This window comes from Perca flavescens, chromosome 17, assembly GCF_004354835.1.
Source record: "Perca flavescens isolate YP-PL-M2 chromosome 17, PFLA_1.0, whole genome shotgun sequence".
Lineage (NCBI taxonomy): Eukaryota > Metazoa > Chordata > Actinopteri > Perciformes > Percidae > Perca > Perca flavescens.
In genome coordinates this window covers 9,819,170-9,948,624 of record NC_041347.1, presented here as the reverse complement: position 1 = coordinate 9,948,624, position 129,455 = coordinate 9,819,170, and the positions used below count along the sequence as shown (strand labels likewise).

Here is a 129,455-nt window from a genome sequence, read left to right as displayed (position 1 = left end):
TCACAGTAGGGATGGCGTTCTTGGGATGGTACTCATCATTCTTCTTCCTCCAAACACGGTTAGTGGAATTATGACCAAAAAGTTCTATTTTGGTCTCATCTGACCACATGACTTTCTCCCATGACTCCTCTGGATCATGCAAATGGTCATTGGCAAACTTAAGACGGGCCTTAACATGTGCTGGTTTAAGCTGGGGAACCTTCCGTGCCATGCATGATTTCAAACCATGACGTCTTAGTGTATTACCAACAGTAACCTTGGAAACGGTGGTCCCAGGTCTTTTCAGGTCATTGACCAGCTCCTCCCATGTAGTTCTGGGCTGATTTCTCACCTTTCTTAGGATCATTGAGACCCCACGAGGTGAGATCTTGCATGGAGCCCCAGTCCGAGGGAGATTGACAGTCATGTTTAGCTTCTTCCATTTTCTAATGATTGCTCCAACAGTGGACCTTTTTTCACCAATCTGCTTGGCAATTTCCCCGTAGCCCTTTCCAGCCTTGTGGAGGTGTACAATTTTGTCTCTAGTGTCTTTGGACAGCTCTTTGGTCTTTGCCATGTTAGTAGTTGGATTCTTACTGATTGTATGGGGTGGACAGGTGTCTTTATGCAGCTAACAACCTCAAACAGGTGCATCTAATTTAGGATAATAAATGGAGTGGAGGTGGACATTTTAAAGGCAGACTAACAGGTCTTTGAGGGTCACAATTCTAGCTGATAGACAGGTGTTCAAATACTTATTTGCAACTGTATCATACAAATAAATAGTTAAAAAATCATACATTGTGATTTCTGGATTTTTTTTTTTTTTTTTTAGATTGTCTCTCACAGTGGACATGCACCTACGATGACAATTTCACACCCCACCACAGCAGGGTGTTCAAATACTTATTTTCCTCACTGTATGTGACATAAGCAGTACCAGGATGTTTTACATTATAGTGTGAAAGGCTAGCCATAGGCTTGGCTATGTAAGGGATAATGTAGAGCGAGAGGGCCATTATTGCAAAGTAAAGCCCGACAGGGTGATGCAGGACCCGACGTGAAAGGGTTTAAATTGCAAAAGTTGACCCGCTCACTCAACATTATCCCACTTATTACAAGGCTACTAATTTTAACCCACAATTTTGATTTAAAAATGATTTTTATTGATTTAAAAATGGTTCTCCAGAGTCTATGATCTCGACTGCGTCTATAGCAGCGGTCTGCTATTCAGAAATGACAGACTGTAGAATGGCCAATCAGAATTGAGTATTCATTGCCAAATAATCCCATGAAAAGACCAAAACACACAATGAATTGATACTCATTATTTCTTAATACTAATAATTATTATATATCTTATTCCTTTTGAGGTCATTTTTGTCAAAATTAAAAACACAACATGCACTATTGCACAGGTTGACATATTCCTTCATTACCATGAACATGGGAACTGTAGTTCATTTTGAGTCAGTTCTGCTGCCATAAATACTCACTCCAGCTCCAAATGTGTATTCATCTGCAGCTGAAAATAGTCCACAGAGAAATGTACTATTCACTCCTATTTTAGTCATGTTTGTTAAAAATGAAAAGAAAAGTGACTTGTTTTTAAAGACTTGAGTCTTCAGTAGTAACCAGTGGGCTTTGAGCGTATTTAAAGACGGACTAACTTGCTGTCGATTTTGGTCTTTTTATGGGATTTGGTGACCATAAGAAAAATATAAGACTATTCTAGCCTCGTCCTTTAACGTCAGTAGTTATGGACAATGGGGAGCTACAGTTTTTGGAGACAAATAAGCTGGTACTTTTCTCAGCTGGTAAATCTGATGGTGCTTTCCACAGGTTAGCTCCCACTCCACATACATCACAAATCTTATTCCTGGTTGGAAATATTGGATACTCGTGAAGAGTCCAATCCATACATGTATACACACACACACACACACACACACACACACACACATATATATATACACACACACATACACATATGTATATATATGTGTGTATATATATGTGTGTGTGTATATATATGTATATATATGTGTGTATGTATATATGTGTATATATAATCTCAACAAACTCAATTGTAACAAGCAGTTATTAATTTTGTTGATAGAAACTCCATTGTATGTGGTTATCAGATCACAACTGCAATAGACACTGCACAACGTGTGGGTTTATTTACGTTTTTTTTAGCAATGTCACATTTTGTATTTTACTAATGACTTAAATACAAGCAAGTTGTGTTGTGTGAGACTTTTTCAAACAGTGTTTTATAAAAGTGATGGAAATAGAGCTGTTCCTCATTTATCTGCAACTAATCAAAGAACGGTTGTTGCTTCCACATCCATAGATTTTTATTGCAATATGTCTTTCTGTTATTACTGATGTATAATTAGCGCTGTTGTTTTACAGGTGAGTGCATTTTCAACCACACTGCCAAAAGGATGTTTTTTTTTTTTTTTTTTTTTTTGTGCCTCAGTATTTCAGATAAGACACAGAGTGCAATACATATAAATGCTCATGTAACTTTGAAAACTAAATGTATTTTCATGAATTGATGTAATATTTCCAATCTATATGAAAACATAATATTCCAACTAAATAAATTTACTATCAAAAAAGTAGCTTCTTGCTTGTTTTAATGTCAAATGGTGGAGAAAAAGCTACATCTCATCTTTGAGTCTGTTACGTGCGTTGTACATTTCCAGCGGCATGACGTTAAAGAAGACATTTATTGTCATGCTATCCGGTAATGGCAACATACGTTGTGGTCGATTTTGTATCTGCTGCGTAAAACAGCTCCTCAGAGTCCTCTATGGTAGTATAACTGTCTGCCGTCCGCTGCAGCCTGCAGCTGCTCCTCCACGTTTTCCGTCCTTATCTGTAAAACAAAGTCAATGTCAGCCGGAGTTCATCACGAGGAACACGTTACAGCACAGGAGGATGGAGAAGCTTACCGTTCCCAGCTGTGGAAAGAGACTGAATGAGACCGGGATCATCAAGCCCAGAACAAACGCAACACTTATGTGACGGAGAGGAGCGGCCAGCAGGGAGTTCTTCTGGAAAAGTCTTGTTCTGCGAAGAAAAGTCTATTCGGTGAAGTCTGAAGATGTGTCCAGGTAAACAGAACTCAATGCAAGGTCGACTGACCTCTTTAAGAGCAACACCAGGAGATTAGGAACAGCAGCGGTTGTACCGAACAGTGCCGCTCTTGACAGTGCAGTTTCCCTCACGGCCTGAACAAAAAGAAGTTACTGTAAGTGTTCCATGACAAGACTTTGATTTTTCTCCTCTCTTTTGGTGTTGTTTTTACCTTTTCTCCCGCTGCTTTAGAGAGGCCGACGGGATTTCCGTTGGAGTCAAACACTTGGATCCCCGTTTCTGACTCCTCGCTTCTGACCATTAACACACTGAAGGCAGCCAGAACAGCTGGAGAGAGTCCCACAAACAGGTTAGTTCAAAGAGTTCTACCTGTTACTGGATCCTCACCGGTTGACTTAATATTAAATCAAAAGAAAAGGAAAATAAGCAAATTGTGTTATGTAGCATTTTGGGTCTACCTTGGGGTGAATTTATAATGGACTACTAGTATCTACTACCTGACATGAAAAATAAAGTATTTATGATACAATACGATTCGTGCTGCAGCATTTAGTACATCTAGTGGTAAGGTTGCATATTGCAACCAACTGATTCTACCCCTTCCCTCACCCCTCCTTTTCCAAACGTGTAGTAGAACCTAGGGTGGCCTTCGGGTAACTTAACATGGGAAAGGCCCTCTCTAGAGCCAGTGTTTGGTTTGTCTGTTCTGGGCTGCTGTAGAAAACATGGCGGTGCAACATGGTGGCCCCGCTCCCTACATTGATGTGAAGGGCTCATTCTAAGATAACAAAAACGCAATCCTAAGTTTCAGGTGATTGAAAACATAATTATTAATATTATACTCCATTTCTGCCAAGAAATCCCCCTAAACCCTACACACTAGATAAATCCTTACCTGACAGCGGGATTGGTAATATCGACCTAAAGAAGGTCTGGATTGGTGCGCTTCTTACACGAAGACGGTTAATGACGATTTGAGGAAGGGCCTAAAACAAACCCCCCCCCACCCCAAAAAAAAACATAATAATAATAATAACATAAACATTACAATCAACATGGCACACTTGCCACCGGTACAATCTGGTTACACACACCCCTGCACATGTTGCATAGGAAACTGCTCCAGCGATCAACAGAAGCTGCTTCAAAGATGTCGTCTTACTCTGGCGGGGAGAGATAAAAATGATAAAGTGAAGCAGAAACAGAGGGAGGACAGACTGAAGATTAATTAAGGATTCATATACGGTATATACATATTACCTGCTCTGATGAAGAATTTCTATTTGCATGGTTGAACCCAGCACTGTAACCCTGCAACAAAAACTGAAATAATGCTTTTTTATTATTATTTTTTATTAATCTACATTGTGTTGTAATATACTGTATTTTTTTTTTTTTAAATATGATGAATATTCTTCATACCTGCCAAAACAGAGCGTGTTTAACACTGCTGTGTGGCAAAAAGCTGGCAACCACCTGAAAAAGAAGATGTTTGTTTGTTGCACAACCAATATCAACAACAACAACTGTATTCCGGCTGTATTTATTGGATGATAACGTACCAGAGGTGCTGATACTGGCAATAATGCTAGAAAGAAAATGATAGAAGTGAGGGCATCAGCATCTCTTTTTCAAATGAATTGTTTTAGTGACACAACATGATGCACTGTATATGTGCAACTTTCAAAAAAAAGTATTTGAGATTTTTAAAGACTTGATTTAGTATCATTATAGTTTTTATAAGAACAGTTTTAATATTCTGTTGATGTTTGCATGATACGAACGCTCTAAGTTCTTTTTAATAATGGATGGAAACTATTACATGTTTGAAAAATCTAGTTTTTAATGTACCTGCGGGGCGGAAAACTAGTGGAAGAACGGCACCAGAATCAGCGTGGACAGACGACTGTGAAGACAGAGCAGTCATCAAGACTTCTCACAAAAAAGAAGCACAATAAACTCCTTCAAAATCACAACATCTGGATACCACAGCCTCCAGAGGGTAACACATCTGGACACGTTCAAAGATATAAAACACATTGCTAGAAATGAATCCTCGATTACCGCTAAGAAAAAAAAATCTTTTTGTACAAAATGTTTAAAGCTCAATGTGTTCTTCCAAAAAGCCAAAATGATGACCTGCATCCACACAACTAAATCAAACCCTGTTAGTTGAACACACAGGCAGAGGGGCAGACCTGGTTTTATATACAGTCTATATGGGGCAGACATTACAGCGCTGGATGTTTATGCAGAAATATATAAAAGCCCATTTAGATTTAATCAGAGACTAATTCTATGTCATTAGCAGTTTTGTATTTCTTGCAAGACTTACAAGTGAGAGGGCCAGTGCTTGTCCATCCTGGAAGAAATAGAACAGAACAGATTTAAATGACTCTGCCACACAGGTTTATAAAGCTGCCGGACCACTGGGCAGTTAAGATTCTTAAACATAACCTGACCTTTATATTTAGGTTCTCTCCACCTCCAAGAAGACTGCGGGCCTCCTGTATTTCAGCCTGAAGAGAGCAGTATCAATAGTTAAACAGCATTTATTTCCTACTCCTCTCACCCTCACAGAATAAGATCACTGTAGTGACTGCTAGACTTACATCAGAGGAAAGCAGGTGAGTTGGATCAAGAAGATTAACCCAGATCTGTAGTCGACTGAAGACCGACTGAAACAGAGGAAAGGAACCTATCAAAAATCTCAGAGGAAGTAAGATAAGATGTAAACACGATTTCATTTTAACAGACTGAGTACATCACAGATGGTGCTCTGCATGTTAAAACGGTGCTGTGTGTGTGTGTGCACAGTCACCTGTCCCTTGCTTTTCCAATACAGCAGATTAGGATCCATTAGAGCAACGAGTACATTTACTTCTCATAAATTAAATAACTTACAACAACACTAATACAGTACACATTTCACCAGCAGGAGCTATTTCGTGCTGTTGAGGTCAAGTTCCATTTAGAAACTATACTTCCTCCTTCAACCCACGTGTTCAGCTGTGGGCGGGTTTGTGCTACATTCAGGTACATCGAAGATATTGGAGGTTATACCTCTGTCGTGTCCAAGTTGTAGTTGTGTTAGTCTTTGGTTATTGAGAGACAGAGAGCACACGACCGTGTTCACGCTAAACAAATAACGCACAGTTCCCCAATAACGGTTTGGTTGCTTAAAAAAAAAAAAACAGACATCTAAAAATGACTTAAGTGATGTTTGTTACATTTATGTGTATATTATTTTTCCATTGCTCAAAAAAGCTGCTATTTTCTAGGTCGAGTTTATTGAAGCTCGACTACAAATATGTTCCCAACACCTGAGGAGTTCACGAGCACATGAAGGCATATGATAGCTTATTTTTATTTTATTTTTATGGCATCACGTGTACCAGTAACACCCTGTTTTTGGTGCAGAATATCATACGAATAATTGTATATTTTATACAGGTGGCGCTTATACTGGGAGCACGTGCCTAAATGACGCAATAACCTGCTCAAACCTCTAACCGCCCTCCTCTGTCATAATCCAAAATGGCAGCCACCATCGGAAGACTACTCAGGACCTCTGTAAGTGCAACCTAACATCATATTTGATATGGGCACCCTTTCTCCTTACTTCGCTATGAAGGAATCAGTAATGAACTACTGTCGGTAGCAGGTCATGATGAGTAGTCTACCTCTGCACCGAGGCGCTGTTATGGTTATGTGTGTGTCGCACATTTAAAACCTCCAGTCCCGGTGACAAACCTCTGGTCCGCGGCCGCTGTTTTAGACCAATATATGGTTCACAAGAAATATTAAATTCATTAAAAGCTATGAGCAGAGTAAGTAAGGGGTTTATTCGAAACTTGTAACACAACAACAAAAAGCTTTGCTTGGTAGGTTGCTATGTTATATTGACCATTTGACACATTGGGCTACAGTAAAAACTCCTGATGTTGCCATATTTCTGCTGTGTCACCCTTTTCAAACTGCACATGTGCTATATGTCACAGCGGAGAGCACCAGTGTCATTGATGACATTAATAATGGTGTCTCTGTTATTCAAATGTTACAGTAAGCCAGCTTGTTTTAGAGTAACTGTAAAATCTTTAAACTTGAACAATGTCCTGAAGCTAACACACCTAAATGGAATGCAGCCAACATTATTATCAACTATAACTGTCTTTTTTTTGCTTTAACATCGAGCTGGGCAATATATCAATATTATATCGATATCGTGATATGACACTAGATATCGTCTTAGATTTTGGATATTGTAATATGGCATAAGTGTTGTCTTTTCCTGGTTTTAAAGGCTGCATTACAGTAAAGTGATGTCATTTTCTGAACTTATTTGCCTTTACCCACTTAGTCATTATATCAACATTTACTGATGATTATTTATCAAAAATCTCATTGTGTAAATATTTTGTGAAAGCACCAATAGTCAACACTATAATATCGTTGCGGTATCGATATCGAGGTATTTGGTCAAAAAAAATATCATATTAGATTTTCTCCATATTGCCCAGCCCTACTTTAACATGTCAAAATGTGTACTGTGAAACAAGTAATTATAATATGTGTGCAACGTCCTTTAGTAGGCAGAGCTTTTTGTCATGAGGCACACAGGTGTTCATGTGGAAGTTGACACAATAGCAGTGTAAAAGTATAACCTGTAGTATTTCATATAGCTCGTCTTTAGCGTGAAAAACATACAAAGACAGGGCTGTAGGCCATGAGCAATATTGACAAGATAAACATTTCTTGCAGACAGAGCTGCTCTGGAGAAGTTGAGTTAAACTTTTTTCATGGATTGAGATATGCATTTTTGCAGGGTCCTTGTATTGTGCATGCTGGCTCACTGCCCCACTTTCATGGCTTACTACTGGGACACTTGAATAGAACGGAGCCATTACATTATAAGCAACACCTGTGCTTTTCTGACTATAAACACAAAGTCATTTAGCTAACACAATGTTAGCTAAATGATCAAGGAAGTTAGCACACTAGTAACTAGCCTGTCAACACTCAACAGAAACGTATCATTTTTTTGTGTACACAACTATATATACTTTTAAAAAAATATATTTTTTATTCCACAACATAAAATCCACATCAGACCTGTAGACCTATTTTTAGTGTGCTTGTCTTCACTCCTTTTAGTAACAGTGAACTAGTTGTCACAGCAGGTGTTCTGCTCTCGGCAGCTGATGGAAAACCACCTGCTGTGGTGTCACTGTTTGGGGTGTGGTCACAAGTGCTCCATGGCGGACATTTAAAGCCATAAGGTGCTGGCACACCAAGCAGACGGCAAAGAACTAGTGGTGATGAGGCCTCCCGTCGCCTGTGTCTTGAGCAAAAAGTTGCACTTGAACACACCGCAAAGACAACAGTCGATGGCCAATTAGCAAAACAAATCGAGGAAGTATATATATTCAACAGTTTCACTCTTTTACTATATTTTAGACCTCATGTTGAGGACATAAGTGTTGTCAATTTGCTAACCAAAATAGTGGGGGGGGTTTTCAGTGTATTTCAAGATTATTCATGTTGAATTTCTGTCTTTTTTATTTTTTTATTTTTAAAGGCAAGGGTTGCAGCAGGAGGGCTGGAAGTGAGAGCAGCCTGTCAACATGGATCATCTGGGGCTGCAAGAATCCTCGCGGCTCCTCCACTTCAGAGAGCCTGCTTCTCTACCAGTATGTACATGGGGTTGCAAAGGGACAGAAAGTTTCCATGGAAAGTTAAGCTGGGGAATTTTGGAAACATTCCAATTTGGAAACTTTCATGAGAATTAACGGAAATTATGGGAATTAATGGGCATTTACGAAAATTAACTGTAAATGTTGGGTAATTCATACAAACTCCATCTTATACAAACATAATTATAAACATTTTGTAATAAGCAGACAGGCATGTACAGTGAATACAAATGTTGAGTTATTGTTGTATTTTAGAAATGAAAATAGAAAGAAAACTCCTGTATTTTAAAAACTAAATGTTGGCAAGTATGTAGTAGCCTATGCTGATTACTGTCTGTGTGCATGTCATTGAAGGATATAGGGAGGACATTCAACTGAAGTTGCATTAAATCCGCCTCTTTAAACCAAGATTATGCTGCAAGATGTTTTTTTTCCTACTACATTTAAGTTCCCTGTTATAGACTAACGGTATTATAACAAGCAGTATTACAAATATCCAGTGTATTTCCCATTAATTCCCATATATTCCCGTTAATTCCCATGGAAAGTTTCCAACTTTCAAATTCCCGGAATTTTGCAACCCTATATGTACAAAACCAAAGTCAGAGAAAATACAATCCAATTTTGATAACATGGCTAGAGCATAAACAATAAATTGGTATGACTAAAAAATTCTGCAACCATTTTAATGACCAAGTAATTTTATCATAAATATAATTCAGAAAACTGGATGGTTTTCTCAAAAAAGTCGGTGTATTTTGTCAGTTCTATCAGCAGAATGTGTATTGTTTGGTGGTGTGGTTGTAAAAGCTTAATATCACAATACTACAGTATATATATATTTTAATTGAAATAAAAAGCTACATAAAATATCCAAGTAGTTGAAAAAGTATTTTCACATTGATTGCATGTCCCGGCCTTACAGTATCACTGTCAATGGCTTGCATGTTTCATCAATGTTATCTTCTCTTTAGATGTAAAGTGAGATTGTTCAGAGATGATTCCAGTGTGATGTCTGTGTACCTCAGTCTGTCAGTTACCTTGGTTTTGCTGAGAAAACGGTATGAATGAATAACTTGGGCTTGTCTTCTCTACATCAGGCACCTCCAGATGGAGCCCTGCTGTCACTCAGCCTGCTCCAGCTTTTAAGGCCACAGCTGTCCACAATGGGGAGTTCAAGGAGATGAGCCTCGCTGATTTCAAAGGCAAATACCTGGTCCTCTTCTTCTACCCACTGGATTTGTGAGTATTTGTGACCTGCATAAAGGGAACAACATGATGGCTTTCCCTACCTTTTGATAACCATGTAAGATGTTTAAGTACCTCTACTGATGACCATCAGAACTCTGATCATGTCACACAGGCCCCCAGCCCTCCCATCACGTTGTGCTTTGTGACTATTGAATGGTTATTATATGATATATGTTATTTTAGTAAACCTTTTACTCTCCAAGCCTTTTATTTCTCTCTGTGCTTGTCGTATTGCAGCACCTTTGTGTGTCCAACAGAGATCATCTCATTCAGCGACAAGGCCAGTGAGTTCCATGACATAAACTGTGAGGTGGTGGGTGTGTCTGTGGACTCTCACTTCACTCACCTGGCATGGATCAACACGCCCCGCAAGGTACCCCCCCCCCCCTCCCCATTCACTAACTACTCAGTAACTGGCGCAAAGTTCAACTCTGTGAGCTTTTAGTAAATGACTGACCTGTGAAGACTGTATGTCTGAAAGACAGTATTGTTAACAGTATCTAACAGGTATTGTTTGATGGTGTTCTGTCAGACTGGAGGCCTGGGCAACATCCACATCCCCCTGCTGTCTGACCTCAACAAGCAGATCTCTAGAGACTATGGCGTGCTGCTGGAGGGTCCCGGCCTTGCACTGAGGTAGGGTCATCATGCGCTCTATGTGATCTATTCACAGCTGTCATTACAGGTTATGGAAATGTCACTATTTTACTTTCTTTTTTTTTTAATTATTTCATTTCCAACATTTACAGGGATATCATTGTCTTGACTAGCGTTATTTAAAAAATGCAGTGAAGAAACAGAAAAGACAAACCAGTAGAGATGTAGACAGGCTGCTAAGAACAGTAAAGTCTCTTAACTAGTATTGTGGTTACATCCACCTTTACTACTGCTATTATTGGTCATATGGCGTACAACCACATCGCACATTGTAAAGTTATTTTATGAATGAAATAGACATATTACATACCTGAAGACGTTTTTGAATCGTTAATCCCGTAATTGCGTCTCCATCTATTGAAAGCCCGACCCAGATCGGTAGCTTTTAGTTGTTCTTCGTTTAATTTCCTTCTTTTCTGTGATGGCCCCGCCCCAGTATCAACCATAACTACAGCAGATAGCTTCTAAAATAAAATTTAAATACAATTATGCCTATATAAAGACATCTCCTGCTACCTTTTACCTGGCTTGATACTCCCTAACACAGGCTTTTTCGGTGTTCAGCCGAAATCTGTGACCTAGAGTCAGACTGTGCGCTCTGTAGCGCCGTCTACCTGCCCTAAATCATTTTGTGACTTTGCAGGAAAAATCTGACCTGGGCAGAGGCTTTACTTAAAACTATACAAAACTAGCGTTCTTTTAACTGTTAGTCTCGTTTCCTGTTACAAGTCATTCATGATCATCAGATGGGACATTACAGTTTCAGAACCATTAAAAAGTTACATATAGTCACTTTAAAGGTCCATCTAGGGACGGCATTGCAAATTAGCTTTGGCTATGAATGCTGTGGTGTGTGGCATTGGTTTATGCTACATACTTATACGTCCCCATATAAATAAAGCGGTGCATATGTCTACAGAATAACAATAGGAGATAGCTGCTTTTGGGAGGACTTGACCCATTCAAATTACATGGAGATCACAATTCACGTGGCCGCTATTGTTGCTATTTATTTTTGTATCCATTATGTTTTTATGTTTGCACATTACTACTGTTGCTACTATTGCTATTTCTGTAACCACAGTACTGATTTAGTTTATTTAATTTGACAGTTTGCTACGTTGTTCGTCTTACCTTGATTTAGTTTTTAAAACTTCAGAAGTGTTTAAAAAGATGCTTTATAATTAATATATTTTTTTGTTATTGTGCTTCAGGGGCTTGTTTGTCATTGATCCCAACGGTGTGGTGAGACACATGAGCGTGAACGACCTTCCCGTGGGCCGTTGTGTTGAAGAGACGCTTCGCCTGGTGAAGGCCTTCCAGTTTGTGGAGACTCACGGTGAGGTGTGTCCGGCCAGCTGGACCCCCGAGTCCCCAACGGTGAGTTCTTTCAACCTCCGATACCATCTGGAACTGCTCGCAAACACTAAAACACTTTTCAACCCAGTCAGTACTGAAACCTGAAAAAAGTGTTCTTGTCTATTTCTGTTGCAGACTTATCAGTCCCTCAAGAAAAACGTGATTATGCGATTGCATAATTCAATGCATAATCAGCCAAAGTTTGCATATTTATGCGGGGGCCGCATTTTTCAAATACGCCGCACAAATAGTCGATTTCCGCGCAAAATATGTGGGGCTTGTATGATTTCATAATCCCCGCATTTGTTGAAAAAAAAAAAAAAAAGTCCCACATATCTTAGCAGAAAGTTGAAAAACGTTGCATTTACTTCAGAAGAGCAGCCATTTTCCCCTGTTGCCATGGGAACGTTATGAAGTGACGTAATCACGCGACGTGAACATCATCGAAAAGCAGGGTGTTGGGGAAATCACTTTTTTTCCTCTTTTTAATCAAACCAGTTTTTGCAAATTACCGCATTTTTTGCAAGTTCCCGCAATTTCATCGCATAAAATTGCATAACTATCCTGCATATTCCATTGCATTTAAGAAAACGTGCCGCATAATCAAGGATTTTTGCCCGCAATAATCACAAAAAAAAGCATTTTTCTGGAAGGACTGACTTAATGTTGCCAACTGTCTTTTTAGTCCCTCATGTTTTGTACTAGTAGTGTGTGTGGTCATTTGAAGAAGCCGCTGGGCTTTAGGTACGCCAGTCTTCTGCGAGACAGCCGCAGCAGATACCGGTTGGTGAAGGTCATCGTGTGGAACTGTTTACTTTTCAGATCAAACCTACACCAGAAGGATCCAAGGAGTACTTTGAAAAAGTCAACTGAAGAAGGCAGTTCACAACTCGTACACCTAAAAATAAATGTACACTTAGTTTACAGTTTGTAAGTTGTATTTACTCATGCACAGCTAAATACAGTAATAATAAATATATTCTTCATAAATGGCAGCTTTGTTTTTGATTAATGTGCCAATTGTGGTGTAGTTTGTAGCTTGTTGATGTTCAAAGTTTTTTCAAACAAAACAGGCTAGCTCGCCCCTCCCTCCCCCCATCCCATCTCCTCCCTTCCTGAAACAGTCATGAACGGGCATTGTGGAAGTAGCCTACGTGCTAACGCTGCTGCGGTGATGGCTGGCAGGATCACTGACCTGTTAACTGAATTGAATTCACCTTCAACTTGACACTGCAGAAAATTCTGTACTACTGTAAGGTCAATGTGACTGTAATACATTACATTAATAATTACAAAAGTATTTACCCTCAAAGTCAAAACCACGCTTAATAACCCCTGTACATAAACATGTTTATTTTCTCTTTTTACAGCGAGTTAATATGCAGGTTCAAAATGTCTAATCAGACATTGGTACACAACAGGAGGTGCCAAAATCAACTTCAGTGGGGGAGAACTGGAAATTAGAAGAAAAAAAAGGCATTGCCACTTCTCATACAAGTAGGGTACATACTGTATTTACACAACAGGAAAAAGCATTGGAAACACTCCGCGTGTGAGGTTATGAAAACATCTAGTTTTAAGTGTACATAAACTTCACTTTATACACTATGTGTGTGGAAACAAAGCAATCGCCTCATTCCTTCTGACATTCACAAATGAAGTTTCAGGTTAGGCAACAGAACAAGAGGGAAATGGCTTACCCGAAGATGTAGAGCCTTTTGAAGCTTTAAATAATATGAAATCCAAAAAAAAAAAAAAAAAAAGTGTCCATAAGCAGGCCTACTGTCATCAAAATGCACCTTTTTTACATTTTGAGATTGAGAAGATGATCACAATCAGAGGGAGGGATGAAAAGAAAACAACAGCACTGACTGAAGTGGATTTTGATGGCCAGATGGTTTGGTGAAAATTTCATGCAATTTCAGGCAAGATGTAACAGCGCCACCAGCCCCAACCCAAGCACCAAAGAAAAGAAAAGAACTTTTGTTTTTAACTGAATGATTCATTTAAAAAAAACACCCTGTAGTAAATCTGTACAACGAAAATACATTTGGGATCTACATCTAAAGGTACATTATTAAGGTTATATACATTCCCACCCATCCATATATTATCTTTACAAGTAGACTTCATTCAAACCCAAACATTAAGAAAACCCCGGCTAAACGGGGAAATGGGATCACATCAAACATCCATTTAAAAATCGGTTCTTACTGTACCTCAACCGTTGAGCAGTCCCTCTGTTCTCGTCTGCACAGTGAACTACAGCAGGACTAAAATCTCCCTCAACAACTGGATGGATTGCTACTGTAACGGAATTAAGAATCGTCAAAAAACGGGGAAATGATTCTTGAGTGACGACAGCTTCCCAAGTCATCTTTTTGCGGTGGAAGTAAAGCGGAAACAAACAAATTAACGATATTGCGAGTGACTTCAAGAATACAAAATAGAAATCAAGTCAGAACACGGGCATAAAACCAACTCTCCAATAGTCGGACCCACTAGAACAAAAGGCTTTCAACACACTTAGGCCTCTTCACTGAAGAGAGCATTCCATCAATAAACATGTATGTTCTCTGGTCTCAGGTGGGACTGGGTTGGAAAAGAGAAGCCATGTCAGCCTTGAATGTTTGCCCCACCGTTAGTTTGAAAGCAACTGATAAAAACAGAACCCTTTGATATCTCTTCCACAGATTTGCACTTGTTCCGAGTTGCGGCGTTGAAATTCATTCAGAAAATGGAAGAGAAAAAAAAAAAAAAAAACTACATTGTACAAAGTGAGATTCTCACAATCTCTTTGCAAGAAAGAAAAAGTAATAAAGAATGACTTGTGCCCGCCGCCTTTCAGGATACACATAGGACAATCCATTTAATATCCCTGTGTTGCTGCTTCGCTTCTTAGTCAATTTTCACATTTGTGTAGATCTTCCTCACGAAGGCACTTGTTCCCATGTATCCAACGGCACCTGGAAAACAAATGGGTTCCGTGAGTTTCTTTTAGGTGGCCTGGCAAGTCATCGCTCTCTCACTTTGCAGATAAATCCATCACAGGATAAACTGATTATTGGTAAAAAGGTATCCAATAAAAGGTTTGAGCAAGAAAAAGCACATCCTAGGTCTAAAAAATGAGCAGTCGGACATCCAACAAACCCAGAAGGCCTCGTGGAGAAGCGAGCGCAGATAGAGAAAGCTCCACAAAAAGGTGCCAGCCTTGGCCGATTACTCTTCAAGCTGAAGGATGACTTTGGCTTGCAGCTGCTGAGGAAATAGGTCGACTTAACTGCACTCCAAGAACCAATGTGAAGAAAAAATAAGTGCAGGCAAGAACTGCTTGTACGTACCAATTTGTTCATACGTGGCACGTGTAAGTAAACTTGTAGCATTCATTCAGATTTTGAATTTTGCCTCCCTCCACAGGGGGAGAAACACTCGCTGCATTTAAAAAATGAAAACACCTTAATCTGAATGGATTTCTGAGAGTTTATGTATGAAATGAAATTAATATTCTGTTCCTCCAATGTTTACTGAGGTGTAAAACCAGTACACCGCTGCTTTTGGGCACAAGTCGCTGTCCCGGGAAACATCCTGCTCCACGACTGTCCCCTTTGACCACCACCCCCTCCAAAATCATGGGCTGCTTTTTTTTTTTTTTTTTTTTTTTTTTTTTTTTTTTTTTTTTTCAAGCATCCAACTTGAGGTCAACCACTCTCTCTTAATCTCTGTCACAGTACCATGCTGCTCTAATAACATGCCGTAGTTTTGGGTCCCCTCTGACTTCTATCACTGCTACCTTTTTTAAAAATTAAACTTGTGCACGAACAGAGCTAAACAGCGAGGTTTATATAGCTTTTTGGGGGATCATTATGCTAATGATCAAATGTCACAAACATGCACCTCCTCATGACTAGGCAGCATTCATCAAGTTAAAACAGGCCATTTGCTGCCCGTTTGTGCAGTTAGGAGCGTTTGGTGAGTCGGACCTGGAACACTTGGAGAAACTACCCACGCAGAAAAAAGTAAGAGGAGTGTAGTTCGGTCCAAAGAAAATAGTTCCTACATGAAACTGCTCACAACCAGGACTGTGGGTTATCTTCAGGAACCAAGTCATGCTTTCTCGAAAAAGACATTGCTGTTGAGAACTAGCCCTTTAAGATAAGGACCTGCAACAGACTTTGCAATTACACGCTTCTGACTTAATCAGGGGTTTATAAAAGCTGAATTCTGTGAATGTTATCGGTCAAACAGTAATGCATTTCTTTAGATCAGGACGGTCCTAAAGTATTTAAACAACTGGATGAGGGACTCACCACACATGATTCCTAGGGCGGTGCTGAACACAGCCATGTAGCCAAAGTAGAAGGATGTCTGAAAGAGCCCGTACATCCTGAAATACGAGGATAAAACATGTAAGCGATATATTTGATGATTGAAGTTTCTTTTTTCTGCCAATAATATGACTTGTGTGGGTATGTGGTTAATATACTAAAACTTACTTAGTTTTGAAGAAGTAGTAGTAAAAGGAGTACATGTAAACATAAACAGCAGTGGATGCAGCCGAGAGGAAGCTTGTCCATTGCCTAAAAAAAAAAAAAAAAAAAAAAAAAAGAAGACGAACGTGAGTAAAGTAGCATAGGTCCCTTTTTGAATCATTAATAATTCGCTCAGCTCTGGGACTGAGGCAGATGAACATGAGGTTTACAGTAGGGCTGGGCAATATGGAGAAAATCAAATATCACAATATTTTTGACCAAATATCTCGATACCGCAATGATATTGTAGTGTTGACTGTTGGTGCTTTCACAAAATATTTACACAATGAGATTTTTGATAAATAATCATCAGTAATGTTGATATAACAACCAAGTGGGGGAAGGCAAATAATAGAACAGTTACAACAGTCTGGTAAGTTCAGAGAATGACATCACTTTACTGTAATGCAGCCTTTAAAACCAGGAAAAGACAACACTTATGACATATTACGATATCCAAAATCTAAGACAATATCTAGTCTCATATCACGATATCGATATAATATCAATATATTGCCCAGCTCTAGTTTACAGCCAACATTATTTTCCACCACTAACTATGACTGTTTGGGAAAACCCAGTGTCAAAAACTGTGGCAAAACATGACCGCACTCACCATCTGTAGTCCTCAGCGTTGAGCAGGAAGTACGTGCACACGATGGTGACGCACACGGTCACGATGCACAGGATGACCAGGACCAGCATCATGAAGCCGTACACATAGTAGATTTTGTAGGCCCAAAAGGACGTGAAGATAAAGTACCTACAGAACGAGGAAAAAAAAAAAAAAAAAAAAAAATTGTCACCTGCTGCAGCGAGTATCTCCGGACACACACTGGGAGCTCTCTCGTTATCACAGCACAGACTTACATTTCAATGAAAATCGATCCGAATGGAAGGATTCCTCCGAGGCAGACGATGACGGCTGGCTCCATGAACCTGACGCACAACATTCAACATGTGAATATGACCGTATACATTGAACACTGTATACAAGTGGGCACATCAGATCTCCCCCTCCCCCCACACTTCTGGGCAAAGGTACATGACTTATTGTGCTATGGTAAGAAAGAAGGAAAAGGGAGACACAAATTTGAAATTCAAGCAAAGTCGGACAGTGGCCTAAAGTCACATGGACCATTTCCTGTTGGCAGCTGGCAACAGTGCTTGGCAGAAGGTTGTAAATGTTAATACACTCAAGTTTATTGCTCTGCCATTTTTCATTACCCTAAGAGTTTGTATAGATAGCAAAGCCCTTTTCTATACTGATGTCTAACACTTGAACAACACTTGGGATTAATGGGATGCTTTAAGCACAGCTGCCTCACTGCCGTGTGAGTCTTTACACTCCCCATTACAAGCCCTATGCCAATTGAATGCATGCCGGACACTCCACAGTAGTGCTCTGGCGATTACTTCATCAATACACACATTGATGTTTTTATTTTTCCTTCATTAATGGCCGTTTCAACAGAGATATAAAAAAAAAAACAGTACAATTCCGACACTACGTATGTAGTTTCTACATTTGAAATAGTTTTGAGCCCCAAAAGAAGAAGAATTCAAACGGTGAAAATACAAAAAAATACTGATCCAACCATTCCTCCCCCAATTTGTTTTCCAGTCCAGAAAAGTGTAGGTGACCCGAGATCATTATTAAACCACAACGGTCCAATTGGGCTCTAAATATTTTGGGAAGACAGTTTTCTTTAGATGAAATAGGTTTATGCTGATCTGTCAGTCCATAGAATGTTCAGCTGACCTTCCCAGATCCAATTCCAATAGTGCTAACCCTAGACTAACCTTCTATTTCTATTGTCAAGTTTTTGGAATGGTTTTGCTACAGCAACACGTTCATTCCAGTTTATTATATGCACAATTATGCACTTGACACCGACAACAGGAAACCTTTTTAAATCTGCATCCATTTCGGTGCTAAGCTCCCAGCTTCTCTTACCCGTGACTGCTGATTTCTTTCATTCTTATTGAGCAGTTGCTCAGAGAGATCTTTGGCTCCTTCTGCCCTTTCACTTAGTCTGGTTGAACCATTGTGCATCGGTGTGTTCTCCATGTACAGTACACCACTTTTCTTGCAAAGCCTTCATGCATAAACATATTTGTAAAGAGGACTCTCTACAAGCTGAATGCATTAAAGCCCATTCAAAAACAGAGTAGTCCTCTCAGCCATCTGACTGCCTTGTGGCAGGATATTCCAAACCTTTTAAACAGGCAGTGTATCTTATGAATCTAATTCATCCTGGTTTTTTTTTTTTTTTTTTTAAATATCGGCTCTGTTTCATATCATTGTAAATTGAAAATATTTGGGTTACTTGTGAAAGGTATGTCATGTTATAAACTAAATAATGAACACGTCAACTAAGGAGCATAGTAAAGATGACTTGATAATAATAATTGTTTGTCCCAGTACTACTACGGTATGTGCAGACTGTGTGTCGTCTGCGATCAATGGTAAGTTTGAATTGACATTTTTGGACAGTGTGCACATGCCACAACGATTTCAACTGTCTCCGACCCCGCTCCAGGGCAAATTCCAAAAGGCGTACCTTACTCGGACACTAAACGGACCATTCCTGTGTTGGGTCACACCTACCATTTCTTCTCAGGGATGGGTCGCGGCACGGCGTTCACTCGGCAGGGGAAGTTTGGCTGGCCAGACAGATTCCTCCCCAGAATTGTTCCCACGAGGTTAAGCGGCAGAATGACAAAGAAGCAGATACAGCAAACAGCGACCTGCAGGAAAAAAAAAAATATTCCGTGTTGTGGCGTTTTTGCGTCTGTTGAAATAACAAGTTCGGCAGATGCAGTTGGAACATGGCTTTTTCACGGTTTCATTTCAAGAAGGTTACTTGACACTTGCGATGGATCCGATGTTATGCTGATAAGACCCATCACTCTTGAGTGTTTCGTCTAGCCTACAAACAGCTGGTGGCAGTTAAATAACCTAAGAGACTGCACTGAGTTTAGGGAAACAGTGTCATGTGGAAAGGGTTTTCATAGGATGTGAGCGGTTTTTTAATGATCTTCAGATGAGGACAATTTTCTAGCCTGTACCATTAAAACGTATTTTCAACGACGAGATGCAGTTTAATCACCTGGGCCTGAATCCTTGCTACACTATTCCCATTACTTCATCCGTCTATCAGCTCCGTCACTGATAAACTCTCGGTCATATCCCTTCCCCCACAGTGCAGCAGCACAGCCACACTGATGAAGTGAAGCTGTTGACTCAGAGGAACTCTGTGGTTTTTAGGGAGGTGTTGCTGTGTCAAACCCACCATGGTGCCAAATGGGATGGCTCTGGAGGCGTGGTAGTACATAGCGATGAAGTTGATGAAGAAGGCAGTCCCGCACACCATGGCTGGGATCAGGAAGGCCCCAATGAACATTTGCTTAATCCATCTCCTGCCTGTGTTCAGACAAATAAACAGCGTCATGTGAGAAATTTACGAGAACTTTGAAAAAAGGAAATAAAGCCATTAGTCAGTACACAGAAAAGAGAGAATGTGATGCATGGACTATTTTTTTTGTATTACCTCCTTGTTTTGCATACAAGCTTCCCCCAAAGTAGCCATTGACAGGGGAGGTGGCAGCGTACACAAAAATGGCTGTGCTCAGCATGGATCCTCTCCTGCAGAGAAAAATGATGTGAGTGTGCAGTCCCGGAAAAAAAATCAGGAACCAAAAAGGACGTTTTTCCTGATGGATTACGTATTTGTTTTTGGCAAAATGATTTCAAAAGTGGTCTTAGGCAATAGGCGTGGTAATCATCAGAGGCCTCACGATACGATATTATTGCAATTTTAAACATATTGCGATATATTGCAATTTATTACCTTGTTTCCAACTTCTTCCCAATTTCAAATTATGTTGCCATAAGGAAACTTTGTCAACACCTGTTTTATCTAAAAAGATAAATTTCTCCGTTTGTTCATCTCACTTCAGTTTTATTGCTGCAACACGGGATTGTCAAGCAAACAAACTGACGTATATAATAAAAGATGGATACTTGGCGTCTGTGTATTGATACAGTATTGCCACGGAAAATATTGCGATACTACGCTGTATCGATTTCCCCCCCCCCCACCCCTATTAGGCAATATATTAATTTAAATATTTGATATGAGATTCATTAGACTCGGAGCGCGACAGATTTACCTTTTTTAAGGAACTGGATCCAAAATGGAACCTGGTATTACCACAATGAGTTACAACCAGGCAGTCAGCTGCCAACGACTCACTCTGTGTACAGATCCTCGACCATAGCGACGATGATGACGATGAAGGAGACGGAGAAGATCTGGCAGCCGGAGCCGATGAGTGAGGAGAAGATCAGTGGATGGCTCGACGGCCGAAACACGTCGCCATGAACCTGCTTCCACCCGTATTCATCTCCCAGGTCTCGGTCCTGATGGTGCACAGTGACAAAATGCAAAATGAGAAAAATGGGAAGGAATTTCCAAAAAGGTTCTTGCACACCATAAAGCCACCACGTCCATTACTTGTATTAAAGAAATGAGTAGGGGAAAAAAGAAAAAAAATTGAAAGAAACTGTCCAATCACTAAAACACAAAAGATAAATAAAAATTTGAATACTCACAATTTTACATTCAGCAAATAACAATGTGCTCAAGAGCAAACTGCTAAGTCAATAAAAAAAGCGTACCATGTCATCCATTTCCTCCTCTTTGCTATATCTGGCGTAATCCTTTCTTAGGGTTCTCATCAGGATCATGGACACCAGACCCACCAAGAAAATGACCATCATGAAGGAGTTGAAGATGGAGAACCAGTGAATCTAAACAAAAGAATGAATACGAAAACAATTATTTTAAGAAGTAACTACGGTACAAAGCTTATTCAATCAAAACCGAATACATCAAATATTTAAAGCTCCAGTGAAACAAAAAAACTATTTAGTGGTGTGAAAACATTGTCAATAAGAACTTGCTGAATGCATTACTCAGGATATTCAAGGTATTTAAAAATCACACAAATACAAGATTAGAAAACCACCGCTCTCAGCTGGCTCAGCTTCTGGGTACAAGTCAGGGCAGGAAACACATTTTTTCATCACCTGGCTGTAGTAGCTATTAGATTACTTCATTCAGCTAAACGTCCTTTTATAGAGAGTCCTGCTGGAGGAGGGGGGGGTTGGAGGGGGGAGTCAAGGAGTCAGCCAAAAGTTACCAGACTGGTCAACTACACCATACTTACCATGGTACAAGGCTCAACTCGCACCTTCTGAAAGCTCACATGCAAGTGTGCTGTTACAACAAGCCACTGGAGTTCTTGGCTTGCATTATGAAGCACAAATCTGAAACCAAATATATAATATTTAACTCACCCTGTGCTGGAAGAAGGAGGGATCAAGGTACTTGTCGAATCGGTCTTCAAACTTTACGTCTGACTTCTTCCACTTCACCTGTGATAGGAAAGGTGCACATTCATATGTTGACTGAAAACTAGGGCTGTGCAATCAATGGAAATATAAAATCGCGATTATGATTTTGGCTCCCAATGATCACAAAAAACGAATAATCTAGAAAAAAACAATTATTCAGCTCACTACATTTCGCAAGTAAACTCTTATTTTCTCGTGTTCTGAATGAAAAAATAAAGTTTAAATAGGAAAAGTATTAAGGCAAATTTCACAACTGTATGTGTTTTTTTACTGTTTATTTATTTAACTTTTTCCACTGTTTTAAGTTAAATAATTGCAACATCTTCCCAGAAGTCAACGAGCAATCGTGTTAAATTATCGTGATTTTAATATTGACCAAAATAATTGTGATTATATTTTTTTTCCGTAATCGAGCAGCCCTACTGTAAACTCACGTTTACATGACTAAGGGGAATGGTGTCGGAAATTAGCTTTAGTTATACAGTATGCACGTGTTCAGTACATTGGATACTGCCTCTGCAACTGTCATGTTTCTCTGTAATGTCCCATACATATAAACTAATAAAAAAAAAGGAGCCCCATGAGATTACAAGACACACACAACAGACATGAAAGGAGCATTAGCATGAAGAAAGAACCAGTGGGTCATTCAGTACTCACAGAGTAAGACATCGCAATTCTGGTGTTTGGCACGAGTCTGACTTTGCCTTCACTGGTCAGATTTACATCAACAATTCTGTTGCCATTGAAGCCGATCTCCAGTTTCTTGTACGTCCACAGATAATGATCTTCCCCGTTTTCATCCGCCTCACCAACAATACCTTTAAAGATATTGACATTGAATTAGAGATTGGGTGTTCACAGAAGTGGTCAAATGGACAGGTGTAAATGCTGGGCCTTTGGTTATATAAAATTAATAATCAGGGTGTGTAAATAAATGCCAAATAAAGCCCCTTTGCTACACTGCTGCTCATTGACTTTGTATCATCGTCTGTATTCATCGGTTACATACACTCCTAAGGCTTCAGCTGTTATCAAACCGTAAATAATCTCTGACTCAAAGCAAATCAGTTTGATGCTAAAACAATCAAACACTGAATCCACTCCCAACTGGCTGCCTGTTATTCTAGGTCTTAAAATGCACTGCATATGTATCCTTCTGTTTTTCCCCTGCATGGGTACATGATCAATTGAATGTTAATATAGAAATTCAATGCTATTCCATTGTGGCAACACATACAGTAGCAGATGTGAGGCCACTAGAAAAGAAAAGAAAAAAAAAGCCTCACTAATGAGAAAGTTTTTCATAAAGATCCCAATATATTTTTGCCTCTTGAGGGAGTATCCCACCGCTTCTGATTATTAGTATGATATATATGAAAAACGCACATTATTTGGGATAAGATGAATAGCCCAGCAACTATTACGTGTCTTGAGAAAAATCCCAGGGACCAAAACGTCGACCAATAAATCAAATGCAGAGGTGGAACGTGAGTGCGAGAATTTTATTTTCATTATTCTGGATAACAAATGAATCTTGGCAGGCTATGTTTTCAGTCTAATAGACCAACATTGGGCAGGTGAGCTGAATCTAACTTAAGACATTGTAGTAAGTGGTGATTCAGATGTGTGTGTGGTCAGAAAGTGACGTAACTTAAAGATCGCTGCTCCGGGCGTTCTATGATTAACCCAAACCAAACGCGTCTCAGACAAGATACGTGCACTGGTCCAGTTAACACGCTGGCAAACCGGACATGAGGTTAAAGTCTTTATTTATTTATTGTGATTAAGGCAGGAGTATGTAACACACAACATAGAGAATTGTTTAAGTAAATGCCAGTGCCCCACCCACTACCAACAACATCAGCTAACACAGTCATGTTTGATCACCTGTAGGAGTGGCACCACTCTACAAACTACTACCACGTATGTAAGTGTTCACATTGATAGCTTGTTAGAATTGCAGCAAGAAGTGTCTGAAATGAAAGTGGCTCATGAAAATGCTTCTTAGCACAGAACTATCAACACTTCCCAGTAGGGCTGGGCAATATATCGATATTATATCGACATCGATATATGACACTAGATATGGTCTTAGATTTTGGATATCTGAATATGGCAATATGACGTAAGTGTTGTCTTTTCCTGGTTTTAAAGAGTGCGTTACAGTAAAGTGATGTCATTTTCTGAATGTACCAGACTGTTCTAATATTTGCCTTTACCCACTTAGTCATTATACCCATGGTATTTGGGGTGGCTGTGGCTAAGTGGTAGAGCAGTTGCTCGCCAATCGGAAGGTTGGTGGTTCGATCCTTGGCCCTGCAGTCCCATGTCGAAGTGTCCTTGGGCAAGACACTGAACCCCGAGTTGCCCCCGATGCTGTGCATCGGAGTGTAAATGTGTGTGAATGATTATCTGATGAGCAGGTGGCACCTTGTACGGCAGCCTCGGCCACAGTGAATGTGTGTGAATGGTGAATGGTTCCTGTACAATGTTAAATCGCTTTGAGTAGTCGTTGAGACTAGAAAAGCACTATATAAGAACAGTCCATTTACATATTTGTGATTATTTATCAAAACTCTCACTGTGTTAATATTTTGTGAAAGCACAAATTGTCAACGCCACAATACTGTCGCAATATCGACATTGATGCATTTGGTGAAAAATATTGTGATATTTGATTTTCTCCATATCGCTCAGCTCTACTTCCCAGTCAAGGTTAGTGTCAAAAGCTCTTTTCCATACGTGAATGCAGTGCACAAATACCGTAAGCTGTAGGGGTGTAATTAGTCGCAAAATTCAAGGTTTGATATGGTATGTCACATTTTCGGTAGAGCCCTACTGCAATGTGCATCACAACTACATTTTATAGTAATTCTAGCATTTCAGTTTATAAAAAAATTATGTTTATGATTTCATAGTTAAACAGTTTTATCTGCTCTGTTTAGAGGGGTTCCTCTATCACAATATACAATGCTCTACAATATAACAGCCAGACAAGATGACAGTAGTAAAGACAGCAGCTAATCAAGCAGAGCACTGCATTGTTCAAACATGCTGAACTGCACCACACATACTGAGTTGAGTGCCTTTCGGTAAGCCATTTCATACAGGATATAAAAGTGTACTGTCACACCCCTAGTAGGTTGGCTGAGGATGAATGGACAGTCCCGCCCAAATAATAACTGGTTTAACTTCTCAAATATCAATCTGAACACACGGATACACAAGAAGCCAGTGTCACTGCAACCCTTTGTGAGAGGCTAATGAGCTAATAAGTAATGGCGAGAGAATGGAAGACACAAATAGACAAGAGTAAAAATACAAATCCAAATCACAGGACAACTCACAACACAGACATTTTTCAGTATCTGGCAATTTCTTAGGAGGTATGTCAAACATAAAGGCAGATTGAAAAAATAAAATAAATGTATCACTTACCCCAGATGGGCAGATCGTCTATGTACATTTGGTACCAGTAGTGATTCTTTATGGCATAGACAAAGGCATCCCGTTTGGCTTTGTCCAGGTCAATTTCACAGTAGGTTGTCTGCAGGACTTCATCTACAAGGGATCATAAATACAACATTATTTTTGTCAGGAAATAAAGTGTGAAAAATAATAGACCCACAGATGCAGAGACAATTATTTCAATGCTGCCATGGGTTTGTAAGTACTCAACAAGTGAAAGTCATAACAGTAGAATACCTTTGAACTTGATGTCGAGGCCGCTGAATTCAAGCTCCACTCCCTGCAGTGCCTCTCCGAGTGTTTCATGGTAATGACTGATTGTCTTCTTGTTGCCCGCGCAGAAGGGCAAAGAGAAGTACTTGTAGGTCTCCTGTCGGTTGTGGTAAGGCCCCACTGTGTTCATCCATAAAACTACCTCCTCCTTATCTGTGTACTGTAAAAGGAAAAACAAGGTATCTTATTGTTAAGTCCAGCAATGCTTCACCACTTCTTCTATTCCTACTGGTTTCATATTTTAGCAGACATAAAAAATAAAAATAGGAGTGACACTTATAGGTTACTTTCACTACATGTCCACAAACTGATATTACTAACAAAACAGCTAGCTACAGATACATTTGATTTAGACACTATGGTTAAAAGATGGCTTGTCAACGGTAACGTTATCTTAACATTTCAACTGAAACTAATTAGCTATTGCATTCAAATTCATGCAAACAATAAACTGTAACACTTATCGCTGCAGGAGTGTGACACTATAAAAAAAAGTGGTGTAACGTTACGCTAACCACGTTTGCTTACAGTCAGTGAAGTTAATTTCAATGTATATCCGTTTCCTTGTCGCATTATGTGAGAAAGACAATGTAATACACACTATTAACTCGTAAATCAGTTGTAATTAGGGCGCCTGGGTCTAACTAAAGCGAAGAAGAAATAGCGAGAGGCCCCAGTGTTTCAACATAATGTAACGTTGGTATCGCAAACCGGATATAATTTCTGGAAAATCCTGGTTGTCGGGACGGCCTTGACGCTAAAAGCTTTACATATTCATTTTGCCTGTTTTGGGTTTGTTGAACAACTAGCTAGCTAGCTAACTAACGCTAGCTACCCTAACTTGGGCGCAGAAAGCTTGTGAAGACCAGTGTGGAAGACGTGCTAACAAGCTAGAAGGCGAACGCTAGCCATAAGCACTTAGGCCGATAAGTGGTGACAAGTTAGCTAGCTAACGTAATTGAATGCCTATCTGTTTGATAGCTCGCCAAGTAACATTAACAATACATAACCCAACAGGCCAAGACATGCACTCTGTCGTGTCTGTAATTCTGTTTTCTTGTATGCAGCTAACGTTACAGTTAGCAGGTTACACAGAGCACAATCGTCCATTATTTCCAAGGCTCCCTCTTTTCAATCGGCCTCTCAAAACGCCGTCTTACCGTGTGGTCATGTTCATCTGCGTCTACAGGTAATAAAGAGCCCACTATAGCGAGGAAGGCCGCCGCCGCTGCTACCTTCCACCTGGAAGATCCCATTATTTTCGGAGAAAGTATGCAGAAAGATTGGGGATGTTAGCTTTGTAGGGCTATCCCACCTTCTTCCTGGTTGTATGACAGAGGCAATTTTAGGGATGCTGTCGTACGCATATGGCGTAAGCGCTTTACTAACGCACATCGCACGCACATTGGATTGGCTGAATTGAATCACATGACTCACAGCCCCCAGTCCTAGTGGAAAGCGATGGATCAAACGGTGAATACAGGAACTCTGTCAGCGCATCGTCCGCAACCTTCAGCCACGTCATCCGTCTGCCAAAGACTGGAGCTTCACCTCACCTTTGACAGGGCTGGTGCATGAAACACGATCCACGCGCACAACAAACAGGTCTATTCACTAATGGGCCTGAAGTTGTCTTGAGACCAATGTCTCACTTTCATGCATTGGAATGCAGTTCAAAGCATTCACAACAACCTGAACCATTAATTTGATCTATTGGACGTTCCTCGCCTGAGGATAGTGCGGATAACTTAATACCGCAGGTTAAGACCTTCCCATTCATAGATGGATTATTGAGAACATAATATTGAACCTATGACGGCTTCACTTTCTAAGTAATTAATGAAGTTGGTTATAGCCTACTTCTGTTATTAGAACTCCAACAACCAAGTACAATAAAAAGGGCTATATTTATAACAACACTCCATTTACAGCAGTAGTAAGGTGCTCCAATTGTATTTCTCTTTCGAGATACTGTTCTGTAACTGTGGGACAATAGCATAGGACAATAGTAGTCAAACCTTGTCTTCAAAAGGAAACAGATCCATCGTCAAGGACTATTTATACATGCTCTTGAGCTTTAAAGTGTCATTTAACAACTACAAACAATGTGATATATAACTGAATTCGACCTTTTAATGATATTTGAATGTATCAAAGAAAACAAACTATATTTTACATTAATATACACAACTACAGTATATTTAAATGTGTATCAGTACAAAATGAAGTTGGAAGGCCTGGTTCAATAAGAAATCCGGTAAAACATTCAGCATATTCAACATAGTGTTCCTGACATTGAGAGATAGTCAGCAGATTTTTTTTGTTTAAAAAACAAAAACACAGATTTGGGGATATTTTGCAAAATTAACTACATTTTAAACACATGTTGAAGTACATGAACTCTTCAAGTTGGATATATGAGACCAATTTAATGTGTGTTTTGTTGGAACAAAAGTGAAAGGCAGACAGACCAGTGCACTGCTGGTTGACACAGACAATCGTCACATTTATTTTAAGCAAACTGCAATGACATTTAATGATATTCTTTATACTACTAATATATTAAATTATATAAAATGACTCATCTGAATGCACTATATATATTCTGTGGTTAAACTGAAATAACTACAGAACTCTAAAACCACAGACATTTCCCAACTGCTTGTATTGTTCTGAAATGTCACTGGTACCTGACATTTTAGTCCTGGATTGTCAAACTCATTATCCAGTTTTATAGATGAGCATTATCACCACACAACAATGCCCAGTAGAGGGTACATTTAAATCGCATTTCCAATGAAAATTGCTATTTATGGTTCTGATAATTGAAAATAAATCACCCACATATAGAGGGGGAATCAGCACTTATCAAGCAAATCGTAAATTAAAAATCATAACTGAATTTTGCCTGAACAATTTTTGCATTCATTCTTAAATTAATGAATGTTAAACACAAATAAAATCATAAAAAATGGATTTAAAGTAAATCACATACTTATGCAACATATGTGCAGCTGTAAAGACAAAGCAAACAAAATTGAATGTAGTATGTAAAAAATTAAACCAGCGCTCTGCGTCCGAAGTCTGGCAAGGTTGTTCTGCTTCCAGCCGTCTTTTCAACATTACAACGACAGCACAAACTTCCTGCAGAGGAGACATGATGATACATACATGTTGTAGAAATAAAACAGATACATATTTGCTGAGCCAGAATATAATTACTTTAAGCCTTATTACGGAAATGCTTCTCACTTTAGGATGTCTGGCAGACCGGGATCTCTATATAAGCCGTTGTGCAGATACCCCTGAGAGCCGTCAAATGACACCAGCTTGACTCGCTCTGCATTCTGGGCACTCACTGCTACCTCATACATCTGGGAGGGAAAAGCAAAGAAAGTTCAGTCTACCACAAACAAATAAATAGTTTTCCTAGAGTAAAGACTTAATCAGCTACAGTTATAAGGAAAATACCATCTCAGTTTACAATTGTATCAGATAGAAAGTAGGCGGTAATACCTGCTGAGCAAATGGAAAGGGAACTAAGTGATCGTCCAGTGCATGAAGGAAAAGGATTGGGCTTCTTATTTTTTTCAAACTGCAGAATAACAAAAACACATACTAAGCCATTGCATTTTTTGTGGTAATAACAGTAATAATAGCTGGTCAATGATTGATATTATGCATCATTACCTCCGCCAAGGAGGTTATGCTTTTGGTTTGGTTCGTCCATTTGTTTTTTGGTTTGTCTGTCGGCAGGATTACGGAAAAACTATTGGCCAGATTTAATGAAACCTGAAGAACCCATTAAATGTGGGAGCGGATCCGATTCACGGGGAGGATGCACAAATTATTTTCCCCTTTTGTTACCGTTGCGAGGTAGGGCATTTGTGCTGAATTCATGTGATGTTGTTGAATAATTGGGAAAAATGAGTTTAATATTTAACTGTTGTGTATAGCAAGCATGTTAGCATTTCATGAAAGCTTACTTTTCTTCAGTAGGAAAGACAACCTTGTTGTTTGCCCATGGCTCCGGGAAAAAGTAGCCAAAGCCCGGAAACTTCCAGTAATACTTTAAACAGACAGAAAATAAAACATTGAAAGGTTATGGGTAATGCAGTAGCGGTGAAATGAAATGAACAAACCAAATATCAAAAGCAATATGTTAGATGAGTTTACCCAGGTAAATGGATGAAGTGATATCTCCTGTCGAGCACTGTTGAATGCACCCTCCAGCATCACACCATCAAAAACCTCACCTGAAAACAAGAGGAAATAGTTGTCATGCTCAGATGTTGGAATTATTGTCCTCTATTTGCCAAAATTCCTGGGAGCGAACCCTACCTTGTTCAATCAGTTTTACTGCAGCGTTAGTGGCCACTCTGCACAGAAGAGCAACATCCTCAAGTTCTGTTTTGTGTCATTTTGTGTATAGTTTCCTCTTCCAACTTATTCCTGACGGTAAGAGTTTTACTGTTGCTGTGGGCTCATTTCAATCATTTCTGCCATGAATGTACAATGTCAATTAAATCATTTACTATGCAAGCAAAAAAATTAAAAGTAGCATCACAACAATTTAAATACCTGTACAGTGGGTGATTTATTTATTTATTTAAAGGCTCTGACACACCAACCCGATTATCGGCCGTCGGACAGTCCGATAGGTCAGTGACTCAAGTCTGTTCGGTGCGTTTCCGTGCTGTCGTCTGTCGGAGGAGCCGTCGGCCTTCGTTTTGGCCGACCTGACTTGCTGGGTCGGAGGGCGGGCAGTCGGACTCAATGACCAATCTGATTGGCGGAGTGCTAAGCCGGAAATGACGAGCGGAATGAGCGTGACTAGAGTCTCTCAAAATCGGACGAATTGATCTGAAATAAAGACAGATTCAGCAACTGCACGGCCTATTTCTTGCTTAAAATGTTTTCAGAAACACGTTTTGGTGAACTATTTTCATAACATATGAGATCGTACTCCGAACGAGCCGCCTTGATAGTCTGGTTTTGAAAATTCCGGAGAAGCCAGACCCACGTGACGCGTTCGTCCAATCAGCTGCCGGTTTGAAATTTTTTGGGGGCGACAATACAGATTAGCGCCACCTGCTGTTATGGAGATGTATTAAGTCTGGCGCACGTGCAGAATGTACGCTCAAGTCAGCGTCGCTTTGGTGTGTTCCGAGGCACTTTTTTTGACAAACTCTGGGAGGCAGTCAGTCCGACTGCCTTTTCTGCCGAAGGTCGGCTGTCGGGCTGGTGTGTCAGAGCCTTTAAATTACTACCATTTCTCTTACCAGTATTGTCTACAAACATACTTTGCTTTGAGTTTATATCTTATTGCCAGACATGATTGTATTGAATATGGTGAGATCTGTCTGTAAGACACTGTATTTTTGAATTTCTGAGAATATCTGCTGTCATCTTTCCAAACTGGATGTGACCTGCCTCAGTTTAACACCAAGGGCCTCTTCTTAACATCAACAGTGATAGTATATAGTAAGTCAATTACCTAACTAATCTCTTATCTCTAACAAACTAATGTTTAGAGTATTTTTTGTTGTAATTCTGTGCTGAATGCCAAGTGTTTTGCTCTGCAGTGATTTCCTGTTGAAACATCTTGTGTTTCTGTGTGTGAAGCTCTTTTCTTCATCTGTTCAGCCGTTAGGGCCATCATGCTGCTGCTATAGGTTGTGGCTGTATCTATCTATAAATCAGGATATCTCTGTGTGTCCCCACACATGCGCAGTACACTACAGCATATATAATGTATGTTTTCCTCTCAAGTACAAGTACACTGTAAGTCAGTATTATAGGCCTACAGTTGCATATTAAGTGTTTTGGGAGCCTTCTGCAAGTTATTTCGGAGAACAATGGTTCTGGAGAAAGCTGCAAGCAGCAATACAGGAGGTGAAGCAATTGGCCCATTCCAAATAGGCACTTTTTGAAAGGGCACTGCACTAGTTATATCGATTAGACACAAATACCAAAAGTGTCATTAAGGTGTACATGTTGCAAGCTTTTTATGAAAAAGGAGAAGCATGCAATGCACTTCCAAAACACTTACTACAACAGTGACCTGAGTTTTTTTTTTTTTTATTGTGTATTTGTGTGTCTACTTAAAGAAAATGCTGTAGATTGGGAGTTTTTCCTTACTGACCCAGTGCCAAGAGAGTGTCCCCAGATGACAACCAGGCTGTTTCCACTGTGTGCTTTGACCCACTTGTACACATAGAGGGCATCCGTGGTCAGACCGGCTTCAGTCGGCTCCCCGGTGGAATCTCCAAACCCTGCCAGAGTTTCTCACATCAACTACTGCTCACTGACAGATCACAGAGATGTGGTTCACAGCCACCAGGTGGCAGAAAAACCTGCACCAGAGACTGACCTTAAATTGAACTGCTGTCTTTTGACTTCCTCAAAACAAACAACTCATCAAGCACGTGAGTGCATTACTCTACAATAATCTTATGCCTGCAAAAAGTATTAAATCAATGTGAGAAGGTTGTGTATTACAATCAATAGAAAGGCGTGGAGACGGAAAATATATTTAAATGAAGAGTCATAAATCTTTAGTTTCACCAACCTCTGTAGTCAGGCACCAGCACGTGGTAACCAAGTGCACTCAATACCTGTTGACACATAACGCTTATTTGTCATCAGAATGGCTATCGAGACTTTCTAGTTCTTATTAGACTTTCAAAAGATTAATGTTTGTGTTGGTGATTACTCACTTTTGCAACTCCTATCCGATGAGGGGCTGCCCTGTAGGAATGATTAACAGTCAACACAAGTGCCAATACATTGGTGTTTTAAATAAAGAAAAGCAAAGGCAAATGTGTCCAGCTGTGTGGAATTTCTACTCAGCTTACTCAGGGAACAAACTATAGTACAACTGCATTATTTATCATACCTTGTGCCTGTGTTCCCATGAAGATATATAAAAACTGGACTTCCATCCCTTAAAGTGTTCTGGTACCATGCCAAGTCCTTCCCCTGTGCCTCTTTCCACTGACTTTTCGGGAGAGTGTGCCTTGAACAGTTCAGAACAGTACACTCGCTTAGAGACAAACAATCACTCGATCATTACAGAAAAATATTAGCCTTTTTTATATCTATGCTAGAAAAATGAAAAGGAAATGTTGAACTTGGCTTATACTCACCATACGCCAAGGGAGATTCCTTCCTCTGATGTTAAGTACATGTTGATGGTGTGATTATGGGAGAGGTCAGCGGGTCGGCTGAGGTCAACAAAGAACGGCACCCTGACTACAAATGGGGAAAGAAGACAGGTGAGGCCCTTTTTGGTGAGCAACTTGAGGATTTATAGTACTTCCCAGGGGCAGGGAGGGAATTTACTTACGTCTGTGAGTGTAAACAAGGTGCTGGATTAATTCTGGGAGTATTCTCTGCAAAATGAAGATAACAAAGAGAGCCAATAAGCCTCCTTTCAGCCACCATCAGGACCTGAGAACAGAGAGAGACATTTTGTATGTGACTACTGACCATTACATAATGTGCGTCAGAAATGGAGGTTGACCATCTAGGGGCCCTTGAAAAGACACAGACTAACTCAAATACTTGTATTGTGATTTCTGTAACTAAGCCAAACAAGAACAGACTACAATTGAGGGGACTAAGAGCACTATGCATCACCATCTGTTACTGTAATTTAACAATAGTTATTATTGATTACTGGTGATTTTTAAATCCCCTCTGTGGAGCCAGACCAGCTGACACTCTCTGAGCAACACATGTCCAGTCTGAACTAGTGCCACAACACCAAATCAACACCACAGCAACACTGGAGAGGCTTCACTTCCCAGCCACTTAACATGACTTCAGCTGCAACTCTGCTTCATTTCAGCTGCACAAGTTTTTGGATGACTCAGCGATTGTGAGACGCAAGAGGTGGAAATAATAGTCTCCATGAACGTTTTTTTTAATGCGCATTTTGAAGTATCGCATTAGAAAATGTTGATGGAAACGGCAAAATTCTAAAAATAAAAAACGTCCTTAAATTCGAAAAAGAATGTTTACGCTCGCTTGAGGTGGTTTTTGCCTTTTTCAAAAAAGAGTTCATGTGCAAAATGGGAGATGGAAACAGCTTTGCAGAATAAGTTGTGACGTAGCGAACATAGAACTCACATGACTATAGTCCCGGTATCCATTGGATAGGGGAAGGATCGGGATATGGGTCCCATCCAGTGCGCCGTACACTTGTGGCACAAGGTGCGTAGTGGAGTTGCAGTGTGCTATAGCCGGTGCCTCAGCCACGTCGGGTAAATTGACAAATTGGTTTAACAGCTTGAATCGTATGGCCCTGCTCACCGTGTATACACAGCGGTGAACAGTTGTCTCACTGACACCAAATGTCTCTGCCACAACCCTGTATTTTGCACAGGTGGCCAGTTTATACAATGCTACCTCTCTCCATTTAACCAAAGAACTTAACTTCTAAACTCTTTGATTTAGCAAGCCGGTTTGCAATCTACACCCATGCGTAACATCAACTTGTGACGAAACTACGCTTTGCGTAGTCTAGTTTATTCAACCAGTTAATGGAAATGCTTCTAATTCGCATTTTCTTTTTTGCAACATTTTAAAAGTTTGCTTAAAATTTGCTTGACAATTAGATGACTAATGAATGACTAGTCTCGCATTGCCAGACCTTCCTCCACAGCTCTGCTAAGGAGGGTCTGGCTAGTCCACACAGCATTCTGGGATGGCAGAAAAACGTGCTCTTGTTTATTGGCATTTCTTTAAACCAATCACAATCGTCATGGGCGGCGCTAAGCGCCGGACGGAGCCCCGGTGCCGCTGCAAAATAGCCTCGGTAAGGAACTTGTTTAGGTGGAACGTGTACGTTCAAAAGTTGTTTTAGTCGGAAAACAGCAGAAAACTCAGATTGGACACATAGCCTAGCTAGCTGTCTGGATTTACCCTGCAGAGATCTGAGGAGCAGTTAACCATAGTCCTCAGAAAATTGACCGGAGTTTAAATTCCAACACAAAGAAAGAGTAAGGTACCGGACCTCCGGCTGAAAAGAGAGACATCCGGCGGAATTTCCGGCGGCACCGGAGCAATCCCGGAAGTGGAACGTCTTATAGAATACTGACTGACTGAAGTTCTGGTCCATTCACTGTTCAGATGTGCTTCAGTGCGTATGCCAGTAAGCAAACACATCACCATTCAAACAACAGATGAACACGGCAATGTACACTCAAGCCCATTGGCATGTACAGAGCTGCTCCGCACATGTCCAACCAGTCTGTGTTGCAGCATTAATATGGGCGAGAAGAACTGAATAATCTAATCAAGAAGGCAGACTGTCACTGGAGTCAGTCTTGACTCCCTGGAGGCAACGGCAGAAAAAGAAGATGCTATTCAGACTATTGTCAATTATTGGACGATACATCCCACCCCCTTCATTAAGACTCTAATCATCCAGAAGAGCCCTTTTAGTCGAAGACTGATTTCCCCACACTGCTCGAGGGAAACATATAGGTCATTTATTTCCACAGCCATCAAACTGCCGCCTTATCTTTCCAGAGTTAACACTTTTACTTTACTAATTACTTCTAAATCTTTTCTAGAAGATGTCCAAAAGTTCATACCAGATTTTTTAATGAATGCACAACCGCAGTGTGATGTAGTGCAACGTTTGTATAACTGGACAACCATTTTTATACTGTAGTATTTTTGAAAATAATTAATGTAACTTATCTTTTAAGTTTACTACCAAAACTCTGAATATGAAAAAAATAATTCAGGACTTTTACTGACGTTTAGAGATATTTACAATCTAGTCATTGACCACACATGTTAAAATTCCATAACACTTCCTTGCTAGCCTAGGAAAACCCTGACGAACTTCCGGCAAATTTGAGATATACTCTGCAAGTCAGTCTGGCCAAGAGCCCATTCATTCTGCGTGTGTTTGATTTATTGAAATTTAGAAATATGTATTTAACAAACCAATAAATTTAATAATCTATTATGTGAAAACTATAAAATAATATCTAATAAATTACAGTTTTCAAGTATAACATGTTCAAATACCGTTCAATACAATGCAATGTTGAACATGGCTCATAACTCTGGAATGACATGCAGGAAATGGCCGCAGGTCAGAGTTAAACCTCTATATATACCATGAGCTAGCCAGGCGTCCTCTTTCTCTTTTAATCAGTCGGTTATTGTTGTTGAAAACAAGTGAAGGAGCTTTCTCAGAGATATATATATTTTTTAATATATCCTAGGCTATTTATTTCATAACTTTCATTTACATGTGTTGCAGCTGTATATTTTCAAACTAGTAAAGGAAACCCTGTATTTGCATTTTATTTTAATCACAATCTGTTTTAATAAAAGAGCTTGTGAAAATAATAATAAAAAAATACAGAGCTATATATTGTGTATTGTCATTCAGCGTTAACGGCAACGCAAGGAAAATTTGGGTGCACCTAAAAAAAAAAGGTAGGCGCACCAGTGCAACCAAGGCAAAAAGTTAGTCTGGAGCCCTGCACTACAGGCTGTAGGTGGTGCCAGAGGAGCTGTTTTCTTTGTTTGTTTTTATTACCTGCTCCATGTAGTTCTACTGGAACATAGAGTCAGTTTCAGCGAATATGACAGAAAGTTAGTTTTATAAGTCTTACCTACTGCATCTCTAAGGACTAAATTAAATGAAATATGGCTCGTTTTCCATTTAAACACATTGTCATCAATATTAACAAGCTTTTAAAATCAAACGAACAAAAACGTACACAGGCCCAATTACAGTAACTACATGAAAACTTCACTGTTGTTGCATGAAATGTAGTTTGTGTTTAGCCTACATCATCAGTTTCTATTGTGAAAACAATTAGAGGCTATATCCATTGACATACAGTATATATAATGGACCAATAGACCCCGTTGCTCTGGACGGAGACCAGTGAAGGCTATTAGAAGCACTTTTCCGGTGATCTCTTGCTTTACTGCGCAGCCTCCAACTGACAGAGACAACGTAAATGTGACGTGAGCAACGTGTCTGAAAATTGTAAGTCTTCTGGTAGCTGTGACAAGAGAAATCTCAATCATTCCCAATCTTACAGAGACGGAGAGTGTAGGTATATGTAAGGAGATAACATAAGCACAGGCTAATTATTGCTAACTAACATGCTAGTTAACATTAGTAATTAAGCCTAAACAGCTAATGTAAATCGAAACTGCCTGCGAGCTTCTCCTGTACTATACGGTAATTCCTCTACTGTGCGACAGTAAGGCACTTTGTTATGACACAATCGTTAGCTTATTTTTACAAAAACGTCTGCTACGGAGCCATAACGTGAGGTACAAGGTAATGGAGCCTTTTATACATTGTCGTGTTTCTTTAGAAATAAACAATGGACAAATAGTCTTTAAACACTTCAGATGTAAAGTTATTCACAGTCAGGGGACGTAAAAAAAAAAAGGCGGTCAGTGGAATGCTAACAGGAGGTGATACCTTTGGAGCAACAAAATGGCGCCATCGGAGGTTCGAGTTCTGAAGCGAAGCTTACCCCCTTGGCTATATCAGCTTCGCTACCAGGCTGTCTTTTTTTGTTGTCTTCAAAAAAACTTTATTATTCAAGTACAGATACAAACACATTGAAAATATTAAATGCATACATACATACATACATACATACATACATACATGAAAAATGGGCGCATGACATTTACATTAAAGAGGTTGTAAGGCACTGTAAATGTTCAGAGTCCGGATGGTTTCTTATTTTTATAATAGTTGCTTCTAATTATTCCTTTTAAAGTTTCAAAAATATATTTTCATATAAATTTCATTTTTAAATTGGTGAATATTCAGTTTTCTTCTTTCTTTCATTTTCCAAATAAAATTAAAAGATTCAAAATGAAAACATGGCATTTATCCAAATAATTTCTTTCCTAGTAAAAAATGCTACCAGGCTGTCTTGGTCCGTTCGAGCATATGGGGAGTGACGTAGGCAAAAAAAATAAAATAAATAAAGCCAAGCCCCGCCTTCCCGCGGACGCTGCTACGTCACCCGGATAGTTGGTCTGATTGGTTGAAGGATTATCCAATTGCGTACAGAGTCATTTGAACTTTGCCCATTGACCACGCCTCTTGTGCAGTAGAAAATACAGAGCAGACTCCCCAGACTAATGTTCAATCTTAAAAGATTGAGCTTGGTCTGGTGATAGCCAGACTACCAAAATCCATGCATAGGCATAGAAATTGCGTTTGAATTGCTGTCCACTGTAGTGACCACTATGCGTGAAAGGGTTAAGTGTCCCATCCACTTTTGTTTTTCACTTGTTTAAAACATATTTCCTGCATTTAAAAAAAAAAGAAGAAAAAAAGAGAAAAGAAAATTGTAGTACACCCTTTGCCTCCCACACAATTCCAGATGGTTACAACAAAGTCCTGGAGGGACATTCTAGGATCTGAGTTGTTTAACATATTAGGGTGTTCTATCACGTTTGAATCATTTTATTGCTAAATTGTTCATGCCCGTGCCCTGCTACAACCGAGGAAAAAAATATATCAATCCATAAATCAAAGCAAAGCAATTACACGTCTTGTCACAGGAGGGTGTCATTCATGTTTTCATCTGGTAAATATCACTTCTTACTTAATACATGCTAGGTTAATTAAGACATTTCAGCTGATCCCTATAACAAAAATGCAATCATAAACGATCTCCAAAATATATAACTTTGAGTTGATGAGGAAGTAGTGGTACTGACAAGAACACAGGCAGAGAAGGATTTCCTTTCTATTGCAACCTGAGCACAAATCTTTAACGTAAAAGAAACTGCCAAAGTGAACTAATAACTCAAGTGAAGTACATTAAACTAACTCACGGTGTGCTCTCCTTCTGGACTCTGGCAGAGCTCTGAACTTTGCTGGCTGCGGAGGATGTACCATCCTGTTTGACGACCCTCTTCCTTGCCATTTAATGTCACGTCAGTATTAGTTAATGTACTTTAATATTTATTCCAACCTCTGGCCCAGTTACGTTTCTTTCACTTGGTTCATAACAGCTAACACAAAGTTTGATCAAAGTGCAGTTTAATCGCGCGGAAGGGGAGGTACCTAGGATTTTTTTAAGGTAGCACTGCTTGACATATGTAGAGCACACCATATGTAATACATGACGCCACCTTAAACACAGCACAATCAGTTCACCAGCCTGTTTCCAGTCATTATATAAAGACTCATGCAATGCAACTAAAACATGTTTGATTACACAAATTACATTATACAACTGTAAACATTTTTGCAAGGTTCATGCAGACTGCTGTGCCAGAACAACAAGAGTAAATGAAGGCTTTGATGAGTATGAAAATGCTGTGATTCATATCCTATGGCCTATAAGTTGCAGTGGAGAAGTAAGTAGGTGAATTTTATTTATAAAGCGCTTTTCACTGATACAATCACAAAGTGCTTTACAGGGACATAAAAAACATAGAAAATATAATACATAACAAAAACACAATTCAAATTACATAATAATACACCAAACGCCTGTCCAAACAGGTATGTCTTTATTTGATTTTTAAAAGAATCCACAGAAACGGCACACCGTATAGGTGAAAGCACAGCATTCCATAGTTTAGGTGCTACAGACTCAAAAGCTTAACCACGGGTGATAAAGCAAGTGCGTGGGCTAGACAGTTAATCCAACCCATTAGACCTTAAGAAAGTGTGCTGACCAATATGTGGCTCAGCCACATATGACCTTGCAAAGCTTGTATGTAAGAGTGAGATTTTCAAACAGAATCCATTCAATACATGCAACAGGGAGCCAGTAAAGAGTTAAGAACAGAGGTAATGTGAGATCGTCTATTTGACCTAGTGAGCGGTCTTGCGTCAGCATTATGGATTAACTGAAGACGATCAAGAGCAGACATACGAAGTGAGGAGAAAAGTGCGTTACAGTAGTCAATGTGAGACGAGGTGAAGGCATGTAAATAATAATAAGCATCTCAAGTTTAGTTGGTAAAACTACAGATCTTAGTTTATATTTTTTAAAGCAGCACCAAAGATTCTTTTGAACCTTAAAATAATGTTTCCAAATAATGTTTTTTTCAAGCCCCCATAGCTGAAGAATAAAATCCATTTTATGTCTGTAGTACAATCCCAAAGATACTTGCATGGTCGCACCAATAACACGAAAGCTGATTGGCTGCAATAAAAGTCTGTAGTTGTAATACAGCGAAATTATATTTGGACTAGCTAGAGAAAGAACTACAAGACGACAGAATACATAAAAATAAAAATTAAGACCTGTTACACAATACTTCAGTTAATTTAAGACTTTTTCAGGCCTAAAAAGTTTGATTTTGAAATTTTAGACTCTGTAAGACCCCGCGGAACCCCTGGTACAAGCATGTCACTCTAAGCACATTATTTCTGGTGGCTAAGATATTACTTTTTTTTTCTGGCGTTCCATCTGATTTCCAAGTCTGCACCACGTTGAGAGCGTACACTGAGCACTGAGTGTCTTCTAGGTCTTTCCATTACAGGGAGCAATATGTTATAGATTTGTGGCAGCAGTAACAGCACTGGTGTGTTTGGAATAAATAGCAATATAAGCCTCCATGGGAATAAACAGAGGAAGAACTGTGGGGAGGTTAACATGAGCAGCGATTATTGGATCAAGCCTGGAATGTTTTGGTTAAAATTATAATTTTGTCATGCAATTAAATACACTTCATTGCACACATTTTAAGAATGTAACCATTGGGCGGTAAAATAAATCCAGAAGTCTCATTCATTTCCCATCAAAACAGACTCGGATGGAATAAAATCTGAATGCCCGGGTATGAAATGGACACTTGAGAGGACAAAAGCCACACAGACAAATTAAAGAGCAGAATCTATAGAAACTCGCCACAGTGTTTGACAGGTGATCTTTAGGATGTGCAGCGCAGAAATTACGTCTTTGGGCTAAAGACGTCAGCAAAATAAAGAGGATGATGCAGATGACTACTTCAAGAACGGTGTGGCTCTGGCTGTATCAGGGAACCAGCAGAGAGGACACTGGCTTTAGTGGAGCCTTCTGGTAGCTGATGGGTCAGGTACACACCAAAAGTGACCTAAAAATGTACCAAATTAGAGGCAAAGTGATTTTTCTTTTCATGCACATGCACATGATGCATGGATTCTGCTGGGATTTTTGTTGTTTTTTGTTGTACTATCAATGTAAATAAGGTGCAAGAGTGCATTAAAAAAAAAAAAAAAAAAAAAAAAAAATAGAACTTGTCCATCAAAAGAAAAGTGCCAGGGGGAAGGATTGCATGATGGAAGAGGTTGTTTAATGTTGTATAAAGTCTTTCAAATGTAATCAAAGCATTTACAACTAGTGAAGTAGTTGCAGCTATTAAATGCAGTAAAATATGTTATTTATCTGGTATAGACATTGTGTCAATCCTTGTGTTAATTTAGTTAATAAGTTACGTCAGTTAATTTGAAAATAATGACTGTGTTTGTTTATTAATTGGTCCCTGGCCTCGTGTCAATTTTGCCAATGTGGCCCCTGGGCAAAGCAAGTTGAGTATCCCTGATCTACATGAACAAGCAGTAATTGTTTTTGACTGACCTTCCCATTGCGGTAGGCCGCCAGAGACATTAGCGGCTCTTTTGTTTTGGTCCCAGTCTCCTGGTCTACTCCAATCATCTGGCACCTTCCACATTGACCTGCAAACTTTGGGTAAATCACAAAGGGAGGACATTCATTTCTGAGAAATCCGCTTTTAATGCATTTGAAGATTTCATCACATATCTCTAAGTGTCAGCTCACCACGAATGGAGTGTTGCCAATAATCAAGTGTGGCCAATTATCCTCCTCAAACGGTTCTACTCCAGCGATGACTAAATTGGCTCGGAAGCGGCTAATGATATTCTGTGTGTCAAGGAGCTGATCGCCCTCCGAATCGTCCTGCCTGAGAAAGGGGATGTGGAAATTGCAGGTTATTTTTTTGCAGCGCTACGTAAATGATCCACTGTGATGTAAATGTAAAGGCGTCGACACATCCTGATGTTTTTCACTAGAGCATTGTGTATTTTGAATAACACCACATGCGTTCTAACCTGCTGCTCATTAGTTTCTGAATGAGCTCCACACTGGCACGGTTGATCATGAGATACTGAGCTTCATTTACCAGGGAGAGGGACGTTGAGGTGGCGGCTAGAAGGGAAAGATATTATATATTACCCCAGTGATTTGTTCAATTTGAGGAAAACATTCAGATCTCTGGTTTGTGCAGCCGGCATCCTCGCAGAGACTGAAAACTGAAGTTCTGCTGTAATACAGAGGGTGACAAATGTGTGACTTGAGTAAATTTGTCAACATTAATCAAATTGTGCACTGACAATTCAACAAACGTGAATTAAGGGTGGGCGATAAAATCTATCACTGAGTAGGTAATTTCATACAGCAATATCAATCTCAATTTTTAAGCCAACGAGTCCTTGAAATGCTCCAAAAATGTAAATTAGAACATCTACAATTCAATAACAACCAGGCAGACTCCATCTGCGGAGAAAGATTGTGTGATATGATCAAAAGCTCCAGAACAGCTAATTAATGGACCTCGTGATAAGATTGTTTTGTAAAATGGCAACATATATCATGATATAGTAATTATTCTAGAAATTTAATTAAGAATCTGTTAATAGATAAAATAGCGAGATGAGAATGGACTCACCCAGTGAATGAAAGACCTGAACAACGAAGATAATTCATCATATTTATGCAAACAACCTGTGAATCCAATAATGCTATAAAGCTGCGCGGCTCATTGATGCAAAAGCTGACAAATATAGTTATAGATATTAAAGGAGAACTCCGGGCAATTTTTACGTTAATCTTGATCGCTATAAATATATGAGTACAGTCGATAGCAAAAAAAACGAACAGAATCGGTCCTAGCAAACTGGAGTTGCTACAGCTAATGCCCATAGCTCCCAGTTAGCTAAAACGGCTAAAATGACCATATCAGTGACTATGTAACTACAAGGAAACAGGATAAATTATGTCTGTGGCTTGCACAGTAACAGCGTGACTGAAAGCTAGCTGTAGCTCGCACTGCTAGCCTTCTATAACGCTATTACTATACAAGGCACAGACATAATTTGGCCCGTTTCCATGTAGTTACATGGTCACTGATATGGCCATAACCACTACAGTGCTCAATGACCTATTTTTGAGGGGAAATAAACTACAATTTTTCACCGCAAAGGCATGACCTGTCCTCTGGAGGACATCCACCAGACCAGCGGGTGCTCGTTGGATTGTTGTCGGCCGCGGCAGGCGAGGAAGGCAGGGAGGAAGCTGAAGCGTGGAGGCCGGTCGGGCCTGCTAGCCCGGCTAAGGAAACTACCAAACAGATCGCCACTGCCAAGACTCCTACTCACCAACGCCAGATCGATGTCACACACAATAGATGAGCTACAAATACACACGGAACTGCTGTGTGATCATTATTGCAGAAGCCTGGCTGAACACACTCTCGGACAGGAGCTAGCAGCTAGCAGGGCGAGCTAGCGGCAGGAAGTCGGAGTTGAAAATGCATCTTGTTGTCACGTAAGAGCCCTGTTCATTTTAATTGCATTTTGTGTCTGTTAAGAGGCACAAAGGCACTCTTTATCTTATACCTTCAAAACTGCCGTTGTAGCTAACTGGGAGCTATGGGCATTAGCTGCAGTAACTCCAGTTTGCTAGGACCGATTCTGTTGGTCGAGTATCGACTGTACTCACATATTTATAGCATTTATATCAAGATTAACGTAAAAATTGCCCGGAGTTCTCCTTTAAAGAGGAACTTTACTGATTTTACACATAAGAGTCAGTTTTCTGTACTACTCACACTGGGAAAATAGTTGCATAATGTCTTCTGTGGCTCTGGAGGGAGCTTTCTAAACATCTTGATGATGTCATCAGGGTTACCTCAGTTTAGGTTTGGAGTCAAATACAAACAAATATTTAACAGAAAGCCTTCATTGCAAATGATGAAAGACATGGGCATTTACCAGTCATGTAGCGTCAAATAAAAACAAATTATCAGTAGCATTATGAGAAAGGTAGGATCCATTATTTTGGAGCTCAACTCTATCCAGAAACTAAAAGTCAGGATATTTAAAAAAAAAAAAGAAAGAAAAAAAAAAGAAAACTGGTCGAAATCTGTGCAGCACAAGCTGAGATATCCTAAACTGAAGCCCTAACTTTCCATAATGCAACTCAATACTATCTCTTTGTTAGATCCTCCCTGGCTGGTAAATACCCATGTCTTTCAAATTCCTCATTGCCAAATTGCAACACATTTGTCTCAAAGCCCAAGCTTAGACACCCGACATCAGTAATATTCCCAAACTTGACAGAGCTCTTTTACAGGCTGAGCACTACTAACCAGAACACAAAAACTGCACAAGATGTATAAAACTGATGAAGTACCAATAGCTACCAACCTAGGTATATCAAAAATCTCGTTTTACAAATTGTCTGATGGTTCTAATCAGTGCCTTCAAGTACCCCTTCATAGACATCACCCGTCATATGTTCCAAATGTTTTCATCTGAATAATAAATAGAATATATATTATTATATTGCCCAAACTCAGTCTGAATGTCACATTTTCAGAATCAGGTTTATTGCCAAAGTAATTACACTTACAAGGAATTTGCCTTGATGGTTTGTGTATACATTGTTTTACGTAGTAAATTGAATGCTTTTAAACAGTAAGTATAGTAACAGAAAAATATGAAATTCCTAAATTCCAAGTGACTAGCATAAGAAATGCAAGGTCACAGCCACAACCAGGTAGTATTAGCAGGATATGGGACCACGGATTGCTCATGCACAGTATTACAGATAAATTAGAGCCAAGCAGAACAGGTAAAATACTTGTTTCGGTTCCTCCACTAGGCCTCTTCTTCATGTCTCGGGTGAAATCAGGACTTTGTCTTATCAGGCGGCATGGCTGTCCAAGGAAGTTTGAAAGCCACGATGCAGCCTCATCCCCACAGTCGACAGTCTCCACCCTGGGGGAAGGAGGAGGATTATGTTTTGGAGGGCCCCGAGGGAAATCTACAGAGTTTGATGCTGCTTTTGTGCAACATCTAATCCAAGAATCAGTGGATGAATAGCTTTTTCTTTACTTGTGACTTGTCATGCGGGTATCTGAGGAGATTAATATCATCTCGTGCTTGATTGTTTGTTTTTTCCATTAAAAGTGGTAAATAACTGGAATTTCATTTGAAAATGAGAGCAGGAAAAGAATCACTCATGTCAGCGAGAGAATGCACTGACTGACATGAGTGAAAAATATGGAAAAAATGATATGTGTCACAGTATTTCCTGCAGCTGCTGCTTTCAGATGTTTTTACATTGCCATCTCACCTGTCACCACAAACTTTACTCTGACACACCCGATAGCTCGTGTGCATTTGAGTGTTGTTTTCCAGGGGAACCGAAATGCTATCTATCCCTGCAGGGCAGTGGGAACAAAATATATAAATCCTCTGACAAAGACAATTCATAGCAGAACATCCGACTGATTGAAATTTCTTTCGGTTAAGTTAAGCACTGTGATTATTTTTAGTGAGCCGCTGACGGACTGTCTGACCTGATGCCTGCAGGAGCAATTTGTTTGAGGGCAGGTGGACTTGTGGGTGAATGAGACATAAACGCGGCTCTCTCTTCTGACTCAGACACACGCCGTTTCCATTCACCACCATCCAGCTTCTGTCATACAGTAAACCCAGTGGTCCCACCGGCCAGTCGTTGACCTGCATAAAGAACAGCAGAGAGTCAATTCAAAGCAGAGACAGAGAAAGAAATCGGACAGACAGGGCCAGAAAAGAAATATGAAAGAAAATAAATGGTTGGGTTATCCTCAAACCTCATAGGCTCCACATGATTTGATGGGATATATGTAGATGTTGGTTAGAGTATAAGCTTCCTCATGGCTGTTTGAGTCTCTGTGTCCAAATCCCCTCAGTAATGCTTCTGTAGGGCTCTCCTTCTCATCTACTTTACATATTTCTCCATTAGGGATTTTGATTGGATATTCATTTACGTCCTGGGATGCTGCTGTGGCTGTTTTTAGCTTCTCTATTCTCACTTGGTCCACTGTGACTGGTTTCTCTACAAAGCACTCAACAACAAAGTTCAGGAACTTTTGACAGTCTTCAAATGTCGACATGTAGCCAAAGGACACGCGTACAGATCCGGTCGGCTGGCCATCCACCAGGTCGATGCCGTCTCCGCAGACGTGGCCAGCCTTGGAGAGTAAAAGAGAATGTTTTATTCCACCTACACATTCCCTTAACAGAATGACTTTTTTTTTCTATTCTTTGATCTCTCACCTGCAGGTTTCTCCTCATCTGCTGATTGGTGATCCCGAGGAAGGACTGACAGGCCCCGGTGTTGCAGAAGCAACCTGTGCGCAAATGGATATTGTACAAACTGGCCATTCTGTCCACCTGAGGGCAACGGAGGAATTTGCTATTCACCAGCGCTGCCTACTCATACACATGCAGTAATAAAACTGTAAACCGAAAAAGAAATAAAATAAATATTATATAATTTGATAAAATTATTGAATGCACCTGAGAATACCCAATTATCTGTCCATAACAATCCTTGAGATTGAAGTTTAGGATTGCGCCCTGTGTGATTGGACTCTCAAACTGGCCTTCGGAGTATATCTGAGCAGCTGGTAGCCCGTTGCCATGGCAAAGACTTGACAGCAGCATGTAAGTGTAGCGTGCCAAGCCAAACGTGTGCTGCTGAATGTTGTGCATGCCCCCTGAAGTCAAAAAGGGATGAAGATAGGGATTCAGTTGATGTTAGCAGATCATATGTATAGAACTGCATATATATTATGATTCTGTTATTAAATTAGTGCTGTTTTTTCATGAAACAACATGCTCTGTAATAGCACCTGTGATCCTGTAAAGAGCGTCAAAACCATGATTTACAGCAATGATGTCCAAAAAAGACACAGTCCCATCTTCAAATCTTTACCAGGGAGAAAGAAAACATTGATTTTAGAATAAGGATGCAGCAGATATGGAACAACTGTGAGCTTTTTAGTGAAGATCAAGGATGTGGCAGGCTTGCATAGTACTTTACCTGTCAGAAATGTTTGCTGCCTGCACATAATAATCTTCTCCAGAAAGGTAAGCTGCTGCTGTGCCTCCTCCAAAATAAGTCTTTTTTAGCATGCCTGCTGCGTCGTTACGGACAAGAAGGGCCCCCAGACCTGTGGGGAAGCCAAACATCTTATAGAATGAGATGGGAATGAAATCAGCAGGGCACTCCTGTAGGTTTAGAGGGGAACAGCTGACATGAGAGGCTGCATCAAGCAGCACAAACCAGTGGCCTTGGTGGTCACATGCTGGGTAAAGGTGTCTCGCCTGGATGCCATTCACATGGCTAAGGGGATACTTCCTCCCAGAGAAGTTGCTCTGTGCTGGGTAGCAGAACAGGTGCGGCGTCTGGCAAATAACATCTTCACCTTGAGCCCCATCCTTTGCTTTGTTTTCCACTTCCCGTGGGGAGACAGGCAAGGCAACTACCCCCAGGCCAGAAGTCAGTCCTCTCATGCCAACTACAGAGGTATGGCTGTCAGTGAGGTAGCAGAAATGACTCCCCGCTTTGCTCTCAGTCTGTGGCCTCCAGGGAAAGCTCTCAGCCACTAATTTGAGTGCGGATGTACAACCAGCAGTGAAAATCACAGAGTACTCCTCAGGGGTGGTGTTAAAATGCTGCAATACCCTGTAAGAAAATGTTCTGTTTTTTACTCATTTGAACCAGCGGAGTACTATTCAATGGAGTCATAGGGGCCTATTATAAATGCTTCTTTGGGCATGAATAGACTTTACCTGTATCTGACCCTCTCCACTGTGTCATGTGTCAATCTGCTGCTGGGGTTATGGCTGTGTGGGTTTCCTATTGGGGGCATATAACAATACTTAAATGTTTTGAGTTGTATGACTAAATAAATAATAAATGAACACTTCATGTTTTTATGCGAATTCTCTCACCGTACACGTTTCTTGAAAGGTCCTGGAAGTAGTCCCTGACCAGAGACTCTGGGTACAGAGTAGTTGCTGCATGATCCAGATATGTTGTTCCTGTTTACAATCAAAAAGAGCAGCCATGTAAGAGGTAAGCGAGCGACGCCTATGGCTGTCACTACTGCTCATGACTGAACAACAACCATTACTGTACCTTTAATCCGTGTGAACTCCCGCTTAATCACTTCTGGGAAGTTCTCCTCATGATAACCGTAGTGATTCCACACTTGCTTAAAAGTGTCAAAATTGCAAAGGTTTCGGAAATCCATCGACCGCTTACCGCTGGAGAAAGCTAGAGCGGGGTAGCCTACTGTAGTTAACGTTACAGGCGTTTCAACACACACACACACACACACACACACACACACACACACACACACACACACACACACACACACACACACACACACACACACACACACACACACACACAAAACTACTTTTTAACTCATTGACATGTTTCAGGGTCTAAAGTCCGGTTGATCTGATGTCCTACTCCGTTTGTAGTCCTCGTCCATACACCGGCTCGAGACTGTTTACAGGTAGAACGGTTACGTAGGGTTAGGTAGGTTAGGAGAATTTAAGTCATTAACTCCAAAAAGTTTGAGTTTTTGTCGAGGTGGACACTGCTGGTAAGAAACCACAACGAGCATAGCTCAATAGTCGAAACCCGGTTTACAACCAACTGCTTTTATTTACATATCTACAATCATGTGACTATAGCCAGTTTTTGATATCTCCTCCCCCTAAACTTTTAGCAAGTTTTAACTTCATCATTTTTCTCTCAGCAGGAACATTATCTTATGTTAAATGGAATGCAGACAACTATGAGGAAGGGCAAGAAAATTATTTAATATTTGTAAGACTAATTTGGGATTATTTTACATTATTTTAGTGTACATTAAAGGAGACATGTCATGCTCATTTTCAGGCTAGTACTTGTATTTTGTGTTTCTACTAGAACATGTTTACATGCTTTAGCTAATGTTAAAAAATAAACATTATTTTTGTCATACCGTCTATATACTGTAAATGGACGGCTCCTGGTGGCGTGGCTGTTGCCATCTTGGCAATGCCCGACATGTTACAGTTGAATTGGGAAATCAGAATTTCCGAGTTCCCAGTCGGAAAAATATCAAGTGGAATGCCCCCTGAAGTCTAATTAATATCCCCAATCGGAAAGTCGGGAACACGTCGTGAACCCTGGCGTGACAATCCAACATGGCTGCTCTGAGCATCAACAGTGAAAGCTGTATTGTTTATGAGCACTTTCTACACTGTGTGTATGATACACACTATAGTCTATTGTCCATCTTCTATTTGTGGACATGTTGCTACAACGGGTAAATTGCTAAAAATGGCTGACCTAGCTAGAGTACCCCCATGCTGTTAAATATAATGGTTTTCCGACTTGTTACTGTTATTTGACACACACTGCACATGAAGGAGTAAATTGGTTAACAGCGGGTGGCATTCAAAATCTTTAAAATATGGATTAGTTCATATTATTCCATTGTAATGATTACCTAATGTCAGGCCACTAGACCTGTGTTATTAAAGATAATGATACAAGAACCATGTCTAGGCTATATTTTATTTATCCTTTAAGCTGCATTCACACGGTGTCTGCCGTCGAATGGTACGGCAAAAACGCATGTCTTTCCGTTCATTTTGAATAGAGGTAGTGTGTTCAGGCTGCGGCGGGGGGTGCCACAGGGGGGAGCTAGAAAAAAAAAACGTAGCAGACTGCGGCAAAAGTTGAGACCGAGTCAACTTTTTGAGAAACGCAACCCAACGTCACGCTGCGGTGGCCAATCATGTAACCTGCAATCAGACTTGTCAGTCGGTTTTGAGGCAGTGTGAGAGTCCCGTACATCTATTGCTGCCACAAGAAAGTTTTAAAACACTGTGAGGGTAAAAAAAAAAAAAAACACAAGCATTGTCGCTTGTCTATTTTCTTTCTCTCTTTCTCTGTGAAATGAAGCTGCCTTTAGGTGCTGTCGGAAACGTCAAGCTCTATAAACGATCTGATGGAAAACAGTAATTGTAAAATATAAATTTGATTGTGCTACATTGGGGGGTTAAAGGAACACGCCGACTTATTGGGAATTTAGCTTATTCACACCGTAACCCCCAGAGTAAGACAAGTTGATACATACCCTTCTCATCTCCGTGCGTGCTGTAACGCTGTCTGACGGCTCCAGCATTAGCTTAGCCTAGCACAGATCCTGCAGGTAACTGGTTCCAACTAGCCTACTGCTCCCAATTGTGACAAAAGTGACAAAATAACGCCAACATGTTCCTATTTACATGTTGTGATTTGTAGAGTCACAGCGTATACAAAAAACAGCGTAAAATGAGACACAGCCATCTTCTAACAGTAAACAAACCGGGAACTATATTCTCAGACAGGCTTGCTGCGAGCATATCACTCCGCCCAAGTACTATATTCTTCCGCCTGAGAATATAGTTCCCGGTTTGTTTACAGTTAGAAGACGGCTGTGTCTCATGTTACGTTGTTTTTTGTACACGCTGTGACTATAAATTACAACATGTAAATAGGAACATGTTGCCGTTATTTTGTCACTTATTCGGAGCAGTAGGATTACTGGAACCATTCACCTGCATGTTCTGTGCTGGCCTGATGCCGCTGGAGCCGTCAGACAGCATTACAGCACGCACGGAGATGAGAAGGGTATGTATGGACTTGTCTAACTCTGGGGGTTACGGTGAATAAGCTAAATTCCCAATAAGTCGGCGTGTTCCTTTAAATAACCCAACAGGACGTCACACAAATGAGCCATTTAAGTGCCGGATCCCCTTTTGGCTATGTGAACGCAGCCTCAAACGTGCGGTATACTCGCCCGCATCCGACCTGTCGCACGCAAATGTGACGTCAGGGGGGCGCCATAACTATTTATACTCGCGCCGCGCGTGGTCGCGACACTAGTTGCAGTCTTCTCCTGTACAGAGGTGTCGCTAATGAGCAAAGGCTACCGACTTTGCTATTTCTACAGACTAGAAGAAGAAGAAAAAGGTAAACAACGGCAGAACTGGCAGCAGCATTGACATCAATGTTTCGATTTGATTCGATGACCTACTTTGTTGGATCAAGCCTTTCATTCACCATGAAAGAACTAATCTTAGTTTACCAGAGAGACTTGCAGTCACTCTGAGAGTCCTGGCATCCGGTTGTCTTCGAACTCATCCATGCTTCCTGTTTCCGCTTTGTCGCACGACCCTGAAAAAAATACAGTGGTCGCGCACTTTAAATCCTGGCGCGCCAGCAAGATCTACGTCATTTTGACATCACATTGGCCCCTGCTAGGTCGGCTGCGGCGACTGTAAAAAGGCCTTTAGCCATTCTTTAAGTATAGGTAAAGTTGGTGCAGCTATGGCCCCCTTTCCTTTTATTTTCAGGCTATTATTGATTTAAAATCTACCCTGCTTTCAGTAACTGTAACTGATTACACCAACAAGTCTCAGTAATAGTTTAACAGTAATCCCATTACACATAATCCCTGACTCCTTAATCTCATTGACACACAAGGTACATGAAGGAGAGGAAATTAGTCCCAAGTGATTGGCATGAAATGCCGGATCATCTCATGGTGTCTGAAAGGACAGAAATAACTGTCAAATACTTTTTCAGATGCCATGCCCTTGGCAATTTTGATAGCTTAATTGTGGTTCTGATTCTGTTTGCAGTTTGGAAACCAAGTACAAGTTTTATTATACTTTTCTGAAATTGTATTCACTTTTCCCTGACCCCTGATCCTAACCTAGCTAACGAGCTAGCCTGAAAAAGTTTCAAAAAGTGAATAATGGCAAACTAGCTTTTAAATAATTATCTTCATCTTTGTGTTTTCATGAGGACCTTCAATCATTTTATCACAGAAATAAAACTTGGAAGTTGCATTGAAATCCCATTGAGAAGTGAGTGTAATGTGGCCTGCTTAGATGTCTGATAGACGGCCATGAGGCTCACATCAGCCATCATTGTCCCTGTGCAACGCAGTGAGTAGTAATTAAATATGCCACTTATGCTTCACTGATTCATTTCCTTCACAATTTCGAAGCTCAGCTGAATACATTTTTTCTGTGCAGAAGGGCTGTATTGTATCCAGTATGGCCTCATTACAAGGGCAGAAGGGCTTGTTGTGGGGGAGGGCAGAGGCAGTGAGGAGGGACAAGCACCCCATGAAGACATTGTGCTTAACATTACTAAATAGCTCAAACGCCACATTGTCCTTCCCAGCCCTCAATTAGTTGGGGTCCTTGTACAAAGCACTGATTTGATACCGGGAGATTTATTTTTAGAGAAAATCCAGCCCTGTGCAGGCAGGAAGCTGTCTGAAAATCTAATGAAGAACACAGCAGTCATGCAGAGTTGTTAGTCCCAGAGAAAACAGAACAAAGCTTCTCTTCAATGTCTGTATGTGTGTTCTTGATGACTGCAAAAAGGCTAGACCTCTCCGATTTTTTGTTGTGCTGGCTGTAACTGTAGCCTGCTCTAACTGTGCAGGACAGTGTCCAGCCAAAGAGCCTCTCTGCCCTGCCCTCAGGCCTCGTCAGCTTGTGGATCTCCGTGCGGAGGAACGCCTCTTTGGTGGCTGTGACAGGGAGAATTAGGCAAGAGATGCGGGTTCACTTGCCCTGCGTAGGGGCTTATCTTGGGCTAAGCTGAGGGACTAATAGCAAATCCAGCCTCCGCTCCAGACGGTCTGAGGGCACAGGGAACCATCTGTCCACTCTGTGGATAACTGACAACAAAGGGGGCAAACATTGAACACGGACTACAAACTAAAAGGCCATTCATTTAGGAGATACCACAAATACAGAAGAGGAGCAAGTATTTTGTATATAAGGTCAGTACTTTAAATTAATCATTCTTGTTGCATTACAGGCCTCTCACTGAGCCACAACGGCAAAGATCAGACTCCTTCAAGCTCAGATTCTACTGGTAACAATGTTGCACACTAATGTCAGGGTTTAGCCAGACACACAGTTGAAGTTTTTAATGCAACCGTGCTTTTTGGTTCTGTAGGGAACTAAAGAATGCATGCCTTCATTTTAATTCAGCACTCATGACTCCCATTAGTTAAATTGTGCTCGTTGTTTTTCTGTACTCTGCTGTGTTGTAAATATATTTTGTTGCGCTATTAACTTCAGAGCTAGTTTGGTCTATAATGAACTATCACATTAAACCAGACATAAATCTCTTATACTGTAGTGTAACCTTTGTGTTGAGGGAGGAATGCCACACTGCATGGCCCCTTGCTTATAGTCTGATATGTGATGGTTATAAATAGAATGTTACTTTAGATGTTTAAGTAAGTGATTAGTCACCGGTTAGCAGAAATTAATTTCATTATGATAAAGATAAATAATGTAACACATTGTATAAAATCGATATAAAATATAACATGTATAGAACATTGTTTCAATTATTGTCTATTTAGGGGCTATTGTATGTAATGATCTTGTGAATACAATAGTCTTTGCATTACAATTTTCAGAATGTTAAAGATTGCTTTGTTTTAGTCTGAAATTTGGAATACAATTTCTAATGAAACCCCAAGTAATCCACTTAGAAATCGTTCTCTATTTCCCCTAAGGATTAATGCCCTGTTTTTTTATTGTCTGAAGCACACTTCTGCCTGTCGCTGCTCTGGGAGTTGGGTTTCTGTAGATTATCTGTTTTATCATGTATAGTATGCGTGTGCTGTGCGCCAGTGTTTTGTTCGGAAGTCTTGAGTGGGCGCTGACGTGCTAGAGGTGACAGAAATGGGTCAAAAGGGTCTTAGCATTAACTAAACAAATCCCGGCCTATAGGATTAGACAGAGATGTTGCTGTTTATTTGATGTATTCACTATAACTTTATAATGATACACAGAGAGGAGAATAGCTGTCAGTCTTGTTAGCAGTAAGACACCCACCATTTATTCATGATGTCGTTAGGAGTAAGTCCATTAGCTAAGTCTGGAATTATCAACACTGGAATGGGCTAGAACAATATATCATTGTAAACGTGTCTTTGCTCCTCGAAAACTGTTTTACTTACTTGTTATTTACTGATATTGCCACATTTCATCAGATAATATCTGCCAACTGTGTTATCCTCAGAGTTAGCAAGTCCAACCCATACTCATTTTGGTCTTTTTTTAGATGTGGAATGGCGGCAGAGAGTTCCGTATTTCTTGGTTTCAGCAGGGGTCTGTGGGAGGATAAATAGTTTGATATTTTAGGAAATACGCTTATTTGCTTTGTTGCAGGGAGTGAGATGAAAATATCAATACCATTCTGTCTGTTAAATATGAAGTTACAGCCTGTTAGCTTAGCTTAGCTTAGCATAAATAATGGAAACTCTGTAAATGTAAAAATTATAACTCACTATTTTACGGGGGATGCGCCAGACTATATATCTTGGCTGGAAACTGTAACTTCCTGGAGTCTCCACTGTTTGCTTGGCAGCTGGTCAGAGCCATGAAATAGTCTGGCACATAACCCACCGTAAACACCGTTTCTTTGTTTATATGGATTAAACCAATACGTTTTAATCAGTGAGCTTTAGGGGTGCTGCTAGACGGATTTTGTTACCTTTAGACAGAGACAGTCCAGCCGTTCCCTCCTGTTTCTGTCTATGCTAAGCTAACCAGCTGCTGGTTACGGCTCCATAATAACCATACAGACTTGAGAATGGTATCAATCTTGTCATCTAACTCTCCACCAGAAAGCAAATAAGCATTTTTCCCAACGTGTCAAACTGTTGCTTTAAAAATGTCACTGTGCATATTGTTAAAACCCTGGATTAGGATTGAATTAAAAACTGGTGACACCTCATGCTCACTCACCAATAACGTGCCGCCATCTTCCCTCCCCTTTATTACCAAGATCTCAGAAAGTAGATCTACCATTTGCATTAAGCCAACAGGTTTCAGAAATGTGAAAAGTAATCACAATTTTCTAACAGTTTCACATGTGACTGCCTAATCAGTCCATGCAAGCAGTCCCTTGCTAAATTACCTTTTTCTCATTTAGGTTATTTTGTTTATAAGTTACAAATTCCTCCTCTGAGTCAATGTTCTGTGTACATTGCCTCTCGAACAAAGAGCTTTACCAAGCCCAGTGTTAGAAATAAATGATAAAAGCATTTCTCAGAACCATGATGGCCAAATAAACAATGTGGCCTTAGTCCTCCTTAGACTTGAAGTCTTCTATCTGTCTGTTATGGTGCAATATACTGCCCTTCCGTCAAAGCATCGAGACATTCTTTATTTGTTCTGCAAATACAACGAATTGGATACGCGGCCACAACAGAGCACAACACACACACACACACACACACACACACACACACACACACAGTCTCCATGGTCAGGCACTTGATCCTCAGGCCTTCACAGCACAAGTGTCTTCCTTTGTATCTTATCTCATCCGAGGGACTCACACAACTTTTATCCAGCCGGAACTAAAGACACAGTCCCATGTGAAGAATGCACCTACTGATAGGCTTATCTTCCCCCGCTCACAACTACACGGTCAGAAGACAAACAACGATGATTAATAACTCTTCAGAGAGCATCAGTCACATGATAATTTCAAAAGCAACATAAAAAAGGACTGTTCCAACTTGGAGCATCTTATGGTCACATAGCATTTTCAAATAGAGAACTTTTTTATCTGCTGCAGACTGATGTACCCATGATGCTTACACACAGTTCATGAAAGCTTTCATTTTTGCTGTGTCTTGTTCCCTGTTTCCCAGGAAAATCATGTTGAGCACAGGAAATGATTAATTTCACATTTCCTGCAGCTGCAGCAGTTTGACTGTAATAAATAGAAGAAGAACAGGGTAGTGAGCAATAGCATTAACACAATTACTTAAGAAGGCTGGAAATGTATTGAAACGTAAAGTTCATCAGTACAATACTCCTCAGACAGTGTGACTTTGTAATAACATTATAATCTTGTAGATCACCTCTTTATCTTAACAGATACTCTGCTAAAGCACCTGAAATACTAGAGCTCTCGTTATGAACGGGAACTGTCTTGAACCATTTCTCTCTTTTTTTGCAGACGATTTACATTAAAGCTTGGAAAACACAGAGAATGTCTGACAAGGAAGAAATGGCTTCAGATGGGAGTCTGAATGTTACACTGACGTTAAGGCTGCTGATGCATGGAAAGGTAATAGACAGATGCGTAAATAGTTCAAATAATTGTGTATTTTTGTAGTAATATCCTAATGGTCTGGTGATAGCACGTTGTTGATTAAATGATTACATCCTGCTGTAAATGTGAAAAGCTGTTAGAGAACATCTTGTGTGTTGCCACTTGCTTGTTAAGGGTTGTTATATTTTCATTCACAGGAAGTTGGCAGCATAATCGGGAAGGTATATATATATAAATATATTTTCTTTTTTACAATTGTTCATCCTGCTTTCTTACCGATTGTCTTTTTTTCCTCCTTATATAAAACTAATCAAGTTTACTGTTTTATATTTTCCTACTTGATTCCAGAAAGGAGAAACCGTAAAGAAGATGAGGGAGGAGGTGAGCATTCACTTTGACATCTGTAATTTGAAAACTTATATGATTGAATGAGTTCTGGCAGATAAATTACAAAAAATTGAGGCTGGAATAATTGTGGATTTGTGTTTCCAGAGTGGTGCTCGTATCAACATATCAGAAGGATCATCTCCAGAGAGAATAATTACCATCACAGGACCCACAGAGGGCATCTTCAGAGCTTTCTCCATGATCGCAGAGAAGTTTGAGGAGGTACAGCAAAACAAATGTGCAAATTCTAGTTTAATATGAGAATTTACTAAAGATCCTTCAAAGATTTTGTCTGAAGTCTGAAGGACACTGAATGCACCTTTCCCTTAGTCTTGCAAAAAAGAGACTTGTCAAATAAAGCTGACGTTCTTTCGGTCGGTGCTGAACATATTTTTGAATCCTCCCTCAGGATATTACTGCAGCAATGACAAACAGCAACGTGACAAGCAAGCCCCCTGTGACACTACGCCTGGTTTTCCCAGGAAGCCAGTGTGGCTCCCTGATTGGCAAAGGAGGCTCAAAAATCAAAGAGATCAGAGAGGTAGGAGTCCTTTCCTCTTTTTAAACGTCCCATGGCATGATAATTTCACTTTATGAGGTTTTTTAACATTAATGTGAGTTCCCCCAGCCTACCTATGGTCCCCCAGTGGCTAGAAATGGTGATAGGTGTAAACAAGCAACCTGTAGCAACCTGGCTCTAGTGGCTGTAATTCTGCACCAAGGCTTAATTTCGGGAAAGAGACTTCAGATACAGTATTAGGGGATCACTAAGGCCTATATAAAAGCATCCAAAAAGCAGCATGTCATGGGACCTTTAATTTTCTATCAGGAAGTTGTGTTTTTGCACCCAAACAGAGACAGAAAACCAACTCCCTGCTGCTCTCCAGTCAAACTTTTCCTCTTTTTCTTTGCCTTAAAATGTGTGTAATTTTTTGGTTGCTGCTCTTGAAAATCCCACTGATTAGGCCTGTAAAGATCGGCAGAGAGTGAATACTCATTCTGAATGGACAATATTTGTGTACACCTCTTAAAAATATTGGAACACACATTGCTATTTGGCTTGCAGCTGCTCCCTGCATGTCAATATGGGTTCGGGGTAATTTGCGGGTGCTTGAAACAGCATTTCAATTTGGGTGCTGCTGTGCTCTTTTCAGCAATAAATAGCCTTTGTTTTCTTCTGTTGTCTGGTGATGTTAAGACCACAGGCGCTCAGGTTCAGGTGGCAGGAGACATGCTGCCGGACTCTACAGAGAGGGCTGTCACAATCTCCGGCACTCCACAGGCCATCACTCAGTGTGTAAGACACATCTGCTCTGTCATGCTGGAGGTAAGCACTGTCAGACAGCAGATGATCTTCACGTTCAACAACTCTATTTAGGCGTCAAGTATGTCACATTTGTTTAGGAGGTGGTAAAAGGTATTCAGTAGCACATTGGGGATATTTTCAGACCCTCCTGCAAGGCTAAATCTTTGTGTTCAGGTTGTAGTGGTTGGTCATTCTCATGAGATGTGCAACAATAATGACACTATTTGCTTGGATGTTATTACTTTAATGATTTTTTTTTTGTCTGACATACCCCCAAGATATCAGAGTACCCCGTAATTTGGAATTACTGATAATAATAATTACTGAAAAAAAAATTATGTATATAAGATTGAAACTAGTTAAATGGATTCCTGTAAGTAAAAGAAATGAGTTTAGATTTATGTTCAGTATCCACTTGACTGCTTTTTATTGTCAAAAAAGCATATCAATCCTCCATTATCAGGTCTATTCACAGGTATCATAGGTTTCTTGGGTCCAAGGTCCAAGCTCTCATGTGTCCCAACTTTCTCAACCGATGAAAGGGGTGTAAAAAGATTCAGCAGGCGATATAAAAAGGGATATAAAATGCATCAGTGCCAGTAAGAGCTCTTTTCTCAGTTGTAGCAGTGTATCAATTCTGCTTTTTGGTTTGCATGACTGTGTCTCTAGTCTCCACCAAAAGGAGCGACTATTCCCTACCGTCCCAAGGCCATGACTTCTGGAGCCCATGCAGTATTAGCACCACAACACTCTGCGCATGTAAGTAGCAATATGGGAGTTATTTAGCTGTGATTTTAGCAGCTTTGTTAAAAGCATGGTAATTGAATTGCTTCCTAATTGTGTTGGAGCTCGGAGTCACGCTGATCATTAAGCACATTTCACCACTTGAGGGACACGTCTATGTAATTATACAGCAATAAGCTCTTCATATTGTAATGCTGTAAGCAGTAAGATGAGCTAATGATCACATTAGAAAGTTTTCGGCCACGCTGTAATGTGTTGGCGATATAAATAATAAATAACTAAGTCCTTCACATTAATAATTCCCCTGCAGTGTGAAAGATGTCGTGACTAAAGCTCATGTTTGCATGTGCTGGCCAGTTGCTGTCCTGAATCTGGCACAATCTGCTCTGACCTATCAGACATCTGTTTATGTTATTTGATTTCTGGCCATGGTCAAAGAGGGGGCAAAACAGCAGATGACATTTAGATGAAATTCCATCAAATCCATACACATTAGAGCTATTGAAAAGAGGAAGAGAATTGATTTTTAGAAATACACTCACTGCACTGAGTTTACTCTTTATGCTCTGTGACAAATTCACATTTCAAGTGACATGTTCAAACATGTCTGCACCTCTCACTCCTACAACCACATCTCTTCTCTTATTCTTTTCAGGCGTTTGCAATTCCAGGGCAGTATGCTTTTGCGCATCAAGATGTAAGTATGCTCATTTGAGTGACTGACACCCGCCCTAATGACCTACTCCTGCCCACTCCCTCCAAAGCCACCACTATACGCCCTCTGTGTACCCTACTCTGCAAAGATGAAACTTCAATAACCCTGATCTGTTGACATTATTAACACTAACACATTGTAGCAGCATGCATTGATTGAAATGAAAGTTAAGATATTTAGAATTCATGATCAGTGAAAACTTTGTAGCCAGAGATGTGACTGTATTTTCAGATGACTGTCATGAGAAGCAAGCATGCTTTCTGAAGGAAATGAATCTCTTCACACTGACACTATCTGTGATGTTTTGTGAACTTCAGATTGGTTCTGTATTGTAGTTGTCAACTCCTCTGAAATAATCCAGTTTGATTGGTTAGCTCTAACTTCCTTCCTACCCTGCAGTTGACCAAGCTTCACCAGCTGGCTATGCAGCATATCCCCCTCCCTTCCCTTGGGCAGAGCAACCCTACCTTCCCTGGTACGTACCCACGGCTCCCCGGGGAAGTCCATCTATCCCTCTGTTTTCACTCCTCTTCGAATCACATCATCAACACCCCTGTCACTTCAGAGAGGATCAAGGATGTCTCCATTCTCTCAGAGTTTACAGATACTCTCACAGGTTTTTTTTTATAAAGGTGGCTTTACAGAGATGTGCATATAACAAAAATTACCGCATCTATTTGTACCAGAACTTAAGAAAATATTAATATTAATATTACTACATACATATTAATACAAAATAGAATAGAATAGTGAAGTTGTAAGGTTAAGCCACCAAACTAGTTTATTATCAACCATCTTGCAAGTTAGTCACTGAAATATTTATAACCCAAGATTATGAGACAGATGGAAGCAGACAGAGTGAAAAACAAAAGTAAAACAGCGTTCTCTGAGAGGGAAATGTGAAAAATGTCAGAAATATTTACAGTATAGTAAATATATAACATTTCTCATTATTTCTCATACCCTCCCAAAATTTCAGCTCCATCTGTCCAATTTCCTTCTCCAAAACATCTCTCAACCCCATCCTTCACCTTTGCAACATTTCTCCTCCAAATCTAACATTGTCTTGGGCCAACCATCCCTGACCTCAGCCACCCCACGTAATCATACTCTGCCACAACTAACTGAGGACAAAACATTACAACATTTTGATTATATAAGCAGGACCGGTGTGATAGAGCTAATGAAAATGTAGCTCATCTTATTGTAGCAATGTAAAATAGGTGCATAGTATGTGTACTGAATACAGTACGTGTCTGTTTAGATTCAAGATTTTCTTGCCATATGCCATTTTCATGTTCCTAATTTAGCAGTGTACCAGTAATAAAGTAGACAAAGTAGGTTAACTTGTCATGCAATGAGAGTGGAAGCCATTAGTGCCATACTGTTGTTCGCATTCCTTGTCCTACTTTGCAGGATTGGATGCATCTGCCCCCACAAGTTCACAGGAGCTGGCAATACCTAACGATGTAAGTGCCACATTGTTTTTGTTCTCCCAGCACTAAATGTGATGAGGAATGAAGAATCTATGAACACAAAATTCCTTTCCTTCTTAGCCGCAGAAAGGGATTTATGCTTTTGTCTTTTTTAAACATTAATTATTGCATAAATACACCACAATCATCATAAGTATTAGCTTGTTGTGGCTTGAATATTTTGGAAAAAAAGTAAAGATATGAGTGGACCAACAATAGAAGACAGCAGTCTACTGGCTTGGCTACTTTAGATTATTTTCATCCATAATCAGAATCATAAATCATCTCATGTAATCATAAATTATATAGGTTTTATATTTTTATGGAATAACCAACAAGTCCTCCAAACCATAGCCTACTATAATATGACCCACAGGAGGAGGTTTCATAAATTAGTGTCTCGGAATTACACAACCTAACCTTTTGAAATGTGTTTATTCACTTTCTTGTAGAGAGTTAGATGAGAAGACAGATAGCACTCTCATATCTTTATGGTAAATAGGAAGCTACCACCAGCAGCCAGTTAGCTTTGCATAATAGAAAAGGGGAAACAGCTAGCATGGCTCTGTCACTAACATGTTATATCTGATATGTTTGTTCAATCTGTACAAAAACCTTAGTATAAAAATGGCAGGTTGTGGATCCAGGGGGGTTATGTGTATTTCTTGGGCAGTAGCAAAAATAACTATTTGAGCGTGAGACTCAAATAGTTATTTTTACACTTTGGTTTTTGTATGGATTAAACAAGCAAAATGTAACTTGTTATTGAGCTTTAGAGGTGCTAGTTGGAGGCCAGACAAAGTCAGGCTAGCTGTTTCTCCCTGTTTACTGTCGGCTGCTAGTGGTAGATTCATTATTTACTGCAAAAATGGTATCACTGTCTTCTCATCTAACTCTTGGCAACAAAGCAAATATATAGTATCTTTTAACTAGTCAGTGTTCCAGTGACAACATTCACAGTACCGGCAACTAACATTTCATGTGATCTTACAATTATGCTACAGTATGGTGTGCTATTAATATAGGTAACAAAAACACAGCTGGGAATGTGTTTTTTTTTATTGTGTAGAATACTACTAGGAGTCTGTGCTGCTGTCACCATGTCAGCTGCTTCCTCATGCTGTTTTGATATCTAATTCCTGGAAAGCATGTTAACATAACCGGTTTTGCCATTTGCATGTTTCCACTCTCCCCCTTTCTAGTTTATTGGCTGCATAATTGGAAGACAAGGCAGCAAGATCAATGAGATTCGCCAGGTCTCTGGAGCTCACATCAAAATTGCCAGTGCCACTGATGGCTCAGCTATGCGCCAAGTCACGATCACAGGCTCGCCCGCCAGCATCAGCATCGCCCAGTACCTCATCAACGCCAGGTAAGATATTACGCAGGGCGCACACGTCCAGCAGGGCATCACATTGCGGCCTCATGATAAGACAGCCAAGCTATCGAATGAGGGCAGAGATATTGTGCTCAGAGTGAGGCTGGATTTGTTCCATCTCACTGCTCCGTTCTCTTGACTGCATTCAAATCCTGATTGTCTCTGCTTTTTAACACATTCCTTCTTTGATACTTATGTTTTCTCCTCTTTCTCTCACCTCCTTTCTCCCTTGTCTCACCCATTCCTCCCCTTTTCATTTTTTCCTCTGTCTCCTCTTAACCCTTCACCATCTCAACTCCCTCTTCCAAACATCACTACCTGCAGCTTAGAGATGGCTAAATACACCATGCAGGCCGCTTCCTCTGCGAACCCAATTGACCTCAACATGAGCTTCTCTCAGTCCGCTCCCACTGCCTCCACTGCTGCTACCTCTATGGCCGTCCTGGCGGCCACCACTTCTTCCCCCGCCATTAACGTCCACTCTCCCTCAACCTTGCAAACCATCCAAAACCAACATTACGCCGTCCCCATTTCCAGCCTGCTTGGCATGAAAACTCTGCCCCTCCTGGCTGTCCACCCAGCAGCTGCTTCCAGCCTAGCTCAGGGTTTTTGCCCTTATACCACAAAAATGACAACCAGCATCAAAAAATCTGAGCGGCAGAAGTTTGGTCCTTATTGACGTCTGCTTTTTAAGTCTAGTCAGTGTAATGGACTGGTAAGACATTATTAAATGATGAGAAATGATTTGAGATTGAGCATACATGTATAGGCGTTACACACCAGTGTGTGTACGTTTTGCCAGTGTAGCACTTGTTTTCCATAAATCAGGAGAATATTAGAAACAGATGGAAAGGATGGTAGTATCAAAACATGTCCACATTAATTACAACAGGCAGCTGAGGTGCATATTAACTCAGTATTACATTGCGGACATGCACAACAATGAATGTTGGTAACTCAGGCTTGTACTAGTATCCTAGAAAAAGCTATTTTTCAAATGGATTCATGTTACAGAGCTTTATATGATGAAGACTTAATCCAGGAGAGGTATTTTCCATGATGCAAATATTGACTTAGTTTTCTATCTGTGTAACTAGTTTACAATCATTTTTTGTTAGATCATTCTAACTAGTATTTTATTACGTTGTGCTTTGTTGGCAGCAGGCTGTTAAAATGTTTGTCTTGTAAAGTAGAAGTCAGTGTGTTAAGTATTTCCATTTATTTTTTTACCAAGGATTGTCAACCTAACCTTTCCTTCACTGTAGGCTCTCATCAGTTCTAACAGGCTTGGGTGTTCTGTAGTAGCGTTGCGCTGTTGCAGTTCTGATGGGATTATCCTAAAGCCACATTGGATTCTAGTGGATTTCACTCTACCCGTAATCCTGTAGAGCGGGACTGGCCTAACTAACTCATTTATTGTTTCTGTAAGCTAGCTTGTTCCTTGTTTATTTCCCAACATAAATGACTGGAATGCTCCAACTTTCAGCATCTGAAATGGACGCTGAGCCGTTATTGTAATACATGTTTTATTCATGTGTTTCTGGTGTGGGTCTTCCCACAAACAATGCAGATTTGAAATATTTGTTGATGTAATGACTTTTAAATAAATGGGACTTTTTATGAATACAGATTGGTTGTTTTGTTATAATTTTGTCAGTGAAGAAAACCTTTTTCATTTCTGTTGATTAACTAAATACAAACATCTACTCTGATGATTTATGCATTGTTTACTAAGTGTCTTTGAGCTTTAATTGTATATAAATCAGGACAACACTTTTCCACTCAGCTGGAATTACAGTTAATAACACATTTTGTATGTTTTTTTTGTATAAACAATTATTTAAAGAATGTATGTAAAGAGTTTGTTTGACTTTGTTTTCATGCAGTGGATAAGGTATATGAGCAACTATTGGTATTGGGTGTGATATTTATTTCATTTTTGCATTTTATTGATACAAATCCTTGACATGTAAGTGGACTTCTAAACACACTGACATGAATAAGGTTATATTAATCTTGTGTTTCTGTCTGACACCTAGAATAATATGGCTCAGAGCAAACACTTTATTTTTGCCGTCTTTGGATATTTTTCTCCAAAGTGGAAATGTGCATCAGTCTAGACATGCGAAACATTAAACAGCCGTGATACTGAAATATAGAAAACAAGAGAGCAGGAACAACAGCCATTAGCAGGTTGCAACACACATCCATTTAAAGGTTTTGGCAGATATACAAAGACTAGACTGCACCATGATTCTAGTCCATGGTATTATGGATGCAGTTTGTTGATGGCAGAGGGCACAAAGCTCCTGCCCAAACAAACTTTTCAACCGGCACTCTCCTGAAAAACAGAAACAAACTTGAACTAACCTCACAGTAAATATTCAACACATGTTGTGGCAAAATTCTCACGGGTCCTGGAAAAGAACAACTTATCCTCCAGTTGTCCGCTCAAGCATACTGCTAATGGGCAGGTAGGGTATATTGAAGTCAGTCCTTGCTGCTGTGTGCCAACTCTTTAACTCTTTCCCTCTGTGAATCTGACTCCCCCCTTCTTTTACTGCAGAAACCATGAGGTGGGCACTTCTATTCTGCCTGATCCGTGGAGTATGGGTAGTGAGCCATGTTGGCCACGTCCACAGGAGGGCCAAAAGTAGAGATAATCAATAGTTAATGGGGGCAGCAATGTAATGACAGTGAAGGATGACATTTGAACCTCGGGGAAGGTGTAGCACCAGAGAACAGTCCTGCATGTATGCTGATGGGTGCCCAGGGCAGTTATGAGTTCACAGCCAGCTTCTAATGCTATATTAATGATTTCCTTTTCCAACCTGACACAGGCAGGAGCGAGGGGCCCGTTTTTTAGGCTTGCTGCAATCCTGCAGTTTAAAAAAAGCAATTTAGAGTTAAATAAGTAAATAAATATATGTTTTCTTTTAGCTGCATAACCACCTGGAAGTTTGTAACAAATTGGTAGGCAAGGCTGTCACTCAATCCCTGATGAAAAATCACTGCAATACTCTGTCTATGGTACCTAATTGTATTTTTTACTACATGGTATTTTTAAATAGGCCAGTGTTCTTATCATAAAGCATAATACTTTATAAAACTTTCTGTACTATATACAGTAAATATAGAACGTTTTTGTGATTGTTATGGTAAACTTCTGGTTTATGGTTTTGAAAATCTCCTTCATTATTACTATAGACTTAAAGGAACTTATCATGTTTTTATGACATACTGAATAGTTTTGGAGACCTTTTGTTGTTGTTTGTTCATCTATTGCATTCCTATAATAATTTTATATATATATTTATATTTTATATTTCTGTGCTGTAAGTTGTCTGTGTATCTTGATATCTGCATGCAGGGCTGCAGGCTGAGGTCACGTCCTTAGTACTTTCTTGGTGGGATCTTTTGGATTTTAGTTAACATTCTACTAGTTGTGGAAGAAGTCCACCATGCAGTACCACAATGTCAAATGTAGCCCACTCCATCACAAGTAAAAGTTTTGCATTCGAAATGGTGCTTAAGTAAGCCAAGTGTACCTAAAGTATAAAAGTAAAAGTATAAGTGCTGATTAGCAAATGCTAGCATGCTAAGGTGGTAAACATGGTAAATATGACCTGCTAAAGATTGTCACTATGAGCATACAGCATGGCTCAGCTGTACCATCTTTCTTTATGTGTATCTGAAAAGTTACTAGCTGCTGTCAGAGAATTCGTAAGAAGCACAATATTTCCCTCTTAAACAGATTGGATGAAGTACAACATTCAAATAGGCCTAATAAAGTAAAGTGCATATAGGCTAGTACATGAGTATGCTACAAGCACGTATAGTACATGAGTCAGTGCCTGAACTGGACCAAAAAAGGTGCCAGTACCCTGATTCAGCAGTTGCATGACATGATCATTGCGTGTGTCTTAGGATATATTTATATTTACAGTATATCATGCAGGGGTGATCCAAATAGTCGACTATTCTAAGGAGCCTGATTCGACCGCAAATCTCACACTTGAAGATTTGCAGGCCATATGGGGGTGCTGAATGTCGGATTTCACATAGAATTGCTTGGTTTCTTCCAATAAATCATGATATATAGCCTATTTTGGAACACATATCAGTCTATGATATCAGCCTATTAATAATACTGTTTATAACAATTTGAAGTAAGGGTAGCCTACTCATGTGGACAAAAGTCCGATGAAAAGTGCCGGATGAGTACGGGCCCATTTCAGGCACTGACATGAGTACTTTATTTAAGTGGATTCCAGTATTTTTAGATTCAATAGCCTAGCCTATATTTAACTGTAACTACCATATTCCAGCAAATAGACAAAAGTCTTCAGCATTTATCTGCCAAAGTTTTATTTCTGAGAGTATAGGCTGTAAAACATTTAGACCTTCATTTTGGTAAATGAAAGAGAAAGACGAACAGTCAACTGAAGAAAGAAAATGGAAAAAGAATGATCATGATGATGAGGTGGTGGTGTAGGCGATCATGTGTGCGGGGGGTTGGTGGGGGAGGGGTGGGGGGCTCAGTGTTTCTAAAATCCTTGCTATGGCCCTGCATCATTCTTGATGGATTACAGTGACAGTTACACTCATTTCTTTTTTTTACTTCCCTCCTTGTGGAATGTGCTTTAGTCTATTCTCATTCGACAAATTGGCCAGTGACCGAACGGTGTCACGGAAACTACTTCCTAATTCCAGATAATGAAGTAAAGTCGTTAATCACAGCAGTGCGTGTACCTCGTGGACCGACCTGTGAAACGACTCTAATTGGCAGCCAGTTGTTTCTCACTGCCCCATCTAGCGGCCGGTCGACTGAACGTGACCCCCCCCTCCGCATCTTTTCCCTCCCCCATTTATTAAATTATTTATTTTTTGTCACCGTGAGAAATAAAGTGCCAGTGTATAGCAGGGGCACCAGAAGCTGCGCGGCACTTGCAGCGGCGGATCGCCGGACACGGAGGGGAGCGCTCTCACTCACTGTGGCGTTTTTAAAGTTGAGCGCGACACGCTGATGAGCTGCGAGCATCCTCTGGGAAAACTGTGCTTTTGACTGGCTTAGCGAGCGTCAGTTCACATCTCTTCACCACAGCTCATTTGTTGCTGTCGTGGCTCCGCTGTCCAACAGTCCGAAGTCTGCGTTTCATCCCAGACGCACTGACGGAGACGCACACACTCCGAGGATCACAGGTGAATTATAGCCAGCTGCTGTCACTGTTGCTGTGTGGGGGGACGCGGCTTAATTATTTGTGCATGTTAGGCTAATTTTATGAATGCTGAGGTTTTAACATCAACTTACTTTGCTGTGTTTTCTCTTGAAATGGGTGTATATTTCATAAAGATTTCACTCGCAAAACACACAGCAAAGCCACCAGGGCTGCGTGGAAATTAAATCGCATCAAAAGCTTTTATATGCAAATAAGCTTGATTTAGGAAACTGATGCAGATTGTTCAAACCTGCAGGGAAAGGCTGTTGCACCTGTGGAGGCTACATAGGTATTAGTGTAAGTGAACTGGGTGGCTGTTTTCTTGCAAATAGGACTGAGGCTGCTGTAAGAAGCATCAGAGAAATTTCAAGTGGCTGCACAAAGACTCTGCCTGCTGCTTACACACTCCAGGATGCAACATCCAGTCTATACACATGCGTCTAACAGGGCTCAGACACATAATACAATGTTTTCATCATTTCATAAATTCATTCATGTCCAGAAAAGTTTGATTGATTGATAAAGGTGGTTGAATGATGATATCCTTTTCTGAGAACATAGCTGCTTGTTTTTACGGTGGCTGTTGCTTTTTGCAGTTATGATAGCTTGAATTGAGATTTAGTCACATTTTTATTTAAATGTCACATCTCTGACAAGGAAGAAAGTCACAAAGGCTGCTTGCCACTACCATCATCATCATCATCATCATCATCATCATCATCATCATCATCATCATCATCATCATCATCTTGTCTTCTCTTCTGTCTGAGTAATATAAAAAGCCGATTTGCACTTTTCTCCTTAATACATTTTCTGCTCCAGACTTCCCCTGGCAGGGCTTTGTGTATGAGCAAATTCTCACCTTGTTCCACCGCACATAATCTTAAGATTATATGACAGTTTTGCAAGGGCTGTTGGTTTTGCATTGCACGTTTAGGCAAACTTTCTTTTGATTTAGGTCACTCGTAAGATTTTCAGTCAGAGGATAAAATTCAATTAGACAGCCCTGCAGCAATCTTCCCTCACTGGCAGATGGCTTAATACTCTTGGATCCTGCCTTAGTGTCCCTTATTGCTCTAATTGGATTTCATTATTTCACACTGTTTATTTGTATAAAAATGAGTTTTAAAACGTGGCATCATTAATTCAATACATTCTCAGCCCTGTCAGATCCAAGCCCACTAGCCACCACTGTCTAAACATTTCACATCTCGTCCCCCATGATCTGCTCTGTCATAAACTGAAGTAGACCTCAAAGTAAATTGTTGCGTTCCCCGTGTTGCCATCGATGGCATGTTGGGATGTTGGAACAGTTTAAGTAGGAGAATCTGTAATGTGCAATAAATGAAGTGCAGGCAGCAGCGCAGAGGGCGTATTGTCTGTCTGAGTTAATTCCAGCCCTGAGGAGATGGTTTTCCTCTCAATGACATCCAGTTTGATTCTTTTTTTTTATTTTACAGAGGGTATCACAGGAGTTTTATTCTCCAAGAAAATGTGGATGTTTGCTTGTTTTAGGGGCTCTTTGTCAGACTTAAACTGTGTACACTTAAACAGAAATCCAAACAAGAAGGATGCTGGGAGCCTCAGCACTGCCGTATCACTTGTTTGTTATAATTTTCTGTCACCATGAAGCTTTTCAGGCAGGACAAATTCGCACATTTGCAAATATTCTTTTATGGAGACCAAACGGTAATTAGAAATAAACAAATAGATTAAAAAAAAGCTTGTGTGTGGAAAATTCCTGGAGATGAGAGCACTGCCTCGGTACATTTGGCCCTATTTATAGCATCGTTGTGTGAGTGAAACAGCTATCAATCTCCCTGGAAGAAACCTTTCGTGACATCAAAGTATAAAGCGAGGAGGCAGGTCAACCTTTACACCACCACGCTTCGTGTTATTGAAGCCTGGCCAATTCCATCTATATGAATAACAGTATCTTATTAGTCAAGGTAGAGCTAAAATTTCACTCCGAGCTCAGGTTGTTGTGTCAAGACTTATGGGCCTCATTCGCTCTGCTGGGTAATGAAAATGACAATAATTTATGAGTCATAAATCAATGCGATGGTGAGCATCATTGAACCGTGAACTAACAGCCAGGTTGAGTCTCTGCTTGATTAATCATTGTTGCTGCACCTCAGTGGTCAAAGCGACTGTGTTCAATAGCCTGAGATGTAAACAGAACTTTGGCCTTTGACAGAGGGATTTATATTTCCAGTGACGATAATGACTGAACCTGCTCCTGCTGGCAAACACTGAGGCTAATGCTGGGTTCATTCTCACAAGTGCAGGAAGCCAGTGCAACATTTAAATGTCAGTTGGAAGTGCGATATTTGCGATATTAATAGAGGAGCAGCATAACAATATACAACTTTATTGTTGTGAAGTTAGCCATTTATGGCAGGAGATTGTAATTTTCTGCTGCTGCATGGTTGCAATTCCAAGGTAACATCTTCAGAATATGTGATAATTGCTGAGTCCAGAAAATTATTTTTATCAATTTACAAAATGTAAAGTGAGCGAACAAAAGAAAAATCTTTTGCCTTCAAACCAGCATCAATTCTTACAGGTACTTGCAAAAAGTCAGGGATTTTGTAGGATTGTAGTCAGGTGTATGATCAACCAATTATAGTATATAGGTAGTTATACTGCATCAGCAAGGCCTCTCCCAGACAAATATTTCAAAGCACACTGGTGTTTCAAGATGTGCTGTTCCAGCTCTTTTGAAAAAGCACAAAGAAACGGGCAACGTTGAGGATCGTAGACGCAGTGGTCGGCCAAGGAAACTTAGTGCAGCAGATGAACACATCAAGCTTATTTCCCTTCAAAATCGGAAGATGTCGGAAGCAGTGCCATCAGCTCGGAACTGGGACCCAGGTACACCCATTTACTGTTCGGAGAAGTCTGGCCAGAAGTGGTCTTCATGGAAGAGTTGCAGCCAAAAAGCCATACCTCCGACACTGAAACAAGGCCAAGCAACTCAACTATACACAAAAACATAGGAACTGGGGTGCAGAAAAATGGCAGCAGGTGCTCTGGACTAAGGACTCAAAATAAATGTGAAATATTTGGCTGTAGCAGAAGGCAGGTTGTTCGCCGTAGGGCTGTAGAGCGGTACAATAATGAGTGTCTGCAGGCAACAGTGAAGCATGGTGGAGGTTCCTTGCAAGTTTGGGGCTGCATTTCTGCAAATGGAGTTGGAGATTTGTTCAGGATTAATGGTGTCCTCAATTCTGAGAAATACAGGCAGATACTTATTCATCATGCAATACCATCAGGGAGGTGTATGATTGGCCCCAAATTGATTCTGCAGCAGGACAACAACCCCAAACATACAGCCAAGGTCATTAAGAACTATCTTTAGCGTAAAGAAGAACAAGAAGTCCTGGAAGTGATGGCATGGCCCCCACAGAGCCCTGTCTCAGCATCATTGAGTCTGTTTGGGATAACATGAAGAGACAGAAGGATTTGAGGAAGCCTACATCCACAGAAGATCTGTGGTTAGTTCTCCGAGATGTTTGGAACAACCTACCAGCCGAGTTCCTTCAAAAACTGTGTGCAAGTGTACCTAGAAGAACTGATGCTGTCTTGAAGGCAAAGTGTGGTCACACCAAATATTGATTTGATTTAGATTTATCTTCTGTTCATTCACTGCATTTTGGTAATTGATGAAAATTAACTATTAACACTTCCATATTTGAAGGCATTCTTAGTTTACAGCATTTTTTCATACCTGCCTAAAACGTTTGAAAGGTACTGTAGATAATTTAGTGTTTTCCCCCAAAAAATGTATCTTCATTAAAATCCAGACTGATGAAAACTATGAAGAGTAAAAATACACAGTGGTGAAACAAAAAAAAAGCATGACATGTTTTACATACTGCTTATGTAGCTAAATAACAGTGATAGCACCCTATATTATATCTACAATGACAAAATTGCCTGACAAAGATCTGATATTTGCAATATTGTTGGCATTGGCTGATCGACTTTAGGAAGAATCCCCCCACCCTCTCTCCCACCCTTATGAACGATCAAGCTATTTAAGTAGTGAAGCAATACAAATACCTCGGTATTATAATAGATGACAAGCTCACCTTCGAGCCTCGAGTTGACGCTGTCTGTAAAAAATCACACCAGCGCATGTTTTTTTTATCTTAAACTTCGCAATTTAAATGTCGATAAGACCTTTATGAGGATGTTTTATTGTTGTTTTATTGAAACTATTCTTTCTTTTTGCCTTTGTGAGCTGGTTTGGGACCCTCACTCTTAAAAACAAAAACAGGCTGCAATACATAACTAAAGTAGAATTTCCCCCAACTCTCTGACTGACTTAAAATCGCTATATGAGACAAAGACCCTGAAGAAGGCCCAGTCAGTCCTGGCTGATATAAGCCACCCCCTGAACAGCTACTTTATGTTGTTGCCGTCTGGCTGCAGATTCTGTCTGCCTAAATGCAGGACACACAGACACAAAAACTCTTTTGTTCCTGCTGCTATAGGTTTTGTTAATAATTCAATGTGAGATGTGGACTTCTGTGTAGTATGTATTTATTTGTGTCCTCTATTGATAGTGTCAGTTGTTTGTATGGCTTATGTGTTGTTTATGTTGCATTCTATTGCTGCACAACAAATAAATAAGTAATAAAAGTAATAAAGACTCCTTGACCTTGACCTACTTTCTTGTTGTTAGGGGTGTATAAATATTAATAATTGCTTATTTTTCCTATGAAACATATTCACAGCTACGTTTTCATATACAATAGAAAAAATATAGAAGTGGTAACTTGCCACAAACTTGGCTTGCATACTTGATAAAAGTGACAACGTAAGGAAATGTGCATAAAGCATTGTTACTACCAAAAAAAGAAGTATTTCATGTTTTTTTTTTTTATGTTGAATGGGCTATATATTTTCTTTGTTTGCCAAATAAGTCCTTCCTAGCCAAAGAAATGCACAGTATGTTATCCTACATAGTGACATTACTTATGTTTGGGGTCAGTTAGACCTCTTATGAACAAACCTATAAAGAGTTATACAACTCCAATACAACAAACCTGTTTTTGATTTGGGAAGGTGCTGCTGCATATAGTCAACTCCAGTCACAAGTATAGAGTAGATGAAAATCTATTTCTTACACAGCAGGAGCCTCTGAGACCCCAGACAGAAATAATGTGTCATTTTCTGGAACATACTGCAGCAAGCACATCTGTGAATCTAACACTAGTATATTTATAAGTCATGATAATTGATGATAAATAATATCAGCTTTCTCCGCTGCTGAGTATCCAGCAGAGGCCTTCCTGTGTTGAACCTGTCAGGCCTGAGGTTTGAACCGATAACTTTCACATCTTTGGTCTGAGCTCCGACTGTTCGTAGCCGGCTCCATGGAGGAGGATTAGAAACTCATTCTACCACTTGATCATTCAACTTTGATCATATGAGCGCAGATGTTTTAGTAGGACATATATTTAAAATCTATATTTCACTCCAGGGGTGTGTAGTTTATTTGCCAGTTCTCTCAAACACACACACACACACACACACACACACACACACACACACACACACACACACACACACACACACACACACACACACACACACTATCACTTCTCACAGCTTCAGCTTGCATTATTATTTATTAATCAAAAATCAATAAAAAAAACACATTAGATTACAATGTAGCACACAAGCAAAGCCAAGCAGAGGTCTTGGTTTTATTAGAGTTAATATAATGCATGTTTAACTACGGGTAGGCTTTCTGCCCGGTTTCCCAAAACTGTTTTGTTCCAACCTATCACAGCGCAGTACAAACTGCATGTTTTTGCGTTTTGAAATTCACAAGAATTTGACTGAGTTTGTTTTGAATTGTGCCTGTATTTGCATATTTCTTTTTTAATGGACCATTTTTGGCTTAACTTATATGCCATTTTATCACTTCATGCCACTTGGTAATAGCTTGGACCACTTAGAACCATGCAGAGTCCTTTCAGTTGGTAAAAAGTTGTGGAAACAGTGAAACCACATGCCCACTCGGCTCTGGGCGGTTAATAAAGGTGACTGTTCCTCAAGACTAAAATATACAGCTCATTTTAAATAAGTGTTTATTTTCCAGAGATAATTGTTTGGAGCTGACAAGTGTTAATTGGAGAGTTGTTTTTCCACTTTCAGAGCTGATTTTTTTTTTGCTCTGAAGTGGGTGTTCAAATGTGTCAGACGTGTGAATGAACTCAGTGATGCTGGCTTATATAAACTCTGGTGTGCTGCTGATTGATGGCTGGAATCAGTACTAGTAAGGCTTCACAGAGCATGGGCCGTTTCAGGTCACACCTGTGCAGAGATTCAGAATCTGTTGTTGGTTAAAACAGTTTCTACATCAGCTTTCAGATGTCTTAAACAAGACTTTACAGAACCATGGTTGCGGTTTATCAAAAATGATGTGCTCATTACACGCAAATTAATACTTCACAATTGGTCTGTGTAATAGTCCATAGCACAAGCATCTACCCTATGCTGCAGAGATGTGTAGAGACTGTGTTGTATCTTTTTTTTCTTTCCAGCCAAACTGACTGCAAATATTCAAGATAGAGCAATGAAGCAAAAAAAAAAAATCTGCAGGGCTGTAGGGCAAAGATAAATCCATGACCTTTCTCCAAATGGCTTATATGCAACACTTTAAATGCATGAAGTTTGTAATCACTTGAACCTGAGGAGTGGTAAGAAATGGTATCCACAAAGGCATATGTATGTATATATATATATATATATATATATATATATATATATATATATATATATATATATATATATATATATATATATATATTTAAAAGGCTGCATGTAATTTATGCTGTGTGGCTGAGAATTAATTTGACATTTAGAAAAGATGACATCTGTATTAAAGATGGCATTAGGCTGTAATGAATGTAGGACATAATTTAATTTGCAGATCCAGAGAATCAACATACGGTTGTAAAGGTTTCGTTTGTATGGAATAAAAAAAAATAATAATACGCATAATATGAATATGGCTACAGTTTTTCTATATTCAGACCCAAACTAACAATGTGCAGTCTGCCTCTCAGTACTTGTTTGTAGAATTTCTCACACTGTGTGTTGCACTAAGCTCAGTCCATTAATTTCTGCTGAGGGCATGATTCTTTAAAAATGGTCACAAATATAGTAGCATTTATATATGTTGCAATGCTAACATGTTCACACAAGGGGTATTTCCATGTGAATTTGCTACATTTGTGCTAAGCGCTGAGCTAAAACAACCTACCAAGTCATAAACTGGCAAAATTACACAACCACCAGTGGCTTTTACATACTGAGAGTAGGAGTCTGTGAGCTACTGAATATAGCCTATGGCAAGTTTAATAACACTTTGTACATGCGGAGAACATCAGTGTGGCTCATTGATGTGTTTTTGAACTACAGTGGAGCGGGAGGAGTGAGCTAAATTAGGCTTTTGATATAACCACAATACTACTTGTTAGTAGGATCAATGTGTTGCTAGTTCTTGTCTGTTAACAGTGAGAAAAAATGTCTATCGGCAGCCTAGGTCTTTAAGATAGCCTACTGTGGTGCTGTGGCTAGTTTGTGCCCAGTTGACAACCAGCCTGAGGGCCACCCAGTACTCCGTCCTGAAAGAGAGCACAGTACAGCACAGCACAGAGGCAGCACAGCACAGAGGCAGCATCAGTTGCAGCAGCACGGTGACAGCTAGTAACAGCTGTTAAGGTGGAGAGGTGAGGCTGAGAAAAGCCAAATGAGGTCCTTTTACTAATGAGGCCTGGACTCATCTCTCTCTCTCTCTCTCTCTCTGTTTCCCTCTCTCTCTCTCCCCCCCCTCGACCCCCCCTCTCTCTCTCTCCTTGTCTCTCTCAGCTGCACCAGCGTTATCGGTATGCACCTCGTTTCTGCTTCCTCTCCGTTCCACAGCAGCTCCAAGGATTCGGCCTCAAACATAGCAATTCAGCTAAAACACCGCACAAATACCACTGGCGTGCCAGCAGTCAATTTCAGCCCTTTTCCCTCAGACTGCATCAGAATTCATGAATATCAAAATGCATGACTTAAAACATGCAGAGAGACTTTGGCTCCGTAGTTGGAGCTGGTTAGAATTAATGCGGCTGGTTTTCCCAGCATTATCTCTGTCTTTCTGTGTATTACCAGACGTATTTGCTTACGGCTTATTTCATGCTTAGTAGTTGCTCTTCACCTCCTGTTTAGGGCTCCCAATCGCTCTGTTGGAAATTAGCTGTGTGCACTGAGTTTGACAAGTTAATCAATATGGTAAACTATTCATAAACAAGCCCAGGCAGGAGTTTACATGTAATTGTTGAGTCAGTCAATATGGAGTGATCTCACCTTTCAAAATGAGCTATAAATGTCAACACAACGGCAGCCCGTTAAAAGAAGCTCAGCGATGACACCGAACATTTGGTGAGGAGGAAATGAATGGAAGTAGGCCATCGAATGCAGCAAAGCATCATAGCAGGCATTTGAATTTCAAGACGCCGCAGTAAATCAAGTTAAGCAACAGACAAAAACAAAACACATTGACTGCAGCTTTTCAAAAAATGTGCAGTCTCTGCAATGCCTGCAGTTGATCCTGGGATTACACTTGACTTGAGCTGTTGTACATTGACTCCTCACGTTGCTGAAAATTGTAAAGAAAGAGATGTGCTTTTACTTTTGATTAAAACAAACCAATGAGATATTTAGTATGCTTCTTTTAGAGAAAGTTTTTTTTTAAGATAATTTTTTGGACTTTTCCACCTTTATTTTGATAGGACAGCTAGGTGAGAAAAGGGGAGAGAGAGGGGGAAGACATGCAGGAAATCATCACAGGTCAGATTTGAACTCTGGACCTCTTTGTCGAAGCATAAAGCTCTAAATATATGTGCGCCTGCTCTACCCACTGAGCCAACCCGGCCACTAGAGAATGTTTTGATGCACATCGACACTTTGCAAAAGATCTGGCTTTATTTTGAAATTGATATGGCTTCTTCTGTCAGCTATAGCAGATTCATCTTTCCAGACTGGAATTATGTTCTATTTTCAAATCAATTTCTGCTTTTGTACAGTTAACTGTGATTCTTTTTTTTTTTTTTTTTTCAAATCAGACATTGATCCTGATTCTTTGTTCCATAGGAAGAGCAGGAGCTTAAGAGTGTTAGATTCAGGTCCTTTTTTTGGCCATTTTCCGTTTACTCGTCACTGCTGGGAGTGATTGATGCAGGGAAGTGTTACAGTATGAAGCAGTATTGATTTCCTAACACAGCCCTATGAATACTCTCTTTCCTGATGATCCAATTCACAGGCTTGCGTCACACTCAGCGGGAAGCTTGCTTGACATGATGGAGCAGTGCTCCAAACTTGGCTGAATTCCCTGCACTGCTCTAGAGGCTAAATGAAACAATCCCCCCACCTGAGATAAAAAATTGACAAAATACTGAGCGCATAACCCCATTTTAATTTTCTCTTTCCAGATGGACTGGCTCACACCTGAGATTTGAAGTGTGTTATGTGATCCAAGGTGTTTTCCCACCTCGCTGGTGGTGGGGAGAGATGCTGCACTCCGTTGCCATGACAGCAGAAGTTCTCTTTGTTCTTGGGTTTCTGATGAGTGGTGCTCAGTGTAATCCTATAGCAACCTTACCAGCGAGCCGAGAACGTCTGGAAAGAGTGTTGACCCAAGCCAGGGAGGACGGACATCAGGACGAGCAGGCCCCTGAGGAGCCGCCGAGATACGGCGCTCATCAGCGGCCGGAGGAAATCAATGATTTGGGCTCCAACAGGAATGCTTCGAGCCGCGCCAGACCGTACCTCAGCTCCCAGACACGAGGATCTAAAGGCGGGAAGCCTCAGGAGCTGTGGACTGAAAAGGACAGCCTGAATCAAATAGACGAGGGCCCCACCAGTGACGTCACGCTCTCCCTGGACGCCATCGACGAGTACGCCTACCCAGACTACAGGGGGAAAGGCTGCATGGATGAGAGCGGCTTTGTGTTCGCCATCGGTGACCAGTTCACCCCGGGCCCTTCGACGTGCCCTTGCCTCTGCACAGACGAGGGCCCTCTGTGCACCAAGCCAGAATGTCCCAAAGTTCACCCTCGCTGCATTAAAGTGGACACTAGCCAATGCTGCCCGATGTGCAAGGAGAAAAAGAACTACTGCGAGTTCCGGGGCAAGATCTACGCCTCGCTAGAAGAGTTTAAGGTGAGCTCATTAGCTGCATTCACTCATTTTTGACATGCTTAAACTTGAAAGAAGTGCTGACAGAACACTGCTGGCTGTTCAATGGAGTTCATCACAGGCACTACACCGAAACTAAACTTACCTTGCCTCACAGCATGCAAGCGAGCAGGCAGGCAGATTTATAATGGCAAAGGTCAGCACTTGTCTTTTTTTTTTCCTCACACAACGCCTGAATATTACCGGAGGCTGACTTTAGCAATGCCTGCTTCAGCAGAGTGTTTCCATATTCAGTTTGTTGATACACATGACAGAGTTTCAGTTATAGTAATGTTACAACTCTGCAGAGCACGCTGCTGCATGTGGGTGTTTGTGAAGAGCCACAGAGATACATCAACGTGATCTTTCATGTTTCGTCTTCTGACACCTCTTTAAAAAGGCTTGACTCAGGATTGCACCGCAATCTTGGTTATGTCTACATGTACCTGCGCCTAATGCTTCTCGTTACCTTGGCGAGTGTCTCAGCAGGAGGTTAAGGCTAATATGGGATGTTCCTCCTCTAACTCACTGTGTTAGCGACAGCTCAATGTCAAGTTTCAATGTCAGGAAGCTCTACTTTCTCAAGAAATATACGTCAGGCTTTGCGCTGTGTGGTGGGGGGTGGGAGGGTACTTTGAAACTAAGCAACAGGCAGGTTTCTTTTTATGCTTGATTGCTAAGTTCTTGGGCATTGTACTAAGTGCTGCCTCGCTCCATTTTACACAGTCGAGTGCCATGCGGAGGCGCAAGCTTCGGCAATCTACAGCAGCGCTGGTGGAATTAACCTCTGCTCGCTCGTTGAGATTAAAGGTGTATGAAGCCTTTTGCAGTAAAATCTAATTCAAACTATCAGTCCCGGCTTTTGTCCCACATTTGTTTTATTTCCATACAGGAATGTTTGGATAACCCATCATTTCTAATGTCTCTGTTCACCCACCAAGAAAATAGGAAGCATCTTTCTTTTGTTTCCCATTGCTATTGATTTTTCCATATCCTCTGATTGGATAGGGAAGTTCAATTCTCGACTGGGCTCTCTCTCAAACGAAGCATTCATTGGCAATGAAGGTTAGAAGGATGCGACTTCCCTATAGAATGTGTTGTGACGTTGAATGCACATTGTATTAAACAAGCCAGACAGGCAGGAGTATTTTGTGTGTGTGTGTGTGTGTGTGTGTGTGTGTGTGTGTATGTGTATAAAAGACAGAGAGAGAGAGAGAGACACACAGAGCAGTGTAAAAAGAGAGACAGACACTGAGACAAACAAAGAGCCAGACACATAGATAACAAGAAATGAATCAAGAGGAGAAGACTCTTTGTTTTCTGTGTGTGTCTGTATCTGTGTGTGAAAGGTGTATAAGGGTGTTAATTACTATTTCTTCTCTGCTATCCAGGTGTCTCCATGTGAGAAGTGCCGATGTGAGCCAAGTGGGGAGGTGTTGTGCTCTGTGGCAGCCTGCCCTCAGACTGATTGTGTGGATCCGGAGTACGAGCCCGATCAGTGCTGTCCCATCTGCAAGACTGGTGAGCAGAGACAATTTCTTTGAAAAATAAAACTACTACTAAAATACTTTATTCAAGTACAACCAGTCTGCTAGTGGTGGCTGCAGAGCAGCTCAACTCAGAACAGACTAGTGTCAAATGTTTTTGCTCAAGGGGACCTCAACAGGAGTTATGAGGGCAAGCTAGCACGATGGTCATTTTGCTGATGCAAAGCATGCAGCATGCTACACTGCAGTGTTCGCAGTCTCTTGCCATATCAGAGATTTGAATTAATTTGATCTATTTCAGTGAAGTCATACCAAAAAAATGAGGTTAATGAACGTGCTTATGTGACATTTTCAGTCTTAATTTCTTGTAGTTAGAGGCTGCCTACGTTAGCGTCTGCTACAGAGAATTGAGGTCCGCTTGTATTTCTTCTGCTAGGGGTTGTAGGTTTATGATCTTGTTGGTTTGAAATGCTTTGGCCTGTCGGAGAAGGAGGAATTCAGCAGCTCAGAGTCGATTATCTGAAGTTGTTTCGGATGATTCCAGACAGCATGTCCTAGATTATGTCCCCTTGTTTTCTTGGTGTGTGACTCTAATGCAACATGGCAACGTCAGCAACATTGCTTCCTTCAGCAAAAAGAATGATGACTTGCGATATGTATCTCTGACTTGGAATCTTAATGTGGCGCAGGCTGTATGCTATAAACAAGAGCAAGCAATCTGCATGAAGACAAAATCCCTGTGATAGTGACACGTTATACAGTATGCTCCACAAAAAAAGGCTTCATCTGTATGAGCCACTTTATGACATTACTGCTTGAGCACTTGTTACAACAGCTCAAGAAAGAAAGAAAGTGATTGAGAGATAAATAAAAATGAAACAAGATAAAACAAAACATAAATAAAATTAAATAAAATCTATATGCATCTTTCACTTACTGCATACAGATATGTCCACGATGAATATTTGGACCCATCATTGTAAGACACACATGGTGTGTACCATTGTGCTAGTAAAAAAAGAGACTGTAGGCCTATATCTATTCAGGAAAAAACACAGGATATGACTACCATCTACTTAGTTCATTTTTAATTACATCCAGAATATCCCATGAGCATTATTCATCTATCATTTTAGAGTCATAAAACATTATAGACATGTAATGACTTTCCGTGAGTAGTTATCAATCAAAAGTTATCCCACTCAAATTAAAAGTCTGTCTAACAACCTCCAGAGACAAGTTGAAAACATTGGTAGTCATGGAGCGTTACTCACTCTATTAATATTTGCCTGTTGTAATCTTGGGGAATACAGTACATGTTGGTCCTTTGTTCCCAATTTTTTTTTTGCTGCTCACCAACTTTTTAGATATGCACATATTGATCATGCTGAAAGTGCTTTGTGCAGAGTTTGGGCAGCGCTCCATGCTTTCCCCTGTGAAATGCTCAGTGGATTTGCTGGGTTACATCCGCAGGCACTGTGTCTAGGAGACAGATGTAGACACAGTACCATACTCTATGTGCATAGATGTGGCAGACTGAAGAGAGTGTAATCAAAAGTCCCACCAAATCCAAGGGCTCATTCAACCGTTGAGGATTTTCACTTTTAAGACGGCATCAGTCCCTATTACCATAAGATTACCACACATTACCATTCAATAAACAGAGCTCACTGTGTTTGAGACGCCAAGGCACTACACCGATTTTACACATTGAAAACAGTTGACTCATCATGAGGAGTACTACTCAGCCTGTGAAAACACCAACAGCTGTATAATGTCTTTGGAGGAGCTTTCTAAACCTGCACTAAATTGGGGTTGTGGAGTTTGAAATATGTGGGCTGTAGTCTCGCTTTGCCAGACCATCCTCCAAGGTGCTGCAAAAGAGGGTCTGGCTAGTCCAAACAGCATTCCAGGATGGGAAAAGATCGTGCTCTGGCTTATTGGCATTTCTTTAAACCAATCACAATCGTCATGGGCGGCTCAAAGCACTGCATGGATCCGCTGCAAAGTAGCTTTGGGAAGGAACTTGTTTTGGTGGAACGTGTACATTCAAAGGTTGTGTTAGTCGTGCGAGAGGAAACTCAGATTGGACAGATAGTCTAGCTAGCTGTCTCAATTTACCCTGCGGAGATTGGAGGAGCAGTTAACCATAGTCCTCAGAAATCCACCGGAGTTTAGAATTCCAACACAAAGAAAGCGGAAGAAAACGGACATTGGCGAAAAGACATGCATCCGGTCGGAATTTCCTGCAGCACCCAAGCAGTCCCGGAAGTGGAACGTCGTGAATATAGACTATGTGGGCTGTAACCAGGCAGAGAAGTGTTTAATACAGTTGTGAAGTAGGCGTAACAGCTGTTTCTGGAAGTAAAACCCCACCATAAGTTCTCATTTAAAATGTTTCTTTTAATGGTACCCTCAATGTTGCTCTTTTTCTTTTTCTTTTTTTTTATTTGCAAAACTTTACAAACATGTTATACATTTTCTGAACAATTCGCCATCATATACACAGATAAACATTTTTATCCAGGGAACAACGCAAATCTTTCATAAAGTAAAAGATAAATAGCAATAAAAAAAAACAAAAATTAAGATATGTATATATAAAATTAAAATGGGCACTTAATACATAATGAGAAAAATAAATAAACACATACATACATAGAATCCCTCAATGTTGCTCAACCAACACAGGAGTCTCAGGAATGAGTTAACAATGCTATGGGCCCTATTTTAACGATCTGAAACGCAAGTATGAAACGCAAAACGCAAGTAGCTTTGTGGGCGGATCTCGAGCGCTGTTGCTATTATACCGGCAGGATAAATGACTCTTGCGCCCGACGCAAATCTAAAATGGTTTGGTCTGAAGTAGCTAGGTGTGGTTTGGGCGTAACGTGCAATAAACCAATCAGAGCGTCATCTCACATTCCCTTTAAGAGCAGGCGCGCTTGTTCCATGGCGGATTGCTATTATAACGGCGGATTTGCCTGGCGCACGCCAGTGGAGCTGTCCGGGATGCGGCAAAGTAATAAATGTCTTGACCGGGTGGCGATGTTGCTGGAGAGGATTGCTGCAGCCATGGAGCGTGGGCCTCCAAACGCACCACTGTTGTGCCCCTTCCTCCTCCCCCCACTCCATCTCCGTCCACCCGCTCCACCAGGAGCACATCGCGCATTACTCCCGGACCAGATCCCGCCGTTGTTCAACATCACGTCTCCTTAAGTCCTCTAATATTTCCTCATTTATGTCATCAACACATCCATGATTCATGGAAATGTTGTGTAAATCACAACAAGCCACAAAGAATGCTGCGACTTTTTAAGGACTGTACTGTAAAGTGCCTCCTGACCGATCCAAACACCTGAAGCGCATTTTCAGTAATATTTTTCCTTGTAATTATGTATGGTTTGCAAAAATTGGAAACTGCTGCGTCCGTTTAGATGAGAGAAGTGTATGCGCATTGTGCACACGCAACCCGCTACAGTATGGCCAAGCATGAACCCCTAAAATAGCATCTGAATAACGCGCTACTGACTTTAGACTAGCTCCACTGACTTTAGACCATGCTTTTTCTGGTCAGTGACGGAATTGTTTTCTGAAACTGCAAAATAGCACCATTAACGTTTGCGCCGGAACACGCCTCCTCTTTTCGCTGAACCGCCCCCGGGAGCGCAAATACATTCCCTAATTTACCGACGTGCGTCTGTGGAGGGAAAAGTCCGCTGTGCGTCGGGTGCAAAATAGGAATGATACATGCGTCGGTGTACAAAGGCAATTGGGCTGGGTGCAAGATAGGGCCCTATATGTTAATGTTTAAATCATTTCACCTATGTTTCTGAGAAATTGTTTGGTTTGCCAGTTTGGCATGGTGGACCGCTCTAAAGACTACAATACCCATGAACCTTGACAGAACCTTGTTGCTGTGGAGAAAAAGCCAGTCAGAGGCTTTGTCGTTGAATTTGTTTACAAACCACAGCACCATAGTTGCTGAATTAATTTCAAAATGAGCCCAGAAAGTAAATTAATTTAAGTTCCAGATTGTATATTTCTTGCAGAAATACACCCTGGGAGTTGTACTTAACTTCTTCTTCTAATTGTTTATTTAAACAGGCTTTACCTTTGATTTTGTATCAAAGAACCAGATTTCTCTAATGCAGCTGTTCCTCATTTGTACTGTTGATTCAACCAGGAAAGTTTGAAGTTGCATTTAGTCACTTGCCTTTTAAGAGACACGTGCAAGCTTCAAAATTCACTAGTGGGGTATTTACTAGTCTATATCAACAACATTACACTTCCGGGATTGTTCAGGGGCCGCCAGAAATTCCGCTGGATGTCCCTCTTTTTGGCCGGATGTCCGTCACCTTCAGCTTCACAGTCTTTGTGTTGGCATTTTAAACTCCAGTGGATTTATGAGGACTATGGTTAACTGCTCTAGTTAACTGCACTGAGGAAGGTCTGGCAATGCGAGACTAACATGATGCTAAACAGTGTCATTCAGCACCACGGACAGCTCCCTGCACGGCCAGGTCTGGCAATGCAAGACCAGGTATTTACTGATGTATTTAATGTCGTAGAGCAAAATGGAAATATCTCTTAAGCTTGTGTTAACCACAGACCTTATTTCAGGCAGCTCATTCAAAAAAAAACAACTATTGACTTTGAGACAACCATGCAAAAATCTAAATTTCTGGGTTTTAGGACTCTTGCAGCACTCTATATGGTCAGAATCTATCTCTGCTGCTTTGAGTTAGACCACTCTTTGGTATTTTTTTGCACCCCTTTAACCTGGTCATTTTCCATCACCCATACACCTGTATGGCACTTTGCTAAATTTTGAATTCTGTTCTTACATCGTCATGCAGCCTCTGTCAGCTTGGTCCCACACACTTTTAGAGTAAATTTACAAGAACACAGTGATATTTATGAAGATTCAAAAATAGCCGTTGGCAGCATTCAGGCCTTATTTGTGCAGCAGTCAGGTTACAGTGTGTTTAAAGCAGCAGCAGGTGAGAATTGTATGTTAAAAATAAGTATATTTTTACAGTTTGTGCCAATCATTTAGACTAACTTTCTCATTTATTCGCTCCTGCTGGTGTTTTCACATATTCAGGATAGCTGTGAATTTCAGAGCTGTTAATTAGGCAGAGTTGAGTCTCGTTGTGGCAGAATGTGTTCAACAACCTTGTACTGGGCAGGGAATATATCTGGCTATGATTTGTTGAACAGGGCTGATGTGGTTGTCACCATGTAAACAGGAAGTGTAAACACTCTCCGCAATCACCAAACAAATTTGTAAGTGTCAGACTTTGCACAATGCTGGTCACCTTCCACTGGAGTAAATGGAGGTCTATAATAATAATAACAATAACATGTCGCTCTGAAGACTCAATTGTCACGTGTACATTTGCATTTGCAGTTCATTTCACGCTAGACTTGACAACTTATAGTAAACATAATAAATAACATGTTAAAAAATGAACTACAAAGGCAGATACCTTATTAAATAATTGGATGATACATGAATCGGACGGAAACTAAATTAAATGAGACATCACTCTAAAATGACAGCACTGATTCTTCCTTCAGCTCTTAACGCTTACACATTAGATTTCACGTTGTCTTTTATTCATGACGCCTCTTTGCCAGGTATTACAGACGCCTTGATTTAAATGATGAGGATCATTGATTGTCAGCTCCCATCTCGCCACCGTTGATCATGCAGCGCTCAATACGAGACAGCGCCGCAGTGGTAGCTCCATGATGAAATATTGATGATGTAAAATAAGGTTATTGGAGGTCGTCAGAGAGTTCCCGTTCAGGTTGGTGTTGTTGGTCTTGTCTGCAGATGTTGTTTGAAGTGCAGACAGACGTTAAGACCTCCCAGGAACCCTGATGCATCCGAAGTGTCAGATCAAAGCTCAGCTCATTAATGGGAAAGAATTAAATAGTCATCCAGATGTGTAACGTCACCGAAAAGGAAAAGTAAACTGTGTCGTAGAGTTAAAGACTGAGCATTAAAAAAATATGTTAAAAAAGTGCAGAAAATGGAACAAACGAGGTGAAAGATTGAGACATCAGATCTGTAAAGAGAAAATAACTCTGATTTCTCATTCAACAAGTCATGCTGCCTTTTACCCTTATTACACAGCTAACATCCTGTTTACCAGTTTCATAACTATTGATATAAATCACAATGAAGTATTTCAATGTTTGATAAGCTCACTAAATATGTAAACGCATTATCTTGGCCTTTTCAGGCATGCAAAATCAATGCTTATGGCAGCGCACCTTGTCTCAGATGTGCCATTCAGCCTGTATGTGAGGAGACACTTGGGGAACAGCCAGGCGAGGAAGATGAAAGTATCGCTAGCATCCACCCCAGACAGTTGTTCATGAATATCAAAGAACAGCTGTGAATGGAGGCAGGTTCTCATCATTTTTTACTCATTATCTCAAAGCACTGGAACACATTGCAATTAAATGGTTTCATATCCTCTAAAGTTTCTGTCTCGCTCACCACCATAAAGTTTGATTAAACAATATTGATTAATGCAAAGAACATCTAGTCATTACAAGTCAAAGAGGGAAAACATGCTCTCTATACGTCAGTGTTTTCATTCCTGCTTGAAGTATTATGTTTTGTTTCTACAATATATAGTGTTCTGTTTTTTTATTTCTACAATATAGGCGTGATAAGTGTTTGTTGTAAATTCTAAGCCAAGCGTTGTCCTTCTTGCAGTGTCTGCTTTTGAAGAATGCTTAGGGGAAAAAAAATCTATGCAGGAGAAGCCTCTCTCCTCAGCACCTCGGCCGTGGCTCCCTCCCTTCTTGTCCTTTGCTCTTGCAGGGTATTGCCTTGGCAACGTGTGAGGGAACAAGTGGTGCTCTTCAAGACTTAGACATTAGGGTCAACACTAATCTGAGGGGGGGGGTGATAAACAGCCTGAACCTGAGCCAAAATCACTTCAAATAGAGCAACACGAGACATGGTAGCCTGGTTGCCAAGAGAGATGGAGACTCATTTTAATTAAAAGAGGCGTGATTCATAGAGGGTCTTTAAAGATGTGGCATATTTTTTTTTAAAGGAATACCAATATAAAATACAAAAAAAACATGACTGAAAGGAAAGTTGTTTATGTGGATGTGAAATAGTGTGGTTTGTCAATTTGAAGCAGCCTCCATCTCATCTTGACACGGAAAAGGAATAGTGTAGCGAGTCAATAAATGCAAAAGTGAATGCTCCTTTTTTTTTTTAGATCCATTTTTTATTGTTTTTTTAAATTTTTAACATACTGAACAGACAAATACAATTGAACAAGAACAAAAACCCTCTCCCATCCCCAGACCTCTGCGGCCTTGAGGGAAAAAAAAGAAGAAAAAAAAGAAATCACACCTTGCCTAGTCACTCTTCTCTAATTCTTGTGGCGCTGATGTCATTAGGTCTGATATTTGTGCTGCTGCGCTTTTCCACAGGTCTATAGTTGATGATTTGGCTTTGTTAATGCTTGCTGTAGAGAGCTCAAGCATGATTATGTCTAGAAAATACGTCAACCACCGTTTTATACAAAGCAAGGTGGGGGGGGGGCATTGAGCTATCATTTTATCTATCATCTTGGTTGCTGTCGAGCCGGCTAGCCAAACTTTCTTCTGTCTCCCAAGCAGGTGTAATTTAGAGTCGGCATTAAGTAACAAAACAATGGGGTCAGTAGGAATTCAACATCCTATCACATCAGATATTATTGATGTTGTTTTATTCCAGAACTCATGCACCTGTTCACACTCCCAGACCATGTACAGGAAAGTTCTAGTTTGTTCAGGTTGACAGAACGTGCAGTAGGGAGTGGGAATGACTTTAGAGACGTATCTCTTCTGGGGAGTCCAATATGTCTTATGACATATGTTGAAGTGGAAAATGCTCCTTTTTTAATTGACTGTTCGCTAAACCCTGCTTCCCCTTGTTACTGTTACTGCTACGGCTGTCAAACTTTCCGATTACACGTGGCACATACATAGTTTACAATGATAACAGTGGCAAATTTACTATCAAATTCCCAGTCAGTTTGAAACAATCAATCTTCGTTTTCATGTTGGCTAGTATGACAAATGTCGTTTGCAGATCTTTTTAAAAATGTATCCAGCTAGCACAAGCTAATGTTAATGCTAAAACTCTGTCCGTCTCCAGCTGACTTTATTGCTTCCAGCTGATTACTTTAAAAAAAAAAAAACTGTAATTGAGTCTTTTATGCGCATATGATGGTTACATATGATGGCAAAAAGTCTGCATGCTCTTCCGCTGATGATCCATAGAATACTGCAGAGACTGTAAAAGTGCAGCATTGTTTGTGTCCTATAGGGTATTATAAACACAAAACATAATAAAAATGTTGTTGTTCTAAGACAATGCTTCAATGTTTGCATTTTCAAGAAAAAAGAAGAATTTGAGGATGAGGAATACCTGATGAGTTTGGCAAATGTATACGTGTTCAATGCAAATTGCTGCCGTGTAAACTTCCCTGAACCAAATAAAGAGAGAGTTAAGCGAACAGTTCAATTAATAGTACAATTATTGCTTCTTTTTAAAATGCGTTACTTCAGTATACAACAAACATAATGATGACCTGTAATGAATTGAGGTGTGTGTTTTAACATTTTACACAATGACTGTTGGCCATGATTTAATCAGGAATGATAACTAAAAGCCTTTTAGATAAACTGGAGTGGGAAAGTAGGACTTTTTGCATCATTTAATGGATTCACAAAAGGTTTTTCATTTTTCACCTTTTGGTTTTATTATTTCATCACACAGCTACATTTTATTATCTGAAGGTAATTTTCCAAACTGGACTTCAGAGTTATGATTGCAATAGAGAAAGGTCACTATAATGAAGGTAATAGTCACATTATGTCTTAACAATTACAGGACTGCTGGGTTCACTGAGAGGTTTTCAGCTTTGCTCTGCTAGTTTCGGTGTTAATTTTCTTCTGAATAATAAGTCATTGTTAATGTGACTTCCAAATACATTTTTCACAAATACAGAAATGGAGATATTCCAGATTGACGTCAAAGCTTTAAATGTAGTTATACTGTTAAGTAGATCTGTCACCTGGACACCGCTGTGATGGCTGGAGAGCGTTTGCGGCTCCGTCCCTGTGAAGGACATCGATCGTGACAATCATGCTACTTGTGTGCAGCTGTGTTGCTCAGCCACAAAGATGATCAGTGGGCGCAGTCACTGGAGCCATGCAAATAAACATTCACATGAGGTGGACCTTAAAAACTCACTTTCACTGTCTTTAATGTGAGGTGGTTTATATTTGAACGTCTGAACCCGTTTTCACACAGAATCTCTGATAGAAATTATTTATATTGTTGTTAAATCAGTCTCTCTTTGCAAAGTTCTCCCATTTCCTGTCTTTACAAAGCAAGGGCATTCTTTTATTTTGCATTTATAATGCAAATGTACTCAAGAAATGCATTAACATGAGTGATTTCTGCTAGTCTTCTCTTTCCATTACCTTATAATGGAGCTCTGAAGGTTTTTTAACATTTGAGAATGTCGGGATGTGTCCTCGTTTCCCCGTCCATTATCTGGCACTGCTACAGAGCCAATAGCCACAGGTGCTAATGGCCATGTTTTTCACACGCTGCCCATGCCAACTTCTTACACGCTGTAGCGACAGTTTGGGTCCAACTGTTCGTGAACATGCACAGTCCATTTGTCTCTGCCTCTTGTTGAAAAGCTCTGAAGCCTGATGTGCCTATAAAAATCTCTTTTTTGCCACAGAAAAGCACAGAAAGACAGATAGTGATGGAGAGACAGGGATGTATTATATTAATGAAGCAATGGCAAAAAGGTGGGTGTTATATGAATGGCAGATTAATAGGGTGACAGCAATGAGTAAGCACAGGGGCGCCAAATTCATGCATTAATTAACACAAATGAGTGTCATGCTACTGTGAGTGACTGGCTGACAGGCTGTGCTTTAATCCCAGCTCTAGGAGGAAGTATTTTTGATTTATTTTGTAAAGTGCATTATTATTTTTCGCATTTTTTCTCAAATAGCATATCCTTGACATGTGCGTCTTTTATTTGAGACATTGTGTTCTAAATGTCGCTAATGATGATGAATCAGTAGCGACAGCAGCCTGGGCCACAGTTGTTATTCAGATTGGGTGTGTGCTTGTTCATCTGAAGACTTATAAATGTGTTTGGGTTGACATTTTGACAGGCCTCTGCAAACTATTCACATTGATTGATGTGCCAACACGCTCATTCTGGGTGCTGCTGTCCAATGAAATGCAGTGGCTGCAGCTGAAAGACTCCCCATTTATCAGCATCTTAATTATACAACAGAGTGGCTCAAGACCTTGTTAGTCTAAGGGAAATAGCCATTGTTATGCTATACATGCTGTTGTGGAAGCAATTTCGCAGTGTTTATATTTTGCAGTGCGGCATGAGAGATAATGGATGATTTATGAGATCTTTTTTCCAGCCACTGGTTGAGGACAGAGGCACCCTTATGAGACAAAAGTCTTCCCATTACGCATAGTACCAAAGAAGGTAATGCTGTAGATCAGGGGTCTTTAACGTTTTTTAGGCCAAGGACCCCTTAGCTAAAGGCACCCCCTGTCACATATACTGTATAAAATTGAGTTGCATATTAAACTGTTTCGGATGGATTTAAATAAATGGATATTAATATATTATTTATACATCATGTTTTTATGTTAGACATACATGTGGAACAGTGAATCCTTTAACTTAACTCTATGGCTGCCATAGTGGCCACCTTGCCCATAGTTGCCTAAGCTTATCTTTAATATGTAAATTAAATGTTTTGTTTTTTCACCATTAGGCCAATTCATCTTTGCTGTTACTATCTTGGATTAATGTTAATGTATATTTTCAGACATTTTAATTGTTGAAAAAAATTATCTTTCAAAAATTATCTTTTTAACATAATTTGGCGCCCCCCCCCTTGCACTAACTCTGAGGACCCTCCATGGGTCACGGACCTCCTGTTGAAGATCTCTGCTGTAGATAATGCAAGGACCTCTATGTTTGGGATTGTGACAGAAGGAAGCCACAAAATAAGCCAGGCTCCAGTGGTAGTTGATTTCTTTGCATGTCTCTGTGCAAAGAACTACTACCTTCAACTTCAAAATTTCCATTAGTGAGATCCAATTTCCTTCAAAATAATAAAAAAAGAACAGTCCCTTGGGGTGCACTTCAGAACTATATTAAAGCACTGTGTAACAGTGCTTGATTTGTTTTTTTATGCACAATTCCCACTCTGCATTCCAACCTTGAAGTTATGGAGGAAGGCTGCCTTCAGCAAGATTTCTGCTTTACTTGTGGTGTAGCCAATTTAAGGAGTGTGGAACAAATACCATTGAATACCTCTCATGTGCGCATTATAAGGGAATTAAATTTGAGTCTGAATAAAAAAAAAAAAGACTTGGGTTAAATGTCTGAATCCCAGAAGAAGACAGTGGAAGAGATAATCAATGTGAATGGGGTCCTTAAGAATTCAGCGTAATCATCGTAATCTCAGGATGCTTTTGTTTCCTGAAGGGTGCTTGGTCTTCCAGAATGAAAATGCTCCCATACATAAATCATGAGTGGTCACGCAGCTATTTTGACAAGCGGATACAAAGCCAATTGATGATTCATGGCAGATTGGAGGTGAAAATGTCACAAACTGCTAATTCCACCTTTAAAGGGACCCATGTTAAATGTGATCAGCATTGGTTTCACTCTAAATGAAATCATGTCAGAAATCTTGATGCCTGTGTATTTTTTCTGTGCCTCTTATAACACTATTTTGGGAAGCAATCAATGAAAACTCAGACAAGAGAGCCCATTTTCCACTGAGAGAAATGAAATGAAGGGCAGCCCATTTGGTCTCTTGTGTTTTTTCTCTTCTTTGACTGCCTGCAGTCAAAGAAGGAGGATGTCATAAAAGTTATGATAAAGAAACAAAATAAGATGACTAACAGCACTGAACTCCATATGGGAATGTGGCCATTGCAACAGACATGGCATCTAAAAGTAGCGTTAAAACAAAAAGTCCTGTCCTACTTTCGAACTAGCTTGTTTCCCATTGGCCTACGTTCCACAATGTATTTTCTCATAGAGGGTTTTCTTTGTGGAAAGCTGAAATATGTGGCTGGGTAATTCTGCTCATAATCCTCTTATATCTGGTATACATATGCTCATATAAATGACTATCTACTATTTATTAAAATTTAAGCACTTTGTCAGAGCATTGACCTACTTCAGCTTGGGTCTTTCACTAAAACAGAAACGTTATTAAAACCTTGTCATTTAATTATTACAAAATATACAATACAAGTATATGAAATATTTTTTGTTGAAAAAATGTGGTAGGCTGTATTAGGCTATTTTATTAGCAGGAGCAGTAGGATAATTTAGCTTAGAATAGCACTAGCAACATAATTCAGCTCTTTGGAAACTACAAAATGCACAGTGGAACTAAGGCAACAACAATTAGCATGAAGAGGGCTCTGTGCTCTGTGCTCTGTATAATGGTAATAACCAGAGCCAAATAACCACATTTGTTGAGCAAACACATTTGGCAAAATTAGGATGCAGAGAACAACCCCCTGGTCACATAAAAAAAAACCAGCCATTCATGTTGGTAAATGCAGCTAAGGCTATTTGGTAAGTCTTTAGGCTAACAAGCTAACTGAGATACAGCAATTCTAGTACATAGTCAGTCCTTCCAGAAAAGAGTTTTTTTGTGATTGTTGCGGGCAAAAATCCTTGATTATGCGGCACGTTTTCTTAAAAAATGCGATGGAATATGCGGGATATTTATACAATTTTATGCGATGACATTGCGGGAACTTGCAAAAAATGCGGGAACTTGCGGTTTGATGAAAAAGAGAAGAAAAAGTGATTCCCCCAACACCCTGCTTTTTTTAAACTTAATGTCCAAAAATAGTTTACAGATATTCAGTCATTGCAATAAGTAAACAAATAAGATACAAAAATGTATACAAATAATATAATATTAAAGTAAAAATAAAAGTAATAGTCTAAACTGAGGGAAATAAAAGATACAAAAGAGACAGACTTTCAAAAATCGTTAATAATATAGTAAGTATGACTTAAAGAAATTTGAATAGACATCAGATATTAAGAAAGCTTTCTTATTGGATACCAACTTAAGAGACTCAAAGTACATGTCGAATTCAACCTCCAACACCTGCTTTTCGATGATGTTCACGTCGCGTAATTACGTCACTTCATAACGTTCCCATGGCAACAGGGGAAAATGGCTGCTCTTGTGTGAAGTAAACTCAACATTTTTTCAACTTTCTGCTAAGATATATGTGACTTTTTTGCAACGAAAATGCGGGGATTATGAAATCATGCAAGCACTGCATATTTTGCACGGAAATCGGCAATTTATGCGGTGAAAGTGCGGCATATTTATATATTTGCATGTTTATGAATATGCTGACTTTGGCTGATTATGCATTGAATTATGCAATCGCATAATCATGTTTTTCTGGAGGGACTGATATCAATCGAGTATTGATTGGTCAGTAGGCGGTGCTTTTACACCGGTTGATCTCTGATCTCCAACTTAACCTGCTCCCAACCAGGTTAGGTGTTCAGCATGAGTAACCACGGCGATTGAAGCCGGTAACAACTAATCCACCGTCGTGGTACAGAAAATCCTGGTTTGAACCTTAAATTAGCTCGTTAACGCCAAATCCTGCTTCGTAGTACAGGCCTCAAGTAGGCTATTAGCAAAAAATAACCAAAAAAACACAACTTTTCATTTGTAAGAGAAAGAATGTTCTTTCATCTTTCAAATGTTATGGTGTCTCATTTACTCTCAACTAACTAGCTGCCTCCAATCTGTGCACTGACATCTGTTCATATACTTTAAGACTCATTTTGTTGGTTGGGGCTAAGGTTATGAAGTGCACATAAAGGAAAATGTGTCCCCAAGGCCTTGTGATGTGAAATAAAATCTTAGCAATATGTTAGTCTGGGTCAATGCAATGATTCATAGGCTATTTATCCTATTGATTAATGTCACTTACCAGATTTATTGACAAAAGGCCAAGCAAGAATTTCTATTCGTAGAACTTACAGATTGTTGCATTTCATAATTTACCTGCGTCCAAGCTGACAAGGTGTCTTCGAGGGTCTGGAATTTCAAACTGATTGGGATTCTTCAAGCAGCACAAAATAATGTGACTTTGAATTGTGTTGTCAATCCTCATTTCACACATTGAACCATGTCCTTGGTGGGTGTAGTGGCAGAAAAATAACACAGGCGAGTGCAACCTCAATGACACAGGTATCTTTTTATTTTGTGGTCTATGTATCTGTACACGAGTCAGAACTTGAACAATAACACTTTAAAGCTGGGGTAGAATTTGCCAGAATTTGAAGTAAAATGAGACTTCTTCCTGCAGCTCTCGCTTTCCTCTATCTCTGTGCAGCCCCTCCAATCACACGAGCGCGAGCATGCACCGGCTTCATACTGTAGCAGTTACGAGTACTAATCATTTGTTTCATCCAGATGCTGTTATAGCGGCAAGTCTATGAGGATTATTGAGATATATTGTGATTCAAGGCTCTAGTTAGCTACTAAAACATGAACTTGAATTAGCCGCAGCCCTGAGCCTTTGGCCATGGTTAGCAGAAGGCTAAAATACGGGCTCGTCTACCACATTTACATTTCCTCTCACACCGCCTCCGGCGTCTCCTCGTTCGGATGACGGCAATAGGCGGTGCCGTGTCTTCGGCCTCTGGTCCTCAAAACAGGCTGTTGTCAACCGAACAAGGAGATGCCGGAGGTGGTGTGAGAGAAAATGCAAACATGGCTAACAAGCCGGTATTCGTGCTAGGTTAAAGGCTAACCCCAGCACACCAGCTCTCCCAAGAGTTTTCACAGCAAATGTCCGTACTGTACTGTAGATGGATGACAATCAAGTCTCTTATCTAATAGTTTAGCCTTGAATTAGCTGCAGCCCTGAGCCCTTGGCTACAGTTAGTAGAACTTTCACTGAAGGAATGTGCATGGGCATCTGCATTTGTAGAACAGCCAATAGGAATGCTTTCTTTCTGAAAGCACTTGTGATTGGCCAAAGTGTCCTGTTACGGGCTAGATTTTCTAAAGCCTGAAAACAGAGCCAAGGAGGAGATGCAGAAGTGTAGTTTTCTCTCAGACCATTTGACTTACAAGATGATGAAAGATTAAAACAAAATCTTTGCCTAACAACACCAACAATAAACTGCCTAGTTTGACCAGAGCAACAGTTCACACAGCATATTAAATTACAGGAGCTAAGTAAATCCTGCAATTTCAGCGTTGAGAGTCACTCGATAATGTGACATGGTGCTGACAACACAAAATAATTGTATTAATAATATATAAAGGCCAATTTGAGATACCATTTTGAAACATATTATAAGGCTTGTTTTAGGTTTTGCTTTATAATTTCCCCATTTTTCTTGTATAGGGCCAAATTGCTACGTGGACACATCAGTGATACCAGCCGGTCGAGAGGTGAAGATTGACGAGTGTACAATCTGCTACTGCACATATGAGGAGGGCACATGGCAGATTGAGCGTCAGGCCACCTGCAGTAAGAACGAGTGCCAGCTGAGCTAAAGACTGGCACGGTCAGAGGAGACATTGGCACACAACACCAGCGCCAATCCGCATGTAAACTCTCGGCCTTTCACCCAGTCTACCGGACATCAGGGTCGGACAGAAGCCCTGGAGCATTTCAGCATTTATAGTCACTCCTGTATTACTGGAAAAAAAAAATGCTTTTATGAAAGTTTATAATCGACATACAGAATATCTATTTATCTAAGTATTGAATTATTTATGAATATAGACAAATAAAGGAGTAATTAATGCTGAACTAGTGAACACATATTTTTTATAGCCTCTGTATTTTATTAAGCAATGTATTGGACCAGAGGTCAAAAAACAGAATGTATAGAACACACACGGCTGTCTTTGGAGATGAAAACCTCAATGTCATTCGATGTCACCTGACAAATCCTGACACCCATCCCTCTACCACCAAAGTGCAGGCTAGACTATGTGCAGTCCACTAAAGAATCATGGGTACAAAATTGCTGTGTAAGACGATCAAGTGCAGAGTTAAAAACAATGGAAAAACAGAAGGAAATTCTAGAGGACTTGACTGTTTCCTAATTTCTTTTATCTTTTTTTGGGATGTTCAAATGTGTATTGATTTGAAAGTGCTTTTTTGTATTTCTCTTGGTATCGTGTGTTCTTGTTTCAAATAAATGCCAGACTGCTCTCTGTAAATGGTCAAATGGTACTTACTTAGTAAACACTGTGGGGAGGATGGTATTTCACATTCGCAGACTTCCAACTGAATAAAATGTTTGCAATTTCACTTGAATCAACAAATGACACTGAGATGGATCGAACCAATTTCATCCAATTTTGTGTTTCACATATCACAGGTAACCTTTGAATGTGACAAACATGTACAAATCCACTCTTTAGATATAAGCATTTATTTTTATTTTTAAGCTCCATACTAAGAACAGTGTGTGTTAAAGCTACAGTTACATTTTTAATGAGTTGTCAAGAGTTAAGCTATTTAGTAATGCTGCGGTTTCATTTGCAATAGCTATAAACATCACAATATAAACAAGAGAGGTTGGAATCTCAATCTCAATAGTTGCCTCTGGATTTCCATCTCTATTAATCACAGAAAGACTGGACACTACGATGCCAATATTTTAACAAAATTTAGAAATGGAAAAGTCATAAGACTTGCAGCATATTTTTCTTGTCTTCATCTTCACTTTAAGGATGACGGGTAATGAAAGCAGAGGGCTCATCGACCAGCGGACCAAAATGATGACTACCAATTTAAGTTTGGGTTATGAAAACTGAAGAGCAGGCTGTGATAAATGCATGCAGATGTTGTGTGTCTTTTTTTTTCTTTCATATCATCTTTTGCATCTGCAGCGCGGCACTCTCTGTGTCACCCTTTGCAATGTGCAGGTCACTCGGCAAAACTCTTTCATCAAGAGGTTGCCAGACAACGATGTTGCATCTCCAGCCGTGAGACGTGCCTGTCAGCCAGCCGGCAAGATCGAGGTAAATAAGCCTAAATGCATGTGCATGCTACGTGACAGGCTTCTCACAGAGCAGTAGCGGAGAGGTGGCACAGATCTATTAAGGTTTTCTGGCCAGCCTTCACTCCTCTGTTTCTACAACTGTAAAGGTCCTCTCAAACCAAACTCATTCATTCAAGGAAAACAGGACTTGTGCATACAAGTAGTATATGATTAGTCCTCACTAATAATACAAAGTGCTCATTTTCATGCCTCCCCTCAATTTCTGCTGTGTTGTGTCTATTCTTTCATTTTCCAAGCTAATACTCCCTTATGTCTAATTGCCCAAGCAGTTAACCTGCTGTGAATTACTCAGTGAAGTAACGACTCTGATCAGTGATGTTATCTGTAACCCCTGCCTGCTCTGTGCAGGTCATTAACATTAACAATTGGCTTTAGATCAGTTCGCATTCCAGCAGTTATTTAAGATCAGCTTTGTGCATGATTGGATAGAAGAAAGCAGTCATTAAGACTGCCCATAAAGTCTACTCATCAGAAAAGATGCCGGCTCCTTTACTTGAAATAAAATTCCCAGAGTGGTACGCATCTAAACTCCTTCAAAGACAGGCCATTAATTGGACACATCTGTTCGAGAAACCCGTAAGAGATTAGCCTGGTCTCCCCAATGCTTTAACTATGTAATTAGGTTTTTGCCCTGTTCTGGACAATGCACATCCCTGCACTGTGATGAGATGTGTGCTCATATTACAATAAGTGATGAAATTCATTATTTATCTATAGCAATCAGCCAGCGCTGTAATTTGAAATTAAAGTAAGCTTTTGGTAAAGGATTATGAAATGTTGTCACCTGAAAAGTCTGGGGCTATATTTAACTTCAAGCAGAATTATTCAAAAACATTTTGAAGTCATCTTTTTAGTTAAAGGGAAAACTTGTATGGGTTCATTTTTTAGGATTCATGTTTACAGTATCTACACTTCAAGCTGTGTGCAGACAATTCCTTTGAGACTGCTGGGAGCCTAATAATGGTAAGTGATGAAATTTTTTTTCTCACAATATTGTACTGTGCAGAGCTGTTTATATGTCCATGTTTGCAGCAAGTATGTGTTTTCATAGGGATGCACCCCCCACCATTTTTTTTAATTTAAAGTTTTTAGGTCTTCAGGCCCCATCTTGTCTTATCTGTCTTTTTTTTTAGGACTGCACTGCAAAACAACAGGATCAACTTTAAATAAAAAATAAGTGCACGCATACATGTTGTATGTTTTTCACTCACTGTTTGATTTTCAAGTCATGTGATATTATATTTCACTTTATGTAGTCAAGTAGTGTAGAACTTTGGTTATGCATTAGTGAAAACAGTAATAACACAAGATTAAAAAAAACACAAAGGCAATTAAATACAACATAGTAAAGACATAAATAAATGAAATCAATATTTACTAAACTTGGTTGGGTGGTCAAATTGTTGGATGTCCGTCATGCGGCAGCTGAAGAAATTCAACCTGCCTGAGACAATGATGGTGCACTTCTACTCTCATTGAGCCCATCTTCAACTCCTCCATCACCATCTGGTAGGCTGCTGCCACCGCCAAAGATAAGAGAAGGTGATTGGCTGCAGTCTGCCGTCCCTCCAGGACTTGTACGCCCCCAGGACCCAGGCAGGCAGGAAAGATTGTAGCCGATCCCTCTCACTCCTAAATGAACAAATTAATGTCCTTACCTTCTCCCTTGGATGGAAATCTTAACATCAAGTCCAAAACTGCACTAAACAGAGTTGTGAATATGAGCAACAAGATATTGGGTGTCCAACAGTGCACATTATCAGACCTGTTCTATGGACAGGTAATAAGGAAAGCTAATGCTATTCGCTCCGACAGTTCCCACCCCTTATTCCCTGAATTTCAGTCCTTACCGTCTGGCTCCCGTCTAAGATGTCTATCTGTAAGGAGTAAGGTACAAGTACTTCTTTATACCTGCAGCCATTTCCTTCTTGAATAGGGGTCAGGGGAGGAGTCTTCTTTGATCTCTTGGCTACCTCATTTGGTCCTCTTTCTTTTCTTTCTTTCTTTATTCCTTGGTTGGTTATATATTCTAGTCTGTTGACTATGTGTTGAGGATGTCAGAAACGTTGATAAAAGGGGTTGGTGACGTAATGTAATGGATGCTGATGTTGTTGTTGACAATAGTCATTGTTGATTATATTGTGTCAACTTTGGAGGCTAATATGCACTTTTTCCTACCTAGGTTACTTTGATGCTGCTATCCATGCACCTTGTACCTGTATTTATTTGTCCTCGTACTGTTACGGTTGTGTTCCAGTTGGACTGTGTGTAGAACTTGTACGTATTGTTTCTTGTATGTGTTTGTACTTGCTGCATACCTAATCACCCTTCAGGGACACAAATAACGTTGAAGTTGAAGTTGAAGTTGACACAAACTGTTTGAACCCCTCCCTTCTGGCAGGAGGTTACAAATTACTTTGTTCTTTGCTATAGTAGTACTGTGCTTTATTGTCTATTCCCTTTTTGACATGTTTATTGCTTACTGTATGCACTTGTGATAAACCAGGACAATTTCCTTGCAAATGCAATCTTGCTTGGCAATACATCTGATTCTGATTCTAATTTAGCAGTGAGATGGCTGAGCTTAATTAAGGAGTGTTCATATCTGTTGGTTTTGGCTAGTAGGTGAAGTGTATTAACACCCTATATTATTCTGCGCATTCTATAACTTGTATTTAAGTGATATCTGAACTATCTATATGCATGATGATCCAAATGAACTTTACCCCACTCCACAGGACACTTCTCCGGAAACATCTGGAAAATGTTATCAGTGGGGCCCCCAAGATAGAGATGTCTTTATTGAATAGAAGACTAGTTGGCTTGTAGCCATTGGTCAATTATTGATCCCACCCTAAGTAATGAAGTATACATATACCATGTGTTAACAGCAGAACCTCAGAGAGACCATTTTTTGAGAATCTGGGTGAGGTCCTCTCCGAGCTCTGCAGAAGCTTGTAAATTGATGCTGAATTCTTTGATGTAAATAAACCTTTATTATCAACACAACATTACAGCATCGCTACTACAAAATACACCACATGGGCATTTGAAGCAGGATCCAGAAGGCAAGGTCTGAAACTTGAAGAGTAGGTGCTGTCAGACAGCATGGATTATTCTTTCCTCTCTGTCTGTTACACAGCTCGGACAGACTTTTCTGCTGAGTACCTGTGATACTTCTACAGACCTTTATCACCTTTGTGAATGCCTTTTTCTGTTTTAGATTGAGAGAAGCATGCAACAGATAAAAATTGACTCAATAAAAGATTGATAAAACAAAGTCATCACAGACTTAGTCAAACATAGTCAACTTCCTCAGACATAAAAGGCAGTGCTGTTTTTTATTGGTGTTACATTTAAAGCTCAACTTATTAATCCATTATCCCCTTGCCCTTGAAGTTGGTAGAAACATCCAAGAAGATAAAAGGTTGTGCAAACTGTGAATTAGGAGAAGTTGAGAATAAATCCGTTTTTCTTTGTATTGTCCTTATTATGATGAGTTAAGAGCACCTATCTTAAATTAAATGTTTTGGTGTACTGTTGACGACAAAATGGAGTGGTTGTTTAAATTTAATGTACATAAGTTGGAAACCTTTGTCTCTAAAGCATGGGAAAAAACGACAAGAAGGTTTAGTTGTTTAATATATGTAATTTTTGGAACATTTCTTCCTCTTTCAGCAGGCTCACTATAACCGTATCATTTGCGAGCTTCAGATGAGCAGTTGTTAGTGTTACTGTACAGGATGTAGGCCTATAGGAGAGGAGAGAGGACAATTCAATTCAATTCAATTACATAACAAGAGTTATCTCAGGACACTTTACAGATAGAGTAGGTCTAGACCACACTCTATAATTTACAAAGACCCAACAATTCCAGTAATTTCCCCAAGAGCAAGCATTTAGTGCGACAGTGGTGAGAAAAAACTCCTTTTAGGAAGAAACCTTGGGTGGTGAGAAAAACTTCCTTTTAGGGAGAAATCTCGGACAGACCCAGGCTCTTGGTAGGCGGTGTCTGACGGTGCCAGTTGGGGGTGTGATGAACAATGGCAATAATAGTCACAATAAAGATACTGGAAAAATGACCAGAAATAGTAGTTGTAGTAGTTCATGGCATAGCAGGGCACTGCAGGGCGTTACGGGACGTAGCAGGGCACAGCAGAGCATAGCAGGGCGTAGCAGGACGTAGCAGGGCACTGCAGAGCGTAGTGGAGTGTAACAGGGCATAGCAGAGCACGGAGCAGGACCACCGGGACAGCTGCAACCATGATTTAGTTGACACCCTAGTCCAAGGAAACACGCTGGGCAAAAGAAACACATAAGGACTCTGGGGAATAAGCTCCCCAGAGCTAAGTTAGTAACAAGGATTTCTGGGACAAGGATGCACACAGATGGAAAGAGAGAGAAGAGAGAAACTCAGTGTGTCAAAGGATCTCCCCCGGCAGTCTAAAACTATAACAGCATAAGTAAGTAATAAGTAGCCTCATTGGGATGGGGTCTAAGAGACAGGTACATGGCTTAGCTGAAGAGACCTTTAACATTAATTGTTGAAGGTCTATAGGATAAAAACTGTCAGGACACAGCCCTGGGGAGAGACAGTCGACATTAACCAACATATTTGAAGACATTAGCAGACCCAGAACATGGGACATATGGTCATTCGTGAACAGCAACACCATTTTTGTTGATTAGATTAGATTCAACTGTATTGTTATTGTGCAGTGTACAAGTACAAAGACAGCGAAATGCAACCAGAAGTGCAAAAAAAAAGCAGAAAAGTGCAATGTGATATATACAAGTATAGGCATAGTGCATAGGCAGGACAAGAAATATGTATGTATGTATGAACAACATGTACAGATATGTGCAATGTAGTAGCAGTGACATTATACTAGTAGTAAGAATAAAATAGATATAGATATATTCAGTGTATTAACAGTATATATAATAAGAAAAACAGAATACATATGGATATACTGAATGAACCATATATACAGATATGTACAGTATGTACAGCTATGTGCAGAGTGGTAACATTATAAGAGTAGTAAGAATAAGTGTATGTGCAGGATGAATAGTATGGAGAGCAGTAGAATATGGCTATGTATAGGTGTAATGTTGTAGTGTACAGATTGGGGTGTGAATGTGGTTGTTTCTATGTGGGGCGTACCAAACGCAGACTGAGGGACACGTTGTTTGAGCACGTTTATGACATGCACTTCCAATGACAAATACCCCATGGCTAAACATTTCAGACAGCAGCCCCCATTCCCTCCCCATTGAAGTAATCTGCTTCTTGCTATCACAGAGAGAAACTTTTTGGATTTTCCAATTGAAAGCCATGGTGTATCCAGGCCTAAATGAGGATTACATATTACTCTCCTTTCTTGTGATCAGTTTCTTTTGTTTCTTTTTATTGTTCATGTATATAGATGTTTTTATATCCAGTTATTTTTCTACTCAGTTGTTAGTAATAGTCATTTTTTCACTATTATTTAGCATTTTTGGACTTTATTCCATTTCATCTATTGTAACTACATTTTGTTTTGTCATTAATTTTCTATTTTTCTATGGTTTTGAGTATGATGTCTTTGTCCTATATATTTCCTGTTTGTGTCTCACTTCTGGTTAGTGACCCTGAAGAAAGCATGTGTGCCACAATGCGTTGGTGCACATTTTTCACTCTTTGCTATGCATTAAAAATAGGAGGCTTGGTTTTCACACTGTTCTGAGAGGCAGTAGATGTTGAAGTTAGTCCAGAGAAATGTCCATTCACTCTCACTGTCTGAGATCTGTTGGTGGGGAAGTCCGAGATCCAGCCAAATGAAGCTTTAGCATAAATTCAGTCAGGAAGACTATACTTTTGCATGCTAAGGCCATTTCTGTGCAAATTGTCACAAATGGCAGAGGGCCCTCCCTCTCCCCATCACAGCCAGTCTTTGCAGCTCCATCAGCCTCATCAGAATCATCAGCCACCCCTACCGCCGCCAGATTCTGGACTTCATGGGGGGATTTATCTAGCTGCTGCTCAGGGCAGACGCCCCTCAGTTACAAATCTCCCTGTAGAGTCTAAGCGCCAAAGACTTTCTGTCAAGACTTAATTATCACATAACATCTGGTCTGTCATAATAAACATTTATCTATCCTTCATTAACTTGTCACAACATCAGTGTTCAGCCCAAAACACTCAATAAGCTTCTGCACCAGCAGGTGAGGCTTCGTGGTGTTAGAAGCTAATGAGAGGTCCATAACCAACAGTCTGTCATGGCTCTTATATTACTCTAAGTGCTTATAAATGAACATGAGCAGAGTTATATATTTGATTAGGAAGTACAGTTTCATAAATATTCCAAGGCACATTTAATAATTTTGTTAGCAAACATTTTGTACATTTAAATTGATCCTATTGTCATTTTCTGGAACAGTTTCTTGTAGTATATTAGTGTAACATTTCAATATATACATATATATATATATATATATATATATATATATATATATATATATATATATATATATATATATATATATATATATATATATATATATATATATATATATATATATATCAAATTCAACTAAAAGTTAATCCCAGGCATCCTTTTAGATCATGGATGAATCAGTATTGATTTAATTTCAGTCATGATTGAAAATCGGACACTTATTTAACATAAAACATAACGAGCTCTTTCATTTAATGTCAGGCATCAATGTAGCATCATATTTTGCTATCTGGGAAGTTATGTTGACACATAAAAGTTTACAAGATGTGTTAGTTAAACACTGTTTATTTGTAGGTTGTCTGCAATACTTAAGAAAATGGGTTTCTGAAAAACCGAAGTATGCATTTAAGGGTTGAAATGAATTCAAACACTTGAGGTAAAGCATTGTGAAGCATCAGGCTGCATGATTGTCCTACATTTAAATGACAAAGAACTTAGAAAAGGAATGTGTATTTGAATAAAATCTGAGATAATAACTGACTTTTTTTCCATGGCTGATGTATTTTTTATCAATGTATAGCATTTTGGATTTCTGACACATTCCTCCCTTTTTGACATATTTGATATGTTTCTCAGTCATTTAATGAAACCCATGTAATTAGATAAAGGGCAATTTCGGCGCAAAATGAATCTAGGGGTTAATAACATATGTGTTCCGAGTTGACCGTTCTCTGGGATATGTTTTCATGCTAATCGAATGTGTCTCGAACTTGAAACAAGCTAGCGCACACCGATGATTAGCTTATAACGCTAGTCTTTGGGGCAGAGGGTAAAGTAAAAAGAAATCGCTATTTCTATACCACTAACAAGGCTCAAAATAGCACCACACTTCCACATTAGCATAATGAGGGTTCCTACATGTAAACCGAAGCATTGAGAACTTTGTAAGTGTACAGACAGTTATTAAAAAGATAGATTATAAAGACAGTAGCGTTTACGTATACTAGCAGGCGCCATCTTGGGAAAACAGTCATGACCAGTCAAACAACGAACGCCATGTTTGAGCTATGTTACTGGTTACTGGTGCTATTTTGAGCCTTGTTAGTGGTACATAAATAGTGATTTCTTTTTATTTTACACACTGCCCAGACTAGCGTTATAAGCTAATCATTGGTTTGCGCTAGCTTATTTCAAGCTAGAGACACATTCGATTAGCATTAAAAAACATATCCCAGAGAACGGTCAACTCTGTACACATATTTTAATAATAGGTTCATTTTGCACCGGAATTGTCCTTTAACTCCACACACTTGAGAGAGATACTGAGATTAATATTTCCAATTTCTCCAAAAAGCTGGTTGATAAAATCTTCTTTAAATTTATAAAGCCTTATTGAGTCTTTTAAAATGATAGTAAGTCATTGTTTGATTAAATTATTGCAGTTCAAAATATAGAACAAGGAGTGATTTCATGAACATGTCAAGACTGTTTTTGCAGCTTGGTTTGTCTTTAAAGTTCAGAACAAAGATGCCATTTGATGTTTTAGATCAAAACACTTTAGTGCCAACTTCAATCAAAAGTTTTGAAAGCAAAGGAAATCTTGTATGATTTTACATACACGGGTGTAAGCCTACATCAATGGCCCTATCGGTCCGCAGTCATATGAAATGCATTAAAAGCTTTGTAAGCCAGTGATTTGACAGAGGTGAAAATGTTCCATGAGCCCACAAGACAGGGTAATAACCAAAGGGTCAAAGTGCAGTTTACCTGCCTAAATATTTAGCAGCCAATGTTAAGGAGCTTTGATTAATAATATCTCCAGAAAGCAACTCATAGTATCTCATCTAATAAAGCTATGAAGGATCCATGCTAATGATCTGGGCTTCTCACTTAGAAGGGAATAATTATGTAGGATTTTGTTTTTTGTTACACGTGTAACAGGAAAAGCTAGATGACAGCTAAAGGTTATGAATATTTCATGTCACATTTGCAGCGTTTATTTCAATTTCTAAGGGAGCACTGAGCTTTTAAACCAGAATCACTTTAAATAAAAGAGAGCTTGTTATCTGTAAGTGCATTTAGGCTTTCTGCTTAATATGGGACTGTTATCAACAGCACAGTTCATTAGTAGATTTGCGATTCTTCTTTCAGAGAGCTGTGAGACTACAGAGTGAAATCTAACCCTCTTTTTTTTCTGTCGCCGACTTTATTCCTCTAAATTTCAGTTCTGAACATTCATTTCACTGGACAGCTGCTAAATGCTGGTAAAATGCTTTGAGGATTCTATTTGCACCTTCTGAAATGGTTTCCAAGCACATCACCTCTAATCCATTAAATCCAGCTTTGAATCTCCTGACAGTTCTGCGAGTCATCCTTCAAGCCACATGTAACATTCCCATGTGATTACGACGCTCCTTGATCAATCTGAGTGAATCACTTCATGATTGTGCGCCTGAGTCTCCAGAGTCTTGGGCCTGAAATTGTCCTTTATAGATTTGGTATTATATCTCCAGCACTCCTCCTTTGCCATTAGCCAGACATTCACATTTTCAATTTCACCTCTCTGCCTTGTCTTGCCTCCAGATGAGGGTGACACTGTTGCAGTATTGAATTGTCTCCCCATTCATACATCTGGGGAGCACATCTCACAGATTACCAGGTTTTAGGACAGGATATGGGAGGCAAACACCAAACTTGGCTTTGTATAAGCGTTAAGAAGCAATCTAAGCCTGGGACAAAGCAAATCACCTATTTTCTTTAAATAACATGTTTTATATAGGTGACTGCAGGTTCAATTTGCCCCTATCCATCACAGGGTGTTATAGGCCAGGTAGGTGAGTAATACGTCTTGGAGCATCTTGGAGGACATGCAGCGTTTCAGCATTTTATCCACAACAGACAGCCTATGCCAATGTGACCTGCTTGCTGAATATTTTTTAAGGGGGTTCAATTCAGCCGAGCGCTGCTGAGCCGCGCACATCTGCATTAAGTTGCTGTCAGACTGGAGATAGTATTGTGGATTGTTAGGTTATCATAAAGGGAGCAGCTTTTTATGTCAGCCCTGTGGAATACAAAGTGTTTGTATTTGCAACACAACATTCATTCTGGGGTACTGTTCGTTTGCTATTGCACTTGTATGGTAATTCATCATCCAGGTCTTGATACATACTGTGAGAGTGCCCAGTGAATGTATTATCCACCAGCTCACACGCCGCTGTAGTTTCCTTTGGGATATTTTGTCCAAGAAAACTATTAGGCGGCTGCATATATGAAAAAAAAACACCTAACCCTAAAAAAATTCTAACAAAAGGTTTCTCAGCTGTTTTTTTAGTATTAGGTGTCCTTAATAACATACTAAAAGTTTACCAAAGTTTGACCACTATAAAAGTGTAATTTTCAAGATGGCATCCAAGATGGGCAGGAAGCCCTCAAAATATCCTAACTCTTTCATTATTGGACCTAGCCAAGTAATCTTGGTGTCTAACCACATGTTTTCTGGATCTATGAATCCATTGGACAAACTTATGGAATACATTTTGTGAGATTACTGTAAGGTTTTATCTTTTTTGGGGTGAACCAGAGATGTAAACGATTTAGCCTATTTCATGTAAATCCTATTCAGTATGCGTTTTTGGACACATACCCTTTTTTTGCTAAAACACAGACTTGACATTCAATGTAAAAGTTATTCCACCCAAAAGTAACTTAAATCACTTTTACACCCCACCACCACACCCCTTCTCCGTGTGGTGGGTAAAAAAAGAAAAATGTACACTACGGTCAAAAGTTTTAGAACACCCCAGTTTTTCCAGGTTTTAATTGAAATTCATGCAGTTCAATGTCTTATTGTACTCTGAAATGAAAGAATAGAACAAATGAACAATTTAAGTTAAAAAAAGAAATCATGGAATCAATTTATAAACCAAAATGTAGTCTAAATTTTTGCCATATTTTGGCAGATATAACAGCTGAACACACTCGTGGCATTCTTTCTACAATGGAAATCAAATATTCTTCAGAAAGTTCTTCCCAACTCTGTTGCAGAAGTTCCCATAAATGTGTGGCACTTGTAGGTTGCTTTGCTTTCACTTTTCTGTCCAGTTCATCCCAAACCAATGGGGTTTAAGTCTGGTGACTGTGCTGGCCACTCCATGATTTTAAGCTTACCATCTTGTTCTTTTTTGCTAAGGTAGTTCTGGCATAGCTTGGACTTATGTTTTGGGTCATTATCTTGCTGTAGGATGAACCCCCAACTAGGCCCATACCAGAGGGTACTGCATGGCGCTGCAAAATGCTGTGGTAGCCGTTTTGGTTCAGGGTGCCTTTCACTCTGTACAAATCACCGACCCTGGATCCAGGAAAACAGCCCCAGACCATCACGCTTCCTCCTCCATGTTTGACAGTTGATGTCACACACTGAGGAACCCTCCTTTCGCCTACTCAACGGCGTAAAAAAATCCTGCGTGATGAACCAAAGATTTCAAATTTTGATTCATCAGTCCATAACACCTTCTTCTAGTCTTCAGTAGTCCATTGACGATGTTTCTTGGCCCAGGAAAGACTCTTTTTCTTATTCTGACGTCTTAGCAATGACTTTCTTGCTGCAACTCGACCTATCAAACCTGCAGCTCGAAGTCTTCTCTTTCCAGTTGAAACTGAGACTTGCTTATTACGACCACTATTAAGCTGTGCTTGAAGCTGTTGTCCTGTGAGCCGCCTATCACGCAAGCTGTTGACTCTCAGAAACTTGTCTTCTGATTCTGTTGTGGCTTTGGGTCTGCCAGACCTCTTCCTGTCAGAGTTTGCCCCAGTTTCTAAGTGCCTTTTGATGGTGAAGAATACTGTACTCACTGACACCTTGACTTTCTTCGTAATTTCTCCGTAGGAAAGACCAACATTCTTAAGTGTTATGATGGTCTGTCTCTCTTCCATTGTTAATTTTCTTTTTCCCGCCATTTTTATAGCAACACACTATTTTCTGCAGTACAATACTGTTCATACAATGCTCACGAGGGTACGGTACCACAGTGTGTTCCAACAATACTTTTATCCAAACAGAGGGGGTTGTAAGTAATCCAGACCAGTGTGAACACCTGGGGGAATTGGTAGCACCAACTTTCAAAGCTTGATCAACCTCCATTGCTGCAGAACAGCTTTAAGTTGTTAATCCATTTCTTGTTCCCTGAAAAAGGCCTTTTTGTAAAATTCGTAACACATTATTTCTTATTTTTTTTAACCTCAAGCAGTTCACTACTTACCTTTGGACCATTTCAAGCTATTAATTGGACTTGAACTGCTAAAATTTCAATAAAAAAACTAAAAAGATTGGGTGTTCTAAAACCTTTGACCGGTAGTGTATATTACAGCACAAATGTCTTATTCTCAGATCACATGCTCAGTTTCATTTTATGGGGGTGTCAAAAGAACATTAGAAAGATTTCTAATACATGACAAAGGCCAAGAATGTGAGTGTATTAAGAGAGGATGACATTGTTGGATTAGCTTGAGGAAAAAGTACACTCCAAATGCAATTTTGATCATGAGTCATATTGTTGTAAACCAAGAAATTTGCCCCATTTGCTGTAAAAACTTAAGAGATGGCTCTGATGTGGTAGAGGTTCATCAGAAGGGAGCTGATGGACAGAAACCACCAACACTAGGCAAAACGATATGAGAAATATGCAATTACTTAAGGGAAATTTTATTATTAAATTGTAATTGTATTTGCCCTTATTTTTTCGCAAAAATATGCTTATAACCAATTGCTTATATATATATAATGGCGGCCGCCATTTTGAAAATGGGGCCTTTCTTGAAGTCAAACTTTGGTAAACTTTTAGTATGTTTTTAAGTACATCTGATACTACTGTAAACCACTGAAAAATCTTTTGTTAGAATTTTTTTGGGGTCAAGTCATATTTGCAGCTGACTATATAGGGATGTCAGACCTCAATGCAAACAGGCTGGCAGAATTACTTTTTTGCTTTTTTTACCCTTCCAAAGAACATAAAAAGCCTTACTTGGGCAGAGAGGAAATGGAGGTTCAGACTCAGTGGGCGACCACTCTGTGGTTTCTTTACTATGTTTAAGGCTCAAAAGCAGGTATTTCACTTTGGTTAGAGGGAATGGAAACAGCCTAGGTGGGCAACATGGTGGAGGTTTAATAATGGAAACCAATGTCTAGAGTAACAAGTCCATCTTTCTGAGCTACAGAGAAAGTCCATTACCCTCAGTGTTTCTTTGGTGCAACGTCCTATTTGTAATTGAAAATCTGAGGTATGCTGTTGCGCACAGATCAAAAGCACCAATGCGGTGTGGTGTCCTGTATGCCACTTTTAGACACCTCAAGACAAAGACAAAAATATTCCTAAAAGTAGAAATGATCAAAAACAGCGGTTCCCAACCTTTTTGTCTGGTGCAACCCCACATCCCTATCAGATGAGCTCAAGGACCCCTTCATCAGCACAGCCACACATGATTTTAAAGTGGATATGAATTAACGCAGTATATTACAATATTTTTTTTTGATACAATTGAATGGTCTATTTTAAGGATGGTTTTGAGTGGCAGAATCTGGACCCTAAAACCATATTACCATTACCTACTTTTAGCTTATAATTTCTACTGTTTATCAATTACTTAAACAAAATTGAATTAGTTACAGTTACTGGTTACCTCATTAAAGAAATAACTGGCTAGGCTAAGTAGGCTAACGGAGTTACTGTAACGCTTTACAAAGTCCCAACATTATTTCAACTGGTTATCCATTACTTTTAGCTAACCATTTCAACTCATTTCTATTATTTTGTTTTTAATTTGTTGAGTTTGGCTAAACACTGCAGAAGTAGGCTATCCTTAGAGGGAGTCAGTGATCTAAAACACCAGTTGGGCAGAGTCATAATGTGTTTCTGTGCATGCTAAATGGTGGGAAATAGTTCATTCAGTTGCTTGTTGATTATTTTTGAACAGCACTTTATCTTTGCATCGTTTTCTGCCTTATTATTTCTGGAAGCTCATGGGTGTGCGTCCTTGTAATCTAATGAATTACTTTAATGATGTGAGACCTGAACAGGGTGACTCACAGTACAGTAAGACTTTTTTTTCTCCCCACCAGTTATTTTCTTCTGTCTTCTTCGCAAGGAAGACAGGCTGTTATCCCAACTTACTCATGATTTACAGCTGCTTGTATATCTGCTGCAGTCAACATATTCATCACTGAAAGTGACATTGCATTGCATTATGCCGACTCTCCCCTGGGGAATGTTAACATTAAACATCATGCTCATGCAGCATCATGATAGCCCAGAAGATGCTTTGCAGGGGAAGAGTGTGTTTGAAAACTTCCGTATTAAAAGGGTTATAAAGAGCAGATTTTTCACTCCCACCTCCCTCATGAAAAATGTACAGCGGCATATTCATTACTTCATTGAGCTAACTGAGTGTGACAAGCAGAGAGCCGCAGCAACCGAGGGCAGGGAAGCAGCAATACAATAAAGCCTTCGGCCACTCTCCGAGGACATGGCTACCCCTGCTGCTCGCGGGAGCTTCATCTCTGAACTCTGTTTGGCTTTTTCCAAATGGTTGAGAGTGCCGCACACAACATGAGACTAAGTTCACTTCAGCCAATTTGCCCTAATCTAAAGCATGCATGGTCATCGGGCACTAATCAATTCACTTCCTTTACAGTGTGATGAATTTGACCCATGAAGGCCCTTTTGCTATAAATGGGATCATAGATTTTCCTTCGTGTACAAGACATACGGACATAATCCCAGAAGTGGATGTATTAAGCACCTCAGACATAAGGTTCTTTGGTATGAACTGAATTGTATTGTATTATGGGTATAGTAGGTATGCTATATCATGCATACAAAGAGATGGCTTTGCATGGGTATGACTTTCATTAGATATAGGCCTACAGGTATCTGCAGGCGCCTAATGCGTCAAAGCTTTATAGAAATGGCATGAAAGATTGTAAAGATTAATATCTGTCTGTCATCTGTTCCTTTAGATTGGTTTCATTTCTTGAAGCACTGATTCCCTAGCACAGTTTGTGATGAAGGAGACTGTCTGTCTACAATTTGGAGCGTCCTCTCCACTCTTGGATGATCCATTCCCCGCGCCCGGTAGCCATAGCTCCTCCCGGCCATGCCTGTCTGATCCCAAGGTGTCATCTTGGGTCACCCTCAGTCCTCTTGATTAATAAAAATAATGCCCTGCCCAGAGCAGCATCAGTCCATATTGTCTTCAGCCACAAAACTAGAAGTGTGACTTTGCTTTGATGAACCTCTGCAGCAGCAGCAGCAGCAGCATCAGCAACAACAATGCCTCTTAATCCAGAGCAACAGTTTCCTTCAGATGGATGCAGCCTGTGCAAATTAATGGCTGCTACACTGTAGCATTGGCCCAGCACCATGGGCAAAATGTGTGATTTAAATAATTTCTTAGACTGTGGAGGAGTCTAGAGAATGGTAGACAAGCTGACTAATAACACAGGATTCAGTAACAAGGGCTGCTCCAATGGTAATGACTTCTCACTCCAGCAATATCTGATTCCCTGCGAAAAATACAGTCATCTCAGCTGAGGTTGGTATTTAAATTCCTGCAACAACAGAAGAAAACCCTGAAATAATTGGGATACAAAGCATTGGGGGAATATAATGTAGTGTATGGAGGTGTTTCTAATATGGGAATTATTAATAGACTCCAAATGCAATAAATCATGTGGACCTCTGGACCTATATAACCTCATTCATTAGAATTGTATGAAAGTACAATCAGTACAGCTCTCATAACACATAAGACGGATGCAACAAATGGGATGTTTTTGTTTTGCTTTTAAATCTGGAGAGCGATTTCAAAAGGAGCCCACATCAGATCTCACAAGTGTCATTTGTGCTTCCCTTTTGTGGAGAAACATTGTGTGAGAGTCGGGCGTATTCACCACTCAGTTATCAGAATAACTCTAATTAGGCTATTTTTAACACATCCTTTTAAACAGCTCTTGGGTGTTTACATTTGCTAATGACAGCCTGAGTAAAAATCATCTATCAGCAAGCATCACCATCATCGCCACTGACACATTAACATGGATCCTCTCCCAAGAAAAAGGCCACCTAGCAGGGCGCTTGCACTATTTATATAAAGCATGCATATGCAGTTTCAGTATGTATATATTTATGTGGAATTTTTACATTTGCACATTGCATTTCAGACAACCCAAGCAAACAAATTAATAGGCACTGAGGCACATTGTATTGGTGTGTTTTTTTGCTCCAGTGAATATAAGACAGCTCTTTCAAGCCAGTGCATTCGCCAGATTACACCATTTGTAAAAACATTCCTATAAATCCATGTGATTTACATAATTTAGTTTACTGTCAACTTTAAAAACACATCTTACATTTGAAGTCAACTAACACCGCTTGTGGTTGTTGTTAAGCCTGCATGCACAGAAAGGGTCCAAGAAGAAAAATCATTTTAATATTTCTTCAGGGACTTCAGGTATTCCGCATTGGCTTTTATGGTCACCTTGATGTGCTATAATGGTATTTTTAATATTATAATGTATCATCATAATATTGCAGCAGGGACTTATATTTTCTGCTGTGATATTTGTGGAATGTCATTTAATTCATAAGGGCATACACAGGCCTATTTGCTGGTGTTCCCATTTGACAATACAGACTCTATTACTCCATCTAGTGGTCCTTTGAAAGAAAAGCAGACAACTGCTATCTTCTACGGAAAATAATTTTTCTTTCTTTTTTCTCCAAGAAAATAAACAATTCCTAACTCATCACAAAGAAGTAATGTAGCATTCTCTCGGGAGGTCCAGTTCTCTAAACCCTGAGGCAGGGCTATGTCCTCTCATTATTATTTGCTACCAAAACACATTTGAAAGGAAAAATGATGCAAAATTTTTATATGGTCAGTGTGATAAATAATTTGTAGGTCGGCAAAATATAGCAGCTCACAGTAAACATTATTTGTCGTGAATGCTCCCCTGAGGTGAATAATTATTGGTGTGTGTGTGTGTGTGGCATCCAAAATTGATACAGGGGCATGTTTATTAGCTCTTTTCTCCATTATTGTAACAAATACAAAATAATGTGTAAAACACAAGCATAATGTTAATATTATGCTTAGGTATGTGGTGTTACACACACCTCCACAGCCAACAGGTCATGTTGCCTCTCTGCATATCAGTAATTTGATCCGATCAGCAAACTAAGACGGTCTCTGGGCAACCAGCGCTCACTGCATCATTATGCCTGACAGCACATCCATGACGTGCTCTGTCAAACAGAGGCACACATTTAGACACACACACTCTGTGAGTTTTTCCCCTGGCAACAATGACAGCAGTTTTGGATCCCTTCAAGCCGTTCTCTGCAGAGCTGCATGTCATCAGACGGCTGAACTTCAGTCTGTACGGGGCTGGTGGTAGAGATGGACTGGAACCTGGACGTGCAAACTCTCCTTTTTCTAGATGTCACCCCCTTGCTGAGCATGTCAACCTGGCTCCTTTACGAGTCGAAGTCCCCCTGCTGGATCCTTGCTGTGGTCAGCTGAGCACCGGAGCCGAGGTGAACCTGGGGGTCGAAGGTCGACAACAATTCATAGATTTCCAGCATGTGGCCTCTGCTCTGTGGGTGCCTCCAGGTTTCAGAGAGAGGCCACAAACAGCTCCAAATCCCGCTGGTATCTGTGTAGACCTGAGCGAAGACAAGGCCTGGAACTCCAGGAGGATCCCTGATGCAGGATTGAGAGCAAGACTCAGTGGTAAAATAACACCATAATACTTGTATTTATTGCTTGTCACAATTTTTATCAGAGTTTGACACAAAGCTGGCTTATACCTACAGGACAACTGGCCCAGGGCCCCAAACACCCAGGTGCACAACATAAACTAAAACTATACTAATGAGCTGATATGATTAGTCAATACACTGATTAACTGATTGATAGAAAACGAATTGGCAACTATTTTATTTTTAATCATTTTTCAAGACCACACCTGGCCTTACTGATGGGTGTGGTCTGTTGCACCTGCACACACACACACACACACACACACACACACACACACACACACACACACACACACACACACACCAGTGAGTGAGTCATGGTGTTCTGGAGCACACATCACATCAACACCATCGCAGCATGGTAAGAGATGGTCAGTAAAAACAAGCTTTTCAAGAGGTATTCAGTTTACAACTTCAAAATAAGTTTAATCATCGCTCCACTCCATAGACTGTTAATATGATCATATTCTTTTTATAGTCTATGCTCCAATCCCACATGCTGAATTTAAAACTGACAAATACGATTTTGGGTACTGCAGTGCCCCCTCCCGGTCATTCGATAGCAGTAGTTAGTTTCTTAACTGTTAAGTGAAGGCACATTATTATATGAGGCATGGGAGAGAACACAGGGCAACTGCTTCTCCTGCTAAATATATGTATATATATATATATATATATATATATATATATATATATATATATATATTTATGAGGTTGCCTTGGGCACTATTTGTTAGCACGTAAGTATTTTGTTTGATCAAAGATTTAGATACTCCAAGAAAAATGTAGTTGCTGTAGCGTTACTTTCTTGTGGTGCAAATTGAGTCTCACATTTAGCTAATCGCAGTAATAGCTATTTAGCATAGCTGCTAAGCTAGCTAGTTAGTTAGTTAGTTATTGGTTATTAGCTAGTACTGCCATGTTACTCAGCATCTTCTGTTTCTAAAAGTTGAAGATGTAAACTTTTATTAAAAATCCCCAAAAAGGTTTGGCCTTGTGTTTTTGGGAGTTTATTAACTATTTCCTTTGATACTGTGCTTACATGTTGACACATTTCTGTTTAATCAAATTATCACAAATATATTTACACAACAAACCTTGGGCAGGAGTGGTATTTGTTTCTCTTGGCAAAATGCTGTATTAGTAAACTGTGATTTGTAGTCTGCTGTGTGCTCTGTGCCTGATACACAAATCACAGAGAGTGGGAGGAATGTGTGTGTGTGTGTGTGTGTGTGTGTGTGTGTGTGTGTGTGTGTGTGTGTGTGTGTGTGTGTGTGTGTGTGTGGAGGGGGGGTCACTGAGGGCCCACGGCATATTTTAGCCCCAAGGTGCCCTCATGGGGTAACATGTCCTTTAGAGCAGTTACTACTGTGCATAGTTATAGTTAGAGTTTACAAATTGCGTGTCCCAGATACTTTTTCTTTGTTGTGTCATCCTAAGGTTCAACTAATCCTGTTAAAGTTCAACCACACTCACTGAGGATGTCAACGAAAGCACAAACTGGACCTCAGGTGAGTGATGACTGAATTGGCTTTCCTACTGAAGTACTTTGCAAAACAGCTTGCATTTACACAAGGGTGTAACTTTGGTTTGAGTGGGGGGGACCAACAAAGCATGGGGACACACACACACACACACACACACACACACACACAATACAATAATTAAGTTGACCATATTGATAAATAATGACAGAAAGAATAGTACTAAACTATGCATACGAAAAATATGTCTTACTTTCTTTATTGCTTAAAATAGGGGCCAATCAGAGAGACTTATAAATAAAATATTATCAAACTAATTTGAAAGTGTGGGGGTGGGGGGTGGGGGACACAAACGGGATTTTGAAAAGTGGGGGGGACGCCCTAGTATTTACAACATCGACCCCAACAGATTTTTGTTTTTATTTTACTTCATTTTATACGGTTTAACTCTCTGAGCACATAAACACTCTAGAAAACATAGTTATTATTACATTAATCAGATCACTGGTGACACACACATATTCATTATGAAAGAGTAATCCATAAACACACCCTTTGGGTCTCATCACACATGATAAAGTATCACATTAGCCCATTGTTATGTAAGCAGGCGTTCACTTTGAGAACATAATCATGCTTTATTATTTGGTTTCTTGTTATTTGGAGTCTGCTTATTGAAGTAACCATAATTATCTTGACATACATTATTATGGTTTAGGAGAAGCTTTACAGTACTCAGCTGTAGTGAAGAGTTTAAAGTGATGGAGACTTGATTAATGTCTGTATTTGAGCAGTTTGAGACGTGGGAGGAGAGTGGTGAACAGTGATACATTAAAACATCTAATTGTCTGATTGACTATTTAGATTCACTTAAGTATGTCTGGATAATTGTCTTTACTTTTATTTTGCAGTAGTCATTTGATAGGCATTTAGACAACATCCGGCCTTTTTCTTTCTGCTGGCATTGTGGCTAGAAAACATGGTAATGTCGGTCTGTCTGTCAGTCTGTCCACCACTTTGGTCCAGGATAAATCTTAATGACTTTGGTGATCTCTTGATTTAATGATTCTGTATTCAATGTTGTGGTCTTTTTAGATAAATGTCTCAAGAACTGGATTACCTTGACACATGTTACACATTCATACCCCCACAGATGAATTGTACTAACTTTGGTGATCCCTTCACTTTTCATCTAGCAGCATCATCAGGCCGAAAGTTGACGTTGTCCAATACTTTGGTTTATGCAAACAAATGTCATTCCTATCAGCCTCAGCTGTACTTTGTTAGCGTGCTGATGTTAGCATTTAGTGTACACCTAGTCTCGCATGGCAGTCCACACAGCATTGCGGGATCGGAGAAAAACATCCATCCATCCATCCATCTTCGTCCGCTTATCCGGTGTCGGGTCGCGGGGGGAGCAGCTCCAGCAGGGGACCCCAAACTTCCTTTTCCCGAGCAACATTAACCAGCTCCGACTGGGGGATCCCGAGGCGTTCCCAGGCCAGGTTGGAGATATAATCCCTCCACCTAGTCCTGGGTCTTCCCCGAGGCCTCCTCCCAGCTGGACGTGCCTGGAACACCTCCCTAGGGAGGCGCCCAGGGGGCATCCTTACCAGATGCCCGAACCACCTCAACTGGCTCCTTTCGACGCAGGAGCAGCGGCTCTACTCCGAGCTCCTCACGGATGACTGAGCTTCTCACCCCTATCTCTAAGGGAGACGCCAGCCACCCTCCTGAGGAAACCCATTTCAGCCGCTTGTACCCTGGATCTCGTTCTTTCGGTCATGACCCAGCCTTCATGACCATAGGTGAGGGTAGGAACGAAAACTGACCGGTAGATTGAGAGCTTTGCCTTCTGGCTAAGCTCTCTTTTTCGTCTAAACGGTGCGATAGATTGAATGCAATACCGCACCCGCTGCGCCCGATTCTCCGACCAATCTCCCGCTCCATTGTCCCCTCGCTCGCGAACACAACCCCAAGGTACTTGAACTCCTTCACTTGGGGTAAGGACTCATTCCCTACCTGGAGAAGGCATTCCATCGGTTTCCTGCTGAGAACCATGGCCTCAGATTTAGAGGTGCTGATCCTCATCCCAACTGCTTCACACTCGGTTGCGAACCGATCCAGTGAGTGCTGAAGGTCGCAGGCCGATGATGCCATCAGGACCGCATCATCTGCAAAGAGCAGCGATGAGATCCCCAGCCCACCAAACTGCAACCCCTCCCCACCCCGACTACGCCTCGATATCCTGTCCATAAATACTACAAACAGGATTGGTGACAAAGCGCAGCCCTGGCGGAGGCCAACCCTCACCTGAAACGAGTCCGACTTACTACCGAGAACCCGGACACAGCTCTCGCTTTGGTTGTACAGAGATTGGATGGCCCTGAGAAGAGACCCCTCACCCCATACTCCCGCAGCACCTCCCACAGTATCTCCCGGGGACCCGGTCATACGCCTTCTCCAAATCCACAAAACACATGTAGACCGGTTGGGCATACTCCCAGGCTCCCTCCAGGATCCTTGCGAGAGTGAAGAGCTGGTCCGTTGTTCCACGACCAGGACGGAATCCGCATTGTTCCTCCTCAACCCGAGGTTCGACTATCGGCCAAACCCTCCTTTCCAGCACCTTGGAGTAGACTTTACCAGGGAGGCTGAGAAGTGTGATACCCCTATAATTGGCACACACCCTCTTGTCCCCCTTTTTAAAAAGTGGAACCACCACCCCAGTCTGCCACTCCTTTGGCACCGTCCCAGACTTCCACGCAATGTTGAAAAGGCTTGTCAACCAGGACAGCCCCTCCACACCCAGAGCCTTGAGCATTTCTGGACGGATCTCATCAATCCCCGGGGCTTTGCCACTGTGTAGTTGTTTGACTACATCAGTGACTTCCGCCTGGGAAATCGACGACAATCCCCCATTATCCTCCAGCTCTGCCTCTAACATAGAGGGCGTATTAGTCGGATTCAGGAGTTCCTCAAAGTGCTCCTTCCACTGCCCTATTACCTCCTCAGTTGAGGTCAACAGTGTCCCATCCTTACTGTACACAGCTTGGATGGTTCCCCGCTTCCCCCTCCTGAGGTGGCGAACAGTTTTCCAGAAGCACTTTGGTGCCGACCGAAAGTCCTTCTCCATGTCTTCTCCAAACTTCTCCCACACCCGCTGCTTTGCCTCTTTCACGGCAGAGGCTGCAGCCCTTCGGGCCCTTCGGTACCCTGCAACTGCCTCCGGAGTCCTCCGGGATAACATATCCCGGAAAGACTCCTTCTTCAGTCGGACGGCTTCCCTGACCACCGGTGTCCACCACGGTGTTCGTGGGTTACCGCCCCTTGAGGCACCTAAGACCCTAAGACCACAGCTCCTCGCCGCAGCTTCAGCAATGGAAACTTTGAACATTGTCCACTCGGGTTCAATGCCCCCAGGCGACCCCAGTCAGAGTTTTCCCCCCCACAACCCGCAGGCGTAGGGAGGCGACCCTCTCGTCCACCGGGGTAAACTCCAACACAGCGGCGCTCAGCCGGGGGCTTGTGAGTATCCCCACACCCGCCCGGCGCCTCACACCCTGGGCAACTCCGGAGAAGAAAAGAGTCCAACCCCTATCCAGGAGTATGGTTCCAGAACCAAGACTGTGCGTAGAGGTAAGCCCCACCAGATCTAACCGGTAGCACTCCACCTCCCGCACCAGTTCCGGCTCCTTCCCCCACAGAGAGGTGACGTTCCACGTCCCCAGAGCCAGCGCCTGCCGCCCGGGTCTGGTCCGTCGAGGCCCCTGACCTTCACTGCCACCCATGTGGCATCGCACCCGACCCCAACGGTTCCTCCCACAGGTGGTGGGCCCATGGGATGGAGAGGGAGTTGCCACGTAGCTTGTTCGGGCTGTGCCCGGCCGGGCTCCGTGGCAAACCCGGCCACCAGGCGCTCGCCGACGAGCCCGCCGTCTGGGCCTGGCTCCAGACGGGGCCCCGGGCTTCCTCCGGGCAGGGTCACTCCATCTCTGCTTAGCTTTTTCATTGGGGTTTTTGAACCATTCTTTGTCTGGCCCCTCACCTGAGACCACTTTGCCTTGGGAGACCCTACCAGGAGCACAAAGCTCCAGACAACACAGCCCTCAGGTTCACAGAGACACACAAACCTCTCCACCACGATAAGGTGATGGTTCACGGAGAGGGGGAGAAAAACATGCTCTGGTTTATTGGCATTTCTTTAAACCAATCACAATCGTCTTGGGCGGCGCCAAGCAGCAGACGGAGCAACGGTGCCCCTACAAAATAGCCTCAGGAAGGAACTTGTTTTGGTGGAACATGTGTAGGTTCAAAAGTTGTTTTAGTCGTGCAACAGAAAACTCAGATTGGACAGCTAATCTAGCTAGCCGTCTGGATTTACCCTACAGAGGTCTGAGGAGCAGTTAACCATAGCCCAACACAAAGAAAGCGGAAGGTGATGGACATTCGGCCGAAATGAGGGACATCCGGCGGAATTTCCGGCAACACCTGAACAATCCTGGAAATGAAACGTTGTTGATATAGACTAGTGTGCACCTCATTTAAGTACAGCCTCACAGAGCCGCTTGTTTTATTTTATGTCCTGACATCTATTAGATATTTGTAATGATCTTGATCGATCTTCTGCTTATTCACTCACATTTACCGCAAGTATTGTAATTATGACAAGTTGTGCAGATTGGTTCCAGATCTACACGTATCAGAGGTCCTTTGCAAGCTCATTAGGCTGGTGTAAGAGGCATCATGCTGTTAAAAACTAATGGTCTACCTATGATATTTCAAGTGAATAAAGTGATGTTTCTTTGGTACATGGGTTTTTTAATACAGCGTTGCTTATTAAAATATACAAATGATTATTCAAAACACACAATCTTTATGTCAAATAATGACGTGTTTATTTGAGACATAGAAAGAAAGAAAGAAAGAAAGAAAGGAAGGAAGACAGAAAAAATCTAATTAACACTTATTAGTGACCATTTAGCATCTTGCGTCCTAATCTCCTGCTTTCTTATGGCAGTTGCTGCTTGATTTTCAAATGGACACAAAATGAAACCACTGACACTATAATGAAACAAAGAATATCGTTTTTTAAGGATGGCTTCTCTTCTGATCTGAGGCTGTGGACAGACAACTCCCCGGCAGTTCAACGCTTCAGATACACATCTGCAACACAGAGGTCAGAGCACAGAGACCTTTAACTTTCAACAATAGTAAAACCAAGCAAAGATCACCTCCCACATACTTCATCATCTACAGTCCACGCACACTGTCATTTTGCTTTGAGGGTTTTTTGAGAGTGAGTAGGTTTGATTTTGTGCTCCAGTGATGTCATCAGGGAGCTGTGTCCTCTTGTTGTGTTAATTGCTGTTCAATAAAATCATGCAGATGGACTGTAGCCCTGCTTAAAGCTTCTGGGAAGAATTGGCTCCCCAGTTAATAAACTGTCTAATATACTTTGTGCAACAAACAGGGCTGTGTTTAATTCAAATTAAAGCAAATAACTTTCAGGAATTAAGTTAATCAATTACAATGAATGCACTTGGTTCTTATGTTTAATGGCCATTCCTTTGCAGGAGTTACGAGGAAGTCAGTTGGGATACCAAGTTACCCCGGCGCTTAAAGGCACCAGAGACAACCCTGGAGAAAATGGCGGACCCAGTGAGTGAGCGTCCCTCATCGAGGCGCTACAGTTGTCGACCTCAGCTGTGGCAGGTCAGCAATGAAGAACAAACGCTGACAGACAGTTGATTTCTTTCTCTCCAGCTGTGGGTTCCCAAAGGTTTACACTCACCCACAATTGAATCAAAATTTGAATTTGTAATAGCTGGTTAGGTGCAAATATAACATGGCTGAAACTAAATACTTCACAGAATAGAACTGCTTTGATGAAATAATTAAGCAGTGGTGGTTTTCAAGGAAGTCATTTACTATCAAGAAAAGACAATCTATTCGTGTTACCTGAATGTAATGGACCTTTTTCACAACAGACATTTTGACTTGTCATAACAGCTGGAATTGATAACCTTGAGTCAGCATGCACAATACCAGGGCCTCTCCTAAGTGGAATGCAGCCATCATTAATGTGCTTTTCCTACTATGACATGTCAACATGTCTGCCGTAAAAAAGGTCTTTTACTGTGAGAATAAAAAACAAACTGTTATTGTCTCTCAAAATTAAAACCACGTTTCAGACTGAGAGGTATATTTGTTTTATATTCTTTATAAATGAATTCATTTCGCTAATTCCACCATGTTCAGAGACTGTGCAGGCTACAGCTTAGTATTGACTTTTTGTCCTGTACAGCAATGTGTCCCCTTTGCCTTAGAACAATGCAGCACATTTCCCATCAGTTTTAACCTGTTGGCACACAATGTAAAATAAGGGGGATAAAGTATAAATCTGGCAATATTCTATATTTTTCTTGCCATGGAAAGACCAAATCCCACCATGAATTGATCTTCCTTTCCCCCCTGTTGTCCTGAATTCACTCTGGTCCTCCTAAAATTATTTTTTGGGGCTTTTCTGCCTTTAATGGACAGGACAGGTGAGTAAGGGGGAAGACACGCAGGAAATCATCACAGGTCAGAGTCAAACCCAGCACCTCTGCGTCAAGGCATAAACCTCTTAAACACATGTGCTCTTGCTCTACCCACTGAGCTAAACTGGCCACACTCCTTACCTTCTTAATAACGGCCACACAGAACCGCACTGGCCCGGTCAGCCCACTCGAGTGGGACACATCTTTTTTGAGTCGTGTTATGTGTTGTTGTTTTTTCACTGCATCGGCCCAATCTGTGTAGCGCCCACCGGAAAACTTCTTCATCTTCAAAGCAAGGAACTCTACCCTTGGTATATCTTATTCCTCTGTGCCATAGACTTTCATAGATGCTCAACAACTATTAAAAACAAATGTTCCTTCATCACGATGACCATGGGCACTGTAGTTCCTTTTTTATGTCAATCCATCAAACACCATCCTGCTGCATTACTCACTGAAGAATGTGAAAAATGTGTATTAATCCATGGCTGAAAATAGTCCCCAACAAAATGCCCTATTTACTGATGTTTGAGTAATGTTTGCTAAAAGCTACAGTGCCCAGCTGTTTTAGGAAATAAAAAATGAAACAACATAGAGCCACAGGCTGGGGAAGTGGAAAAGTATTGAGAGACAGACTAACACATTGTTGGTTTTGGTCTTTCCATTTGTTAAAAATAAGAAAAATCTATAACATAGCCAGACTTATCCTTTAATGCCTTCAAATCAATGTGGTAATAATATACTGATAATAAAACACTGCATGCAGAACTTACCAACGTGAACACTGTCACATGTCTACCTATGTTTGTGTTTATATAGTGAAGTGAGGGTGTATATAAGAACTTTTATGAGTCTTCATAAAGGTGCCAGATAAATACTGGTAAAATATCTGTTGTTACTGTCCGTTCCAAGTCTATTGGAGCTGAGTGGAACAGGCAGCAGCTTCGATCAAGGAGTGACGCCAGGAAACCCATATCATTGTAAGTTGCCAACAACCAATGACTCCTGTCTTTAGAGCAGTTACATCAATGATGATCACTAGCTTTAAAGCAATATCGGTCTATCCTCTTTCCAGCTGCAGTGGATGTCCGAGGTCAGGACAAATCCCTCTGTACACGTGAGTACTTCATGTTTAAGAGGTCACCACAAGTGTCTTACACATGTGTTTGCATGAGTTGATGAATCCAGTTTCCTGGCATGTGTCCATGAGCTGACCTTTGTGCGCGGGTTCTCATGTATGTGCAGTGGTACGATCGGCTCTGAGAACATGCAGAACATTGACAACATGGATGAAGACTTTCACCCACTGACACTGAAGAGGAGCACCGTGCCCCCGTACGTCCCTACAGCACGGTAAGACATACTTTTATGCCGCACACATACATTCACTGTGGCTCTTAATAGCTCTATTAATTCAGCATGAAATTTATTTTGCACTTCAAATATAAATTTTTTATTACACACCTTTGAAATTTGCCTCGCATAGTGATATTCGGTCTCCTGTAACAGATCCTGATAAATAATGTGTAAACGTCTGTTTTGTGCCAGCCGAAACACCATCCCTGGATATACAGGCAGAGCTGTTTATGCTAACTGTGCTGCTGATGCTGCAGTGTCTGTCTCAGCTGTCTCCGGTTCTGCACACTCCTCTGGGTGAGTCATTACAATAAGTTTTATGAAGCCACCTAGGCAGCAAAATAAACGATAATCTGTCATCTTCAAGTTTTTTTTCCTTGATGTATTGTCTCCTGTTGGATCGACTGAATTCCTTCTCCCACCACTACTCATATCTTCAATACACTTTATTTCTATTTGGCTGGAGGACATTGGACTGATCACAAATGTCCACTGGAGGGCGTTCTAATGCACTCCACTGACATCACGCCTCAGGTTATATTCTGACTTCACCACACAGATGTGCTCATATTTTACTGCTATTCAATTGAAAATGAAATACAGCTCAGAGTAATCATCATTAATACCAAGAGTACAGTGGATTATTACATATATTACTTAGTAAATGAATAATTTAAAATGTTTGATATATTTTTCAGCCAGTATTTAATTTAACAGACATATTATTATTTAGCGTAGTGCTTTTATTTTTAAAGGAAAAAAAAAGCCACATAGTCATTTTACAAAGAATAAATCCTTCTTGGCAATAACTGCAATCCTTGCCAAGAAACACATCTTAAGCCTAAATCATTTTGTTACTAATCACAAGAAGAAGGATCTGGGTGCAAAGTAGCACTTCTATCTAATTCACAGACAAAAGGAATTCCGTGATATCAAGAAAAATACATTGTATCTGTTTGTTTGTTATTTTTAAAGAGAAATAAAAAGACATAAAACATGAAAGATTCCTAATACCCACAGTTGCACTGGCAAAAATGGGCTTCTCCTTTCTTTTTTTGTGCCTGTATGTATTTGAGTGGCATCACTTCAGGCATTTGCATCAGCTGAATGTGTATCTTATTTTTTTTGGATGAGTGGGCCGGTGAGATACAAGTTAACGGTCAGTTGGTAAAGACTACAGTAATTGGAAATGTTCAGACAGAGATTAAAAAACACTGGATGTCGTTCCTGAAGACAGACAGGAAGAAAATTGGAAGTCTTGGAAAACTGGGGAGGAAATGACAAGAAGGTTAATTTGAGGGCAACATAACATTCTTGTCTAAAGAGGCGAATTCACTGCAGATTTCTGAGTTATTTAAACGGCATCAAGAGCAATGGAAAATATTACATTTCAGAAAATGTAATATCTTAAAAAAAAGGGTCATCTTAACAGTGATAATGTCATTGTACATGAATGAAAATGTAAGTAGTTTAACACATATCACTTTGTAGAGCAAACATCCCTCCGCTCTGGGAGTGTTGGCTGTCTGTTAGGGAGGTGTAAACCTGTTTCCTAGTTGGGCCCCAGTTGAGCGAAATTTACTGGCTTTTGGAGCAGGCATCTCCAGATGGCTGGATCCAGAGCAGCTCGTGGTAATCGTGGTTTTTCACAACCTAGATCCCTTTTCCTGGTGCCCGACACCCCCTGAGATCTGTTTCCTCTGCTGATTAGGCAGGCCTCCCATATTTTTTCCCCAAAACAGAAAAAAAGACAAGCAGTTGGATTGATTAACTGTCTGCTGCAACGGTCAGACGTGCTCGGGATTTTTGCTTGCCACTGCTCACTCATTACACAAGCGCCTATGGGTATTTTTTAAGTATCAGTCTGAAGCAGTCTTAGTTATTTGGTGTTTCATTTTCACTTGACCCAAAATAAATGATAATTTACTGACTCAACATTATAAAATAATTTCACAGGACAATCAAGGAATCCGGAAGTCCAACGTTTGGCCGTGCAGCGCCCCTGTCTCGAATGGTGACCACCGTGACCCCCGGCAACCCCTTCCTGAGACCTGCGCCTCCTGTCCCCCACAAAGGCACGCCAGGAGGCATTAGACAAAGCAGATGAGAAAGTTTTGAAGGTGTCAGCTTCCTTTTTATGCCATCCAATCTGTTTATATGAATACGTCTATAATGATGTGATGTCAGTGACTGATTCGGAGGGAGTTGGAGAATAATGAGATGCCCCATTATCATAATTTCCCTGATTTAGATGAGTGGTTTTCTAACTCTGGGTAGTGAGCTCTTGCATTGTCCTCTTAAACATTCACTCTCTAACTCACTCAGTGTGTGTGTGTGTGTGTGTGTGTGTGTGTGTGTTTCAGCCCACACTGTTTCTGTCATGAAGGGCAAGGAGGGGGACAAAAAAGAAAATATTTATGGAAGCAAGGATTTTCTGCACTAATGTTACATACTTATAAAAAAACAATGGCAGTTATAAGAGATCCTTTATGAGTCACATTTTGGTATCAACCCAAGCTATTTGCTCAGGAAGCACATATTAAATACAGTTGGCACACTTCATTTAGAGGTGTTATTTTTCTGTAGATGTGACTGTAATGCAAAAAGACATTATTATGAAGTGTCTGCCAGCTTTAGGTCTGTGGTTTGTGCAGCTTCACGCTTAGACAGGAAATAGGGATGAGCTGGTTTTCCTGTCTCTCTTCATCTATACTTTGTTTAGATTTACATTTCACAAGGATCTTTGCCTCAACACACTGTTGATTTTGTGAGTTAGGGTTGTGTGATCAGTCATCACAGATGCATTACAATTCTAATCCACATCTTAATTACCTTACCTGTATTGCCATTAAAGGGGCATTTAGAATGGTCAGAACTGAAGCAGCAGAGGCCGAGATATCCTGAGTTCTAGTCTGTAGTAAGGGCCTATCTCCAAAAGTCTTGGATCCTACATTTCCCAGCATGCAGCTCAATAGCAACTTTCATTAGCCATCATCAGGATTATTTTTTAATTTTAGAAAGCACCCTTCAGAGCTACAGGAGACACTGTGAAAACTCACAGGCGGTACTCCTTGTGAAGAGCAGTGTTGGGCAAGTTACTTAAAAAATGTAATCAATAAAAAGTAATTACATTACATTGCATTACATTACTTCACTTTCTTTTCTCAGCACAGCTGCATCAATTGAGCCTTTAAACAACTGGAAATCATCTACACTTCACATATTCTGTAGTTACCATGTGTAGAAATAGAAAACCAAACATTGTTTTGCCTACATTTTAGAGGTATTACCTGGCCATTATCAGCTAGCAGTAGTGCTGTCCTCACAGTGAGGCAACGAGCTTCACCCATCCTCCAACTCTGAACAAACCCAGGTGACTCCCACGGCTAATGGGTAACGTTAGCAAGCCAGCCAAGAACACTCCTTTAAATACAATAACTTTGGAACTACAGGGAGTCCCATTTCTCGTCATTTGATCAGAATCAGAATCAGAATCAGTTTTATTGGTCATGTATGCTTACATACACAAGGAATTTGACTTTGGTAGGTGTTAACTCTCTATATATTCAAGTATAGAGAGGCCAGTCTCTCTGCTGAGTACATAGCGCAAGCTCATATCAACAGCGCACAGATCGACTCCCGAAGTGGAAGTTACGGAGCCTGCCTGGGTTTAGTAACTGTAATGTAATGATTACATTTCATATTGCAAACCCTTCAACTACCCTTTACTTACTTACTTACTTACTTACAAAAAAGGGGTCACATTACAGTTGCTGCCCAACACTGGTCACAATTAATCTGAACTTTGTGTGTAAAAGATTTGAAATGCCCAGAATTATAAATCTACTAACATACACAGCAGGTTTGTTAGGATTGATCTTTTCCTTTGCATTGTGTGAATGTGTAGTGAATCCAGTAAATCTAGCGAGTGCACTCTTCCTTTTGGCCTGATATCAGCAAACAGCTCGGTTGGTGATTGACGTCTTGTAACCACCAATTAATGTGCTCGACAATCTTGACTTGAAGAATGCCACCATTCCATAATAACCACATTATTAAGTGATGGGGGGGACCGGACTTTAGCTACTATTAATGAAAGCAGTTTCAATCTAATTAGTGATCATTATTTCACCTGTTTAGGATGTTTGGAGATGTTTTAGACACTTAAAGATATAGTTTAAGTATAAAAGACGTTTTAAAAAGCACACTTGTTTTCTTTATTGCCGAGAGTTAGATGAGAAGCGCCAAGCAGCTCCTCTAAAGTTCAAAAATTAACACTTGTGACATCCTGCGCCCGGCTAGCTTTTTCCCCAGATATGAAAATAATAACTTCTCATCAATCTTTTGATCCAACTTTCACCAAAGAAAGTGTATATCTGTGCGCCCAGATAGCTCAGTTGGTAGAGCGGGCGCCCATATATAGAGGTTTACTCCTCGACGCAGCGGGCCCAGATTCGACTCTGACCTGCAGTCCTTTGCTGCGTGTCATTCCCCCCTCTCTCTCCCCTTTCATTTCTTCAGCTGTCCTGTCAATAAAGGCCTAAGAATGTCCAAAAAATAAGATTAGTTGTCAACTATTAAATTAATCACCAACTATTTTGATAATCAGTTAGAGTAATTCTGTTAGAAAATAAGGTCAAAATTCAATGATTCCAGCTACTTGAATGTGACTATCTTCTGGTTTATTTACTCCTCTATGACTATCTTTGAATGTTGGAAAAAAACAAGACCTCTGAGGCTGTCATCTTGGGCTTTGGGAATCACTGATCAACACTTTTACAATTTTCTGACATTTTATAGACCAAACAACTAATCAAAATAATTGAGAAAATCTACAGATTAATTGCTAATGAAAATAATCGTCAGTTGCAGCCCTACTGCCGTGTTTAAAACCAATAAAACTGCGTAAACCTTCTCATAGCAATCATAACTCTACTTGCTAAAAGCACCCTCCTCCTCCTCCTCCTCCTCCTCCTCCTCCTCCTCCTCCTCCTCCTCCTCCTCCTCCTCCTCCTCCTCCTCCTCCTCCTCCTCCTCCGATTTTCCAGCCTGTGGTCTGAATCTCATCACTGGCTCCTTTTCAAAACAGGCTCACAAACATCATGATTGATTCAGCCACTATCCTCCTGGATCTCAATGCCTGCCCGGGCTGCAGATTAATTTCCTTTTCCTCATCTTAATTTTTACTCATCGCTGCTCCATAAAAAGGCTAAATGTCAAGCATGCCTGACTCCTTCTAGTGACACGTCTATTCCAGCAGATAATTACCATAAGGAAATAGATGCTTTAGTGTGCAGAGGGGAATTTAATTTACTCTGACATCCTCACAGCATAATGCATTCCTAAAGAAAGAGAGTTTTTCAGTTTGCAATTGACTTTTTAGATAAATTGGACTATTTAATGTGATTATCAGTCTTGAACGCCTTTGACTTATTAAGGTGTTGAAACCAATTAAGGGTTACATGCTGCTCGTGCTTCCAAATGTGAAACTGTGAATACTGCTTAAAGATCCATGAAATAGGAACCAGCCAGAGCCTATTGTTCGGTAGTCGAGCGGCTACATTGCCTGATGATGTTTTGAGACTTGCCAGGTAATGATATTAATTACAGCAACATGGCTTGCTTCAGGTTGTGGATTAACCTGAAGGAGCAGAGGGTTATGTTCAGTTTGATTTACAGCCCGTGCATGTAGTATAATCTTAAAGGCTGCGGAATTAAGTAGTCCTATAAAACCTTGAAGCCCTCTGCAGAAATCTGCTTCAATTTGTCGGCATATCCACATGAATAATAACAATTTCCACATGTTTTGTAGAAGTCAGACCGTAGGACTATGATCAGCAACTCAGCCAGCGTTGAGCATTGATCCCACCTCTGCAGTAACTTCTCTAAAACCTTGACTGAATCATTGTCCTTACAGTGTTTTGCCTCTCAGACCTACAGTGAGTGAAGCTGCTGTGTCACTGGGACGTATCTCTGGGGCATGGAAGACCACAGTGATGATTGGGCACCCCTGCGTTCGCTGATAGCGCTGAGTCACATTTCAGTCCCAGCATTCCCTCTGTGTGGCCTCAGGAGTCGCTCATCCTGCAGTTTATTTTTTCTCCACACCTGCTTGCATCCAAAGCCTGCAGCTCCTGACCTTGTAGAGAAAGCAGTGACGCTGGCCGAAGGCTTTGAGGAAGTCAGCGAGCGTTGCTGCAATCCGTAATATGGCCGTGAAGACACAGCAGGCCAAGGCTCCTGCCCAAAGTTCCTCCTTTTGCAACCAACTGCCTGAATGTTGTGCTTCTTAGGAGATAAGGGTAGCCTCCCATGAAAGGTGACTCAGCAATCCAACACACAGCCTCTCCTGAGATAAGGTTGCTCCAGGGGCCTGAGGACAGTGGGATACTGGGGGGTGGGGGGTCACAAGCAGGGAAAACTGAGTAAGTTAAATTCATAGTATAACCACTACTTTATTCTAGGAAATTGAGCGTGAACTTGTAACTTAATCAGCAGTGAATATATAAACAGTTCTGGAGGGAAAAAGCTCTATTTTAAAAGTAGAAGCTTTGAGTTACATGAGTAATTTGAAATACAGTAATTACAGCGGAGGTCCACTCCACCAGATATTCAGATGAGTTAATAATGACATAAGGACATATCTGAAAATGAGAGGCGAGTTATTTAAGCCAATCCAGAGGTGTAACT

At 40.4% G+C, this 129,455-nt stretch overlaps 8 protein-coding genes across 11 annotated transcripts; 4 read left to right on the top strand and 4 right to left on the bottom strand.

Annotated features, from left to right (window-relative positions):
- Positions 1–2,607: 2,607 nt before the first annotated feature.
- sfxn4 (sideroflexin 4) lies at positions 2,608–6,242 on the bottom strand. The gene is made up of 14 exons (XM_028603101.1): positions 5,909–6,242; positions 5,700–5,765; positions 5,550–5,606; positions 5,423–5,449; positions 4,939–4,993; positions 4,650–4,675; positions 4,510–4,563; positions 4,348–4,410; positions 4,182–4,250; positions 3,983–4,073; positions 3,299–3,414; positions 3,136–3,221; positions 2,943–3,060; positions 2,608–2,866 (listed from the first exon to the last, which is right to left on the bottom strand). Exons 1-14 carry the CDS (start codon positions 5,945–5,947, stop codon positions 2,789–2,791), a joined length of 945 nt encoding a protein of 314 aa, XP_028458902.1. The 5' UTR covers positions 5,948–6,242; the 3' UTR covers positions 2,608–2,788.
- A 287-nt stretch (positions 6,243–6,529) lies between these two features.
- Positions 6,530–13,040, top strand: prdx3 (peroxiredoxin 3). The gene is made up of 7 exons (XM_028603102.1): positions 6,530–6,660; positions 8,666–8,777; positions 9,881–10,022; positions 10,269–10,404; positions 10,564–10,667; positions 11,903–12,068; positions 12,870–13,040. Exons 1-7 carry the CDS (start codon positions 6,625–6,627, stop codon positions 12,918–12,920), a joined length of 747 nt encoding a protein of 248 aa, XP_028458903.1. The 5' UTR covers positions 6,530–6,624; the 3' UTR covers positions 12,921–13,040.
- A 343-nt stretch (positions 13,041–13,383) lies between these two features.
- On the bottom strand, positions 13,384–27,219 carry tm9sf3 (transmembrane 9 superfamily member 3). Its single transcript, XM_028603963.1, has 15 exons — positions 26,903–27,219; positions 25,707–25,902; positions 25,440–25,562; positions 22,659–22,819; positions 21,942–22,019; positions 21,261–21,392; positions 20,836–21,002; positions 20,131–20,225; positions 19,873–20,003; positions 19,188–19,327; positions 17,447–17,515; positions 17,193–17,339; positions 16,541–16,624; positions 16,355–16,431; positions 13,384–15,013 (listed from the first exon to the last, which is right to left on the bottom strand). The coding sequence occupies exons 1-15, from the start codon at positions 26,996–26,998 to the stop codon at positions 14,946–14,948; spliced, it is 1,764 nt and encodes a 587-aa protein (XP_028459764.1). The 5' UTR covers positions 26,999–27,219; the 3' UTR covers positions 13,384–14,945.
- Positions 27,220–27,950: 731 nt separating this feature from the next.
- LOC114571622 (monoacylglycerol lipase ABHD12) lies at positions 27,951–38,852 on the bottom strand. Its single transcript, XM_075447455.1, is given in 13 exon segments — positions 27,951–28,886; positions 28,995–29,116; positions 29,259–29,337; positions 29,729–29,811; positions 29,919–29,998; positions 30,084–30,121; positions 31,888–32,017; positions 32,314–32,359; positions 32,462–32,492; positions 32,641–32,760; positions 32,891–32,996; positions 33,091–33,194; positions 38,595–38,852. Coding segments are annotated over 13 exon segments (1,053 nt in total). The 5' UTR covers positions 38,687–38,852; the 3' UTR covers positions 27,951–28,864.
- Positions 38,853–39,261: 409 nt separating this feature from the next.
- mocos (molybdenum cofactor sulfurase) lies at positions 39,262–48,186 on the bottom strand. Of its 2 annotated transcripts, XM_028602660.1 has the most exons (13): positions 47,114–47,246; positions 46,871–47,000; positions 46,680–46,756; positions 46,345–46,544; positions 46,102–46,218; positions 45,636–46,016; positions 45,360–45,522; positions 45,134–45,221; positions 44,639–44,775; positions 41,827–41,923; positions 41,537–41,678; positions 41,336–41,440; positions 39,262–40,832 (listed from the first exon to the last, which is right to left on the bottom strand). In XM_028602660.1, exons 1-13 carry the CDS (start codon positions 47,163–47,165, stop codon positions 40,728–40,730), a joined length of 1,794 nt encoding a protein of 597 aa, XP_028458461.1. In that variant the 5' UTR covers positions 47,166–47,246; the 3' UTR covers positions 39,262–40,727. The 2 variants fall into 2 exon arrangements, with proteins under 2 accessions (XP_028458461.1, XP_028458460.1); XM_028602659.1 differs by lacking the exons at positions 39,262–40,832; positions 41,336–41,440; positions 41,537–41,678; positions 41,827–41,923 and adding exons at positions 47,623–47,689; positions 47,785–47,874; positions 47,972–48,186 and having other exon boundaries at positions 44,363–44,775; positions 46,871–47,515.
- On the top strand, positions 47,798–63,600 carry zgc:110045 (poly(rC)-binding protein 3). 3 transcript variants are annotated; one of them, XM_028602662.1, is made up of 13 exons: positions 47,798–47,908; positions 55,898–56,008; positions 56,191–56,214; positions 56,342–56,374; positions 56,486–56,602; positions 56,790–56,921; positions 57,579–57,707; positions 58,356–58,445; positions 59,086–59,127; positions 59,545–59,620; positions 60,562–60,614; positions 61,823–61,992; positions 62,323–63,600. In XM_028602662.1, exons 2-13 carry the CDS (start codon positions 55,931–55,933, stop codon positions 62,675–62,677), a joined length of 1,299 nt encoding a protein of 432 aa, XP_028458463.1. In that variant the 5' UTR covers positions 47,798–47,908; positions 55,898–55,930; the 3' UTR covers positions 62,678–63,600. The 3 variants fall into 3 exon arrangements, with proteins under 3 accessions (XP_028458463.1, XP_028458464.1, XP_028458462.1); XM_028602663.1 differs by lacking the exon at positions 47,798–47,908 and adding an exon at positions 52,210–52,685 and having other exon boundaries at positions 63,264–63,600; XM_028602661.1 differs by lacking the exon at positions 47,798–47,908 and adding an exon at positions 52,210–52,685.
- A 13,193-nt stretch (positions 63,601–76,793) lies between these two features.
- On the top strand, positions 76,794–94,764 carry vwc2 (von Willebrand factor C domain containing 2). The gene is made up of 3 exons (XM_028604328.1): positions 76,794–77,444; positions 78,851–78,980; positions 94,455–94,764. The coding sequence occupies exons 1-3, from the start codon at positions 76,794–76,796 to the stop codon at positions 94,604–94,606; spliced, it is 933 nt and encodes a 310-aa protein (XP_028460129.1). The 3' UTR covers positions 94,607–94,764.
- A 27,913-nt stretch (positions 94,765–122,677) lies between these two features.
- Positions 122,678–125,054, top strand: spmip7 (sperm microtubule inner protein 7). Its single transcript, XM_028604372.1, has 3 exons — positions 122,678–122,762; positions 122,958–123,062; positions 124,722–125,054. The coding sequence occupies exons 1-3, from the start codon at positions 122,695–122,697 to the stop codon at positions 124,870–124,872; spliced, it is 324 nt and encodes a 107-aa protein (XP_028460173.1). The 5' UTR covers positions 122,678–122,694; the 3' UTR covers positions 124,873–125,054.
- The last annotated feature ends 4,401 nt before the right edge of the window (positions 125,055–129,455 follow it).

What these genes read in the sequence shown, in the direction of transcription:
- zgc:110045 (XM_028602662.1), top strand. Translation starts at nt 55,931, where the DNA reads ATGTCTGACAAGGAAGAAATGGCTTCAGATGGGAGTCTGAATGTTACA. An exon ending in TCGCAGAGAAGTTTGAGGAG is followed by an intron (nt 56,603 to 56,789) that starts GTACAGCAAAAC and finishes ATCCTCCCTCAG; the next exon opens with GATATTACTGCAGCAATGAC. An exon ending in AGCTGGCAATACCTAACGAT is followed by an intron (nt 60,615 to 61,822) that starts GTAAGTGCCACA and finishes CCCCCTTTCTAG; the next exon opens with TTTATTGGCTGCATAATTGG.
- tm9sf3 (XM_028603963.1), bottom strand. Translation starts at nt 26,998, where the DNA reads ATGGGATCTTCCAGGTGGAAGGTAGCAGCGGCGGCGGCCTTCCTCGCT. An exon ending in CAGATGAACATGACCACACG is followed by an intron (nt 25,903 to 26,902) that starts GTAAGACGGCGT and finishes TTCCTTTTACAG; the next exon opens with TACACAGATAAGGAGGAGGT. An exon ending in CGCCCTAGGAATCATGTGTG is followed by an intron (nt 15,014 to 16,354) that starts GTGAGTCCCTCA and finishes TTTGTTTTCCAG; the next exon opens with GTGCCGTTGGATACATGGGA.
- prdx3 (XM_028603102.1), top strand. Translation starts at nt 6,625, where the DNA reads ATGGCAGCCACCATCGGAAGACTACTCAGGACCTCT. An exon ending in GAAGACTACTCAGGACCTCT is followed by an intron (nt 6,661 to 8,665) that starts GTAAGTGCAACC and finishes TTATTTTTAAAG; the next exon opens with GCAAGGGTTGCAGCAGGAGG. An exon ending in TTCTTCTACCCACTGGATTT is followed by an intron (nt 10,023 to 10,268) that starts GTGAGTATTTGT and finishes GTCGTATTGCAG; the next exon opens with CACCTTTGTGTGTCCAACAG.
- sfxn4 (XM_028603101.1), bottom strand. Translation starts at nt 5,947, where the DNA reads ATGGATCCTAATCTGCTGTATTGGAAAAGCAAGGGACAG. An exon ending in ACTAGTTTTCCGCCCCGCAG is followed by an intron (nt 4,676 to 4,938) that starts GTACATTAAAAA and finishes TTTTCTTTCTAG; the next exon opens with CATTATTGCCAGTATCAGCA. An exon ending in AACACGCTCTGTTTTGGCAG is followed by an intron (nt 4,411 to 4,509) that starts GTATGAAGAATA and finishes GCATTATTTCAG; the next exon opens with TTTTTGTTGCAGGGTTACAG.
- vwc2 (XM_028604328.1), top strand. Translation starts at nt 76,794, where the DNA reads ATGCTGCACTCCGTTGCCATGACAGCAGAAGTTCTCTTTGTTCTTGGG. An exon ending in CCTCGCTAGAAGAGTTTAAG is followed by an intron (nt 77,445 to 78,850) that starts GTGAGCTCATTA and finishes TCTGCTATCCAG; the next exon opens with GTGTCTCCATGTGAGAAGTG. An exon ending in CTGTCCCATCTGCAAGACTG is followed by an intron (nt 78,981 to 94,454) that starts GTGAGCAGAGAC and finishes TTTCTTGTATAG; the next exon opens with GGCCAAATTGCTACGTGGAC.
- spmip7 (XM_028604372.1), top strand. Translation starts at nt 122,695, where the DNA reads ATGGATGAAGACTTTCACCCACTGACACTGAAGAGGAGCACCGTGCCC. An exon ending in CCGTACGTCCCTACAGCACG is followed by an intron (nt 122,763 to 122,957) that starts GTAAGACATACT and finishes GTTTTGTGCCAG; the next exon opens with CCGAAACACCATCCCTGGAT. An exon ending in GGTTCTGCACACTCCTCTGG is followed by an intron (nt 123,063 to 124,721) that starts GTGAGTCATTAC and finishes ATAATTTCACAG; the next exon opens with GACAATCAAGGAATCCGGAA.
- mocos (XM_028602659.1), bottom strand. Translation starts at nt 48,086, where the DNA reads ATGGATTTCCGAAACCTTTGCAATTTTGACACTTTTAAGCAAGTGTGG. An exon ending in CCTTTCAAGAAACGTGTACG is followed by an intron (nt 47,690 to 47,784) that starts GTGAGAGAATTC and finishes TGCCCCCAATAG; the next exon opens with GAAACCCACACAGCCATAAC. An exon ending in ATTGCTCCTGCAGGCATCAG is followed by an intron (nt 45,222 to 45,359) that starts GTCAGACAGTCC and finishes ACTGCCCTGCAG; the next exon opens with GGATAGATAGCATTTCGGTT.